The sequence below is a fragment of the Cornus florida genome, unplaced genomic scaffold (genome assembly GCF_030987335.1).
Source record: "Cornus florida cultivar Cherokee Brave unplaced genomic scaffold, ASM3098733v1 CherokeeBrave_3.0.0_Hap2_Chr10, whole genome shotgun sequence".
Classification (NCBI taxonomy): Eukaryota; Viridiplantae; Streptophyta; class Magnoliopsida; order Cornales; family Cornaceae; genus Cornus; species Cornus florida.
In genome coordinates this window covers 19,491,778-19,635,956 of record NW_026775580.1, presented here as the reverse complement: position 1 = coordinate 19,635,956, position 144,179 = coordinate 19,491,778, and the positions used below count along the sequence as shown (strand labels likewise).

Genomic DNA, 144,179 nt, shown 5'->3' with positions numbered 1-144,179 from the left:
CAATATTTATTTCTGTTGAAAGACCCCAAGATTCTGTAGCTAAATAGATCACCTAAACATTTACCATCACACTATGGATCCAAAAAAGCTTTTATATTCTGACCATTCCCTATATTGTATCTGCAATTTTCTTTAATCACATCTCTGACTGCTATAATGCTTTTCCATATAGAAGAATCAACAACCTTCTATATAGCATTCCAAAAAGATGAATTTTTTAAGTATTTTTTCTTGAACCAAGCCACCCAAATTCAGTCTTTAGACAGCAGAAAATCCCATGTGATACTGCATTTTGAAGCCTTATCAATATCCACCAAACGTCTCAGCCCCAAACCTCATTCCTCCTTAGGAGTAGCCAGTTTATTCCATCTTAAACCATGCATCTTCTTCTTATCTTCCATATGACCCCATATATAATTCCTCATTCTCCTCTCAATCAGGTTAATAACCACAGAAGTAAGTGTGTACACAGAGGTCTAATATTGAACTAAAGGAAGGATACAAGCTCTAGACAATTTCACTTTACCAGCAATAGAAATGTGAAGGCCATGCTATCTAGTTATAAGAGAAATCACTTTATCAATCAAGTTATTGCAATCCCTGCTACGTAGCATTTTGACAAAAATAGGCACCCTAAGGTATGTAAAAGGAAATTTTCTAACTTTACAACCAAGACTTCTAAGAATCACAGCCCTTCTTTTAATAGATTCAATGAGAAACACCTCTGATTTCTCCTTGTTAATAGCTAACCCTGTAGTGTTTTCAAACTGAATCAAAGCTTTTTTTAAAGTAATCACAGTAGCCATATTAGCTCTCACCACCATCAACAAATCATCAGTAAAAAACTGATGAGTAATAGGTATACTAGCTTGTACTGTAGCCTCAGTTGGAATAATCTTACCACACTGCACCTCAGCTGCAATCATTCCCAAAAAATACTCTGTAACTAAGGTAAAAAACAATGAAGATAGTGGACAACCCTGCCTTAATCCTCTCTCTGGTTGAAAAAACCCATAAGGAGATCCATTAACAATAACTGAGAACCAAACTGATGAGATACACCTGTAAATCCAATTGATCCATTTAGAACCAAAGCCAATCAGTTCCATAATTTTCAAAAGAAAAGACCACTGAACTGTATCATATGCCTTCCTCAAATCAATCTTCCAAGCCAACTTAGGTTTAGCAAATTTTAAACCAAAACCCTTTAATAATTCATGAGCCATAATGATGTTATCCTGTATTCTTCTACCCTAAACAAAAGCTGTCTGCTCTTTTCTAATATTCCTTCCCAAAACACTTGCCAATCTATTAGACAGAATCTTTGCAATAACCTTATAGAATGTATTGCATAAGGAAATTAGTCGATAATCTCCAACCTTTAAAGCTTCTTTTTTCTTTTAAATCAATGTAATAAAGGTACTATTAATACCTCTTCCCATATCAGTGTGTTCAAAGAAAAAAATAATGGCATCAGAAAATTGCTCACCCACAATATTCCAGAATTTTTGAAATTTTTTTACGGTGAAACCATTTGGACCAGGTGCACGATTAGACCTCATTGAAAAAACAATGTTTTTCACTTCCTCTTTGGATATAGGAGCTTCTAAACTCTCAACTTCCTCTATACTTAAAGTGTTTCTGATAAATTTAACTTCAGGATGACACTTCACAGGTTGAACATTTGCATAAGCAGACATATAGTACTCCACAAACTTATCTTTGATTCTTGTAGTATCATTTATCACCTCACCCTCATCATGTAACACTGTGATATTATTGTTTGATCTATGCTATTTAATTTTCTGGAAAAAAATACTTGGAACATCTGTCTTGCTCCTTTGTTCATCGAATTCTAGATTTCTGAGCTAATAACACAACCTCATTTGTGATAGCAGTCTCTAAATTTATCCTTCCTTCCTCCTTAAGCTTAATCAAAACTTTATTTAAAGGGTCATGATTCAAAGACTGTTGAGTCTCAGTAAAAGAATTCCTACACCCAATAACCTGTTCATACGCTGACCTAAATTTATCCTCGTTCCACTGCTTCACAGCTTGTTTCACCAGTTTTAACTTATACAAGAACTTCTTAATTGGATCACCAGTAGTCCTTACTTTCCACACCTCAGCAATTAAATCTTTTACTAGCTGGTTGTTGATTCCACACTGATAGAAATCTGAAAGGTTTTGGCCCATCTGTAATCTTCAAAGGACATTTAACCCATAACCCCCAATGATCAGATGTCAATGGAGGAGTAAGTTTAATTTGAGAGTTAGGATATGCCTGCTCCCAAGCCTCATTCTTCAAACCTTTGTCAATTTTAGTATAGATTATTTTAGTACTAAATCTCTTATTACACCATGTGTAAACCCCATTAGTCACTGGGGTATTAGATAAGCACAATGTGTCAATAGTATTGTTAAATTCTTGAAACACCCTAGCAAAGTGATGCTTGCAACCTAATTTCTTAGAATTTAACCTAACTATATTCCAATCCCCAAGTAAAATCCATGGACCATTGACATGCTGAGCATTATCCACAAGATCCTTCCACAAAAATAGTCTTTCTGTTGCTGTATTTTTGGCATAAACAAAAGTAACAAAGAACCTATTGTAAGACCATCTAATCTCCACTTGCAAAAGAATCATCTGAGATTTAACTTCAATGACATTAACAATCATTTTCATTGTATCCCAACCACACCATATACGACCTCCAGAATCAACTAAATAATTGTTCACCTAACTCCAATTCCTTCTAATATAATCTGTTAATTTTTGAAATTTAACTCCCTGAACTCTAGTTTCCACAAGTCCACACAATGATAAAGAATAGTTACTCAACCAGGCTTTAACTTCTTTCTGCATAGCCTTCCTATTGAGTCCCCTTACATTCCATAAACCAATCATTAAACAATTGGTTTTAGTGGTGCAACCCCACCAACAACCATTCCTCTAGTGACTCTCACCACAGATGGATCAATCTTCACTTCCTTCTTCCTATTCCTCTTTTTTTGTTTCTTAGAAGAATTGCCTTCTCCAGGTGATACATGATCCCCTTGTAAAGAATCCCTTTCAATTTCTTGACCTTCTGGAAATGATACATGAACCCCTTAATCGTCCCCTACAATTTCTAGATATCCTTGATCAATACCTTCACATTCCTTCTCTTGAGTTTCCTGAACCTTCTCTTGTGAATCATCTATATTGATAACTTGCTCCTTGTTTCCCATTTGAACTGGAGGTGTAAAAGAACTATTCTCCTCACCAACTTGCTTCTCTAAATCGACATTAATAGCCCCAATCTCTATATTCTTTTCTCTTTCAACACTTTCCTCGAGCACCTGTAACGCATTAGTAGTTATAGTTTGCTTGTGGTTCTCTGGTTGTCCCACCCCTCCAAATCATCTTGATTTTCATTTGGAAGAACGGTATGTAAATTCACCATATCCTTAACTTCTACTGGTTTAGCCTTAACCATCCATTTTTCTTTTGGTTTAACAAGTTTGGTCTTATTAAGAGGACACACAACTTTATTGTGATCCATTTTCTTACACAGGTTGCACACTTGAGGCTTCCATTCATACTCCACTTGCACTTTACAAGGTAGTCCATGTAGTCTACTTCGTATTGTTTATGGAAATATGATGAAATCTCAAATCCCACCGAAATTAAACTCCATAAAATGTGATGAAACTTCGGGGTTATGACGGGGACAACAAGGAGAGCAAAAAATCCTCAAGAGACAAGACCCAAATCCAATTTTGAACTCTCAACCCAAAAATCAAAGTGTTGCAAATTAAAAACTGATCAAATAGAAATCATTGCATTGTCGAGGACATCAAAAAAGTCTAAACCGCGAAGAGCCGGATCAAAGAGGAAGTAGATGAAAAAAGGAGAGAGAAGAGGGTAGCCTCCAAGCTTCAACAATAGCGTCCAGATCTGATTTTACATGGAAGAAAAAGTGAAATGACTTTCTCTCTCATCCACCTACCCTAAATAGGTCAAAAATGTGTCACGAACAGTTCGAACAGACCCCGTCCGGGTCCAAAAAGTGAAATATGTGAACACACTCTCAAATGAAGATGGTCTATGAACAAAAAAGTTTTGAAATGGAATTCTAAGATCAATGAAAGAAACAGGGTCAAAAACCGAGCCCCGAGCGAAAAGTTATGCCCCGAACAAGATTAACGACTAACGGGATTCGAAAATTCAAAATAAATGAAATAAAAATCCGAAAAAATATTCCGGAAGTGCCAAAGTTCATAAAAAGTGAAAATAAACTCATCATGGAGGTTTGAACCCAAAACAAGAAACTTTTTTGAAAACTTTTCAAAATTACACAAATGCCCCCTATGAACAACTCAAAAAGTGAATTTCTCAGAAAGCCCAAAATAAAGTGTCATTCAAAAGGTATATTTGAAAGAACCTTAAATACAAAATTTCATCAAAAGATAATTACAAAAAATATACCCCAAGTAAAGAAAATAATTTTCAAGAATCTTTACATTTATACCCCTATGGGCAAAAGTAAACATCTAGTATGCTTTTCTACAAAAGTAAAAATGTAGATCACATAGAAATTAAGTTTAATGAATGCATGCTAGATCAAAATCAAATTCGAGCACGACCCGATAAGTTACACAAAATGAAAAGGCAGTTTAAAATGACGAAAAAAGAAAACTCGGAAAAAAGAAATCAACAGAAAAAAATTATTCTAGTAAAATTTGAGAGAATGGAAATGAAGAAAAATGACCGGGTCATTACAACCTACCCTCCTTAAAGAGATTTCGTTCGCGAAATTAGGCATATCTTATGGAGAACAAAACTCGAACCAAGCACCAAGTCACATCCAGAAACACATCATCAAGTTTCAAAGGACAAGTCCAAAAATCATATCATTAAACGAAAGGACATGAAACCACCGAATCGTGAAACACATCTCCAAACGATTCAACACACAAATCCAATAATCATCACCAAAAGAACTCTGAAATAACAACACATCGAATCGAGGTACCTAGCTAAAGGCAACATGGCATAATGAATAGTGACCAGAACCCGCCCACAACGTACTCAAGTGCGTGGTAACAACGACAACGTCTAGTGCCCGCCCACACTTACTCATCAGTAAGGTAACATCGACGGCAACTAGTACTCATCCACAACACACAACTTAGTATGGTAACATAACGGTATAAGGCGCTAGTTCACAACTTGCCCCAACTTTCGATACAAATGACATCAATGTCGAAAATGATCATTACTAAAAACATCATGGAAACTAGGCATCTTGTGAGAGTTGGGGTAGCTAATCCCAAAACTCTGACAACAATATCATAGGCATCGTTACGCTTAAGGCCCTAAGGGTGTGTTTGAATAAATAGGGGAGAAAAGAAAAGAAAGGATAATATTAGTTATGAGAGAAAAGAAAAGAAAAGAAAGGATAGTAATAATTTCTATTCGTGTTTGGATAAATAAGGGAGAAAAGAAAAGAAAGGATAGTTATTCTTGTTTGGATAAGATAGATGAGAGAAAAGAAAAGAAATGATAGTAACCAAATTACTGTCCTACCCTTTCATAGCCATTTCATACATTATCCATTTCCAAAATCTTGTTTCTTTTTGATAGTTCAATACCATGGGTAAATATAAAAGTAAAAGATAAAAATAATGGGTGAAAACAAAATTAGATAGGACTCATTCATCAGCTGCCTTCTTAAAATAAACAATAGCTTGCTCAAAGTTTTGTTCAGCCTCATATAATTTAGCAATTTCCTGCACATGAGGAAAGTATTCCACGTCATCATTTTTCACAACTTTTATTGTATCATCTTGAGCAATGATCATACAAGTGTATTCTACATAATCATAATTTCCAGGAGTCAAACATCGATGATTATGCATAATAAAATTATGGCAAATAAGGGTAACATTAAAGGAAATTTTGTTCAAATACAGGATCCTAAAATCTAGATAACCTAACCAAGAATTTAATAGATTAGAGATCCCAAATATAACACAATATGAGTAGGTAATAAGGTTTTCTATTATTGTATCAAGTAAAACAATATTTACTCACAAATAAGTATGGATAGTACCTTGTAATATCTTGCAGACATATTAAGCCTTCCAATTTCGAGAAACTAATTAACAGCTTTGTAACAACCTGAACTTGGAGGTCCGAACCGTTATCCGGGTCCTTACCCGAACCCGAGGTTACCTAAGTCATTCCTATCATTTCTAATGTTAAAACATCATTCTTAGGTCATAATTACGCTTCACAACGACTCAATGCAAATTCCCAAGGCTTAAGATAGAACCTGCTACTGAAATGCTGAAATCCTGAAAATGAATAACGGTCTATGGAAAACTTTGCAAATCTGCTTCAAACTTGCTCTAAAAACACTTCAAATGCTAAAACAACATACCATAGTTATGGTCATCAACCTTTTAATATAATGCAACATCAACGAGCCCATTCAAATAAGGAATAATGCATAATCTTTACATTTATCCAAATTTACATCAAAAACACTATCAAGGTTTTAAAGTTTTATTACAGGGCCATGGTTTACAACTTGTTACATTTCAAGATAAAAATTTTACAAAAGAAGGCTTAATACACAAAAGATAGCAAAAGAAATGAACTCCAAGTCCTTTTCAAACTTGTGGAGGATTGTCATCCACTACCTCTTTTCCATGATCTGAAAAATGACTAATATAAGGGGTGAGCAAATTGCTCAGTAGGTGATGCCTAAGACATACCTCTTGTGACCCCCTGAATCTAAGCAATGAATAGAATAATAGGAAATGGGATCATGCTATGTCGGAAGAAAATACAACATCAATTTCAAATCCAAATAAATAATGTGATATTATGAAATGTAATGCCATGCTATGTCACTCCCCATTTTTCAAAACCATCCATCTTTTTTCAAACTGTTAACATAACCCGTCCCTTGGTGACTCCTCGGTAACACAAGAGAAGGATTGGCTACTGTCCCTGACCCTTGGTACCCCTGCGACATCATTGGGGGCCCAGATAGCTCAACCACGCTAGGGTGATTTCCCTAGTTCCCTCTAGGTTACATTAACGCCATGGTGTTAGACCAAGAGGGGGGTGAATTGGTTAGTTTAAACTTTTTCTAGTTAATCAATCCAAACCAATACAGAATTTTGAAGTATAGCACATAACCTCATTACCAACTTCCAGAGGATTAAATTGTTCAGCTCCTCATACAATAAAAGTCTTCAGGGTTAATACAGATTTTTTTTTTTTTTTTTGTTTGAATTAAGAACTAAGGGGGACTCCCATAGACATGACTTAGCAAACCTCTCAAGCTTAGATCACCAACAATCAATTCTTAGTAATGAAAATTCAAAAATCTCTTTCAAAACAGTCCTCAGCAATGAGTTTGTATAAATACTGCTTTCTAAGGGGCACAAGTGAGACTGCTCAACAGCATTGTCACATAACTTTGTTCCCTTACCCCAATATCAACCGAATACTCAATCTCAAAAGAGAATTAGTCATAGATAAGTATGAATAAGGATATTACACAGCAAGTACACAATTCTGCAGCAAACAAAAGATAGTTTGGTTCAAGAAACCAAAACTGATTGAAATAATGTTCCTGACATTGGTTAACTGCAACAGTATTAAATCAGTAAAATAATCATGCTCAGATGAAGAGGGACAATTGTAGAACATGGTAGTGCTAGTTCAAGATGAGATTTTCAATCCAAAAACCAGTCTTCACACAAAGATCTACAGAATGACTGTTCATAGGGACAGCCATGGAAATTCATAGCACACCCAACCAGAGATCAACTCCATTATACATATATCAACTGTATAGTCATGTTTAAGTGAAAATCTTAGTAGTAGGAGCATGAGAAACTGTTTTCTTTTCAAATAACAGTCCTAAAACATTTGTAAACCCTAACTAGTGAGGGTTACAAGTTCTGAAACTGTCATAGTTATTTTATTGGCCAAGATGCAACTTGTTTAGACAGAACTCATCTGATTAAACATGTTCAAATGATAAATATGCAGTAAACAACATGTTTCCAACATGATAAACACAAATTCAAGATCATAACTCAGAAACCATAAGTTGTCAAGAAGATTGAAAAACCATTGTGGGGAAATAATTAGAGAAGACTTATGTTTCTGCAGTTGCAAAGAGTTATCAAAGCTGTATTACAACCTTTGCATCATACTAGACCTTGTCTCTGAGATGAGGAGGCCTTAAGTTCACAGTTAAAGAGAATGGGTCCCAAATAAGCAGAAAATCAAGATTTCCATGAGTAGCTTGATGATTATCTTCTGAAGAGGTGCTGATACATAGCTTATCTTTGAGTGGTGGTGGTTTCAAGCCTTCAATAACAAAACATTTTAGCCACAAGTGCTGAGTAACAACATTATTGAGAATGGAGAACTGTGCTTCTGAGAGAAAACCAAAGTAAATTTCTATGACGGCCCAAGTTTTTCAACCCGGTGCGTCAGTGATGAACTGAAAGTTGATCCGATAATGGATCCGAAATGCGGAAGCGAAACCAAAAACAAGACCTGTAGAGATATCAATCATCCCTAAGACACTTAAATGACTTTCTATGAAGTTATGAAACTCAAAGAAATAACCGGAAGCGGAACTAGAGAAAAAAGGTCAAATGATGCCCTATGGCACCAATGACGACCAAAGGAATGAGATCTAGTTCAAACTAGATTACGTACACCATTAAATGGCTTAAACGAGATCGACAAGGTTATATTGGAAAAAACAAATAAAGCCAACCAGCCGAAACAACTGACCAAGCAAAACCCACAAAACAGCTCCATTTCGGTCGACTGTAATGGAGCTTCGGTCTGCCGAAATGGACCAGGAAGAGAAGAGAAATGAGCCTTCATTTCGGTCGACCGAAATGACAAACCGGTAGACTGGTTTGTGGCTCAAAGTGAAAAATGGCTACTAGAATTGGACTTTTACTGTTCAATTAAAATTCAAAGGCCATCGGTCGACTGAAACAAGCCACCGGTCGACCGAAACAAGTAGAAATGCAAAGAATGAACCTATTATGCACCAAAACTGAAAAGAAATTCCTAAGTCTCAAATGGATCCCCCATTGTATGATCAAATGAATTGTATGCAAGTGTGTGATGATGTGAACATACACGTAAGTGTAAAATAACATTTTAAACATGCTGAAATGGCCTATGACCTTATTACAATTCATTTACAACATTTGATATGTCAAACCTCCAAGTTAGAAAAATTACATTTCATAGGCAAAACTTAAACATGCTAACACTTGCATGTGAACAAGAATGTTTCTAAAGAAACTTCAATTCTGCAAATCACCAAAGCAAGTGCAAATCTCCAATCTTGTATCATGTACCTGAAATATTCCCCAGTAACTTTAGGGTGAGCAACATAAAGCTACTCGTAGGAAATGAGCATGCATCAACCTAACGTTTTACATGTTTGCATGATTTAAACATCGTGGTTCATTCCACCTAGCGTCTATGTCAAGGGTGAGACTCAGGGAGCATCCTAAGCTGCCAAAGATCATTTCTAGCATAAAACACATCATTCATGCAATTCAAACAACATAGGAGCATGCTATACAAAGCGACAAAATATAGATTCTCAAAGTCATCAACTTGAAATCTAAAATGTGTAAACAACTAAATACATTTAGCATAAATTGGAATTTCTAGTACCACACGTCAAGACATAGATCCTCAAAGTAATCAACTTGAAATCTAAAAGTGTGTAAACAACTAAAGTGGGTCATGCCACCTAACGTCTATGTTCCAAATGAATCTATAGGATCATTCCTAAGTCACATTTGAACAATATAACATAGATGTGCTTAACAACATCAAAATTTATAATGATTCATTAAAAATCATGAAACATGAATGTACTTAACAACATTAAAAGCATGCTACGATTCATTCAAAATCATAATGCATAAATATACTTAACAACATTAAATCGTCAATAACCAAAACCACAAGTCACAATTAAACATTGGTTGTCAACTTAGAATTGAATGCGAAAACAAATAGTGGAAGACTTGGACATCACGTCTTGGACTAAACCAAGAACAAAATGGTTATTCCGGGCGTTAACCCGCTGGGAAGACCACCCTAGTGCGCACTATCTCAACGGGGAGAACTCATACCTCCCGCACTAGAGCCAAACTCTAGCCATATCACAGTAATAATGTCCCAAGACTCCAAAATAAATAAGTTAACCACTTATATATGAAATATATATATACAGCACGAAACTACATTCCATGCACAAGTAGGTTGAAACCACACAATACATGCTCTAAATCCACAACTACTATAGGATGATAATGTCGAATCTTCAAAACGTGATTCATTACGTGCTATAATAACATCACATGTCGAATCTTCAGTGTGCGATTCGTTACACGCTATAACAATATAATTTAATATTGAAACATAATCGCATAAATCCATTACAAGTCTAAAATCATGCTTCAAACATAATATCAATGTTAAACACATGATTTAATCAATAATGCAATAGAAACGAAAATGAATTATATAACCTAATTAATTTCTCTAAGTTTCATATCTCAATCAAATGAACCCTAATTAACACATGTTGACAACATAACTTATTCATTACATGAATCAAATCAAACGCTTACTTAGGTCATTGGATCAATAGGATGGAATTTAATTAAAACATGATAATTAGATCCCTAAATTCTAAAACAACATCAAATGGTCCCAAATTAATATATGCTAGTATACAAGTCCTAGTCCTCACAAATACTAAGTCAAAAACTTAATTAAACCAATGGAACCTTTAAATAGATTTTAATTAAAATCTCTAGATTTTCATACTTATCCAAATGCTCTCAAACTAAAGTATATTAAGGAACATGCCAAGACTTAATTTAAAAGCATATTACAAGTCCATTTCATGTAAGGTACGACCATGGGAATTAATCTTTCACAAAAGAAAAATATTAAATAAAAAGTGCAATTCTTATTCAAATAATTTTAATTTAATATATGTTAACAAACATATCAAATCCAAACTTTCTAGCATGCCATAATTTAATTCTAAGTTATACATCATCATGAGAATTAAATCCTAACCATAGAGATTAATTAAATTAAATTCTAGGACTTAAACAAAAACATGCATACAAGTTGTATAATCATGGAAAATACTCCATACAACACATATAAAATCCTAAAACATACCCTACCTCAATTTGAGATGAAAATCTTAAAAGCCACCAAAATGGAACGGCTCCGAATCCGACGATACTTCGGGGTTTTGTCGGGGAAAATGCTGTGAATATTAAACTCCAAAGAGGACCTACCAAAATCCCAACTTGACCCCAAACCTGAACTCAAAATGTGGCCAAAAAATGGTTCTAATAAGGGTGAAAGATGCGTATTGCCAAGACGAGCAATAAACACAAAGGCCCTACTATGTTTTGACAAAGGAATGAAGCTCAAAAGAGGAAAGAGAAGGTGGCACCTCCCTTAGGCTGCCATGGGAGCTATTGGTTGTGCAAGGAGAGTGGGGATGATGAAAATTGAAATATCTCATCCCCCTTTTATAGAAATCTCAAAAAGTGCCCCGAACGGGCCCCGCCGGGTCTGAAAAAGTGAAATTCGAGCAGACGCACTCAAATGGAAAAAATATGTGAACAAAAAAGATTCAAAATGAGAAAAGATAAACAACAGAAGAAATGACGTCAAAAACTGAGTCCCGAGCAGAAAGTTATGCCCCAGACAAGTTCGGCGGCAACTGGGGCCAGATACCCTGAAACTGGAAAACAACGACTAGGAGGAAATTCTATGAGTGCACGACTTGACAAAAAGTGAAAATGAATCCTGTACGAGGATCCAGGCTCAAAAAAAGGCATTTAGTAATAACTTTCATTAATTGCACAATGGCCCCTCCAAAAAGTGAAAACTGCGCTAATGGCCCAGAATGAAAATATCTTCCAAAAATATTTTCTTAAAAACCCCTGAAATAAAATATCTTCAAAAGATATTTACAAAAAATACCCCAGGAAAAGAAAAAGATTCTGAAAAACTATGCATCCATGCCCCTATGGACACCGGGAGCAACCAGAGTACTTTCTTACAAAAGTAAAGATACGTATTTTATGGAAACCACTTAGAATGAAGATACATGAAGTCAAAAACCAACTTCGAACACAAGAAGTGTGGTTTTGCAAACAAAGTGACAAACAAGGAAAAGACAAAATAGGGAAAAAGACAAAATAGGGAAAATGATGAAAAGTGAATAGTGTCGAAAAAACGAAAAATGTGGAAATGACTCGGCCCTCAAAGGAAGTTGTTAATCCAAAGAAATGAGTCTCGAAAATCAGTCCAGAGCACTCGAGACAACACTAAGCGACGAGGAACTGAACTCAGAAAGGAAAAGATCAATGGAAAAAAAATATCCGTGAAAATCTGAGAAAGGTAAATGAATGAAAATGACTGGGTCATTACAATTTCTTTAAGGAACTTAAAATTGTACTTCATTATTTCAGGCCTCTCTTCATCTAGACAATGAACTAGTTTGTCTCTGAGAGGTGGATGTTTTAAAGATATAACATTCATTAAGTTCTCTTTATTGGATTTCTGAGAAAGGTACTCATTAGAATATTTCTTCTTCTTCATTAAGAGTGGAGTAAACCTTGAGAATTTGATAATAGAAAATGTACCATTCTCATAACATGATTCAGACTAGAGAGATAATAATTGAATGTGACTGATCCTGTGGATTGAATAACCTATGTTAATGGACATTAGGCCAATAGGAAGCATTGAGACCATATAAACATCATCCTTTTTAGTAACACTTGATTGAACATGATGAAAATTCTTGGTAAAAGCACTTTTGTAGAGACCACCAAACTTCATTTACTGTTTGCAAACAGTATCCCAACTATCCTTTAAACTTATTAATTTTCCCTTTGACACATGATACTTCATACACCATGGTGATGCCACAATACAATTCTTAGGACTCCTGGGAGTTTTATTCAACTTAGAGATTTGTAGTTTAGGATTTTGTCTTTTACTAAAAATAATCTAAGAATTGAACACTTCAAATTTGGCAATATCTACTTCATCCTCGATTTGGTGATCAAGACTATTTAGGTGATTTGAATCCCAACTTTTACCTCCTTCTTCACTAAAATGATGAGTACATTCTGGTTTCTTCTCAAGATACATCTTCTTTGTGACTGACTTTAGTATGTAATGAACAATAAGTGAGAAGGAAAGTTGTGAAGACAGAATAGTCTTAACTTGATTGAGAGTGATTACTCTTGATAACATTGCTTCAACTTTGGATTTCTCAATGTGAAGTATTTGTGACTTTGATTTTTCAGAAACAACATCATTCAATTCTCCCTGACTTTGTAGTTCATCATTTTTGTTATATTGAATGATTTGACCATTTCCATATAAAAATTCTAACTGAGCAGTTGTCATTAATTTTTTTGAGCACAGATATGTTTAGTTTACTGGTTAACACTTTCCTTGATCTTGTCTCAATTAATATAGTGTTCATGTTGGTAGAAGAGCAACCTTCTGAATCTACTAGATATCTTCCATTGATTGTTGCATCCCATACATCATATGACAAATACAGTAAGTACATTTCCATTCTGATCTTCCAATCTTCAAAATTGGTACCATCAAACCATGGTACCTCATCAATGCACTAGCCTTCCAACATACTTCAAGAATATTTTCTGCAGGCTATGTTAATGCCTTGGTTATGTAGACCAAGGCTCTGATACCAATTGTTGGACTAAGAGAGGGGGTGAATTGGTCAGTTTAAACTTTTTCTAGTTAATCAATCCAAACAAATCAAACACATATTAGGCCACAATACACAAGATATACAAGGAAACCCTCTCAATAGGGAAAAACCTTGGTTCTTGGCCTCAGCTAATAAATCATCTACTAGCTGCAAGTACCTTGCTACACACTCAGCTATCTCACTCTCTGCATACTCCCTTGTACAAGAATAAACACTAGTTTTCACAACCAATACTCACACACTAGCTCACCAATGTGCACGCATGCACTCCCCCTATCCTAAGCAACTATGCTTAGACACCAAAGCTCTTAATAGCTTAATCACCAATGGGATGGAGTATCAAAGCCCCACTACCATTTATAATGAAGTGTTAATACATCAAATAGACTACACTTAAGCTACAACACAGTGTAGGAATGCAATACACAGCCTTAAGAGGAATAAAGTAAAACCCTAGCTTACTATCTTCTGTTATCAATGAATACAACTGTCAAATCACAATGCAGCTTCACTTGATACCCAAACTAGGTTCCCACAGCCTTGACACAGCCAAATACTCTTGCTTGAATGAATTCCTCAATTAAATAAGCAAGGTAGATCAATAGAGAACATACAAAAGAGTCACTTTACAATGCAGCCTCTGAAAGGACCCGCATTTGTCTTCCACAGCTCTTAGTAGCTTAAATACACGTGCTTAAGAGATAAACTCAATGAAACCAACAAGGTATAGAGATGATAACACCCAATAGCCTTGTAGTCTTCAAAACCCTAGTTTTAGCCTCTTAAGAGTAAAACTATAATGTATCCTCAAGAACACCCCAAACTCTGCATTCTCGTTCTTTAATAGATAAAGTACACTTGCTCAGTGGATAAAATCAAATCAAACAACAAGGTAAGAATTATAATCTCTAAATAAATCTTAGTTTTATAGCTTCATAGTGTATTTCTGTAATGTAGCTTCAACTGGGACCCAACCTTTTCTTTCACAGACTTGAAACCATTATAGAATCTTGCTCAAGAGAAAATAAACATGAATGTAGCAAGATATTGATATGATGTGAGCTCAGCTTCAATATAAGGGCTTAAACCCCAAATCACAAGGTATACCAGTAATAGCCTAAAATGCTTTACACTCCTCTCAACCAATAACTTCCATAGCTTTAAAACAATGATTAGAACCTACTCAAATGAGTACTCAAGATACACAAGCAGTTATAAAGCAATGTAGCTTAAATTTAGTTCCAAAATAGCTTACTTCAGGATTTGTTTTGGTGCCTCTGTGATGCCACTGTTCCGAGGGTATAATAGGTATTTTGAACTGTCTCAGGCATGGAAAATACTTTCATATACTTGACTCATCTTCACACAAAATTCCAGATATTAAGCTCATCAATAAATATTTTTAAATCAGCCCCAAAAACCGCTCAGAGTTAGTTTCTGCAGAAATCTGCTGTCAAAGGGTAATTCTGTAAATTCGTGATAACTTAGGTCTGCAAATGATTCCATCAACCTTGATTTACAGAATAAAACTTGCTTGAATGATAATCAACATAGTTCTAGCAAGATAACATTCACTTACTTCACGAGGTTGGTCAAGTTGGGCTTAAAAACTTTAGTTAACAAGGGTTTTGAGGTTCAAAATAGTTGAGGTCATTTTTCTATCTTAACCAAGAGTTTGTGTAGTCTTAATTCAACATTCTAAGCATGCTCATCAATCAATAGCTCATGTAAGATCAAAGTATCACAGCTTACAAACTTAAGGCAGTAACTATGCACTAGAAAATGAAATATAGCAGGCTTAAGAGTTGAAATATGATACCAGCCCAAATATTGACCCCTTCTGCAGATGTAAATACTCTAAGTTCACTTGCTCAAACCTTTGGTCCAGCTCCAGAGATGAACAAAGCAACTTTGGACCCCTTCAAACACTCCTTTGCACCAGAAAATAAACTTCAAATAGCCTCACTTCTTTTATCTGCAACTGTGCTTTCTTTAGGAAAATTTTTAAGATTCATTGGAGCTCAAACATCATGCAATATCTCAGAAATTGTTGTTCATTCTTAGCTCAAGAATAAAACCTCTCATAGCAGCTGCAGACCATGCCTTTTTCACTTAAAGAGGCACACCTTGCTGAATGCTATAACAACCCTTTTATATACAACATAGAAAACCCTAGTGAGGATAAGATTAATCCTCTATTAGCTAATGAATTCGCTGTACAACCTTCTCTCTGCAGGACCACAATGCCACGTGGTAGCTCATAAGTACCCCTTAGCTGTCATTGTGACGGCCCAAGTTTTATAAACCCGGTGCGTCAGTGATGAACAAAAGATGACCCGACATCGGATTTGAAATGCGGAAGCTAGAATATAAACAAGGTCTTTAGAGATGTACATCATCTTTAAGACATAAGAGTGACCTTTCGAGGAGTTTTGAGACTTAACGGAAGCAAAACGGAGCCAAGGGTATCAACAACCCTACAAGAGAAGAACCAAGGGTAAAATGGTCATTTCACCCTAAGAGGAAGGAATTTGACTTCCAACAAGTCAAATGAGATAAAAAATACCCTAAAACATCCTTTTGTAACTTCACATGAAGTCCCAAGGCCAAAGGAAGTGAAATCCCAAATGAACCCCATCCCAGTTCAAACCAAAACTGACACCCTCTCACTAAAACAAGGACATATTGAGCTAGGAGAAGAATCTAAAATTGAAATTGATACCATTGGAAATCTTACTTCAACACGGTCAGTTTAGACTCAAGAACGGACCAATTCGGAGTTGAAACGAAAAAGTTATAAGAGTTCAAAGTTGGAAGACCAAAGCTGAACCCGCAAAGGGGTTCTAGGGGACTTGAATCGGTTCAACATGGACAAAATGTCCATGTTGGATCCAAAAATTCATCTTGAACAGGTTCAACCCACCTAGGTTGAAGGAAAACAACAAAAACAGTAGAAAAAGCAGAAAAATGAACCTTTCATGGAATTTCCGGGACCAAGATGACATTTTTTGGAAAAACACGAAGAAGAAACCCCCCTTAAAATCATGTTTCCCATTTGACCAAATTAAAAGAAGTTTTATTTTTCAAAGGGAAATCCCCAAAATGCCCTTAAGCCGAATTTTATAAAAAGTGAAAATAAGTGCCCTCCCATGTGTTCGTTTTGCAAAATATGACTTTAAACTTGAAAGCGATCATGCACCCAAAATACCAAAATATGACTTTAAACTTTAGGCATCTTCAAGTGTTCTTAGATATACATTAAACATCAAGGAAGCCATCTTAGCTTCTAAAATACCATACATTCATGGTATACAAAATATAACATCCAAAAGGAAGGCATGCTAAACATGTGCATGTCAATATACAAAAATGCTTCAAAGTACTCATGAGCCCCTAAGGATAATGAGCATCCAAGAACATAGTCTCCTTACCTGTAAAATAACCCACATAACTAGGGTGAGTAATCAAGTTACTGGTAGGAAGTAGCATATGCGTATACCCTAAAGTTTCAATATCATTGTGAGATTAATATAGACGAATACATGAGAGCATTCCACTTAAGGTCTATGTTCAAGGTGTTCTAAGGGATCATCTTAAGCTAACTTAAATAATTCTTAGCAACACAATATCAATATGGATGTACTTAACAACATCAATTCGCCAATAGCAAAAATTACAAGTTACAATTAAACATTGGTTGTCAACTTGGAATTGAATGCGAAATCAATTAGTGGAAGACTTGGACATCACGTCTCGGAATGAACCAAGATCAAAATAGTTATTCCGGGCATTAACCTACTGGGAAGACCACCCTAGTGCGCACTATCTGAATTAGGGAAAACTTATACTTCCCGCACTAAAGCCAAACTCTAGCCATATCACTTGTAACAGTGTCCCAAGAGAATCCAAAATATAACAAGTTCAAAACTCATACATAATTATTAAGGTATATGTACCACCTTCCATGTACAAGTATTTTTGAAACCACACAAACCATGTCTTAGGGTTCCAAGTCTAAAATGGCATAATAAATGACAAGTCCTTAACATGATATAATGTGCAATACAATACCACCAACTTATCAATTTAAACCATGCCTCAACAATAAGCTTTATATACTAAATTACAACATTATAGTATTAAGCTTCTAAATTAATTACAATTACCAATAGCTATCAACTAGAATGTAGAATTATCACTACAATAGTATAGAAATACATGTCATTAAGAGTTCTATACAACATTAATAATCCTCCATAAGAATTCTACATCACTACCACATATGAGAATACTAGAATTTAGCATACTACTAAATCACATAACTCTTCTACACAAGGTATATACATATTATACATGCTTAAATCAATAAACCTTAAGTTAAAAGTGAGGGTTTCCTATAATATGCAAGACCATCATATTAAAAGCATGTACATAATATATATTAAACCTTAAAGGATTATAAAATACTTAAAATATAAACATACTACCACCCCTACCTCAATAGAGAATTGAATCTCTATAATCTTGAGCAACCAAGCTTAAAAATGGAAAACAAAATAAGGATTTTGAAGAAGAGAGTGAGAGGAAACTTTTGTCTCCCAAGGTTAATGGTCTAAGGTGAGTGGAAGGAGGCCAAAATGAAGAAATAAGCTATTAACCAAGCTTTTCTCCAATGGTGGCTAGGTTAGGGTTTTGAAGAATAAGGAAATGAAAAGGATGAAAGTAAAAAATAGTGAGTAGAGGATCTAGTAATCCTCCACTCATTATGTGCTCTTGCACTACCTCTCTCACACACATAATGCAAGACCAATTTGTGAGCCTACACTTGTTACGAATCTATGGCTCCCTCCTAGGCTTAATCTTAAGCCTACACTTGTCAACCATCTAAGCCAACAAGTGCACCAATCCTAGGCCAACAAGTGGGTGAATCTCTACCCTCCAAATGTCACAAGATGATTGTTCCAAGTCTCTCTACCCCAATGCCAACAAGTGGCCCCAAGAGAGTGTGACACTTGTCACACTTTCCAAAAATTACAAAAAGGTCATTTTTCTAAAATATCTTCCAAATTAAATCACAAAATGGTCCACAAGACGAAAAATAATTATCTTACGTAATTACACTAAAATCCCAAAAATTAAGAATATTTTCAAGAAAGTATGCATCCATACCCTTTACGAAAAAGTAAGTAACTAGAATGTATTTTCTACAAAAGTAAAAATACAATTATCATGGAATTCAAATATCATGGATGCATGCAAAGCAGGAATCAAATCCGAGCACAAAAAGTGAGGTTATACAAGGAAAAATGATAAACGAGAAAACGACAAAATAGGGAAAAGACGAAAAAAGAAAATCACCGAAAAAAGAAAGGAAGGAAAATGACCGGGTCATTACAACCTACCCTCCTTAAAAGGATATCATCCCCGAAATCAAGTCGTACCTGAAAGAGAGAATAAATTGAGATATCAAGAACGAACCTCCTGTTCGAGCTCCCAGGTAGCCTCCTCAACGCCGTGATGTCTCCATATGACCTTAACTAATGGAAAGGTCTTGGTCTGCAAAACCTACTTCTGTGAATCAAGAATCTGGACTGGACCCTCCTTGTAGGTCACGTCCTCATCAACAATAACATCAGTCCACCGTAAAACATATGATGGATCCGGCTCGTACTTTCTCAATATAAAAATATGAAAGACGTCGTGAACCCTATCCAGGTCTGGTGGCAACGCCAAATGATAAGTAACTTCACCGACACGCTCCAAAATCTGAAATGGTTTAATAAACCTAGGAGACAACTTGCCCGTCTGTCGAAATCTCAGAAGTCCCTTCCGTGCAGAAATCTTGAGAGAGACGTGGTCCCCTACCTTGAATGACAAAGATCTTATCCTCCTATTAGCATAACTGTTCTGCCTGCTCTGAGCTGTAGCCAACCGCTACCAAATCAACTTAATCTTCTCTATAGTTTCAAAGACAATATCGGGACTAAGGATAGCAACAGGAGCAGGTTTGGGCGGGTGTACCCACCCCCGTCCCCGCAACAGTTTAAAAATTCCACCCCAGTCCCTACCCAAAACCGAAAAAATAGGGGAACTTTCCACCCCATCCCCGTAACCGTTTAACATTTCTACCCCCGTGGGTACCCGCCCCGCCTCGTTTAAGACTATAATTTATTTATTGTTGAAATAGATTTGCTCTTTTATTTTTTATTTTTTATTTTTTTTTCCCCATCTTCAATTCTTCATCATTGCAACTTTCCTTTTAATCAAATTCATTTGTTACTTTAATATTATTATATAGGGTACTTAATATATAGTGGTAAATATATATAGTAATGAAATAAGGGTACTTAAGTAATTTGCCTACCTAAACGGGGCGGAGCGATGCAGGGCGACCTCCCCCCGCCCCCGTACCAAACCTGCGTGGGTTTTTGTTACATCAAACTATCCCCGCCCAAATAAGCAAAACAGTCCCCCAAAACTGCCAAAAACGGGGTGGGGCGGGGCGGGTAACCGTGGGGGTAGGTCAAATTGACATCCCTAATCGGCACCCAAGGCGACTACATCACCTACCTCGGTCCAACAAACTGGAGATTTGCAAGGTCTTGCATACAACACCTCAAAAGGTGCCATGCCAATATTGGTCTGGTAACTGTTGTTGTAGGCAAACTCAACCAAGGGTAAGTAGTCTTCCCAACTACCCCCAAAATCCAAAATGCAAGCACGTAGCATATCCTCCAATATCTAAATGGTACGCTCCGACTGAGCATCAGTTTGAGGATGGAATGCAGTGCTAAAATGAAGCCTTGTGTCAAGAGCCTCCTGAAAACTCTGCCAAAAATGAGATGTAAATTTGGGATCCCTATTCAAAATAATATATATTGGGAGCCTGTGAAGCTTGATAATCTGCCCCATATATAATCCACTAAGCCTCTCTGCGTCATCTGTCACTGCCATAGGCAAAAAGTGAGCTGTCTTAGTCAATCTTTCAATAATAACCCAAATGGTATCATTCCCTGCCTTGGATCTCAGAAGTCCTGTCACAAAATCCATAGTGATGTGCTCCCACTTCCACTCTATTACTGGTAGTAGTTGCAACAACCCTGCCGGTCTCTGATGCTCTGTCTTCACTTGTTGACAAGTAAGGCATTTAGCCACGAACTGAGAAACATCCCGTTTCATGCCTTTCCACCAAAACTGTCTCCGCAAATTATGATACATCTTCGTACCACCAGGATGAACTGCGAGTCGAGAATGGTGAAAATCCCGAAGAACAACGTTACAACAAGATAAAGGAACAAACATCTTCCCTCTGTACCTGAGACCACTGTTTGAATGCAAGGTCCAACCTTCTATATTCTCGCCGCCTGAAATTCAATCGTGGATGGACTTCATCTCCCCAACCTCCTACTGTGCCTCAATAACTCTACTAACAAGAGCCGGTTGAGCCATAAGGCTAAACAATATAGCCGATGAAACATCCTCATACGACTGTAAACCAAGATCTGCAAGCTCTCCTAGCATCTTCCATCTGTGGACGGAAATACTAGCAAGAGTACACCGTGACTTCCTACTCAATGCATCAGCCACCACATTGGCTTTTCCCGGATGATATTGCAACTTAAAGTCATAGTCCTCCATGAACTTAACCCATCTGTGCTTTCTCAAATTCAAATCCTTCTGAGAGAAGAGATATTTGAGACTCTTATTGATCTGAGAAAACCTCGAACTTCTCTCCGTACAAATAATGTCTCCATCTTTTCAGGGCAAAGATAACTGCTGCCAACTCTAAATTATGTGTTGGACAGTTTAACTCATGAGTCTTCAATTGTCGAGACCCATAAGCAACCAACCGCTCTGTCTGCATCAAGACACAACCTAAACCTTCTCGCGAAGCATCATAATAGACCACGTAACCCAAACCACGTTCAAGTATGATCAAAACTGGAGCTGATGTCAACCTGATCTTCAACTCCTGAAAAGCAAAATAACAAGCCTCATTCCATATGAACTTGACCCCCTTACGAGTTAGTCGAGTCATAGGTGCCGCTAGACGAGAGAAATCCCGAACAAATCTCCTGTAATAGCCGACTAGGCCAAGAAAGCTCCGAATCTCAAACACTGTCTTTGGACGCTCCTAATCCATCACAGACTCAATCTTCGACGGATCCACTGCAACACCGCCCCCTGACACAATATATCCAAGGAACTTCACTTTCGGTAGCCAAAATTCGCATTTCTCGAACTTGGCATACAATCGGTTATCCCTAAGGATTTGCAAAACTGCTCTCAAGTGATACTCATGCTCTTCCCTCGAAGCTGAGTACACGAGAATGTCGTCAACGAACACCACCACAAATCTGTCAAGATAGTCACTGAATACATGGTTCATCAAATCCATGAAGGCTGCTGGAGTATTGGTCAAACCAAATGGCATCACCGGAAACTCATAATGGCTATACCGTGTGTGAAAAGCGGTCTTGGATATATCCTCATTCTTAACCCTCAACTGATAATAACCTGATCTCAAATCAATATTCGAAAAACATGTCGCTCCTTTCAATTGATCAAAAAAGTCATCAATCCTAGGCAAATGATACCTGTTCTTAATCGTAGCGTGATTCAACTTGCGATAATTAATGTAAAGTCTCAAAGACTCATCCTTCTTCTTCACAAAAAGAACCGGTGCTCCCCATGGTGAAGCACTAGGACGAATAAAGCCCTTAGCTTTTAAATCATCCAACTGACCTTTCAGCTCATTAAGCTCTGTAAGTGCCATACGGTACGGTGCCATAGAGATGGGTGCTATACTGGGAATGACATCAATGGAAAAAATAATTTCCCTTAAAGGAGGTAACTCTGTCAATTCCCCTGGAAAGACATTAACAAAATCCTCAACAACTGCTGAAAGAACACGGCCCAAACTGCTATCCTCGTCAACTAGCAAACTAGCCAAGTAGGATCTGTGGTGACTCCAGTCACCAATGTTAAAAACCATCGCCGGGTGGGGATCACTCTGATCTCCCACAAAATGGAAACAATCTCATTTAGGAGTGCAAATGAATACCCTCCCGTGGAAGCAATCAATCGTAGTCTGAAAGAAGGATAACCAATCCATCCCGAGAATGACGTCAAAGCCTATCATGTCGAGAACGAAAAAATCAAACTCCAAGGTCCGCCTAGCTATCTCAATAGCACAACCCCGGTAAACATGATCCGAAGACACTGGACCCTAACTGGCATGTTAACACAGAGAAGACTATCCCGGAGTATGACCTCCAGACCCAATGAATATGTAAATGATGCAGAAATAAAATGAAAGAACAAAATGCATGCAAAAAAGGGAAAACTCAAACGAAAGACTGAATAGAGGAAAGGTACCTCAGTTAGTCAAAATCCATGCGGAAGCATCCGCCTGTGGAAGAGAAACAACCATTACGTGTTTGGCCTGCAGCAATGGACACCCCCTTTTGAAGTGGCCCTACTTCTTACAATAGTTGCAAGCTCCGTGAACCTCATTGATAGCAACAGCTGCATGCCGAATGATCTGAGCTTGAAGCCGTGGGCCATGAGGCCTGATGTGCCCTAGCTGATGGCAATGGTGATAACTATCTCACGAGTGGACCCTGCAGTCAAAGGAACTGTGGTCGGAGGACGAATTTGCGGTGATGGTCCCCGTGAGCAAGTAACGTCCCCAACTTTAGCCATCTTTGCCTGCACCCCTAAAGATATCCTCACATCGCTTCTTAGATTCCTTAACCCGTATTGCATCTAAAACCTCTGCTCTGATGAGTACAGCCTGCTGAATTACTTCCTCATAAGTCCTTAAGTTCGGGAGTAGAGACTGTGGCCTGACCTTAAGCTGCAAGCCATCTCGAAGTCCCCTAAGATACTCCGAAGCCTCAAAGACTACTGGTGCCAGTGCCGGTGCTGGAATCTGTATCCTCACATTATGAGTGCACAAAACACAAAGTAAGACAAGGTATGCAACATACGGTCATGCTAAAGTAATCAATGTCAATGTTACCATACATTTGTGTACACTGTGGGTGAGTTATAGTCTCTAGTCGAGCTACTTTGTTGTCATTGCGAGGTGATTTGATTTGATATGTTCGGTATTTTGGAGTATTCTTTTGGTAGTTTACGTTTAATAACTGCTCAAATGTTACACATTTTAGCACCTAAGCTAGGGCATTTTAATCCATTCATCTATCTCACTTTCTCGTTTTAGTTCTAATTTGTGTTTTTGTCCATTTCAGGCTAATAAGATTCAAATAGGCTAAAAATAGCCTATTAATCCTGGGATTGTTGTCTTTGTTTAATTGAATTATTGAAAATGGAAAATTGAAATTGGATTTTAAATGTTAAATTGTGTATGTAATTTTTGAAATTGTCTAGAAGGAAATGTTGTGAAGCATGCATTGTTTGAAATGAAATTGCTTTGAACTTGAAAATTTTCTTGAAAAGTGTTTGATGTGCATGCTTGTAAGTTGAATATTTGTGAGCATGTTCCCGACTTGATTTCATTGATAAAGCCTAAGTAAGGAATTGCACGGATGAATTTCTAAGTTGTTTCAAATGTATGAGTTTTGTGACTTAAAATTGGAACTTGTGTTCTTAAATTTTGAAAATGCAAAGTCAAGTCTAAATGCATGAAATTGATTTCAAATGGAGCTTCTTGCAAGTTTTTGATCTTAAATTGCTATGTGCTCATGGTTAAGTTGTTTTTGTGATAGTAATGTGGAGAATGTGAATCACTTGTTTGTTAATTGTGTTTATCCCTGGGAAGTTTGGTGTGGTTTGGCTCACTTGTTTCATTGAAGGGTTCAGAAATTGCATAGTGCTAAAGTTTTTACTACAGATATGGGGATTCAATTTCGTGCAAAGTCCTGCTGGAATAAGGACTTTAAGATGATGTTTATAGCCACTATGTACTACTTATGGAATGAACGGAATGGAAGGTTACATAATGATATATCTAAAATTCCTTCCACTTTAGTGAAATGCATTGTTTGGGATGTTTTAGATGTAGCAGGGGTGCATCTTCAAGATTTGATAGTCTAGTTAGAAGTTACAAGGGTTATTGTAGGCATGTTTGCACTACTCTTAGCTTCTAAGGGTGTGTTTCAATGAGGTCTTTTCCTCACTTTCTCTCTTGTACTCTATTGTTTTATGCTTATAAATTTTCTTCATTTAGGAAAGAAAAAAAAAAAAAAAAAAAGGTTGGAATTTTCATTTGTGCCTAAAGTTGTTGGTTTTGGAAATTGAAATTGCCTTTTGAACTTTGAATTTGATATTGAATGTTCAATGCATGATTCTTGTTATGATGCCTATCTACAATGCATGTAAGCTCTAGAACTCCAAAGATTCCAAAAATTTCCAAAAGTTTTGAACCAAAAGTTTTGAAAATTTTCAAAGTTGTCCAAAATGCCCTTAAATGAGTTGAACTTGTTCCATTTGCTCAATTTTTTAAAATGCATGTTTCAAGTGCCATTGAGTTTGTTCTTGTCAATTCTTGATTTTTTCCATGTGAGTGCGTCTATTTGATATCTTGTGAGCTTAATTATCATGAAATTGAAATTTTCTTGAAAAATGTGTTGAAATGTCATATTGAACCCAACTTTTTAAAGTCAAATATTGTAATGTTGCATAATAAGATTGAAATTGGCCTAATGTGATTGTTCTTGGAATAAGTGTCATGCTTTTGAAATAAGTTGCAAATTTCTTTGCATGTACATACTTGATAAGCACTGAAAAGTGCGCATTTAAACCATTTAAGCTTGAACATTCTAGTACCTTATTCTATCTTATTATCCCGTTTTAGTTTAATTTCGAGTTATTTCCTTTTTCAGGCACTTATCCTTAAAATAAGTTAATTCAGCTGAATTAGAGCTTTAAAAAAAGCAATCTCAAGCTTAAAGGAAGAAAGGAGCAAAGTGGAAGCAAAGTGGTGAAGAAAGCTCTTCATGATTGATCGAACCAAAGCTTCGATCGATCTCATAGTGATTGATCCAACCATGCCATAATGGATTGAGCCTTTTGTCCTTATCCTTAGCAAAATATCTTGTTCGATCGATCCAACATTTCCTTTGATCGATCGAACCCCTTTGATCTTATCCTCACCTACCACTTTTGTTCTTTTCCTAAAAATATCTCAGCCTTGTCATTAACCAAAAAGTATAATGCCAAGGTTCAATCAATCCAAGCAACCTCGTGATCGATCAAACTGCCTCAAGTTGCATGAAAAGTTATTTTCAAGCCAAATTAAATGTGTGCTCGTGGTGCAATCATTTGGAGGTTTTAGTGCACGAGGTCTTACCATTGGGTGTGACATTTGAGCTACCTATATAAGGATTTTGCCTATTTTGAGTAAAGAAGTTGGTTAATTAGAGAGGCTTAGCTATATATTAGAGAGAGAAAATACACAAATTGGGAAAGTTCTTCCTCACATCCAGGGTTTCTACCAAGAACAAAAGAGGAAGAAGATGAGCTCTACCATGGAGATAGCCCTTGAAGGTTGGATGACAACATCAATGAGTGGCTAAACCATCTCTTGGGGCTAGAGATAACCCAAAGCATGCCTCTTAAACCTTGATGTTTTGTAATTAATGGGGATTAGTGTTGTATTTCTTGTCTTGACATTTTATATATATAAATCTTGTTTCTACAATGATTTGTGTAGTTTAATACTTCCAATTGATTATTTAATTCTATTCATATGTCTATGTATGCTAAAATGGATGTTCATATGTTTATCTCTAGGTTTTATGACATTGATGCATGTCTATGTGTATTGATATTATGAATCTAGTGATGGTCAACACATGGTGCTTAAATAGAATACTCTTGTGGTTTATTTGATGGTTCATACTCATTTCTTGATGGATTGTACCACAACCTTAGCTTAATTAGTTTAATTTTCATGTCACTAGCCTAGTTGTAGTGTAGTTGCCTTACTTTCTTAGATAGGTGGAGAATCCATTCTTCTTGTTTGATGTTTCATGCTTATAAATGCAAGTAGTATATTTCTCTAATTTGTTGAGTGTGCATTGATTGTGAGCTTATGGAAGGATTAATGGCTTAATTTGATATGTTGTGCTATTCACTAGATTGGCTAGACAATGTACACTTACTTGGCCATCCATGCTAATATTTTAATCAGTGACACAAAATTTTATTTGCAACACTTATCTCCCTTAATCCATCAAATATTGAATGTCTAGGAAGGTAATGCTTAACGGTGAACTCTATGACCCAAGACTCCTCTCTCATACTCTCTACACCTTACTTAATTTAGTTGTTTTACATTGTATTTGTTTAGTTTAAATTGTAGTTTAACTCAACAACAAACCATCTTTTGATCACTCGACCTATTAATCCAACATTGGTTCCACAAAAATACCGTTCACATCCCTTGGGATGATCCCTACTCACTCAAGCTATATTAGTAGTTAGTAGTAGTAGTGGCATTCTATAAATTCAAACTTGGCCATGCTACACACTTCTTAGTGCAATTTCTTGTGCACACGCGACGGGCACCCCAAGTGTGATGACCTTGGTTTTTAGGCCAGCGTGTCTTATGATGAACCGAAGATTGACTCGATAACAAATCCGATATGCGGAAGTAAAAATAGAAAACAAGACTCTAAGAAGTCAAAATGACCTTCCATGAGGTCGTGCAACTCAATGAGAACTGACGCGGAAGCAAAAGACCAAAAATATGACAAATAAGCCCCTAGGGGCAAAATAGTTATTTCTGAAAACTGTGGACTCGGGTGCCACCGAGCACACCACTGGAAGGACAACGAAAAACTAATCAAGATGGACTCAAGAATCACTTGATTCGGAGTCCGGATGAAGAAAATATGAAACTCCAAAGTTTCATAAAAATCACATTTTTGGGTTTGAAATCAATGCAGCAAGGGTACTTCACAGGGGGTAAAATGGTCTTTTCTGATAAAACTTAATGTAACTGAGCATACCATTAGATAGACCAGGAAAAATTAAAGAATTTAGACTCAAGAATCACTTGATTCAGAGTCCGGACGAAGAAGATATGAAACGTCAAAGTTTCATAAAAACCAACTTTTGGGTTTAAAATCAGTGCGGCAAGGGTACTTTACAAGGGGTAAAATGGTTTTTTAAGATATAATTTGATGCAATCGTGCATACCGTTATATAGGCCAGCAAAAACTAATAAACTTAGACTCAAAAATCACTTGATTTGGAGTCGGGACGAAGAAGATATGAAGCCTCAAAGTTTCAAAAAAAACAACTTTCTGGGTTCAAATCTGGGCAGGACCTGCATAGATTTTTGGATTTCAAATGTGGTTTTGAGGGCTTAAACCACATTTTTTGGCAAAAAGTTGTGAACAAAACCCCCCCTCCCAAAATCATGTTTTCTACATGACCATGTCAAGAGAAGATTTTATTTTACAAGTGAAATACCCGAAATGTCCCTTAGATCAGCACTTTTTCCGGAAAAACCTAGAACGACCAGATTTTCTAGATCTGCGAGTTGTTTTCGGCATCAAGATGATTTTTTTTGTAAAAACACGAAGAAGAAACCCCCTTTAAAATCACGTTTTCTACCTAGTGTACCAACGAAAATGAAAAATAAACACTATGAAGTACCCAGAATGCCCCTAGATCAGAAAAGGGCAATAGGATTAAAAAGCTGCTATATGCATAACAGAAAGCTGAACTTTGTATGGGATTTCCGGCACCAAGGCGACATTTTCTGGAAAAACACGAAGAAGAAACCCCCCCTAAAATCAGGTTTTCTAAGTGACCATATCAAGAACGGAATTTATTTCCTGAAGGAAAACCCCAAAGTGCCCTAAAATCAGATTATGCAACAAAACTTCAAAATGAGTTCATAGGAAGCTCAAAATACAAACGATGAGGTTTTGTCCGGAAACGACTATGCACACAAATGTAACTTACCTATTTAGATGCGCTACAATGGTCCATGGCTTAAATATAGCCGATGCAAAATCTGATCCCCCAACGGGCAAAAAGGTAAAAATGGACTTGGAATGAAAAACATGGAATCCAAAAATGTAAAATGGAGTCAAATGACCATTTGGCCCTTGGCCACACTTCATACAAGATTAATAAGACCCTATGAAAGAATGAAAATGGAATTCCCACACCCGATATAACCATGGTGAAGCAGTGACTTGCGATTTTTCAAGATTTTCACAATATTTCATGAAGTTAAAAAGTTATATAGAATACAATACACATGTCATTGGCCACAGGCCTTATCTCATACATGTCAAATACATTGAAAGGAGTGCACTTATGTACACATTACATACATGAAATCAAAGAATACAAATTTTACATATAAGTCTACAAAATGACATTTCCTGCTGAAACTTGAAAGCTACACGACATCCAAGGAATGCTAGGCGTCAGGAACCAAGTCTTCATACCTGAAATATGCCTCAGTATCGTAGGGGTGAGTAACATAAAGCTACTCGTAGGAGATGAGCATGCATCGACCTAGTATTTTACAAATTTATCACCTTAAGGTGAAACATGTTAAAGGGGCTCATGCCACCTAACGTCTATGTCCAAGTGAGACTCGGGAAGCATCCTAAGCTACCTTAGAGTCTAAGCAACAAGAATCATGGTATACATACGTGTATGAAACGAATCATGGTTGGGATAATCCAAAGAACACGACAAGAAGAATGCTTGAGCATAGATTAACATGAATTGCATTTTCAATACAATTGAACTAGGTCTAGAGTAATCCATACAACATGACAAAAGCATATTTGAATACAAGTTAACAAGAATCACATTATCCATGCAATTCAACAACAAAAGAGCATGTTCTACAATGCCACAACGTTTAAGTTCTCAAAGCCATCAACTTAGAATCTAAAGCACAAAATAACAGTAGTGGTTTATACCACCTAACGTCTATGTTATAAATGAATCAATATGATCAATCCTAAGCTTTATTAGAACGTCAAAACACGATTTTCAATATCGATGCAATTTAACCAACTTTGGAACCTCCAATACAACGTATAAAGCACAATTTCGCAAAGTTAACATCCTGTAACTTAAAATGGAATGACAAATAAGAAATAACAAGTTACAACATCATCTAGTTATCAACTTGAAAATGAAATGCGAAATCAAACAAAGTGGATACTCGGACATCACGCCGGATCAGACCGACAACATAGTTACTTTAGGGTTACTAGCCCATGGGTAACCTCTTTATGTGCGCACTAGACTATATAGAGGGACTATCCCCCGTACTAGAACCACGTCCTAGCCATAGTCAAACAACGACATCCCCAAGTTTCCAAAATCAACTAATAGTGCAACAACGTATATATCAGCATGTATATACAAGATAATCAACTATCTACCATGCACAACCAAATTTGGAAACCTATACGATACATACTCTAAATCCACAACTAATATGATATGATGAATGTCGAATCTTCAGTGTGCGATTCGTTACACGCTATGCATGAATGATGTTAAATATGAAGTGTGCAAATCATTACGCAAGACAACAATATATTCAATATTGAAAACATAAGCTCATGAGTTTAAATACAACAACAAGGTAGAACTTTAATTAAATCATGCTAATTTAAATCCCATGGTTCTAAAATAACTTCTAATAGTCCCAAATTAATATATACTAGTAAACAAGTCATGACCACTACAAATATCAAGTTAAAACATTTATTAAGATAATGGGACCACAAAATAGATTTTAATTAATTCTTTTAATTAAAATCTCTTGATTTTCAAACTTAACCAAATGCTCTCAAATTAACCTATGTTGGAAAACATGCCAAGAACTAATGTAATATCACACTACAAGTTTATTTCATTCAATTTAAGACCATGTGAATTAAACTTCCACTAAAGTTAAATATAAATTAAGAGTTGCAATTCTCATGCAATTAATCCCAATTTAATATATGTGAACAACTATACCTAAGTTTAATTTTCTAGCATGCCACAATACAATTCTAAGTTGTACATCACCATGAGGATTAAATCTTAAACATAGAATTTAATTAAATAAAAGGTTTCAAAACCTCACCGAATATTCTAAATCAAATATATGTGAAGCTATATGGCATATAGATCAAGAATATCAAGTCAGAATTTAAATTGACTGAATAGTGCACTTGGGGCAAATTAATTAATCAAATTAATTAATAATTACTAATTTTCAAAACACCTCCAATCACTTTCAAATTCAACTATGTTGGAGAGGATGTTAAGGCCTAATTTAATATGCTAACACATATTGATTTCAAGCTAGTTAAGGCCATGTGAATTAATATTTCACCTAAGATAAATATTAAATAAAATCTTTAATACTTATTCAAATGTTCCAATTTTAATACACGACAATGAGCATATCAAGGGGCAATATAAAATCATACTACATGTTTAAACCAAATCATGAGCAACCGGGAAAATTAGATCCCGTATAAGAAAAATAAATAATAAAATCTCTAGATTTTATATTTAATCATGCAAACAAGTAGTGTAAGTATCACAAGTATGCTATATAACAAGAATTTAAACCTAGAACATCTTTTACCTCAATTTGAGATGAAAATCCCAAAGGCCTACCAAAATAAAAGTGCTCCGAATTCGACGATACCGAAAGGTTTTGTCGGGGACAACACCGTGAACAAGAATCCGCAAAAAGTCCCATGAAAATCTCAACTTGACTCCAAACCCGAACTCAAAAAATCGTTGAAAATGGATTCTAATAAGGGCAAAAGGTAGAGCACGTCGAGGGAAGCAATAAATGCTAAGGCCGAAGGATTTCTACCAAGGAAATCAAGTGGAGGAGAAGAAAGAGTGAAGGCAGCCCCTTGGGCTCCCATGGCTGCCAGCCAAGCGGAGGAAGAAGGTCTGAAAATCTGATTTTAAAAATTAGGGCAACCTATTTATAGAAATCTCAAAAAGTGTCCCGAAAGGGCCTCGCCGGGTCCGGAAAAGTGGATTTTGAGTAGACACGCTCAAACGGCAAAACTCCATGAACGAAAAAGATTCAAAATGAGAAAATATGAACAACGGAAGAAACAGTATCAAAAACTGAGTCCCGAGCAGAAAGTTATGCCCCGAACAAGTTCAGCGGCAACTGGGTCCAGAAATTCTGAAACTGGAGAAAAATGACCAGAAGGAAATTTTAAGAGTCCAAGACTCGATGAAATGTGAAAATGAATCCCGTACGAGGATCTAGGATCCAGACGAGATATTTTGCAATAACTTTCGTTAATTGTACAATGGCCCCTACAAAAAGGGTTAACTGCAAAACTGCCCAAGAATGAAAATATCTTCCAAAAGATATTTTCTTAAATGCCCCTGAAATAAAATATCTTCAAAAGATATTTACGAAAAACACCCTAAGAAATGAAAAAGATTCTGAAGAATTGTGCATCCATGCCCCTGTGGGCACCGGGAGCAACCAGAGTACTTTTTTGCAAAAGTAAAGATACGTATTTCGAGGAAACCACTCAAGATAAAGGCACGTGAAGTCAAAAACCAACTCCGAGCATGAGAAGTGAGGTTGTGCCAAAAACTAACAAACAGAGATAAGACGAAATAGGGAAAATGACAGAATAGGGAAAAGACGAAATAACGCACAGTGTCCGAAAAACAAAAAATGCGAAAATGACTCGATCCTCAAAGGAAGTTGTCAATTCACATGAAAGAGTCTCAGAAACCAATTCTGAGCACTCGAGATGACACTAAGCGGCACAAAACAGAGCTCAGAAAAGAAAATTAAACAAAAAAAATTCATTCGTAAAATTTCAAGAAAAAATAAAGGAAGGCAAATGACCGGATCGTTACAATCTACCCTCCTTAAAGGAATTTCATCCCCGAAATTAGGAACACACCAGAGAGAACAGAATAATGACCGAACAAAAGGTCAAATCAAAGGACAGCTCACAATGCACTGAAGGACAATTTTTGAAGTCTAAAGATCAACTGAAGGAACGCGAAACCATGAATTGAGACAACACCTTATACGAACCGGCACGTTAACTCAACGTCAACCACCGAGAGAATCCCAAGAAAACAAAACGTCAAACACAGTGACAGAAGAGAGTGACAAGGCAGTATGAACAGTGACCAGAACCCGCCCACACTTACTCGTCAGCAAGGTAGCATGACGGTATAAGGCACTAGTTCATAACATGCCCCAACCAGGTCAACTCTGAGAAACCTATTGATACGGATGACATCAATGTCGAAAATGATCATTACCAAAAGCACCGCGGGAACCAGGCATCTGCGAGAGTTGGGGTAGCTAATCCCAAAACTCTGACCATAATGACACTGGCACCATTATGCTTTAGGCCTTAGATTTAAAAGCCACGATGGAAAAGGAAATGAAACGGTGCCTCCTTGGCCCACATCTCACTCCACCAGACAAGGAAAAGGAAATGAATCACAGTCGTCTATGCTCACATGAGCCTCACTCGCATCAACCAACAGAACAGACAAGAAGGTTCCCTACATAGGTCCTCACAGAATGAATTTCTCCTATCCAAGGAAGAAACTCATGAAACAAGAATGCATCTAAGGGATACGACAGATCCTAAGAGACCATGCTAAAACCAGACATAAAAGTAAACAGCTCGTATGCATCATAGCAATGGACTATCTACTCAAGGTGACACATAAGCAAATAGACATATTATCAAATCAAAACATTTTATCAAGAAACACATATACACATAAAGTATGCTTAACAAATAATAGATGTCTCAAAGCACCCGAACATGTGAACATGTTATCATACAAGACATGTTATCAAGATACAAATGACACATCAAAGCAAAATAATATGAGCATGATATGCATCCAAAACCCGTCGTCTAAGGTATTCAAACCCGGACGCTCTGATACCACCTATGATGACCCTGGTTTTTAGGCCAGCGTGTCCTGTGATGAACCGAAAATTGACTCGATAACGAATCTGATATGCGGAAGCAAAAACAGAAAACAAGACTCTAAGAAGTCAAAATGACCTTCTACGAGGTCGTGCAACTCAATGAGAACTGACGCGGAAGCAAAAGACCAAAAATATGACAAATAAGCCCCCAGGGGTAAAATAGTCATTTCTGAAAACTATGGACTCGGGTGCCACCGAGCACACCACTGGAAGGACAACAAAAAACTAATCAAGTTGGACTCAAGAATAACTTGATTCGGAGTCCGGATGAAGAAAATATGAAACTCCAAAGTTTCATAAAAATCACATTTTTAGGTTTGAAATCAATGCAGCAAGAGTACTTCGCAAAGGGTACAATGGTCTTTTCTGAAAAAACTGAATGTAACTAAGCATACCGTTAGATAGACCAGGAAAAATTAAAGAATTTAGACTCAAAAATCACTTGATTCGGAGTCCGGACGAAGAAGATATGAAACGTCAAAGTTTCATGAAAACCAACTTTTTGGTTTAAAATCAGTGCGGCAAGGGTACTTTACAAGGGGTAAAATGGTCTTTTAATATATAATTTGATGCAATCGTGCATACCGTTATATAGACCAGCAAAAACTAATAAACTTAGACTCAAAAATCACTTGATTTGGAGTCGGGACGAAGAAGATATGAAGCCTCAAAGTTTAAAAAAAAACAACTTTCTGTGTTCAAATCTGGGCAGGACCTGCACAGATTTTTGGACTTCAAATGTGGTTTTGAGGGTTTAAACCACATTTTTTGGCAAAAAGTTGTGAACAAACCCCCCCCCCCCCCCCCCCAAAAAAAAATCATGTTTTCTACATGACCATGTCAAGAGAAGATTTTGTTTTACAAGTGAAATACCCGAAATCAGTACTTTTTCGGGAAAAACCTAGAACGACCAGATTTTCCAGATCTGCGAGTTGTTTTCGGCATCAAGATGATTTTTTTTTTGTAAAAACATGAAGAAGAAACCCCCCTTAAAACCACGTTTTCTACCCGGATCACAAACGAAAATGAAAAATAAACACTATGAAGTACCTAGAATGCCCCTAGATCAGAAAGGGCAAGAGGATTAAAAAGCTGCTATATGCATAAAAGAAATCTGAACTTTGCATGGGATTTCAGGCACCAAGGCGACATTTTCTGGAAAAACACGAAGAAGAAACGCCCCCTAAAATCACGTTTTCTAAGTGACCATGTTAAGAACGGAATTTATTCCCTAAAGGAAAACCCCAAAGTGCCCTAAAATCAGATTATGCAACAAAACTTCAAAATGAGTTCATAGGAAGCTCAAAATACAAATGATGAGGTTTTGCCCGGAAACGACTATGTATGCAAACGTAACTTACCTATTTAGACGCGTTACAATGGTCCATGGCTTAAAAATATAGCCGATGCAAAATCCGACCCCCCAACAGGCACAAAAGGAAAAAATGGACTTGGGATGGAAAACATGGAATCCAAAATGTAAAATGACCTTTTGGCCCTTAGCCACACTTCATACAAGATTAATAAGACCCTATGAAAGAATGAAAATGGAATTCCCACACCCGATGCAACCATGGTGAAGCAATGACTTGCGATTTTTCAAGATTATCACAATATTTCATGAAGTTAAAAAGTTGTATAGAATACAATACACATGTCATTGGCCTACGGCCTCATCTCATACATGTCAAATACATTAAAAGGAGTGCACTTATGTACACATTACATACATGGAATCAAAGAATACAAATTTTACATATAAGTCTACAAAATGACATTTCCTGCTAACATTTGCATGAAATGGAAACTTGAAAGCTACACGACATCCAAGGAATGCTAGGCGTCACGAACCAAGTCTCCGTACCTGAAATATGCCCCAGTATCATAGGGGTGAGTAACATAAAGCTACTCGTAGGAGATGAGCATGCATCGACCTAGCATTTTACAAATTTATCACTTTAAGGTGAAACATATTAAAGGGGCTCATGCCACCTAACGTCTATGTCCAAGTGAGACTCGGGGAGCATCCTAAGCTACCTTAAAGTCTAAGCAACAAGAATCATGATATACATACGTGTATGAAACGAATCATGGTTGGGATAATCCAAAGAACACGACAAGAAGAATGCTTGAGCATAGATTAACATGAATTGCATTTTCAATACAATTGAACTAGGTCTAGAGTAATCCATACAACATGACAAAAGCATATTTGAATACAAGTTAACAAGAATCACATTATCCATGCAATTCAACAACAAAAGAGCATGTTCTACAACGCAACAACATTTAAGTTCTCAAAGCCATCAACTTAGAATCTAAAGCTCAAAATAACAGTAGTGGTTCAAGCCACCTAACGTCTGTGTTATAAATGAATCAATAGGATCAATCCTAAGCTTTATTAGAACGTCGAAACACGATTTTCAATATCGATGCAATTTAATCAACATTGGAACTTCCAATACAACGCATAAAGCACAATTTCGCAAAGTTAACATCCTGTAACTTAAAATGGAACGACAAATAAGAAACAACAAGTTACAACATTATCTAGTTATCAACTTGAAAATAAAATGCGAAATCAAACAAAGTGGATACTCGGACATCACGCCGGATCAGACCGACAACATAGTTACTTTAGGGTTACTAGCCCATGGGTAACCTCCCTATGTGCGCACTAGACTATATAGAGGGACTATCCCCCGTACTAGAACCACGTCCTAGCCATAGCCAAACAACGACATCCCTAAGTTTCCAAAATCAACTAATAGTGCAACAACGTATATATCAGCATGTGTATACAAGATAATCAACTATCTACCATGCACAACCAAATTTGGAAACCTACACGATACATGCTCTAAATCCATAACTAATATAATATGATGAATGTCAAATCTTCAGTGTGCGATTCGTTACACGCTATGCATCAATGATGTTAAATATGAAGTGTGTAAATCATTACGCAAGACAACAATATATTCAATATTGAAAACATAAGCTCATGAGTTTAAATACAACAACAAGGTAGAACTTTAATTAAATCATGCTAATTTAAATCCCAAGGTTCTAAAACAACTTCTAATAGTCCCAAATTAATATATACTAGTAAACAAATCATGGCCAATACAAATATCAAGTTAAAACTTTAATTAAGCTAATGGGACCACAAAATAGATTTTAATTAATTCTTTTAATTAAAATCTCTTGATTTTCAAACTTAACCAAATGCTCTCAAATTAACCTATGTTGGAAAACATGCCAAGAACTAATGTAATATCACATTACAAGTTTATTTCATTTAATTTAAGACCATGTGAATTAAACTTTCACTAAAGTTAAATATAAATTAAGAGTTCCAATTCTCATACAATTAATCCCAATTTAATATATGTGAACAACTATACCTAAGCTTAATTTTCTAGCATGCCACAATACAATTTCAAGTTGTACATCACCATGAGGATTAAATCTTAAACATGGAATTTAATTAAATAAAAAGTTTCAAAACCTCACCGAATATTCTAAATCAAATATATGTGAAGCTATATGGCATGTAGATCAAGAATATCAAGTCAGAATTTAAATGGAGTGAATAGTGCACTCGGGGAAAATTAATTAATCAAATTAATTAATAATTACTAATTTTCAAAACACCTCCAATCACTTTCAAATTCAACTATGTTGGAGAGGATGTTAAGGCCTAATTTAATATGCTAACACATATTGATTTCAAGCTAGTTAAGGCCATGTGAATTAATCTTTCACCTAAGATAAATATTAAATAAAATCTTTAATACTTATTCAAATGTTCCAATTTTAATACACGACAATGAGCATATGAAGGGGCAATATAAAATCATGCTACATGTTTAAACCAAGTCATGAGCAACCGGGAAAATTAGATCCCGTACAAGAAAAATAAATAATAAAATCTCTAGATTTTATATTTAATCATGCAAACAAGTAGTATAAGTATCACAAGCATGCTATTTAACAAGAATTTAAACCTAGAACATCTCCTACCTCAATTTGAGATGAAAATCCCAAAGGCCCACCAAAATAAAAGTGCTCCGAATTCAACGATACCGAAATGTTTTATCGGGGACAACACCGTGAACAAGAATTCGCAAGAAGCCCCATGAAAATCTCAACTTGATTCCAAACCCGAAGTCGAAAAATCGTCGGAAATGGATTCTAATACGGGCAAAAGGTAGAGCACGTCGAGGGAAGTAATAAATGCTAAGGCCGAAGGATTTCTACCAAGGAAATCAAGTGGAGGAGAAGAAAGAGTGAAGGCAGCCCCTTGGGCTCCCATGGCTGCCAGCCAAGAGGAGGAAGAAGGTCTAAAAATCTGATTTTAAAAATTAGGGCAACCAATTTATAGAAATCTCAAAAAGTGCCCCGAAAGGGCTTCGCCGGGTCCGGAAAAGTGGATTTTGAGCAGACATGCTCAAACAGTAAAACTCTATGAATGAAAAAGATTCAAAATGAGAAAATATGAACAACGGAAGAGACGGTGTCAAAAACTGAGTCCCGAGCAGAAAGTTATGCACCGAACAAGTTCGGCGACAACCGGGTTCAAAAACTCTGAAACTGGAGAAAAATGACCAGAAGGAAATTCTAAGAGTCCACGACTCGACGAAATGTGAAAATGAATCCCGTACGAGGATCTAGGCTCCAGACGAGACATTTTTCAATAACTTTCGTTAATTGCACAATGGCCCCTACAAAAAGGGTTAACTGCGAAACTGCCCCGGAATGAAAATATTTTCCAAAAGATATTTTCTTGGATGCTCCTGAAATAAAATATCTTCAAAAGATATTTACGAAAAACACCCCAAGAAATGAAAAAGATTCTAAAGAATTGTGCATTCATGCCCCTGTGGGCACCGGGAGCAACCATAGTACTTTCTTGAAAAGTAAAGATACGTATTTCGAGGAAACCACTCAAGATGAAGGCACGTGAAGTCAAAAACCAACTCCGAGCATGAGAAGTGAGGTTGTGCCAAAAACTAACAAACGGAGATAAGACGAAATAGGAAAAATGGCAGAATTGGGAAAAGACAAAATAACGCATAGTGTCTGAAAAACGAAAAATGCAAAAATGACTCGATCCTTAAAGGAAGTTGTCAGTTCACATGAAAGAGTCTCAGAAACCAATTCTGAGCACTCGAGATGATACTAAGTGGCACGAAACAGAGCTCAGAAAAGAAAATTAAACGAAAAAAATTCATTCGTAAAATTTCAAGAAAAAGGAAAGGAAGGCAAATGACCGGATCGTTACCCCAAGTTTCGGCGCAGTTGCCGGGGATAAGCAGCGCCGTATTTTGGAAACAATTAAGAATTAGAACTCTTTTGATCGTGTCTTTATTTTTATTTTATTCTGGTTACTATTGTGTTTGTTCTTATTTGACTAAGTTCATTAAACAAGGGAAGTGTAGCAAGGGAAATTCTAAAGCAAGGAGCTAAGCTAAGCAAATCAAAAGCATAAAAAGCTAAAAATTAGAAAAAAAAATTGCAAAGCAAAGCAAGGCAAAGCAAAAATTGAAAAATGATTTGAAGTTGCTTAAGGACCCTTTGTGAGCTTTTCTAACTCTCTCTCCCTAGTTAAATCGTGAACCCGCGTGGTGGCAAGTTTAAATTCTTAGAAAAATCGTGAGCCCGCGTGGAGTCAATTTTTATTTTTTCTTGCATATTGTTGAAAGCATGGGAGTATGGGAATAATATATGTGGAGGCTTGTTGATTGATTTGTTGCAGATGCGAAGTGATTGCTATTTTCTACTTGCTACTTGTTGTTTTGATTATGCATGCATGGTCGTAAGTCGTTAAATCCAACTATTGTCCCACTTGATTGTCATCTTGAATCGATTGTTCGTAATCCTAGGGGAAGGGGTAAGTCTTGTAACTCCATTTCATCAATGGAGAAGCAAAATGAAAACCATGTGGAGGACCTTGGTCACATTGACCAACAAGGCATTCTTCACCCTAATGTGCATCATGACAACATTCAAGTACCGTTAGGTATGCCAAGACCATTCGTTTCACAACAACAAGGCCAAGTTCCATTGGGAATGCCTCGGCCAATTTTTGTTCCACCCCCACCTCTTGTTACTCAAGTAAATCATGGTGCTTGCGTCAAGCCACCAATTGTAAATCCTCCTCTTGCTTTAAGAGATGGATATGTGCCAAATGAGTATAATATACCAACATGCATTCAATTACCTCCATTTAGAGCATACCATTATGAGATTAAACCACAAACAATTCAATTGATTCCCAATTATCATAGGTTACCAAGTGAAGAACCTTACAAGCATTTGGATGAGTTTCTTGAAGTGTGTTCCACTATGAAATACACTGACAGGGCGGAAGAGGTTTTGAGACTCAAACTCTTTTTTTTCACCCTTCAAGATAACGTAAAATACATGTTTACAATTTGGGGCCTTTTTGATAACTTCTTGGGCAGAAATGCAACAAGAGTTTTTGAAAAAGTACTATTCGATATCAAAGACCAAACTTTAATTCGAGAATTCTCACAAGGGGATGGGGAATTGTTTCATGGGGCATGGGAGAGATTGAACGACTTGCTTAGGAAGTGTCCCCACCATGACATTCCTAAATGGCAATTGGTTCAATTTTTCTTTGAAAGTTTGTCAAACAATTTTAAAGGAATGGTAGATGCTTCTATGGGTGGTTCTTATCTTGATAGGCATGAAGATGATGTATGGCGCTTATATGAGAACATGAGTGAGAATTCAATGCATCGATCTTTAACTTCCAAAATGGTAGAAATCTAGGAGGACGGAAGAATGTCAGCTTGTATCAAGTTGACCATTCCAATGATATAGCCACCGAAATGAAGTCTTTATCTCAAAAGTTTGATCAATTTTTTATCAACCAAAATTTGGTGAATCAAGTGTCTTCATCCCCTAATCATGTTCATCATCCATCTAATGAATCATGCATGACTTGTTCTAGTGGTTTACATTATACTTCCAATTGTCGTCATGGACATGTGCAAGGTGAACACCATGAACAAGTAAATGCCACTTTTGTTAACCAAAGGAATAATCCCAATGGCACTCACTATAATGCCGGGTGGAGGAACCATCCGAACTTCTCTTGGAAAAGCCAAGGGGAAGGCTCAAACCCTCCCTAAAGTGGTTTTCAAGGCAAGTATGTTCTGCCCCCAATGCTAGGCCAAGGTTCCCAAGGTTACCGTTCATCGTACCAAGCATTACATGGAAACCAATTTTCTAACTCACATTTTCCAAATCAATCTTTATATTCTCAAGGGAATTCAAGGAGTCCCGCATTTGAGGATAAAGTCTTAACCGCTTTGGGTACTTTGGAGACAAATATACAATTGCTTCATTCTCATTCCCAATCAATTGCAAAACTAGAAACCCAAGTTGGGCAAATAGCTAGTTATTGAATGCTAGAGAGAAAGGGAAAATGCCTTTGAATCCACTGTCCAAGCAATAATTTGTTGTGGGAACCAATTCCTTTTCGGAAGGTCACACAATTGAACATGTAAATGTGGTAACCACGTTGAGAAGTGGAAGAGTGATTGATAACCAAGTTGGTGTTCAAAATAAAGAGAGTGAACCGGTGTAACCAAAAGTTGACACCCGTCTCGTTTCACATTCTATTCCTCCTTCATTGTATGTGAATGAATCCTATGTCGAAAAAGATTTGAAAAATGATTGTGCAAGAGTTTTTGAGCCCAAGGCTCCATTTCCGGATGCCTTAAAAGGATCCAATTCTCTTGCGAAACAACAAAGCAAAGCCAATGAGATAATTGATGTGTTTAGGCAAGTTAAAATCAATCTTCCTTTCTTAGATTCAATTAGACAAATTTCGGCTTATGCCAAATTTTTGAAAGATCTTTGCACCCTTAAGAGGAAGAACAAAAGCTAAGCACTAAAGAAAGTTATCTTGACCGAGCAAGTAAGCTCCATTTTACAACACAACACTCTCCCAAAATTCAAAGACCCTGGTTCACTTATTGCTTCTTATATCATTGATGATCATGTCATTAACCGGGCTCTTCTTGATTTAGGAGCAAACGTGAACCTTCTTCCATATTCGCTTTATGTTAAATTGGGCTTAGGTGGTTTAAAACCGACGTCGGTAGTTTTGGAACTAGCCGATCGATCAATCAAAAAGCCACGGGGTATAATTGAGGATGTATTGATCAAAATTGATAAGTTATTCTTCCCAGTTGATTTTATTGTCATTGACACAGAACTAGTCTCAAATCCCAAGAGCTAAATTCCCGTTATCCTTTGCCGTCCTTTCTTGGTAACCGCTAATGCCAACATTAATTGTAGGACGAGGTAATGAAAATTTCATTTGGCCACATAAAGGTGAAGTTGAACATTTTCAATCCAAGCCCCAATTCCATGGATAAGCATGAAGATGTTTGTGTTGTTGATAAATACATTGAAAATGAATTTGAGAAACATGAATCTTTGCTTGGCAATGAAAGTTCAAAAGGTTTGCTTTCAAAAGAGATTTTAAAGAGAAATATTTTAAAACCAAGCGTTGAAAGGGCATGGAAGCATAAGAGTTTAATTGACCAAGGACCATCAATCTCCTTTGAATCAAATCCAACAAGTTCCTTTCGGAATTATTTGTTGGGTGGGATTCAAAATGCCATTCACCCCGCCAAGGAGGGGATGCGTTTCAAGATTTTTGATCTGGGCTAAAAGAGCCTAACGTCTTCTTAGAGATGTTAAACACTAGTGATTTATAGGGTTTTCAACTTTATTCCTACCTCATTTTTATTTATTTTTAATTTTTTTTTTGCGTCGTCTAGATATAATCTGAGATCATACTTGTTGTTTGAGACTTTGACGGGGAATGCATGCACTTTCAGCTCAAAATCAGGCATTTAGTGCCCTGTTTGATCGATCACAAAGAGATTCGATCGATCGAACATCATTTCTGCATATTTTCACCCTTTTGTCCCATCGTGCGAAATTCTCTGCATATTTTAGGTTTCTGTGTATCGTTCGAACTCATTCTTCGATCGTTCAAAGTTCCTTCGATCGATCTCAGTTCTATACTTAGAAAAATTTTCAATCCATGAAAATTTCACATCTCTATCCTATCGTTCAAATGTGTATGCAAGTTTTCACATCTTGGATCAATCGAAATACGATCGATCATTCTTCGATCGATCTGTGTTTTCTCTTTGACTTTGACTTTTCCAAATTTTAAATTTCAAAATTTATTTTTATTTTAAAATATTTATATATTCAAAAATCCAAAAAGATTTTAAATTTTAAAAAATTCAAAATTTTCAAAAATATTTTGTCGTTTTGTAGCTTCGATCGATCTGATTACCTTTAAGATCGATCCAGGTTCGATCGATCTAACAAACCTCGTGATCGATCGAACATGTCGGGACCACTTTTTAAAAAATGACCCAAGGGTCATTTGGATCGTTCATTAGATCGATCCAAAGCCCTTGCCTTCTCTCCCGACACTGTTCCTCATTTCCCCCACTTCGGCGACACTCTGACAAGGTCCCAAGCTTCGCTCTCCATCTCATATCGATCCCCCCTCATTTCTCTCATCTTTCGATCCACTTCACTCCATTCTTGGTAAGGGTTTTTTTTATTTATTTATTTTTATGTGATTTCATCTTTCCATGATTAGATTAAAACTTTCCATGATGATTAGTTGCTATTTTTGGAATCTTCAAGCATGTCTACACATATGTATATAATTATATATAGTTTTCATTTCTAAATTTAGATCCGGGAGTCACGTGCCAATTTAAGTGACCATTCGTGCTTTGTTGAGGTGTATAGGGGGTCACGAGCCTTGAAGTGACCATTTGGATGCCCCCGTGTTGTCCACATCACGGATCCGTGATTGTTCATATTTTTCCACAGGTTCGATCGATCACACCAATACCATGATCGATCATAGTACGATCGATCCAATTCATGTCATGATTGATCCAACTTGGATCGATCGTTTTTTTTCATGATCGATCAAACTTCACTGCTTTGCATATAGTGCTCATATACCTTCTCCCGTGTTTCATGCTATCATATTTATGCCCAATGCTTGTGTTTTCCACATTGGTTGCATTCTGTTCTTGTCATATCTAGCATGTTTCACATTATTGAATCATTTACTGTCTATACTTGGCTGCATTACCACTTGCTTAGATTAATGTACTCTATTCTGAGTTGTCTATCTTAACTTGACAAACATGTTTCTATATGTGTGCTTTCATTTTTATATCTCGTATCCTATTTCCTGTTACTAACTATATTTGTAAGTGTTCTTTCTTTTTGTAGGCCATGCCTAGGTTCAAGACCATGGAAAATAGGACATATGACCGCCGGGTGTGACAGAGGAGAGAGGAGCTAGAGGAGCCAGCTCCCGCACAATCTGAGCATTCCTCCTCTTCTTCTTCCTCCGCTATTTCTTCATCATCACAGGAGGGTGAGTCTACACCACCTCTTTCACCTATTTCAGGGTCCCCATCTGCACAGACTGGCCCAGTCCAAGACAGGGTCACTCGAAAGTTCTTGTGCCTTTCAGTGGCGCACGAGTCTATTTTTGAGGAGGACTACTTTGCACGGTTGATTACGACCAAGTGGTCCTATGATGAGATATACCGCCACCACTTATCTCCTATCTTGGCCCAGTGGCCAATCCAGTTACCCGAGGCTTGTCCGATTATTCTACCAGAACCTTTGGCCAACCCCGAGTAACCTGACCGAGTTGTAGACTACCATTGACGGTTATCTCATCCGCATTACCGTCGGGACTCTGGTGACATCTTCTTAATGCCCTCATATCTGTCTACCGGGCATTGATTATCCTACTTTGTAGAGGCCATCATTTACAACCATGGCTATAGCTCTTCATGGCACTACTACTGCTGTAGACACCTTCGCCACTCGGACCACTTACCCGACACCATGTGGTTCTTTGATTCGGTTTTATACCAAAATGTTTTTATGGCGGGGTATAAGATCCAGAGGTGGGAGAATTTCTTAGCGGCTTTATATGCTATATATATAGGGCATTGGTTCTCAGTCCCAGCTTTCTACTGGACCGTCATGATAAAGCTTTATGATTCTTACATTAGTAAGAGCAAGCCGAAGCGGCTCATGTTCTTTCCCATGCCCACTTGATTACACAGATCCTCCGGGACCAGAATTATCCTTTTGACCCGGAGGAGCCTACAGAGCCTGGGGAGTGCCACTACAGGAAGAAGGACTAGAATAAAAGCTATAACGCTCTTATTAAGAGTTTGGAGGTAGAGGCAGCGCAGCCGGCAGAGGATCTTGAGGCCGAGGAGGCAGTGGCAGCAGAGGCAATAATAGTAGCAGAGACAGCGGCAGCAGCAGCAGAGGCATCGACGGCAGAGAGAGCTCATATGGACATTGACCTGGAGCAGGAGCTTCCAATGGGGTCACAACATCACTCTTCAGAGCAGAGCCATCATGAGTAGAGCCAGGGCGAGCATCAGTCTCCTGATGACTCTGCACTGCCACGTCAGGATGATCCAATCATTCCTGACACTTAGGCTCAGACACCTGGCTTAGGGGAGCGTCTCTAGAATTGGAGGATGCAGTTGTCTCCCTCAGAGCAGATATGACCACTCTCCGCACAGATGTCATGGCAGCGCTACAGGATATTTTCAGATACATTCGAGGCTCCCGCCTTGCCAGACCATCCTCATCTGTTGGACCTCTCTCCCTCTTTATCTCATTTATATACCTGTGTTTTTAGACTGATACTGTGATACTATTATTCCATTTTTGTTGCCAGTCTGTTGGCCCGATACTGTGATGTACTTTATACTATTTTTATTTTTATTTATTCATGATATTTTGGATGTCTCGATCTTATATTCATATATTTGTTGCTAATTGACTCCATTATCAGGTGCATCCTAATGATTTCAGTGAGAGAATGCAGCCCTTATCTTTCAGGACCGACTTTTTCCTCTCTCTCTATTTCTTTTTCTATCCCACTTGCACTTGCATGCCCATTGTGCACCATTATTATCCCATTTGTTATTTAATGAGGTTTTATTCTAGTGCATCTTTTCAGGACCACAGTTAATCCCAAGTTTTGGGGTTAGGGGGGGGGGGTTATACCACCTACTTCGGATACTTGTGTCCGAACCAATCATCGCCATAGTTGCATTGGTATACTCTTTCCTCTTCATTCTATTCTCTTTGCACATTGAGGACATTGTGCCATTTAAGTTTGGGGGTAACATGTGTTCTTTGTATTCAATTCAAGATTTTAAGCATGACTTGTGCATTTGAGGAATTTTCTATGATTGGTCCAGGACTAGTTATGATTTTGACCTTTTGAGGACTATATTGCTTAGAATTTAAAAATTGCTTGACTTGAGAGTCGAATACTCCTTGTATGCCTTATGGATGCCAAGTAGGAGTAAATTTTTCGAAAGATTGATATCATACTTGCACTTATGGTCTACATCATCCTGATTTTGTGATTGTTTCAAGATTCACTCTAGGATTCTACACTAGCATAGGCGCACACTAGCATTTATTTGTAAGGTATATGCTTTGTTGATTGTTGATTTGGTTATAACCCAATTGAGCTAGTAGTGCATTGAAAGCTTTCATTCTTGATAAAAGTGGATAACAAACCTTTTTCACTAAGTAGATGGGATTTTAGTCTCATCAAGCACTGAATTTCTCACACCGAAAGGTGGAGGGCCCAAACTCTAGGTTAATAATTTAAAAAAAAAAAAAAAAAGTTTGCAAAAATCAAATAAAAAAAGTGAGGACTTCTCCCAAAAGGTGAGAAGTGGGAAATGATTAGGTGGAGGTTGTCTTGATTTGTAGCCTAGTTAATTTGAGCTTGTAAGTCTTTAGGGGTGTTTAAACACCTAATGCCCTAAAGTCGTCCGGTTTGGGAGTCATTGACCTAACGCTCGACCTCATGGATCGCTAGAAAGCTTAATAGATCAATACATTGCACCATGCTTCCATCTTTGATCTTGAGGACAGTAAAAAAAAAAATATAAAAAAATGAGTGAAAAGAATAAGTGCACCTAGATGAATAAAGCTTTAATAAAAGGTCCACTCTTTGTCTTGACGATCAGTACTAGATTTGTGTGCTAGTTTGAGGCCGGATGTGATCATTAGTTGGCTTAGATAGCAACATATATAATGCCGGTTCACTTAAAAAGGATTCTAGAGTTGTTTTAATTATATGATCATTTTCTTGATGTGTGGAGGACCATATTTGCTTACTTGGTGTTGAAATTTTGGGAGATTGCTTGGAAATGGTTGAAAAATTGCATACTTGAGGTAGTTTTCTCCCAATGCTTGTTTGGAATATTGGTGCCTCTTTAGTGAGAAAGAGCTTAATGTTTGTGGGTATCATTTCTGGAAACCCCCACGAGACTTCACTCGTCCACTAAGGGTAACCAAGGGGTTTAAAAGGCTTGTTGCATGTGTTAAATTCAATCGTGTTCCCTACGAAAGTGACGTTATCCATTTATTGCTTTCTAGTTTATAGTTGTTTAGTTGTTCATTTCATTTCTTTACCTTGTAGTTCATTGCTAGGGACTAGCAATATTTAAGTTTGGGGGTGTGCTAAGCACTGAAAAGTGCGCATTTAAACCCCTTAAGCTTGAATGTTTTAATACCTTATTCTATCTTATTTTCCTGTTTTAGTTTAATTTCGTGTTATTTTCCTTTTTAGGCACTTAACCCTAAAATATGTTAATTCAGCTGAATTAGAGCTTTAAAAGAAGCAATCTCAAGCTTAAAGGAAGAAAGGAGCAAAGTGGTGAAGGAAGCCCTCTATGATCGATCAAACCCAAGCTCCGATCGATCTCACAGTGATCGATCCAACTATGCCATGATGGATCGAGCCTTTTGCCATCGATCCAACATTTCCTTTGATCGATCGAACCCCTTTAATCTTATCCTTACTTACCACTTTTGTTCTTTTCTCAAAAATATCTCAGCCTTGTAATTATCCAAAAAGTACACCGCCAAGGTTTGATCGATCTAAGCAACCTCGTGATCGATCGAACTGCCTCAAGTTGCGTGAAAAGTTAATTTCAAGCCAAATTAAATGTGTGCTCGTGGTGCAATCATTTAGAGGTCTTAGTGTACGAGGTCTTACCATTGGGTGTGACACTTGAGTTACGTATATAAGGATTTTCCCTATTTTGAGTAAAAAGGTTGGTTAATTAGAAAGGCTTGGCTAGAGATTAGAGAGAGAAAATACACAAATTGGGAAAGTTCTTCCTCTCATCCAGGGTTTCTACCAAGAACAAAAGAGGAGGAAGATGAACTCTACCATGGAGATAGCCCTTGAAGATTGGATGACAACATCAATGAGTGGCTAAACCATCTCTTGGGGCTAGAGATAGCCCCAAGTATGTCTCTTAGACCTTGATGTTTTGTAATTAATGGGGATTAGTGTTGTATTTCTTGTCTTGACATTTGATATATATAAATCTTGTTTCTACAATGATTTGTGTAGTTTAATACTTCCAATTGATCATTTAATTCTATTCATATGTCTATCTATGCTAAAATGGATGTTCATGTGTTTATCTCTAGGTTTTGTGACATTGATGCATGTCTATGTGTGTTGATATTATGAATCTAGTGATGGTCAAGACATGGTGCTTAAATAGAATACTCTTGTGGTTTATTTGATAGTTCATACTCATTTCTTAATGGATTGTGCCACAACCTTAGCTTAATTAGTTTAATTTTTATGTCATTAGCCTAGTTGTAGTGTAGTTGCCTTACTTTCTTAGATAGGTGGAGAATCCATTCTTCTTGTTTGATGTTTCATGCTTATGAATGCAAGTAGTATATTTCTCTAATTTGTTGAGTGTGCATTGATTGTGGGCTTATGGAAGGATTAATGGCTTAATTTGATATGTTATGCTATTCACTAGATTGGCTGGACAATGTATGCTTACTTGGCCATCCATGCTAATATTTTAATCAGTGACACAAACTTTCATTTGCAACACATATCCCCCTTAATCCATCAAATATTGAATGTCTAGGAAGGTAATGCTTAATGGTGAACTCTATGACCCAAGACTCCTCTCTCATACTCTCTAGACCTTACTTAATGTAGTTGTTTTACATTGTATTTGTTTAGCTTAAATTGTAGTTTAACTCAACCACAAACCATCTTTTGATCACTCAACCTACTAATCCAACATTGTTTCCCCAAAAATACCGTTCACATCCCTAGGGACGATCCCTACTCACTCTAGCTATATTAGTAGTTAGTAGTAGTAGTGGCATTCTATAAATTCAAACTTGGCCACACTACACACTTCTTAGTGCAATTTGTTGTGCACACGCGACGGGCACACCAAGTTTTGGCGCCGTTGCCGGGGATAAGCAATGCCGTATCTTGGAAACAATTAAGAATTAGAACTCTTTTGATCGTGTCTTTATTTTTATTTTATTCTGGTTACTATTGTGTTTGTTCTTATTTGACTAGGTTCATTAAGCAAGGGAAGTGTAGCAAGGAAAATTCTAAAGCAAGGAGCTAAGCTAAGCAAATCAAAAGCATAAAAAGCTAAAAGATTAGAAAAAAAATTACAAAGCAAAGCAAGGCAAAACAAAAATTGAAAAATGATTTGAAGTTGCTTAAGGACCCTTTGTGAGCTTTTCTAACTCTCTCTCCTTAGTTAAATCGTGAGTCTGCGTGGTGGCAAGTTTAAATTCATAGATAAATCGTGAGCTTGCATGGAGGCAATTTTTATTTTTTCTTGCATATTATTGAAAGCATGGGAGTATGGGAACAATGTATGTGGATGTTTGTTGTTTGATTTGTTGTGGAGGTGAAGTGATTGCTATTTGCTACGAGTTTGTTGTTACTTGTTGTTTTGATTGTGCATGCATGGTCGTAGGTCGTTAAATCCTATGCTTGTCCTGCTTGATTGTCATCTTGAATAGGTTGTTCGTAATCCTAGGGGAAGGGGAAAGTCTTGTAACTCCATTTCATCAATGGAGGAGCAAAATGAAGACCATGTGGAGGACCTTGGTCACACCGACCAACAAGGCATTCTTTACCCTAATGTGTATCATGACAACATTCAAGTACTGTTAGGCATGCCAAAACCATTCGTTCCACAACAACAAGGCCAAGTTGCATTGGAAATGCCTCGGCCAATTTTTGTTCCACCCCTACCTCCCGTTGCTTAAGTAAATCATGATGCTCACGTCGAGCCACCAATTGTAAATCCTCCTTTTGCTTTAAGAGATCTATATGTGCCAAATGAGTACAATGCATCAACATGCATTCAATTATCTTCATTTAGAGCACACCATTATGAGATTAAACCACAAACAATTCAAATGCTTCCCAATTACCATGGGTTACCAAGTGAAAAACCTTACAAGCATTTGGATGAGTTTCTTGAAGTGTGTTCCACCATGAAATACACTGACATGCCGGAAGAGGTTTTGAGACTCAAACTCTATTTTTTCACCTTTAAAGATAAAACAAAATACTAGTTTAACAATTTGAGGCCTTTTTCGATAACTTCTTGGGCAGAGATGCAACAAGAGTTCTTGAAAAAGTACTATCCGGTATCAAAGACCAATTCAATGAGAACTTCAATTCAAGAATTCTCACAAGGGGATGGGGAATTGTTTCATGGGGCATGGGAGAGATTGAACAACTTGCTTAGGAAGTGTCTCCACCATAACATTCCTAAATGGCAATTGGTTCAATTTTTCTTCGAAAGTTTATTGGACAATTTTAAAGGAATGGTAGATGCTTCTATGGGTGGTTCTTATTTTGATAGGCATGAAGATGATGTATGGCACTTATATGAGAGTATGAGTGAGAATTCAATGCATTGATCTTTATCTTCCAAAAATGGTAGAAATTTAGGAAGACGGAAGAATGTCGGCTTGTATGAAGTTGACCATTCCAATGATATAGCCGCCGAAATGAAGTCTTTATCTCAAAAGTTCAAAAAAAAATTGATCAACCAAAATTCGGTGAATCAAGTGTCTTCCTCCCCTAATCATGTTCATCATCTATGTAATGAATTACGTATGACTTGTTCTAGTGTTTTACATGCTACTTCCAATTGTCCTCATGGACATGTGCAAAATGAACACCATGAACAAGTAAATGCCACTTTTGTTAATCAAGGGAATAATCCCTATGGCACTCACTATAATGCCAGGTGGAGGAACCATCTGAACTTCTCTTGGAAAAGCCAAGGGGAAGGGTCAAACCCTCCCCAAAGTGGTTTTCAAAGCAAGTATGTTCCGCCCCCAATGCAAGGCCAAGGTTCCCAAGGTTACCGTTCATCCTACCAAGCATCACATGGAAACCAATTTTCTAACTCACGTTTTCCAAATCAATCTTCATATTCTTAAGGGAATTCAAGGAGTCGCGCATTTGAAGAGAATGTCTTTACCGCTTTGGGTACTTTGGAGGCAAATACCCAATTACTTCATTCTCATTCCCAATCAATTGCAAAGCTAGAAACCCAAGTTGGGCAAATAGCTGATACATTGAATGCTAGAGAGAAAGGGAAAATGCCTTTGAATCCACCGCCCAAGCAACAATTTGTTATGAAGACCAATTCCTCTTCGGAAGGTCACATAATTAGGCATGTGAATGCGGTAACCACCTTGAAAAGTGGAAGAGTGATTGATAACCAAGCTGGTATTCAAAATGAAGAGAGTGAACTGGTGCAACCAAAAGTTGACACTCGTCCCGTTTCACATTCTATTCCTCTTTTATTGCATGCGAATGAATCATATGTTTAAAAAGATTTGAAAAATGATTGTGCAAGAGTTTTTGAGCCTAAGGGTCCATTTCCGGATGCCTTAAAAGGATCCAATTCTCTTGCGAAACAACAAAACAATGCCAATGAGATAATTGATATGTTTAGGCAAGTTAAAATCAATCTTCCTCTCTTGGATGTAATTAGACAAATTTCGACTTATGCTAAATTGTTGAAAGATCTTTGCACCGTTAAGAAGAAGAACCAAAGCCAAGCACCATAAAGAGCAAAGTCCTGGTCTCTACCATTTTGGCCATTTGATTACACAGATCTTAAAGAACCAAGGCTTTCATATTGACCCAGATGAAGAGGCAGAGTTGGCCAACGTGAAGAAAAAGAGGCAATATGGTGCGACCCAGTAGAGGAAGAGTCACAATGCAATTTAGGCCAGTCTGAAAAGGGTTACATTGATGAGGCTTCAGACTGCAGATTCACAAGAGGGATCTCAGGAGGGATTACCTACCTCTTCCAGGCCCAGGTCGAGATAGTGCACTACTTCCACAGCTTCCCAGCCTCCTATAACTTCCTCATTCCAGACCGACGCTTTTTCAGTTCCACCTCCACTTCTAGCAGCTCCGACAAGCCCATCCTCTCAACATGCCAACTCTGAGTCCAGTTTCTATGGCGATGTTACTCAGTTCCAGACTAAGCTCCGATAATTTGATGTTTGGATGGTTCAACGAGTTGCCGATGTTGAGAGAGGTATCGCCGATGCCCTGAGGGATATTGCATTGCTCAGGGATAATGTTGCAGTGCTTAAGAGTGATGTTGCCCAGATTCGCACTGATATGACCAGCTTCCGCGACGAGGTCACTGACATATTAAAGCACATTATAGATATGCTCGAGCCGGATGTTATTCCATGATTACTCCACTCTCTCTTACTCATTATCTACTCTACTTCTGTTCTGATAGATTTTGATACATTGCTATTTTGGGGATATTTTTACTGTTTTGATATACTCTGCATAATTTTGGATATTACTTTCAGATATTGGTTTTTGGATATCGATATATTTTGATTAGTTTTGGATATTTTGAGCTTGATATTGCTATATGCCATGTTAATTATGCCCATTCATTCTTAGTTCTCCATTCTGTCTCTCATTTTCATCATTTAATGCATATGCTTTGACAGTTGCTAGTGCGACCATTTTTAGACAGGTTTTTGGAATCCAAGTTTGGGGGTATGCCTTCCAATGCTAAGCTTTCCATTGCCAGGTTCTGTTTACTACACCCAATTGGTATACTCTTTCTAATATTTGTTGCCATCTTTGTACATTGCAGACAATGCACAGATTAAGTTTTGGGGTGTTTTAGCCTATTGCACTTATTTTCTATGCATGTGATTTGATTTAAGAGCTTAGCAATGATTGTGATCTTTTGAGGGCTATGTTGCTTAGAATTTAAAAATTGCTTAACTTATGAGTTCAATACTCCTTGTATGCCTTTGGAATACCATCTAGGAGCAAATTTTTTTCGAAAGATTGATATCATGCATGCTTTTGTGGTCCATATCATCTTATTTATGAGATTGTTTTGAGATTCATTCTAGAGTTCTACACTTGCATAGGCGCACACTAGCATTCATTTGTGGGGTACATGCTTAGTTGATTATTGATTCGGTTATATCCTAATTAAGCTAGTATTGCTTTGAAAGCTTTTATTCTTAACAAGATGAATAACAAAACCTTTTCACCAAGTAACCGATATTCTAGCCTCATCAAGCATTGAATTCTTGCACCGAAAGGTGGAGGGCCCAAACTTTAAGTTAAAAAAAAAAAAAGTGTGTGAGGACTTCTTGCCAAAGGTGAAGAGTAAGAAAATGATTAGATGAAAGTTGTTTTGATTTATAGCCTAGTTGATTTGATCTTGTAAGTCCTTAGGGGTGTCTCTACACCTAATGCCCTAAAGCCGTCTAGTTTGAAAGTCATTGACCTAACGCTCGTTAAATGGATCTTCTAGAAAGCTTAAGAGATCACTACATTGCACCATACTTCCACCTTTGATCCCAATGAAATATATATATATATATATATATATATATATATATATATATATATATATATATATATCGAGTGAAAAGAATAAGTGTACCTAGTTGAATAAAATTTTAATAAAAAGGTTCATTTTTTGTTTTGATAATCGGTACTAGATTTGTGTGCTTGCTTGAGGCCGATTGTGCTCATTTCATTGGTTGGCTAAGATAGCAACATATTTGATGCTGGTTCACTTAAAAGGATTCTAGAGTAATTTTGATTTGCATGATCATCTTGCTTGATGTGTGGAGGACTATTTTTGCTTACTTTTTGTTGAAATTTTGAAAAATTGCTTAGAGATAGTTGAAAAATGGCATACTTGAGGTAGTTTTCTTTTAATGCTTGTTTGGAATGTTGGTGTCTTTTAAGTGAGAAGGAGCTTGATGTTTGTCGGTATCATTTCTGGAAACCCTCACGGGACTTCACTCGTCCACTAGGGGTAACCTATGGGTTTAAAAGACTTGTTGCATTTACTAAATGCAACCGTGTTTCCTACGAAAGTGGCGTTATCCTTTTATTACTTTCTAGTTCATAGTTGTTTGGATGTTCATTTATTTCTTTGCTTTGTAGTTCATTGCTAGGGACTAGCAATATCTAAGTTTGGGGGTGTGATAAGTGCTCAAATGTTGCGTATTTTAGCACCTAAGCTAGGGTATTTTAGTATATTCATATATCTTACTTTCTCGTTTTAGTTCTAATTTGTGTTTTTGTCCATTTCAGGTCAATAAAATTCAAACAGTCTAACAACAACCTATTAAGCCCTTTTTGGAGTCAAGAAGAAATTTCAGAAAAAGTCAGAAAATTTGTCCCAGAGCATTGGCAATCGATCAAAGATTCCTCCACGATCGATCGAAGTCTTTAGTGATCTATCGCAGCCGCGTCAGCGCCAGCTAGTCAGATAAGGTTACCAGTTTTCAAGATAAGCATGCCATGTCATCTTCGATCGATCGCTGCCATTAGCAATCCATCAAAGCCATTTGGCGATCAATTGAAATCCTGCTGGCAGTGAGCTATTTAATTCCCGAGCGCGCCCGAACTTCACCTAACTTTGGGTTGAGAGATTAAATCAATTAGGAGGCCATTTTCTATCTTAGAGGAACTTTTTTTTAAATCAAATTGAACCATTTGTTAAAGGTTCTAGATTTTGTTACTCAATTAGGATGGTTTTAGCTACTTTTAAAAATTCTATCTCTAAGGATTAGGGTTCTCGAGCAAGAAAAGAGGAAGATATTCATCATCCCTAGGGTTTCTACCAAGAAGACCAAGAGGAAGATAGACCCAAGCTTCAAGATAGCCCTTGAGGGTTTCAAGACAACATCCATGAGTGGCTAAATCATCCTCTTGGGGCTAGGAATAGCCCTAGTCTTGCACTCTAAACTCTAGACCTTTGTTATTTTTGAGGATTCTTGTTGTAAATAATGTTTTGACCTTGTGATTATATAAATCTTGAATTTCTACATGATTTGTATGGTTCAATTCTTCCAAATAATTCTCCAATTTATTTACATGTCTATGTGTGATGAAATGGATGATTATGTAAAGACACTAGGTTCTCTATATTTGATACATGTTTATATGTGGTTGAATTGTGAATCTAATGATGGTCAATGCATTGGTTTTATTGGCTACTCTTGTGATTAATTTGATGGGTTATGCTTATGTTCGATGGATTGTTCTTCACCCTTAGTTTAATTAGTTTAATTTCATATCTTAGTGTAATGGTAGTGTAATTGCACTTCAATTCCTAGATAGGAAGACAATCCATGCTTGTATTTGATAGTCCATACTTATGATTGCAAGTGGTACATTTCTCTATATTAATGTGTGCTACAAGTGTGGGTTTATTGAATAGTTAATGCCTTAACTTGGTGATTTGTATTACACCTTAGCTTAAGTAGGCAATTCACATTTGTTATTGTCATCCATGCTCATTATTTCAATTGGTAGCATACACTTGGTTTACGACATTGAATTCCCCTAAATTGACAAAGGCAAGTTGTTTAAAGGAAGAGCTTAGTGGTGACTCCTATGCCCTAAGACTTCTCTCCTATTCTCTCAACCTTAATTACTTTAGCTTATTTCTTTGCATGTTCTTAAAGTTTAATTGTAGTTTAAACCAAACCAAACCACTCTTTTGATCATTCAACCTACTAATCCGACTTTAATTCCGAATACCTTCCTAATCCCTTGGGACGATCCCTTTTCGCTTCATACTACATAGTATAAGTGTTAAGTGGTTTTATAAATTTCTAAATGTGGTGACACTTAGCACTCATTTATTGCACACCCCTCGAGGAACACCAACGTTAGAGTTGTATATTGAGTGGATTTTCTTATTTTGAGGTTGTCGTTATGGATTGTTTGATCATGTTATGACTCATTGTCGATTATCAGCCTTTTTATCGGTGACTTGTCTTCTTGGTGAGACTTTTTGGGTTGTCCTAATAAGTTGATTGGCTGAAGTTTGTTTCAAGTTGATTCTAGGTGGTGTATAGTTTCTTATCGCATTGAGGATACGATGTTAGGATAAGATGATTGATCTTATCCCTTCCTTTATATGCTTTCACGATTTAAGGTGTTGTCTTTTGAGGTTTTGGTGTTCTATCTTAGGAATGATGGATTGTGTACGTGTTTTTACTTGGTTCTCCTGGAGATGTACCTAGATTTTGGGGACGAAATCTTCTTAAGAAGGTTAGGTTGTAGAGACTGGGATTTTTTATTTATTTATTTGGAGGAAGGGAGTAATTAGTATGGAACATTTGGGGTTAAGTAGTGTAATTATGCATAGTTTGGGGTGGACTATAAATAGGGGTTGGAAGACATTTTGGGCCATTCATCTTCATTGACTTCTTCATTTTCTCTTTCTATATCTATAGGTTTGTGTAAGCACCATATATAGGCACCTCTAACCCTAGATTTGAGAGCCTTTAAGTGAGATTTTGAGTTTGCTATAGAAGAGCTAGCTCTTCTCCTCTCTTACCTCTACATTGCCATGTAAGAAAATTAGAGGTTCGGGTACTTTGGGATTTCAGGTGTAGCTAGGCTTGGATTTGGAGGAAGCCACAAAAGGATAATTTTCTCTCCTCATCATCCTCTACAATTTCATGGCCTTGGTGTAGCATTTGGAGTATCTTGGGATTTCAGCCTAGGCTAGGGCTTGGGCTTTTGGGGTGGCCTCAAGAGGAGAAGTTGTTCTCCTCTCCTTTCTCTTCTCATTAGTGGTCTTAGCTTCCATTTTGGTGGACTTCAGGCTTGGAGCAAGCTAAGGTTGCACATCTTTAAGAGGTAGGGGTGACTTATGCTTACAACTTGCACTTTCTTTGGGTTTTATGGATATGGAGAGTTGTAAAGCATGTTTATGTGTTAAATGGATATATGAGCCATGTCTTTGATTAGTAGATATACGTGATATATGTTATGATTAATGTATATGCATTGATGTATTGTTCGCCTTGGGTTATTTTAATGATGAGCATGATAAGAGGGGAATAGATTTGGTTGTAGAGTTGTCATACAGTCTCCTATTCATTGTAGGTATGACTTTGTATGTATATAGAGGCATTCTATGCATTTATATTGTTGTGCACGATGGGTGCTTAATTGTTGGCTTACATGAGTCGTTAAGGTTATTTTCAGGCATTGAGGTGTATAACGTATATATTCATTATGTGTGAGTCATGGTGTGAGTGTCACTTTGGCTCTAGGTGCATTGTGGTCATTTTTTTGGTTCATGGGTTCATGGGATGCAAAATGCACCAATTTGTTTTAATGTGCGAGATATGATTTCCTACATGGGTTTTCACCATTTTTGCATCATGACATTCATTCGTATGAGTTATGTCATGGTGGAGTTCATAGGTTTTTGAGTTCATTATTTATGGGATTACTTGGACTTGTTACTGTTAGGGTTTGTGATAGTATTATATGATAATGTGACATTGTAGCTCATTTGATCGTTATTCGACTACTTGGCATTTGGACACATGACTTGACTATGTGTTTTGTTTATGTTGAGTCGGACTATCATGTTATGGAAACTAGGGTTAGATGTATGATCCTCCTTTATTTCACAGAGGTTAGACTCTAGCATTTCACGGACCTATCATCTTTGGGATATTTAGCATTTCATGCATGTTCTTGGGGATTATGAAGGACACATTTACTTATATAATCCACTACCCTACTGAGCGGTGGTGCTCACCCCTATTACATAACCATTTTTTAGGAAAGGAGTGGCTTTGGATGATCTTTAAAGTTAAAGACTCACCTTTGGCACATTTGGGGACTTAGATCCACTTCACATACTTTGGATGTATTTTGATGTAATTGGACCACCATGTATATTTTTGGGCTTTCAAACCAATTTTTGTACTACTTTTCAAGTGTAATTCTAAACTAATATTTTTCCTTTGGAAATGTACATATTTTTTTACTTCAAGACAATGTATTAGAGACCTTAAGGTCATTTATTATTCAATGTATGGATTATGTTTAGAATGCCCACTCAATGTATAATTTCACACACCTTTTGGCTCACATTAGTCCTTGCCATGTGTAGCAATTTATTTTGGACATATTTGGCATTCTCACGCTTTGATTTATGTTTATATGAGGCTTTATGAAAGTTCATACTTAGGTTGAACCTTAGGATGATTCCTTAGCTCATCCACATTTTTCTTGCAACTAAACCGACCATTCCTGAGTATTTTAGGTTCATTTTAGCGCATTTGGACATCCCCCTATCCTCCCAAAACCTTGGAAACCATTTTTGGGTGCAGATTTTACTGTTCACCAGTAGCCAAAACCTAATACCAAGCGTTCGCAACTCTGGTCTGAGCCCTCACACCCTTGTTCATCTGATGGCCTATTTTGGAACCTGATTTTGTAACAGCCATAACTTCTTCATTTTATATCCAAATGGGTTCATTCTTGAGCCCAAATTGAAGAATTTTGAGTCAGCTTTCATATTACAAACCCCATTCTCTGATTCAAATTACACTAGGATATATTCATGTTTTAGTGACATAGTATTGGATAATCACCTTAACCGAGAAGGGGTATTTATGGGAAACCATGGCCAAAGTCCTTAGAACCTCTTGGGATGTTATGAAATGATTTAAATGGATTAAGTACACCCTATTTGACTTGTTTAGATTTAAATTTTCTCCTCATTAGGTAAAATGATTTTACCCCTAATTTCATAAATTGTACATTTTAAACTTAGCTTCCGTGTCTACCTTTGAGTTGAGTCTTGTGACATTTTATTAGGCTTTCTTGTTGTCCTAGAGGTAGTGTTTACCCCTAGGGACCACTTATTTTATTTCTCTTCCGTATTTCGGACTCAATATCGGGTCGGGTTTAGGCTCTCGGGACCGGATCATGGGATTCGGGGCGTTATAGATCACATCACATCAAATTGTAAATTAATATTATTTTAGTAACTTAATTCACTTGATTGTATTTTGTTTCCGTTACATTACCATTGGATTAGTGATTTAATTCTGGCAACTGTTTGCCCCTAGATTAACTGTTGCGGTATTAATATAATGAGGCATATTGAGTTTTCATAGCTAGTTTTTTTTTGTCACGACCCAAACCATAGGCAGTGAATAAATTGAGGTCTAAACACAAACCAGCCTACGTACTTTTCATCACCCCCTTTCAACATACAACTCATAGTAAAATTTAGTCATACTTACCTAAATCCTTTATAACACATTATATATCACACAATCTGGCCTCAATTACATCAAGATCATTAAGTCACCTCTATACAAGCATTCCAGAAAATACCTAACATACAAAACCAGTTCAGTCTCTAAATAGAGCTAGTCAGCAACCCCCAAATCACCACTTGATCTTTGGGTACTTGAAAAATGATAGGGTGAGCTAACAGGCCAGTAGGAAAAACCATAACAGGAGCTTTAAATAGGATTAAAGGCATATAGAAGTGAGTTTACAAAATTTGTATCACAAAACATATATATACAAGACATGGTTGTTTCTCAGCAAAATGGAACAAGAAACTCAAAAAATGATGAACAATATCAAAATTTGAATATCAATTTTAGTGAAACACATGTAGCAATTAAAACAGATAATTTCATGGTTAAACCAAGGAATTTAGGAAGTAAACCAACTCTAAGCAACTCAAGGTACAGAAAACCTAACCCAAGAATAATAAAGATACTATGAAGAGGGAATCCTACAACTTTCTTCCTGTTTCCCTTTCTTCCTTGCTCCCCCGCTTGTTTTTCTCTTTCTTTTCCTTTAGTTATTGTTATGTTAAGCGCAACGAATCCAAGTTGAACCAAAAATCACAACAGAAAAGTAAACATACCACATAAAGAACACTAAGATTTATACATGGTTCAGCTAGCCTACGTCCACGATTGGGATCCGACGAAACTTTTCACTATGTGTAATATCGGAGATTACAAGTTTTCAACCCCATACTCTATTTCTGTTTGAATTTCAGAGTTTCTCTCTTCCACCACTCCGAACCCTAAACGTCCTTATATATTGGGCTACAAAAGACTAATTAGGGTCTACGACCTATGAGCAAAAAATGGGTCAAAATTTTTCCTCGGGACTAAGCCCCAGAACCCCAGAGGATTGGGCCCACACAAAACTCATCCAACGAGTTGTCGGGTCGTAAGTTGTGACCCGACACCAAATTTGGGCCACAACATCATAGTTTTTTCTATAACAAAAGGAAGGCAGTAACATGCGTAAGGTTGTGCAGAGACGTGTCTCTTGGGTTGTAGTATAAGACTAGGTGTTAAGAGGACTCATAAAGCTTTGACACATGGCTGCTACCAAGGCATATTTTGGTTAAGCGCAACCTCTCCCCTACCAACTAAATAATCACACAAATGTCTCCAAATAAAATCCTATAACTTCAATATATCATACTTTATACCCAATGTCACTAATTATGATTAAAGGTCACTAATCATGGTTAAGAGTCACTAATCATAATTAAAAGCTACTAAGCAAGATTAAAGCCATTAAGCACAATTAAGAATCACTAAACATGATTAGAAGGCCTAATTAAATCTTAGGATATTACATCCTCCTTCCCTTAAGGAAAGTTCATCCTCAAAATTTAAGCTCAACATCATGCCAATATCCTTTACTTTCTGCACGCAATGTGAGACAGTGTAACCTGTAGGGCGTTGTGGTAGCTAGTTAATATCATTCACCCGCCCACAGAATCTATAAACGTTGTGGTAGCTAGCCAATGTTCACCACCCGTCCACTTACAGTATAATCCCTTATGGTAGCAACCAGTGCACACCATCTGCCCACGCACACCCATCACAAGTGGTAGCTAACCAGTGCTATTTACTCGCCCACTCACACCCATCTACATCGTCACTATTTCCACACTTCCAGCTCTGTAATAGCTCTGATAAAACTTTTATCACGACCCAAACCATAGGAAATGAATAAATTGTGGTTTAAACACAGACCAGTCTACTTTCCATCATCCCCTTCAACATACAACCCACAACAGATGTAGTCACAATCACCAAAATCATTTACAACACATTGTATATCATACAATCTGGCCTCTATAACATCAAAATCATTAAGTCACCTCTATTAAAGCGTTTAAGAAAATACCTAACATACAAAACCAGCTCAGTCTGTAAATAGAACTAGTCAACAACTTCCAAATCTCTGATTGATCTTTGGGTATCTGAAAAATGATAGGGTGAGCTAATAGTCTAGTGTAAAAAAACCATAACAAGATCTTCAAAGAGGTTTAAAGGCACATTGAAGTGAGTTTACAGAAAATATGTAATCATTTGTATCACAAAACATATATATACCATACATGGTTGTTTATCAACAAAATGGAATAAGAAACTTAAGAAATGATGAACAATGTCAGGATTTCAAATTCAATTTAACTGAAACACGTATATCAATTAAAACAGATAATTTAATGGCTAAACCAAGGAATTTAGGAAGTAAAACTACTCTAAGCAACTCAATGTATAGAGAACACTACTCAAGAGTGATGAAGATACTATGAAGAAGGAATCTTATAACTTTCTTCTTGTTTCCCTTTCTTCTTTGCTCTCCCTCTTATTTATTTATTTCTTTCTTTCTTTTACTTTGGTTTGTGTTGTAACAAAAGGAAGGTAGCAACATGTGTCTCTTGGGTTGTGATATAAGACAAAGGGTTAGGAAGACTCATATAGCTTTGGCACATGGCTCCCACCAAGTCAGATTTTGTTTAATTGCAACCTCTCCCCTACCAACTAAATAATCACAGAAATGCCTCCAAATAAAATCCACAACTTCAACATATCATACTTTATACCCAATGTCACCAATCATGATTAAATGTCGCTAATCATGCTTAAGAGTCACTAAGCACAATTAAGAGTCACTACGCACGTTTAAGAGGACCTTTGTACCAGAAAAATGGTGGGGTGAGATAAAGTCCTTGTAGGAAAAACCATATCAAGAATTTTAAGGATATTTCATGAATAATTAGCTTCACAAACTATACATATGTCTATGAGAATATCAGCAAAATAATTATTTTCAAAGTCAATAAAGAGAGTTGAAGCAAAATCACTCGAAGCCATTCAATATGACAACCCTGGTTCTTCAAGCCAGTGCGTCCTATGATGAACCGGAGATTGACCCGATAGCGGATCCAGATGCAGAAGCAAGAAACAAGACAACGGTCTCCCAAGGCACAACATGCCTCTAAGACACTTCGATGACCTTCCGTGAGGTTTGGAACTCAATAAGAACTGACGCGGAAACAAAAGATCGGAAAAGTAACAATTTAGCCCCTAGGGGCAAAATAGTCATTTCTAAAAAAATGGATTTGGGTGCCACCGAGCACACTGCTGGAAATATAATGAAAAACTAATCAAGATGGATTCAAGAATCACATGATTCAGAGTCCAGACGAAGGAGAAACGGCACGACGAAGAAAAACGAGCCCTTAAGGCTAAAAGGGTAAATTGGTAATTATCCAGGAAGATTTGGGTATAACCGAGCATACCGTTGGAAAGACAGCGAAAAATTAATGAAGTTTTAAAAAAAATTCACTCGATTTGGAGTCCGGACGAAGGAGAACGAGCGAAAACAAAAGTCAACGTCACGACGTAGAGACGAGCACCCCACGAGCACCCCGATAAGCACCATGACATGCTAGGGGAAGAAAAGTTCCAGCCAGAACTGAGAGCCGAAACGAGGTCTGAAATAAATTTTTCTGGAAAAACACGAAGAAGAACACCCCCCCCCCCCAGCCGAAACGAGGTCTGAAATGAATTTTTCTGGAAAAATACGAAGAAGAACACCCCCCGCCCCCAAAATCAAGTTTTGTACTTGCAACGCGGAGGAAAACACAAAAAACTCACTGTGAAATACCCAAATTGCCTTTAGAGCAGAAGAGGTCAAGAGGGTCAAAAAGCAACTACAGGAACTGTCCGCGACTGAGAGCAAAAAGGGGCCATCAAATGAATTTTTTTGAAAAAACATGAAGAAGAAACACCCCCCCCCCCCCCCCCCCAATCAAGTTTTCTACCCGACATCGCAAACGGAAACAAAGAAAATGCACTATAAAATGCCCAGAATACTCCCAAGAAAATCAGGTCAAGAAGTTTAAAATCTTTCTGAGTTGCTGCCAAAGGAAAGGAAATGAGGCTTCGGGAGGTTTTTAAATCGTCTAAATTGAAAATGCAATCTTAAAATACACCCACAAGACCCTCGGAAGTTTCGGATCAGTCGACACATTTTTCAAAAAAAAGTCGATGAATAATACCAAGAACTAAAATCTCAAGTTTAAAAAAAAAAAAAAAAAAAACATATTTGTAAACTTTAGAATTAATGGCATTTGGCCTCATGTCATACATATAAAATAAGTATCCAAAAAGTGTATTTAGGTACACATTACATATTTGGAATCAATGATACAAGTTTTAACATATAAGGCTATAAAATGACATTTCATGCTAACATTTGCATAAAATGGAAACTTAAAAGTTACAAGTCATCTAAGGAATGATGAGCATCACGAACTAAGCCTTCGTACCTGAAACAAATCCCTAGTAACTTCGGGGTGAATAACATAAAGCTACTCGTACGAAATGAGCATGCATCGACCTAGCATTTTACAAAATTATCACCTTAAGGTGAAACATGTCAAGGGGCTCATGCCACCTAACGTCTATGTCAAAATGAGACTCAGGAAGCATCCTAAGCTACCTTAGATCATTTCTAGCATAAATCACATCATTCATGCAATTTAACCATATAGAAGCATACTATACAACGCGACAAGATATAGGTTCTCAACAGTATCAATTTGCAATCTAAGATACGAAAATAATTAAAGTGAGTCATGCCACCTAGCGTCTATGTTCCAAATGAGTCTAAGAAATCATCCTAAGCTACATTAAAACAATAAAACACAAGTTACGATATCGATGCAAGTTAACCAACATTGGAACTTCCAATACCACGCATAAAGCATGATTTCTCAAGTTAACATCTTGAAACTCAAAATGGAAAATCAAATAAGGAACAACAAGTTACGATATCATCTAGTTATCAACTTGAAATGAAATGTAAAATCAAACCAGGTGAATACTTGGATGTCACGCCGGATCAGACCGACACTATAGTTACTTTAGGGTTACTAGCCCACGGGGTAACCTCCCTATATGCGCACTAGACTTGTAGAGGGACAATCCCCCGTACTAGAACCATGTCCTAGCCTTAGTCAAACAACGACATCTCCAAGTTTCCAAAATCAACAAGTTGTGCAACAACGTATATATCAACATGTATATACAAGATAATCAACTATCTATTACGCACAACCAAAATTGAAAATACATACAATACATGTTCTAAATCCATAACTACTATGGCATAAAAGATATCAAATACAAAATGTGTAACTCATTACACAAGACAATGATATATTTAATAAGGAAAACATATTCCAATGCTCAAAATTTAACCAAGTGAATATACAACAAGTCCAAGTCCATGATTTAAATATAGAAACAACTTCCAAAACACAATTAAATCCACGGAGCAATTAGATAGAATTTCATTAAATAAAAATAATTAAATTCTCTAGATTCCAAATTAATTCCAAATAATCTCAAATTTATATATGTTGAAGGACATATCATGGTCATCACATATATAACATCAAATAACTAATTAAGTAATTAAATACTTAAAATAAAATAAATTAAGCTAATTAATTAATTTCCTCTAGATTTTTAAACAACTCCAAATGCTCTCAAATTAACATATGTTCGGGAACTCACCAAGGCCTACTTTAATATCACATTACAAGTTTATTTCATACTTGATACAACTATGTGAATTAAACTTTCACAAAAGATAAATATTAAATAAAAGTTGCAATTCTTATTTAAATAATCCCAATTTAATATATATCAACCACTATACCAAGGCCTAAATTTCTAGTATGCTACAATTTCATTTTAAGTTGAATATCATCATAAGAATTAAATCTTACATAAAAAAAATAATTAAATTAAATTCTAGATTATGAACAAAAGCATGCATACAAGTTGTATAAGCATCATTAGCATGAAAGACAACAAAAATATGAAACTATAACACCCCATACCTCCATTTGAAATGAAAATCTCAAATCCCCACCAAAAGAAAAGTGCTCCAAATCCGACGATACTCCTAGGTTATGTCGGGGACAACATGGTGAACATTAAACTCCAAAGAGGACATACCAAAATCCAAACTTGACTTCAAACCCGAACTCAAAAAATGGCCAAAAACGGATTCTAATAAGGAGGAAAGATGCGCGTAGTCAAGACAAGCATAAAACACGAAGGCACTACGAATTTTTAACAAAGGGAAGGAGGTTTAATTGAGAGAAGAAGGGTGGCAGCCCACTTGGGTTGTCATGGCAGCTTTTAGTTGTGCTTGAAGAGAGGGGAAGATCACTTTTTAATTTTATAACCCTATATTTATAGGAAAACCCTAAAAGTGCCCCAAAAAGGCCCCGTCGGGTCTGGAAAAGTGAAATTTGAGCAGACGCGCTCAAACGGCAAAAATCCATGAACAAAATAGAACTAAAATGAGAAAATATGAACAACGAAATAAACGGCATCCAAAACCGAGTCCCGAGCAGAGAGATATGCCCCGAACAAGTTCGGCAGCAATTGGGACCAAAAATCCTGAAACTGGGAAAAAACGACCAAAAGACAATTCTAAGAGTACATGACTCGACGAAAAGTGAAAATGAATCCCATACGAGGATCCAGGCTCAAAACGAAGCATTTTTACAATAACTTTCATTAATTGCACAATGACCCCTCTAAAAAGTGAATACTGCACTAATGACCCAGAATGAAAATATCTTCCAAAAATATTTTCTTAAAAATCCCTGAAATAAAATATCTTTAAAAGATATTTATGAAAAACACCACAAGAAAAGAAAAATATTCTGAAAAACTATCCATCCATGCCTCTATGGACACCGGAAGCAACCAAAGTACTTTACTGCAAAAGTAAAGATACGTATTTCGTGGAAACAACTTAGAATGAAGATATGTGAAGTCAAAAATCAACTCCGAGCACGAAAAGTGAGGTTGTGCCAAAAAGTGACAAACAGGGAAAAGATAAAATAAGGAAAAGGACAAAAAATGAATAGTGTCAAAAAACAACAAATGTGGAAATGACTCGGTCCTTAAAGGAAGTTGTCAATCCAAAAGAAAGAGTCTTAGAAACCATTCTGAGCACTCGAGACAATACTAAGTGATGAAAAACTGAACACAGAATAGAAAAGATAATGAAAAAAATTTATTCGCAAAATTTGAAGAAAAAGGAAAGGAAGAAAATGACCGGGTCATTCCATTCAAGCTATAAAGAACCCTACCCAAGAGCGATGAAGATACTATGAAGAAGGAATCCTATAACTTTCTTCTTGTTTCCCTTTTTCCTTGTTTTCCTCTTGTTTTTCTGTTTCTTTTCCTTTGGTTTGTTTTGTAACAAAAGGAAAGCAACAACATGTGTAAGGTTTTGTAGAGACTTGTGTCTCTTGATTTGTGATATAAGATCAGGTGTTATAAAGACTCATATAGCTTTGACACATAGCTGTCACCAAGTCAGATTTTGGTTTAATTGCAATCTCTTCACAAACAACAAAATAATCACATAAATGCCTCCAAATAAAGTCCATAACTACAATATGTCATACTTTATACCCAATGTCACTAATCATGATTAACTTTCACTAATCATGATTAAGAGTCACTAAACACAATTAAGAGTTAGTAAGCATGTGTTAGAGCCACTAAGCATAATTAAGAATCACTAAACAAGATAAGAAGACCTAATTAAATCTTAGGATATTATATCCTCCTCCCCTTAAGGAAATTTCATCCTCGAAATTAATGCTCAACATCATGCCCATATCCTTTACTTTCCTCAGGCGATGTGAGACAGGGTAACCTACGGCGTTGCAGTAATAGCTATGATACCACTTCTGTCACGACCCAAACCATAGGAAGTGAATAAATTGAGGTTTAAACACAAATCAGCCTACTTTCCATCACACCCTTTCAACATACAACCCACAAAAAAATGTAGTCACAGCTAAAATCCTTTACAAAAAATTATATATACTAGAATCTGGCCTCAATTACATCAAGATTGTCAAATCGCCTCTAGACAATCATTTCAAAAGATACCTAACATACAAAACTAGTCAACCTCTAAATAGAACTAGTCAGCAACTTCCAAATCTCCAATTAATCTTTGGGTATTTGAAAAATGATAGGGTGAGCTAACAGTCCAGTAAGAAAAACCATAGCAAGAGTTTCAAAGAGGTTTAAAGGCACATGGAAGTGAGTTACAAAAAAATATGTAATAATTTGTATCACAAAACATATATATACAAGACATGATTGTTTCTCAGCAAAATGGAACAAAAAACTCAAGAAATGATGAACAACATCAGGATTTGATTATCAATTTGAGTGAAACACGAGTAACAATTAAAATAGATAATTTCATGGCCAAACCAAGGAATTTAGGAAGTAAAACCACTCCAAGCAACTCAAGGTATAGAGAAGCCTACCTAAGAATGATGAAGAAGGAATAGAGAGAACCCTACCTAATATACTATGAAGAAGGAATCCTACAACTTTCTTCCTTGCTCTACCGCTTGCTTTTCTCTTTTTTTTCAGGTGTAAGGTTGTGCAGAGACGTGTGTCTCTTGGGTTGTGATATAAGACCAGGTGTTACGAAGACTCATATATCTTTGACACATGGCTACCACCAAGTCGGATTTTAGTTTAATTGAAACCTCTCCCCTACCAACTAAATAATCACACAAATGCCTCCAAATAAAATCCCATAACTTCAACATATTATACTTATTCACAGTCATGAACAATAAGCTTCACAAACTACACATATGCCTGTGAATATATCAACAATATACATATATGTAATTTTAGTAAAATAATTATTTTCATAGTCAATAAAGAGATTTGAAGCAAAATTACTCGAAGCCATTCAAACTATAAAGAAACCTACCCAAGAGTGATGTTACTATAAAGAAGAAATCCTACAACTTTCGTCATGTTTCCCTTTCTTCCTCTTGTATTTCTCTTTCTTTTTATTTGGTTTATGCTGTAACAAAAGGAAGGCAACAACATATTTAAGGTTGTGCAGAGATGCGTCTCTTGGGTTGTGATATAAGACCAGGTGTTAGAAAGACTCATATAGCTTTGACACATGGCAATTACCAAGTGAAATTTTGATTTAATTGCAACCTATCCCCTACCAACTAAATAATCATCACACAAATGCCTCCAAAAAAAATCCCGTAACTTCAATATAACATACTTTATACCACATGTAACTAATCATGATTAAGAGTCACTAAGCACAATTAAGAGCCACTAAGCACATTTAAGAAACACTAAGCACGATTACGAATCACTAAACATGATTAGAAGGCCTAATTAAATCTTAAGATATCACATTTTTTAAAATATGATTACAAGGCCTAATTAAATCTTAAGATATCACATTTTTTAAACCCAACCGTGTCCCTAAACAATGCCTTTAACGGCCTTTGTTTTTTCTACCGCAGAGGATCCAAACCCCTCCCTCTTGAGTCTATTCTAAGCTCGGGCACATCCGCTTTCTGTCGTACATATCAGTTGACCATTACAGGCAGACAGTTCTACAAAGTGTTCAAAGAGTTAAAGAGGAGCACTTCGTACAGTGGTCATGATGACGATTGTTATATGGTTATATGTGGGGGTACTACAACAGCATTGAGTCATGTATACACAATTGTTTCGCAGAATTCCAAATATCATGAAATATAGAGTAGCACTGTAGAAAAAAGCTGAAACACGATAGTAAAAGTTCTTTAAAACAAAAGAATATGACTATTTTTCTTTGGTAGCCGACAGTTGCACCATGTCAAGCATCCAAACTTACATCAAACACTAATTGAACAAATGACAAACCAAAGCACTGTAACTTGCTGTATACAAAACCAATCGTACCTTTATTGTCTTGACATAAATCATGAATACTGTAAAATAAAAATAAAAAGTCAAACAAATAACTGTAAGGTGTCTAGAAATAGAACATTGCTGCAGCTTCTGCAGGCCTATTTGGAATTGTATCGTTACAATTAATCTCAAGTAAAATGGGTATAGAAAATAGAATTACAACACATAATGTTACAAATAAAAGTGAATGACCAAGTGAGCTCTATTATATTGATATTGACCCACTCTGATATTCCATAACAGCATTAACAGGGGCTTGTGTTTTCAGAATCATTTCTTTGTACTCATCTTCAGGATTCGAAAGAGCTACAATAGCACCTCCTGCCCCAATGGAAGCTTCGCCTTCATGTATAACAATGGTTCTGATCACAATATTAAGATCAAATGTTTGGTTATATGAGAAAAATCCAATGCAGCCAGAGTAGATGCCTCTCGGACAACTTTCAAGAGAATCAAGAAGTTCCATTGATCTCATCTTTGGTGCACCTGTCATCGATCCACCTGGGAATGCTGCTCTGACACAATCAACAGCACTTAAACTTGATCTCTTTTTACCACGGATTGTGCTCACCATGGTGTGAACAGTTGCATATGATTCTATTTCCATGAGATGGGGCACGTGGACAGACCCAGGCTCACAGACACGACCAAGATCGTTCCTTAGAAGGTCAACAATCATCAAATTTTCAGCCTGATCCTTTTCACTGTTGTGAGAGAGAGACTTTCTAGTTATACAATTAAGGAGCACTACAGATGATAACATCATTGACTGAATACAAGGATTGTTTCTAAAGAATAAAGAGTCTCGCAAGTGGAATAAATAGAATTACGGTACACATATTCACCAGAAGTAGAAAACCAAAAGCAAAGTAAAAAAAAGTTACCATCAATAAGACTTTAAGGATGACACCAAATAAAAAGACTATCATACCATCTATACCAGGCTACTGTTTGAATACATAAAAGTTATGGGGTTCTTAGATAGATATTTAATCAAAGTCGGCATTCAGCAAATAATAGTTTTAGGTCAAACTTTTTAAGGGAAACGAAACCAGTTATTGTTGTTGATAAAAACAACAGATTTATGTTACCAACCTGTATTGTTGATAAAACGAAACCTTTTTCTTTCAGTAAAGTTACTAACCTGTATTGTAACTGCAATTTGAGCAGCTCATCTTCCTCTGGCGTAGAACCACGAGCGACGGTGCCCTTGATGGGTTTTGCTTCCAAAATACCATTTCTATCCAATCGTAGGAATCTCTCAGGTGAAGAGCAACAGATGCACAGGTCTTCCTTTGAAAAATTAAGCCAGGCAGCATATGGTGCCGGATTCTTTTCTCTAAGGTTAAGGTAGAGTCCCAGAGTATCCATCTCCCCAATTCTCCTTCTCAATTGAGTTGTAAGACACAACTCATAGCTTTCTCCATCTTTGATGAACTTCTGGCACGTCTCAACGTCATTCATGTACTGGTCTCTAGATTTCTCAACTAGAAAGCCTGCTTTAGACGGGACATCTACAGCAGGCTGTGATGTACGAGGAATTGAAGTTTTTGTGGCAGAAGCATTTAATCGGAGAAGCTTCTGCTCTACATCATCCAGCCATTCTGTCCCAGTGGTGCTTTGATCATGCACCGACATAATATAAACATCATTAAATTGATGATCTATCACAACAAAATTATCTGAAAAGAAAAAAGAAGCATCCGGTGTCCTTGATTTGTGACGATTATCTGCCACACCACATTCAACTTTAAGGCCATACCTACATGACAGAAACACCAACATTAGACTACTATAAAATTTCAGTTTTGTTAGGAAAAAAGTGTGTTGAGGGGAGGGGGAGAGAGAGAGACTTCCTACTACTACCAATCCTACTGTGACCACTACTCACCCTACTTATTGAAAACATCAGTTTATTACACTAGTAGTTTAAACTAAAAAGAAAAAGCTTAATTTTCTGTAAATATTTAAAACCCATTATCATGCTTCCAAAATGTTTACTAAAAGAGGTGTGCATGGTGGTGTCTCGCACCCCTCATGGATTCCAAAATGTCTAGGCATGCCTTATAAGGATCAAAGTTTGGTGTGAAATGAACCCCCCAAACTCTTACTCCCCTTCTCTCCAAAATAATAATAATAAACAACAATAAATAAATAAAAAATAAGAATAAATACATAAATTTAAATCAGCCATGCTACCTCGAAAGGGAACTGAATATAATAATAATTATTATTATTATTTGAACGAAGATGAATTCATAATATGAAAGTATTTTTTTAATGGAAAAGATCCAAACAGATAATCAATGAATTAAAACCCAACAGTGATGAAGATATTAAAACTTAAAACATAAGGTGGAAGATCTATGAAGGTCAACGTAACTATGGGTGGCAAGTCGTGTTCGCGGGACGTGTTTGTGTCGTGTCAGGACATGGGTATCCTGTTATACGGGTCAACATGTACACGAAGAAACCTTGACAAGAATACGACATGATTATTATTATGTGGGTAACAAGATGCGACCCGCGTAACCCATTTAATAAATGGGTCAAGACTTGACACGACACTAAATGACAAGACACGTTTAAGTCATTTTAGACACGAACACAACATGTTTAGCAAAACAGTCATTTTTAACGGCAACACGCGTCCATGGAGTTCATGGTCCTCACATGAATAGACTTCTCCTCACCCGATAAACTTTGGACTCCACAAGAATTTGTCGATACGTTTAATTAAATGGGTAAATCAGGCTATAAATGGGTTCGTGGGTCAAACACGAACACGACACGTTTAATTACCATGTCAATTTGGGTCGATGCGATTACGACCCAAACACGATTATGCCAAACCCAAACCCACTTATCCCTTGTCGTGTTCGAGTTGTGTTAGCGTGTCGTGTCGTGTCAAGTATTGCCACCCTTAAATGTAACCAAACCAGTCCAATAAAATCCCAATTTAATTTAATCAAGTCTGTTTTGGCTGAGATGCACTGTTCAAAATAGAAAACATAATGTACGTTACTTCCATATAACATGCACTATATGGCCAATTTTTAGCCATTGTCGCATTTTTGTACCAAAAATTGTCATTTAACTATTTAATTATCAAAATCCAGGGCATATTGGTTAGCTTTTCACGCTATAAACCAATGAAATAACATTTTATCCTACTTCAGTCATTTGAATCACCTAAATACCCTCATTTTAACTAAAATAAAGGAAAAAATGCCTTTAATTCTTCTCTACATTTTTTTTTCCCCCTTTCGGCCCACCTCATTCATTTCTCCTTCCCTACTTCATTTCAAAAGCCCTAATATTTTTTTTTTGATAAGTAAAGATGTATTATAAGCCCTAATATTTATAAGTGTATATCATTGTTTCCCCAAACATATATGTATATGATACATACTTGTGTAAAATATATATACACACACATATACGGTGTTTTTAGTTTGATAAAGAAGAGAAAACTGAGAGTTTTAAAGAGAGTTAAATTTTGCAGAAAGATAAAGTGTTGAGAGAAAGGGAGTCTGTTTCTCATCCTAATATATATACATATATATATATATCTATATATATATATATAGAAACATATATACATACATACAAAGGTATATAGAGGTATAGCCATTCTTAAAGGATCATAATGGAACTTGAATTGTTGGTCCCATAACTGCTTCTGGGCTTCCCCTTAGCCAATTTACACAAGTTCTCCATTTTCCATCATTCAAACTTTGTTGTCACCCAACACAGCTCACTCGGCATCTTGTTTTTGTTTTCCATCACTCATGCACTCTCTTTCTCTCTCCCCCCCCCCCCCCCCCCCCCCCCCCCCAATTAGTTTTTATGAAAAAATATTAATATAAGTTACAGGTAAGAAGTCATTTTACACATTATGTTAACTGTGTCTAACCATGTTAACTAACAGGGCAGGTCAGTGTTATTTTCGACACAAGATGAGAGGTCACTGTAATTATGGCAAGCCTCATGGGAGGTCAGTGTAATTTTCCCTTTATGCTTTTGTATTTGTGTTTGTTGAGTTGATATAAAGTTGGCAAGACATGCCCAACTTACCTAATTTGATATACTAAATGATCATTGACGGTGCAAAACAGATATGTTGAAGAGACCAATAATGATGCCAATTAGGTGGGATTGAGAAAGAAAATAAGAGAGCTAATGCAGCAGCATGTTAGCTTCTCTGTTGGAACTGGGAAGATCTTCAAAACTCTGACTGATCCTTGGTGTGATGGACAAACAATGGCTCAAAAATTTGGCCATACAATGGTTAGAAGATTAGGGTTGCCTTGGGACTCAACTCTCAATAGTCTTAAGACTAATGGGAGTTGGAATGTGTGGCTGGTGCATGAAGAAATATTCAACCCTCTCAAACCATATGTTTCTGCTATACCACGGCATGCTAGAGAAGACAGGTTCTTATGGGATGGGGATACCTTTTCTTTCAAGAAGGCTTGGTTTAGTTGCAGAGGGCCTGTTGAAGAAGTGGAATGGCATAGTGTGTGCTGGGGAAAGGCTAGACCTAGGTGGTCTATGCATGGGGGTTTTGTATTTCAAGATAGACTTCCCACTATGGTTAATCTGCAGAAGAGAAACAATCAGCGGGCTGCTAGATGTACTGTCATACTGAGTGTGATTCTAGGGATCATATATTTGTCACTTGTCAATTTGCTATGGAAATGTGGTGCTGGTTGGGAGATGTTTTGGGATGGGAAGTGAACCAGTTGTCTAATATTCTGCATTTTATGGATCTTGTGGTGTGGTTCAAACAGCAATCTAACAAGCTTCTCAAGTGTCTTTTAGTGGCTGCATTGTGGGGTATATGGCAGGAGAGAAATGGTAGGCTTCAATGCTCAGCTTCAAGATCTCCTCAGGAGATGGCTAGACAGATTTGTTTGAAGTAATTGATGTTACTAATGTCTCACTTCAAGATTTGTTACACAGGGTTCTTGTTTTGGGTGTTCTTTTTGTATTGGAAATGGGCTCATTCCCTATAGGCTTTTTTGTAATGGCTACATGGTTGATTCTATTATGAGGGTATGCCCTCTGTGCACCTGTACTCAATTTTTCCATCTATACATCACCAATTATGAAAAGAAAAAGAAAAGAGTTGTTTTCTGAGAAATTGTTTTCACTAACAAGAACAACAAAAAGTTGGAGCTCTCCCAAAGACCCCATAGAATCATAAACAAAATCAAAATTTATAAAATAAATTGTTGAACTTTCTATACGATTAAAATTTTCCATACCCTATGTAACCAATATATCCACCATAAAAATCAAATGGCAGCCCTTCATAATCTTTTTCGTCGTAACAAAATGACTGGAGCTCCTGACATAAAAAATTAAAATAAGAAATATATTAAATCTGAACCATGTAAACTAATTTGGAGTAGCAGATGTACGTTTCCCTTCAGAATGAACATATAACCGTAACAAAAAACGAGGCAGAGATAGTAATCATACAATAACAGGTGTGCATTTGTACATATTTATTAATTGAACATGCAAAAGAACATAGAAAATAACAATGCGGTTGTCTAGGCCAATGAAAACTATAAAATAATAATAATAATAATAATAATAATACAAGAACTATTGCAAATCATGTACTACACGTTCAACTTCTGAAATTGTACAAGCTATCCAATATAGTGAATAAATTGCCATTCGTCCGTCCGTATGCAAATCAATCAAGAGATTTACCACAAATAACAACGCAATAGACATGTCTTGTGGTACATAAGGTTGGGCAATCAGAATACATTACTTGAATGCACTGGTTCACTTTCATAACAGATGATAGATAGTTAATCTTGTCATGAAAAATAGAAAAGGTGGCAAAAGTAAAGGCTTTTGTGCATTTTTGTAGAAGTTTGCATAAATTAGAACCTTTTTTTTTTTTTTTTTTTTTTTTTAAATAATTAGTAAAGTTTCATTAAAGGCACTCAAGAGGGGAATGCTCACAAAAGAATACACAGACAGCTGAAGTGGCTGGCTATAATTTCAAGCTAACAACAAAATCCACAAGATCCCCCACAGATTTACAATTCTGCTCATTAACCCAAAAGAACAAAGAACATATAGGGTATTTGAGAGACCAAATAGGATCCTCCTCCCCCACAAAGGATCTCCTAGTTCTCTCGTGCCACGAGCCCCACCATAAACAAAGGGAGTGAGTCTCTCCAAGCATTCTCTGGCTCAGCTATCCACTGTACACCCTCTCCAAGCCTCGATCATGCCCACTGTAAAACTGCGGGATACCCAAAACATCCCAAACACAGTTAAAAAAATCGCCCAACCATCACTCGCCACTGCAATGAAGGAGGTGATCCACCAACTCCTCCGCCCTCTTGCACATGCAACACCAGTTCACCACAATCTGGCTCCTCCTTTTGAGATTGTCTATGGTGAGAATCCTCCCGAGGGCAGCTAATCAAGTAAAGAGAGCAACCTTAAAAAGGAGATTTCGTCAGTTCGTCCTCCGAATAGCCTTCCAGGGGAAGGTGGGCCCCGGATTCTCCAACAGACTCTGATAGAAGGATCGGACTCCAAAAACCCTTCTCGAAGAGCCCGTCCAAACCATCTCATCCATCCCCTCCCCCTCCATCGCCTGGCTGTATAACAATGCTAAGCACTCAGCTACCTCCGCAAGCTCCCAATCATGGAACTCTCCCCGCAACTGAACATCCCAGGTCAGACTCCCGTTATCAAGATTGCATGAACTAAAACTGAAAGAGGGGAGGGAAAATGCTATTGGGAAGATACAGAAAAAGTAGCTTGATGGATAATATGTGTACTTGACCTCTTGATCAGTGGTCACTAAGTGGATTACTGAGTCTTTCAGTTAAAATTAGACTCGCATCAATAGAAATGATACCTCGGAATTCTACCAATCAGCATTTACTTAGAATTTGGAATCTTCAAGTTCTAACATTTCAGTTATTTATTTATTTATTATAAGTGTAAGAGTTCAGTGTTTTAGATTTGTTGATTCTGCTATTATTTTCTGCTTTAGTTACATGCAGTTCTAGCTGATTGATTAACAGTCTGTTAAAAATGGATTCAGGCTAAGGTATCCTTACTGCTGGGAGATTTCAGTTGAGCTTTGATCATTTTCTGCTGTTGGGGATTAGATATCCTGGATTAGTTTTGTGGTTTTCTGCAGCTGGGCTGGTAAAATGTAGAGAGGTTGATTGCTGCCTTTCTTCAGGCATTGTTAATGGAATTCGCGGGGGGCAGAAGGGGTGGTGCCGCCAATGGTAGAAGCTTTTCCTATAAAAAAACTGAAGACCACACAAGAATTAAGGTACTGCAACCTGAAATAAGACCTGATGTCTATGACATAATTGTGACATGGCCCAGAAAGAATGGGAATACGTTAGATTATTAGAATAAGGTTGTAGATAAAATTAAGATATGGAATATCGCCTCAACAAAACACATTACACATGCCACTTTCAGTCGTCATTTTTTGCCTGATTTTCAGAACAAACTGTGAGGAAAAGCATATAAAACTACAGCACATACATTTATCTTTCTTACTTTTTATGAAGCAGTGTGAAATAAGATAAAACTTTTGCTGAAGTATGAGAAAAACAAGGTATCTAATTATCAAAACAAATTTCATTTGATTACCTTGCTCAAAAAATCAAAAAACCCATCTTCCAAACATGTGCTTCTGGTAGTGCCCTGAGCATCTTCAATTAATAGATAACCCCCACCTTTAAATGTCACATCACTGGAAGGAAAGCCTGATTATTTTTATGAAATAGTAGAATAATATTCATGACAATAGGGTGAAAATAAAAAACTTCAAGCTGGTTTATTATCAAACAATCTATAGGTAGTTGTATTTGATTTGTGCTCAAACCTTTCATCTGACAATCTAAACGTGACTTGCTTCCAAAGGGATCCACCTTTACCTCCCATAAATGAAAAGCGTGCCCTTCTCTATAACAAATAAGAGGGTTGTTATGTAGGTGAGTTCCAGAGAATAAAAATTAATAATGCAAAAATGAGCTTTAAAAAAACAATACTAAGAAGAGAAGTCAAATTACAAATATAATGTTTTCTAACATAGTAAGTTATCCATCTTAATTATATTGTGATACTATATATATATATATATAGAGAGAGAGAGAGAAATTATAAACAGAGGAAAATTAATCACACAGCAACACTAGTAGTAACTACTCAAAAGATACTAAATGTCCAAGAGGCAAAGAGATGCATTCAGAGAAGATTGATGAAATATATATATATATATATACAGTAGTGTTCAACTGCTCCCCGGTGAGCAACAAAAAGTATACTCACTTTCAACTATAGTCATAGGATCTAATCCTACGGCTAATATAATCCTTGCACTGTTTTAGGGAAGTGATATTATTTGAATTAGTAATTAATTACAATTGAAGTAAATGACTATAATAGACATTTCCATAAAAAGAAAAAGAAAAAAATCAGTTTTGTTTGACATAGCCTTTTAAGATTTGGTTGATTAACCGTGAATATATCTCTTCCATCGAAATCATATATGAAAACTTTTTTTAAAAAAGATAAAAATTAAGGAAGAGTATAATAAGAAAAAGTCTCCTTTTTTTTTTTTTTTTTTTTTTTTTTTTTTTGCTAATCTTATTTGCTACCTAATTAGCACCACACGAAAACCTTTTTTTGAAAGAAAAAAAGTTTAAGGAAGAGTATAACAAGAAAAAAAAAAAAAAAAAAAAAATTTCCTACCTAATTAGCATCACATGAAATATTTTTTTTGAAAAAAAAAAAAAAATTAAGTAAGACTATAAGATTTTTTTTTTTTATTGGTAGGGAAAAATAAGATTAGCAAAACAAATAATAAATAAATAAAAATTTTCTTGTTATATTCTTCCTTAACTTTTTATCTTTCAAAAAAAAAAATTTCATATATGATTTCGATGAAAATGATATTCTTCCATTCACGGTTAATCAACCAAATCTTAAAAAGTTGAATCAAACAAAATTGATTTATTTCCTCTTATGAACCTGACTACTATTGTCATTTTACCTCATTGTAATTAATTACTAATTCAAATAATATCAATCTTATAAAATAGTGCAAGAATTATATTAACCGTAGGATTAGATGAAAGTGAGTATATTTTTTCCTACTCACAGGGGAGCAGTTGAACACTACTGTGTATATATATATATATATATATATATGTATTTTTGATAAGTATTATAGATAGCACTCCCCTTCTGAGTGCAACCCAGGAACTACACAAGGACCAAATAGGGACCTTAGACACTCACATTATCCACAAAGTCCAAGATTGATGAAAAATGACATTCCATATCCCTAATTCATCAACATTCCACAAAAAAAGTTTCTAAGCTTTGTTTATATGTTTGATTTCTAAGATAAAAAATATCTTTCTACTATAGCTTTACAAAAAAAATGAATTCATGCATCTTAACGTCCTCATTTCTGCTACCTGAATTTGTTGTTCTTGCTTCCTTTTTAACGCCCAACACTCTGTGCCATACAATTAATCAAAGTGCTAGGAGTAGGGAACTACAACGCTGTATTGAAGGGCCTAAGAAGTTGCAATAATGAATGTCAATAATCTTTCTAAGCTACCTTAGCGTCCTCATTTCTGCTACCTGAATTTGTTGTTCTTGCTTCCTTTTTAACGCCCAACACTCTGTGCCATGCAATTAATCAAAGAGCTAGGAGTAAGGAACTACAACGCTGTATTGAAGGGCCTAAGAAGTTGCAATAATGAGTGTCAATGAGTGTGAATAATTTTCCTTTCCCAGTTGGAAAATATATACGTAGACACATTATCCACAAAGTCCAAGATTGATGAAAAATGACATTCCATTTCCTCAATTCATCGACATTCCACAAAAAAAAAAAAAAAAAATAAAGTTTCTAAGCTTTGTTTATATGTTTGATTTCTAAGATAAAAAATATCTTTCTACTATATCTTTACAAAAAAATGAATTCATGCATCTTAACGTCCTCATTTCTGCTACCTGAATTTGTTGTTCTTGCTTCCTTTTTAACGCCCAACACTCTGTGCCATACAATTAATCAAAGAGCTACGAGTAGGGAACTACAACGCTGTATTGAAGGGCCTAAGAAGTTGCAATAATTAGTGTCAATAATCTTTTCAATTACATCCATCCTTTGGTTCACATAATTGATTTTTTTTTTTTCCCTTCCCAATTCAATTTTTTACTGATTCACTGCAATCTGCAAAATCCACAAAACCTTAGAACCTTGACAATTGGAAAATATAAACCTTAGAACCTTGACAATTGGAAAACATATACGTAGTATATTTTTGGGTTTGTTTGAGGGGGGTGGTAGGGTGTTATGGGGAGATTAAACATTGAACCACATGTTTTACGAACAACTTGAAATGCCGCATGCCCAAGTTATAATATCATCTTTAATGAACAACTTAACAGTTTCCCCACGTATTATATCACCTTAAACCATTTCCTGGTATATCATGGTGTCATTCTTTTGTAAACTATCAGACCATTACTTACATATGCATAAATTGGACTAACTAAAATCTATTAGTCGGATAAACTCTTGGAAGTAAGGCAAGCAGAGCGAAATCTTGTCATAGTAAGTTCTGACAACTCCTGATTTTGTTTAACTTGCTCATCAAAAAATGCACTGAGAAATCGTGGAAATTAAATAAAGCAATTTCCTTGTTTCTCTGCAATGGGCTGCACAGAGAACCAAATTAAGACTTGCTACTTCCATTACAATCTCATAAAACAACATAGGTCCATAGGTCCACAACTGAGCCACTTAAACAAAATTCTGCTCCTCAATTCTTTAAAATACGAGTCAAACAACTCAATAGATTCGGAGCACTCTTGAAAATCTTCAAGGCACCCACAAGATCAAGACAAACAGCCTCAGTTGAACTGCAACAAGTAAGTTTACAATTGTTTGCCCCACCTTCCATTATTCCTAGTTTCCAAATACATGTGACCAATTCTTTCTCCATTCCTTTCTACATCTATGAGAGTTGAATTTAAATTTCAACAAAATGACTCTAATTTCATGATAAAAAAGGAGCTTCAATCCCTTGGCTGCTCAGCAGAAATTCTCTCTTTTTTATGAAATATAAATCAGCAGTTTTCAGCATAACAACATAGATGGATTTTTTTCCTTCATTGTCATCACCGCCAGGTCCGCTACCAACATTCTTTTTTTCACCTTTTTTTGGAATCTAACAAAAAAATCCAAACTCCAATTGAACTCTTGAGATATGTCGATAAGACCTTTCTTGGGACAGATTGACTGCTACTTCATCATAATAATACCAACACACTTAGCTGATTCTCTTTTCCTTGATAAGTAGTGCGCCAGTTAATGTGAGTACCATATTTCACTTTAACTGAATATCATACCTTCCGAATCATCAGTACACGTACAGTGATCTCACAGAGGATCAGCCCCTTTATGCTTTTTACCCTTTTCAATAATAAACAAGCCCCACAATTCAAAAACTTAATATAATCTGAACCCAAAAATAGGTTCAAACATCTTACAAAAAAGATAGAACTATTCCTCAATTTAGCAATAAGCGTAATGAAGGTTCGTGTTTGAGAGCAACGAATTTGTGTAGGATAATAACAAATGTTACAAATGTCTTTAGTTTAGCAACACACTGCATGAAAAAAAAAATAATAAATAAATAAAGGATCTATCGATTCATATAAAAAGTATCACTTTAAATTTTTTATATTAAGAAAGAGCCTTAAAACACTCGCTCACACAAAAGAAAGCAAAAGTGCAAGCCCCTAACATAGTAGTTTAAACTCAACTCCTTAACGGTCATATACTATTATTATTTTCAAGAAAAGACAAATAATAATAATAATAAAAAATTAAAATTAAAATCTCAAAGTAGAGAGACTGATGAGCTTTTTTATTTCAGTTAAATGGAAGACAACTGGACTATAATCCTGCATCTAACAGGATATGGTGCATGTTGTATTACAAGCAGTTAATATACAACTTCCTCTCAGTATGCATCCCAACGCATCTTAATTTGGGTATAAGTTGTATCTCAGTGTGTTCAAAGCAACTACAGCAAATTCATGTTGCAGCAACCACTAATTGCAAAGTTTCCAGAATCTATTATAATTCTATAAATCCCAATCTTCCCACTAATTTTATGATCTGAAAACCAATCACATCTATATGGCAAAAACACAATTATATAGAAGAGTGTAGACATTAATAGTATATGAGTTGATTCATATGATCAACTGTAAAAAGAAAGAGGAAGAAGATATAAAGGTAAAGAAGATGCAACTCTTAAAAATTTTGCATCAAAACTGTAACAAACTACAAAAACTATCGATATTTTGTTTACCTATTTTCTACTGAAACTAGGGCAGAGTTTCACGTGAATTCTCTCTTCGTCTTTTTCCATTCTATTCTAGTACAAAAAATGTCTACACGTAAATTAAAACTTTGGAAATCAATTCTAATTACTTCATCCCAAGTTGGTTTTGATCGGCCGGTGTCTTTTACCTTCTACATAATTAATCTTCCTTTTTTTAGTAGTGCATTCACTGGACTACGTTGTATGTGTCCATACCACCTAAGCCTACTTTCTCTATTTTATCACTACTATAGATGTCACTCCTAGTCTCCTTCACATTTTGATTCTCAATTTTATCTTTTATAGCGGTTTCTATTATCCATCTCAACGTTCTCATTTGAGCTATGGATGTCTTGTTCTGGTTTCTTTTTTAACACCCAACACTTCGCTTGTATGAAATAGCTACCTAATAACCGTCCCTATAGAGTTTTCCTTTCAACTTATTTGGTATTTTCATATCACATAGAATACCACTAGCATGTCTCCAATTTGTCCATCCTGCTAGTAACACCATTGTCTATCTCCCTATCATTTTGTGTTACTAATCTTAAATATCAGTTTAGTGGCCACCAGAAGTCAAATTTTTTTTCCAACTTTAACATTCAAACCCAAAATTTAAATAAAGCTGCTTAAAACTTGTGCAATCTAAAAGTTCACAACAATCTGCACGTCATTTCATGTATGTATGCAACAAATAGTTTTGCTCTTGAATCCATCTTAGAGGTTCCCATTTAACTATTTTAATGTTCTGACTTCTAACCATCCCATCATGTAACTAAACTCTACGGAAACAAGTAGAAAATCTAGTCAATAAACCTTTGAACAGATTTGGTTCGTGTGCAAGTTTTTGAAAATTTTCTCCTTCAATAAAGAAAATTCCTGAAGACGTATAGAACAGAGCATGAGAAACCTAAATCCAAACTTTCATTAAATAGTAAGAAATTAGGAAATAAGAATACATAAAAGGACATGTTTGAGCAAGAAATGCACCTTTTCTATTGAGGAACTGTCCAACCAAAAGGTGTTCTCAGGCTTACGGTCTCCAAACAGTTTACAGAATATATTTCTTGCCCCACCAACTTGACTAGCCAAGCGTTCTAGTTTCCTCCATTTCAAATTCAGAAATTTGACACAATTTTTCTGACGTGATAGATCTAGCATATCACACATGCTGAAGTGACTCCTATCATTCAAACCATTCACTAACTGCCTACCTCCTGGAAAATCTCTGAACAGCCGACGTCTATGAGGCACCTGTGTGGATGCTAAGTAAAGTTTACTGCCCAAGGTAAATAAGAGGCTCTACACATAAAAATGCTTAGTAAACGTGGAAGATGCACATGGAGTAAACATAAAGCACTGCCCATATATACCATGCAATTCTAGCAAGGACCACTAAAGGTTGGAGAGATGTTAAACAATTTAAAGCAGCTCATCAATCAATACCTTAAACATAGTAGATCTACGGGATGTTAGGACCCAAAGAAAAGAAGGCAGTCATGACAGTTTCCGATAGAGAACCACCTCAATTTATTGACATATTTTGCAAATGATATACCCAACAGTTGCCAAAATCCATCATACAAACTAGCATACAGGAATTTTTTAAGCCCCATTTCAGGGTACTTATTGAGCCAAAAGAAACCAACATATTACACTAATAGTAATAAGAGTAAGAATATAAATTTCTTCAAGAAGTTTACCACAACAATGAACCTTTCTCTCACTATTGGAGGATGATCTCAAATTGAGCCAATAATCCTCAGTGATATCTCTAAAGTTACTGAATATTTTCCTCCCATGACAGGTCCCAACACTCTCCGGATGAAACTGAAGTCAAAAAGAAAATTTTAGTGTAACATACCAAAAGAGTGGGTACAATAAACACAATAACCAGAAAATCTACCTGTAAACCATAATGAGGCCTTGTAGAGTGCCTGATGCCCATGAGAACCTTTCCAGTCAGCATACCTTTAGAGTCGATGGAACAACATGAACCTCCGTTTCTGAACTTCCTTGAGGAAGAATCAACAGAGATTTGTTGGCAAAGCTGATTCTCATAGGCATCAGGGACAACATCAGACTTTTGGGAGTCAAGGAGGGAAAGTGTATCAGCAGAAGAGGTCCATGCTATGGGTATGAGTTCCTTCGGAAGAGTTTCCGCATCTATTACGAGGGAATGGTATCGAACCACCTGTATTAAGTCATAACCCACAGGAGTTTAGGTTGATGCACATATTAATAGGGGCACAACAAGAGTACAGGGATCTCCAGTATTCTATAAATATAACTTAAGACTTTCATTAAAGATTAATTCTGGCAACATGGAAACCTCACAAGGTAGTGAGTTTTCTTGCTATACCAAAATTTTCATGCAATCCTAAACATGCCAGTACCAACAGATTATTTAGAAATCTGTTTGCAAGTTAGCTTCATTCGTTTCATCCTAAAATACACTACACTTTAAAGATGTGCTAGATGCAAGAAGTTTTTTACAATGCCCTATTGCTTCAGTGAACCATTTTGTGCTTAAGTGAACCCCAGAAATGACTCAAAACATGATGAAATTCTATCTTCTTCTGGGCACATGTAACATTGAGCAGAAGAATGACAAATCAGCAAAACTTCAGCCATGCCAAGAGACATTTTTGTCCGCAAGCCAAGGAACAAAAATAATAAACAAAAAAATCACAAGTACAGTTCTAAACAGCAGAGAATATTTTTTTATTCATTATTATTATTATTATTGAAAGCAGAAAAAGAAAAAAAAATAATAAAACATTAAATAATAATAATAAACCTAGTGCCTGGCAATCACAAGAGATGTGAATGCTGCACATTGCTGTCAGGTAATCAACACTTTTTGCTGCTTGCAATGCTCCTGTCCTAATAGTACCACTGTCATTTGCCTGATTGTGTTTCTCTATTATAAAATTTACTGCTTATTTTTTCCTGTTGTGCAAGGGAGATGGTAAGGTTCGAACGAATCACCAGCGATTTCCAAAGGGGGCTTTGATACCACCTGGGCACACTGCTGTGGGTACGTAGTTCACTGCATTTGGTATGGACTTTGACATTACACAGTCCACAATTTCCAACAACCCTTAGAAAAACTTTTATGGCAGAGAAAACAAATGAAAATGAAAAGAAAGAAGCTGTTTTAGACATGTGACTGAAGGTTAGTGTAAAGCAGTTTACAATACCATTTTATAAATTACCCAAACAAACAGTTAAGTATATCTGATTTTTCGTGGCCCCTTTGACACCAAAATAAACTCTTCACGTTGATGTCAACACTAGCAGAACTTTCAATATTTTTTATCAATTTCTTTCGAATGAATGTGATCAGGAATCAGGATAAAGTTGATATATTCAGTGGTACTCCTGCAGTAGCAGCATAACTTATCTAATGCTGCATTTGGTGTCCAGGAATGGAATGGAATGGAATGCCTATTCCAACCATTCCTTTGTTGGGTATGCAATTTAAAGTGGGAATAGCCGTTCCATTGGAATGAAAATCCATTCCACAACTAAACCTATTGAATAGCCATTCCATTCCCAAGTAATTTTTTTAAAAAAAATCAACTTCCCAAAAAACCCTCACGTCCCAAGTCCAAAAACCACCACAACCACGTCTGCCTTTCACCACCAACTTCCACCACTACCACCACCACCACCGCTACCGATTTTCACCACCGTCCACCGCTTTCCACCACCACCACCGCCTTTCACCACCGACGTCGCATTCCTTTGTGCAACCACCACCGCCACTGCCATCACCTTTCACCACTACCGCCTTACACTACCGCTACCTTCCACCACCACCGCTATCGCCTTCCACCGCCTTTCACCACCGCTATCGCCTTCCACCGCCTTTCACCACTGTTATTGCCTTCCATCACCACCACCACCACCACCGCCTTTCACCACCGCCACCGCCACTGCCTTCCGCCACCGTCACCGCCTTCTACCACCACCGCCATCAACTTTCACCAACACCATCGCCACTGCCTTTCACCACCACCACCGCCACTGCCTTTCACCACCACCACCACAACCGCCTTCCACCACCACCATTGCCTTTTGAGCCCGATACTGCCTGAAAGCAAATCAACACAGACCTCAAAAATCTCAGGGACACCTCCACCTCACAAAAAACTAAAGTATCATCCACAACCAGTAAGTGAGAAATCTCCAAATGATGAACATCATCCCTGCCCACCCTGAATCCCGATGAAGCCCAACTCCACAGCCCTCCCCATCAACCTACTATGAGCCTCCATAACAATAATGAACAACAATTGGGAAAGGGGATCCCCCTGACGCAAACCTCGCAAGCTACTAAAGAAACCCGTCAGAGACCCATTACTTCTTTAGAAACATGTAATGAGAATGTTTTCAAAACAATGTAATTGAGGCCAAAGAGCCATTTTATTTTGAAGTATGTTTTTCATGTAAATTGCACACTTTTGTATGTCGCACTTACTTACACTAGTTGTATCTACATTGCCATGCCATGTTCGATTCTTAGGGATGCTTAGACTCGGATTTGAGGCCTTAAGGCCACTTCATTTTAAATGTATGACATATACATTAAATGAACACATAATGTATGCCCCACACACAATCTTTTACTCACGTATGTCCTTGCCATGCGTAGACATCTTAGTTGAACTTTATTCATCATGTTTGAGCATGGGGCATGGTCGGGAAGGTTGGATCCAATCATTTTTCTTCAATTTTCTACAGCAGAATTATTTCCTGCTCCCAGGTGAATTCAGCCGACTGGGTTTGGTTTTGTCCTCTAATCTCTTTATATTCGCTTCTTAGTTGACCATTGGCACAATGGAACTCCATTGGGACACCATAGGTGTTGTTTTGTATTTGGACTTGTCATTGTACTATTTTAACCTTTGTTTTAATCATTCTTGGAATGGTGTCCATCTTTTTATTTCTTCGCTTCCGCATTCGTGCACGTGTAGGGTCTTATTAACTCATTTCGTGTTTCTCTTGTTGTCCTAGAGGAAATGTATGCCTCTAGTGACCTCTTCTTGGTTTATCGCTTCCGCGTTTCGGACTCGATATCGGGTCGGGTTAGGTTCCTTTGGTTAATGCACCGGATCATGGGATTTGGGGCGTTACAATCCACATGAAAAGTTGCATTGCCCCAATCCCGACGACCTTCCCTTAGAACTCTCCTGGCTTCTGCTTGTGAGGGGAGTCGAAAGAGGAGTGAATCTGGCAATGGCAACACACCAACCCCACATTAAAATTTCCAAGCACGTCCAGCCCAATCAGCAATCTGATCTCAGTTACCCACTTCTTTATCAAATTTACCTACCAAACACGAACAAAGCACCTCCATGCATCTTCCTATAGAGGCATCGTCCACCCAAATCGAAGGTCCTCTTAAAGGTTTTGCAACCTTAACCATCCCCCCCCCCCCCCCCCCCCCTTTCTGCAGAAGACAAGGCAGCCTAGCGATCTCGAAATACGATTTCGGACCTATTTCCAAAAAAAGAGGTCACCGGTGTAGAAGTCTTCGGTGCATTTTCGTCTAAGACACCACGTTTACATGTTCTTTTTCCTCTTATAGTTTACGAAACAAATGCCTTGTTTACATCTTCGATTTGGTAAAATCGAAGAGAAAAAGAGAGCTAGATCATAGGGAGAGGAGAGAGGAAGAATCAAAGACCAACAGAGAAGATATCGATGTCAGAGCGAGAGGCAAAAACGAAGAGGGGGGAGAGAGAAAGGTCCTAATCGATTGGAGAACTTTTCAGCTTCCCTATATAAAATTGAAGACATATGGAAGAACTTCATATTACGGTCCCCCATCCTTAACCACGGGGCTCTAGATTTCTGTCTCTACAGAATCTCCTCTTAACACAATAATTTCAGCATTCTCCGCCTGGCAATCCACCCTCCAACTTCTCAAAGCCTCCCCAAGATCTCCCAATCCCTCCATGTGATTATATCCACAATCTTCGAGAACGCTCGGTTTTTCCTCCATTCTAAGTTCCCAAACTCCTCCTTATTCCATCTTTTAATGTCCTCTATCAAACACCATAATTGTCCAACAAGGATGTAACCCAAAGTGCCTATCACATCTTATCCCACCCACCAGGAGCGGACCCTCTCAAAAAAGACTGCTGCTCGAAGCCACATATTCTCAAATCTAAAGGGAGAGCTTCTTTCCCATAATCCCCCTAGTACAGGACCAATGGAATATGATCCGAAGTTGGTCTAGCCAATGCAGCTTGAACTGCATCCATATATTTCTTCTCCCTATCTCTAGAACAAAGGAATTTATCCAAATGAGAAATGCTGAACATCATCCTCGTTGGGGCCATAGACACCCGAGAAAATCCAATGGAAGCCATCATCCTCTACTTCTACAGAGGGCATACTAGAAACCAAGAATCTTCCCATCCACACATCAAGCTTTGAGACCCGACCGAACTTGTATCTCACATCACAATAATTCCAGAGAAAATCCAATGGAAGCCATCATCCTCTACTTCTACAGAGGGCATACTAGAAACCAAGAATCTTCCCATCCACACATCAAGCTTTGAGACCCGACCGAACTTGTATCTCACATCCCCCCCCCCCCCCCCCCCCCCAGGGGAGACCATGGCATCCATAGCAACCCAATCCACAAATCTCCCACCCCAAAGGCTCCTAACAACCTTATCCGATACCTAGGTAAGTTTCATTTCTTGCAAACATACCACATCAACATTACACTTACGAATCGCCAACTTCACCACCTTCCTCTTCTCCTTCCCTCTTCCCCTCTCCCTCGACCACAACCCCTCCCCCCCCCCCCCCCCCCCCCCCCCCCCCCGCCCCGCCCCCCCGGCTCCTATTGTTGACATATGAGATACGGTTCCTCACCTCCCTCTCCCCTTTCTCTGAAGGTGTCCTTCCCTTACCCCCCCACTTGCTGGATGTTGTTATATTTGTAAAACATTCCCACCGCCTGACAATTCTCCCCCTCATAGGTCACTCCAACCAAGTGACAACCCTAGTCCGTCATAGGTCACTCCAACCAGGTTGTCATTTCACATGCTCCGTCACAGAATGGGGATAAAATGATCACTTTTGTTAGTTCTGGGGGTTATTTGTTAGTATAGGGGGTTATGTAATGATTTTGGATAGTATAGAGGGGTTTTATGATTTTAACCCTATTTAAAAAAATTAAATTAATAATATTTGTGCATAATATTAATATATAGGATTCATATAGCGAACCCCAAGTAGTCGGAAAAAAGGCTTTGGCTTTGGTCGTCGTTGTTGTATGTTAATAATATTTGAGCATCTTACGAATTTCTCAAAAGACAAAATGAACAAGCCAACACTCGTAAATATATATTTTTTTAAATGAAGACAAAAACATTTCACAATACATTAACTTGAAAAGGCTTTCATGGAGCATGCATATTAATCCTCATAGAAACAAACTGACTATGACAAAACAAACAGAGTACACAATTATACCTAAAATGTCCATAAATTAGGAAAGTTCATTAATCATTTACTTATCAATATTTTTTAAGTAATCATCACTTATCAATGATCATACATTGCAAGAAAATATTTAATTTATATATAAAAAATAATAATAATAAAATAATAAATAAATAAATTTGATAAATAAAATGTATTAGAAAGCGTTCAAAATGGGAACGCATCCCAAGAGATAAACAAGGAACCAAACCAAAATAAACTTATGGACCCAAAGAACTCAAAAAGTCCACAATCTCATATAAAAATATACAATTTCTCCCCATCACCCAACTAAAAAGAGAACTAATAATAGCAAATTTCAGCACCCCAATGGAGGTTTCCTACCCCTCAAAAGACCTTTTATTTCGCTCTTTCTAAATGCTCCACCAAACACAAAAGGGGGTCACCCTCCAACAAATATGAGCATGGCCCCCCACCCTTTGGCCCCTCCAAATGTCAATCAACTCCCTTGAAGACCGAGGCATAATCCAATGGATGCCAAAAAGACAAAAAATAAGATTCCAACAATTATAAGACATAGGACAATGCAAAAGAAGGTGATCCACAGACTCTCCATCATTCTTACACATACAAAACTAGTTGACTATGATCTGTCTTTTCTTTCTCAAATTGTCCAATGTCATAATCTTATCCAAGCCACATATATATAAAATAAAAAATAAAAAAATAAAAAATTAATTTAAAATAACAGGACCACTCAGGCATAAGAATGAGATTTGCATAGATTAATGTTTCCTTATATTGAAGAAAATTCAGAGTTTTAGAGAGATGAAAATGAGGGAGTTTTAGAGAGATGAAAATGAGGTTGATAGCTTAAAGCAGTGGTTTTAAAGAAAAACTTTTGTCAATTGAAAAAGAAAGGAAACAATGTTGAAGATTAAGTGGATCTTGGGCTTTATTTCTAACACAGTTGACTGATTTGAAACAGACTAGAAGAGTCCTTGTAAATCTGTTAGAAGATTTATATATTGGGCCATGTTGTAATTATGTATAGTTGGTACGGCCAGTATGTAATTAGCTCATTCTTGTACTCGTATATAGGCTTCGCTTCTTTTGTTCTAGGGTTTAATATATATGAAACACACCCTCCATCTCATTCTCTTTCAATCTTTACAAGGTATCAGAGAATCGATCCAGCCATTGTCGCTGCTGCAGAAGTGCTAGGGTGTGTCCTAACTTGTGGGCGTGATTTGTTTGACGAGGTACAAAGGACCGTATTTTTCTTTCCTTTTCTGTGTGTTGTCTTCATTTATCATCGGAAATTTCTTTTTCTGATCATGATATTTCAAATCGGCGTGCGTTGGCGAGCTTGGTTTGCAGTTGAAAATTGTTGTGGTCTCGCGATTGCTGCCTTCATCGTTTCTTGGATGTGTTCTTCATCAACGACCATCTCTGGGCTGTCGACGAGAAGTTTGTAGAGGTCGCCGTTGGTAACTAGATTTGGGTCTTGCCGTGTTCTGCTGTTGCTGCTGTGTTTCGGTTGTAGTCTCCGTGATCTGTGTTGTCCGTCGCCGTCGCCAAGAGATGAGTTGTAGGTCGCCATGTCCTCGCCGTTGTTGAGTTGCAGTTTGGAACTGCAAGTGTGAAGAAGATGACGGGTGTTTGGCTACATGAGTTAGGTAGCCCAAACCTGGTGTACTAAAACCGGTTAGCAGAGATCCGGTTCTGATTCAACCTGGTTTTGCAGACCCATATCATTGATCCGACCCATATATGAATCCGACCCGTTTTGTTGAATCCGACCCATTTTTTTTTTTGTGGATCCGACGGACGAATTTCTGGGTAGCATTTCTCTGCCCTTCTCTCTCTGGCCTGTGCATTTTTTTTTGTTTCTTCTTCTTGGACAGTAAGTTTTTTTTTTTGTGAAGTATAGTCTCTTTGGTTAAGCATTCATCCATGCCAAAGTCTTCAACCACTACTGCCTCTGAACTTGCGGGAATTAAACCTTCTACTGCACATTTTAATCATGTTGGACTGCAAACTACAACTCCGAAATTAAGTGCTTCTAATTATTTACTATGGGCTCAAGCTGTGAAAATCTCTTTAGGAGCCCGACGAAAATTAAAATTTGTTACACATGATCCTCCATCTACAACTGCAACAAGGTATGATGACTAGGAAACAGATAACTACATGGTTATGTCATGGTTGTGGAATAGTATGGAGCCTTCCATTGCAACAAACTTTATGTTTTTGAACACTGCAAAGGAAATTTGGGATGCAGTAAAAGAAACTTACTCTATGGACACAAATGTTTCTCGCATCTATTCTCTGTATGAAAAGATGTTTCATTGTTGTCAATCCAGTCAGAACACCGGCAAGTATTACAGTGGTTTCAAAAGCCTATTGGATGAGTTGAATCAATACCACCCCTAGACCACTGATCTTGAAGTTCTCAAGCGACAACGTGAGGAATTTTATGTTTCTATTTTCCTTGTGGGACTAGACACTAATCTTCAGAGTATTCGGGAACAAATCCTTGCTAGTGATGGAGGGCTTCCTTCTTTGGGTAACATTTATGCTCGATTACTTCGGGTTTCAAAACCATCACATGGAACATCAACTGGGAAAGAAAATTTAGCTATGATGATTCCTTCTGTCACACCATAGGTTTCTAGAAATTGTGGTAATCCCAGTAGCAACCAAGGGTATGGAGGCAATATGGGTGGTTCTCGTGGCAATGGTGGTCGTGATAGAGGTCGTGGTCACCGTGGTTGTGGACGTACCGATAGTTGTCACTATGGCCACTGTGGGGGTACTAATCATTCTATTTACTGTTGGGATCTTCATGGAAACCCAGCATGGGCGAATCAAGTTGTCACTTCCTCTGAAACTGTTTGTTCTCGTCCCTCTCTAGACTAGGCCATCCCACCTTCCCCACCTTCTGTAATGCCATCGAATTCATCTATTAGTGACAGCGTCACACTATCTCGAGCCGAGTTCAGTGCCTTGGTCAACCACGCACACCACAAGTTTTATGATGTTGTTACCTTTGCCAAGTCAGGTAATATTACATGTTTTTCAGATGTACAAACTTTATCCTCCCCTTGGGTTCTTGACTCTGGGGCATCTACACATCTAACGGGTAATGAATCTCTATTTTCTAATTTCCACAAGTCTAGCTCCACATCTTTTGTTGCCATGGCAGATGGTAGAACTCATCCCATTTTTGGTCAGGGCACAATTAAACTCACTACTTCCATTTCATTATCTTCTGTGCAATTGGTTCCACAATTTCCTTTTAATTTATTATATGTGAGTAAACTGACTCAAGCACTCAATTGTTCTGTGATTTTTTATCCTTCCTTTTGTGTCTTTCAGGACCTCAAAACGAAGAAGACAATTGGTGGTGGAATTAAAAGGAATAGCCTCTATTACTTGGATTGCCAGTCGTCTACTAGTGGTGTGGCTCCCCATTCACATGTTTCTGTACGCCAATGGCATTATCGGTTAGGTCATCCCTCCTTGAGGTACTTGAAGTCTGCTTTACCTTTTCTTCAGTCGGTGTCTACTTTAGATTGTGAGTCATGTCAATTGGGCAAGCACTATAGAGTGTCTTTTCCTCGTATTGATAATCGTCAGTCTTCTTTATTTGAATTGGTGCATACAGACAGTTGGGGTCCTGCTCGTTGTGTCAGTAATTCAGGTTGTTCATATTTTGTTACCTTTGTTGATGACTACTCAAGGATGACTTGGATGTTTTTAATGAAAGACCGGTCTGAACTTTTTTCTATATTTCAATCCCAGTTTGGCTGTGTTTTATGAACTTTAAAATGTGATAATACTATGGTCTATGTCAAAGGTGTTATTTCTACATTTTGTGACTCGTGATATTTTGCACCAAATTTCTTGTTCTTCTACTCCACAACAAAATGGTGTAGCAGGACGGAAAAATCGGCATTTAATTGAAATAGCTCGTACTTTAATGATCCATATGCATCTTCCAAATGCATTTTGGGGAGATGCTGTTTTAATTGCTTGTTACTTAATTAATCGTATGCCATCTGCCGTTCTTAACTGGAAATGCCCTTATTCTATTGTTTTTCCTACTCGTCCCTTATTTGCATTGACTCCTCGTGTTTTTGGTTGTGTGCTTTGCTCATATATTACGTCCTGGCAGTGATAAATTGTCTCCTCGTGCCGTTAAATGTGTCTTTATTGGTTACTCTCAAACTCAAAAGGGTTATAAATGTTGGGATCCTAGCACTAGTAATGCTTGTGTATGAATGTCACCTTTTTTGAGGACACTCCTTACTGCTCTTCAAATGGTTTGTCTTTAAATACTGATTTATTGCTTCTGTTGCCTGTTGTGTCTACTTCAACTGAGTCTGTCACACCACCACCACTTCAAGTGCATAGTCGACGACCACAAGAAACATCCCCCCAATTGTCTCCTTCCATTGAGGCTCCTCCTCTTGCTAATGATCTTCCTATTTCCTTATGCAAAGGTACTCGTTCTTGTGTCGCTGTACATCCTATTTCTAACTTTGTCTCATATAATAATGTATCGCCCTCTTTGTCTTATTTTTTTATCCACATTGTCCGCCACTGTTGTTCCCAAGACTGTGTAGAATGCTCTTTCTAATCCCGATTGGCGCAAAGCCATCGTAGATGAAATGGATGTTGTTCCCTTACCTCCTGGTTCCAAACCAATTGGTTGTAAGGGGTCTACACTGTCAAATATCTTCATGATGGGTCTATTGAGTGTTTGAAGGTTCTTCTTGTTGCAAAAGGGTACACCTAGACCTATGGTATTGATTATGATGAGACCTTTTCCCCTGTTGCGAAGATTTCTTCTATCCGAGTCCTTATTTCCATTGCCGCCAATTGTAACTGGCCATTGTTCCAATTAGATGTGAAAAATGTCTTCTTGCATGGTGATTTACTTGAAGAGGTTTATATGGAGCAACCACCTGGCTTTATTGCTCAGGGGGAGTCTCGTCATGCTGTATGTCGCCTTAAGAAGGCACTGTATGGATTGAAACAATCTCCAAGGGCTTAGTTTGGAAAATTCTCTGAGGCAGCACTTGCCTTTGGTCTTAAAAGATGTCAGACAGATCATTCGGCATTTCACCATCACAACAGAACTGGTTTTATATTTCTTGTGGTGTATGTAGACGATATTGTTATCACAGGTGATGATTATGACGGCATTGCTAAGTTGAAGTTGTTTATGCAAAATTTGTTCCACACTAAAGACTTTTTTTTTTTCTTTTCCCCTAGTTGGTACTCACACACACATGCCTCTTCTGAGGCTTGAACCCTTAATCTCTCTTTGAGAAGTAAGGTCCTGATACCGCTAGGCCACTGGCCCGTTGGTTTCCACACTAAAGACTTGGGTAAACTTAAATATTTTTTGGGTATTAAGGTTGCTAGATCCAAGGAAGATATAAGCTTATCTCAAAGGAAATATGTGCTGGACTTATTAGAAGAAATGTATGTTAGGTCGTCATGCTGATGCTCCTATGGATCCAAATATAAACTCATCTGATGAGGGTGATTTATTTGATGACCATGGTAGATATCGACGTTTAGTTGGGAAATTAATTTATCTCACCATCACCCGACCTGACATTTCATATGCAGTTAGTGTTGTAAGTCAGTTCACAGGAGCTCCTAGAGTACCGCATTGGAATGTTGTTCTTCGAATTATTCGATATCTAAAGCAGGCTCCAGGTTTCGGGTTGCTATATAAATCGAATGGTCATCTCACTGTGGAAGGTTTTACAGATGTTGACCAGGCTGGATCTCCCTCAGATGCGAGGTCTACTACAGGCTATTGCCCATTTGTAGGAGGAAATCTTTTTACATGGAAGAGTAAGAAACAAACGGTAGTAGCTTGATCTAGTGCTGAAGTCGAGTACAGGGCAATGGCTCATACCACTAGTGAGTTGACATGGATACAACACTTTCTAGAGGAACTTTGGTTGACAGTTAAAGCTCCTATTCCATTGTTCTGTGATAACCAAGCGGCCATTCACATTGCATCCAATCCTGTGTTCCATGAGAGGACCAAGCATATTGAAGTTGATTGTCACTTCGTTCGGGAAAAAATATTAACTAGGAGCATCTCTACTCCATTTGTGAAGTCTGAAGATCAACTAGCTTATATGTTTACCAAAGCGTTGGGTTATAATCGGTTGAAGACTATCTGTTCCAAGTTGGAATTATATGATATATATTCTCCAGCTTGAGGGGGAGTGTTAGAACATTTATATATATATATATATATATATATATATATATATATATATATATTGCGCCATGTTGTAATTATGTATAGTTGGTAGGGCCAATATGTAATTAGCTCATTCTTGTACTTGTATATAGGCTTCGCTTCTTTTGTTCTAGGGTTTAATATATATGAAACACAGCCTCCATCTCTCTCTTTCAATCTTTACAAAATCAAAGTGAGAAGGGGAAAAAAATGACATCATTGTTTGATTTATTACGATTAAGTGGGTCTAGGTCTTGGTCTTAATTTTATAACGCTATAAGAGTCATGGTTTATGCAAATACATTGGATTAACAAGGTAGTTTCAAAGGCACTTCAACTCTTTTACATTGTAGTCATAGTTTCTAAATAATTTAAAAAGCTTGCCATGAAACATGAAATTGGCACATCAAATGTTGTTAACAAATTCAAACTCTTTCACATATATCATCCAACAAACCTTAAATCCTGAACTTCTGCCAAAAGGAACATCATGAAACAGTCTACATCCACTGAGCTCAATTTCACTGTAAGCTTTTTTAATTTTGATTAACAAGGAAGTTTAAAGGCGCTTCAACTCTTTTACACAGTAGTCATGGTTTATAAATAATTTAAAAAACTTTCCATGGAACATGAAATTGGCACATCAAATATAGTTAACAAATTCAATCTCTTTCACATATATCATCCAACAAACCTTAAATCCAGAATTTCTGCCAGAAGGAACATCATGAAACAGTCTACATCCACTGTGCTCAATTTCACTGTAAGGGCCAAGAAAAATAATTTAATTAAGGTAGAAACAAGCGCATGGAACCTTAAAAAACGAAAAATTCACTACACAAAGAGGAACAATACTGTCACATATCAAAATGATAAAGAGCAGTTAACAAAATACAGAAATAACCAGTTTCAATCCATGCTTTCTAATCATTAGAGGATGCCGACTACAAGAGGTATAAGATAATGTACATCTGAATGAAAAGCATACAACCTTACAAATATTGTTCACCATACCTCAGTCGCCCATGGACTGGTTCAGATGCATGAACAACGTGAGCACCATGCACATATCCTAAAGCCTGTCATATCATTTAATACCTTCAGTCAAATACGCATAAAAACATGGTTGTAGCAAAGCTTGCCGTTTTGCAAGGCAAATGTAGGAGTAGAGGAGTTAAAACTTGTTACAGAACATATAACCGTACTTCCCCATTTTTAAAATTGAAAAAAATGAAAATGAAAATAAAAATTAAAATGGAAACTGAAAAAATATATAGATTGTGTGAGGTTATGTAAGAAACAATAGGCAAACTGAAAAAATAAAAATGCTTCACGATCTAAACCAAGTGCAGCAATAAATGCTACAATCAAATGCTAGATACAGCTTCCTTTAGATGAACAACAGTTTTGGGAAAGACTATGACAATTAACAATTGAAGCAGAGGAGGCAAGTCATAGTCAATTGGTGTAGGATGTGGAAGAGAGATGAGGATTTATTTACGGTAATAGGATTTTTAGGGTTTTCTTGATGCCTATTTATATGTCGGCTATCAACATTGTTACGGAGATTTTAATGATTATTATTGATATTGCATTTAAGATTATTGTGATTTCTTTTCCCTCTATTATTCTTCTCTTCTCTCTCATTCTGATTTCTTCCCCTATTATTCTTCTTCTATTTCTCTCTCAATCACCTTCTTAACCTCTTTCTTATTTACTTGAATTCTTATTTCGAATCGCCCCTACCCGCTGCTACATCAATTGGTATCAGAGCAAAGATCCATAGTATTCTACTGTTCACAGCACTCTACTTGTTTAGCAATCTAATCCATTAACACTGTTCAGCCATCTGAAGATCCTAAGCCCCAGCCGGCACCAATACAAATCAACTGACACCCTAACAAAATCTACAGCCGCTGCATCTGAACCCTAATCACCAGCTGCAATAAACCATCCAATACCAATACTGTGTTCACCCAACCAAACCCTAATTGTCGTAACCCAAACCCTCAATAACAGTTTACCGCAACCGTCGACCATAGCCGCCACTGCCAGTATCTACAACAATACCGAAACCCTAGCTGCAAGACACAACCGCAAAACCCATACCCCGACAAAGTTACAAACTCAACAGCCCTCAACACATAAACCGAAGCCACAAACTCCCGCGAACATCAAGTTGACAGATTCTCGCCATCAGTCCATTGCTGCCTGTATTCTTCAGCCTTTGCCGGAACCTGCAAACAGTTTCGCCGTCTTCGTATTCATCACTGGAGCACTGTATCGTCACTGTCAGATTCTGGTTATCGCTGTCATCGGAGCTTCCTATCATCACTGCAGTTAGATCATCAACTCGCATAAGCCTCGGGTCCCTGGTTTGTGGACCCACGATTTGGAAAGCAGTACAGATTTAAATCTCATTCCAAATTGGGCCTGTTTGGTTACAGTTAGAGGCAGTCCAGTCTTGGAACTAGATCAGAACTGAACCAGTTCAACACTTTCAGTAGAGAACCAGTTCAGAAGTAAACCAGTTCCAAAATAAAATAAAATAAACAGAATCTGTATTTCAGTTTTTTACAGCCACTTTTGGTTAGCCTTCAAGACTTGGGAGCTACATAGGACTTCAAAAAAGATACATGTACTTCTTTTTAAAAATTGTTCTAGTACTTTTATCTAATTGATTGGTTTAAAAATGTGCAAAAAAGGTCCTGACTACCCATTTAAATTTACCCATTTAAATTTTGCCTTTAAATTGCCTTAGTTGCACCTTTAATTAAAAAAAAAAAAAGGTTTTAAAAAGAAATTTCCATCTTTATTTCCATCCCTTTAGCCACATTTATTTTGTTATCGTCTCCCACCCTAGTGCACGAATTTTGGCATAATCACTTTAATTGCATTCATATTTCTTGTTTGTGCATTGTAGTAGATTTATGATTCGATCTGCTTACTTCAATTTGAGTCCTATGTTGGCATTATCTTCAACCATTCTTATGTCTGTTCCATTCCATTAATACGTAACGATGTTAGAAGAGAATGTCATTTTATGTCCCCAATGGCTGTGTTCTAAGCCAAGCAAAATTGGGATTGTTGAGCACAAACCAAACTTCTCACATGAAAGTCGAACAGACTGGTGTGAAGATGAAAGAGAGACAAAGAGAGTTGTCAAAGGGGGAGTAGTCCAACAACTCCTAAACACTAGAAATATGGCTCTTTATGCTTCCATTTGTTGTTTCTGAACTTCTCAGTATACTTGATGAGTTAGAGCTTCTTTAATGCAATGTGAGACAAAATCAGTTAGAGCTTCTTTTATGCAATGTGAAACAAAATCCATCAATATTGATCCAAAATGCAATATCTTTCACAATAGATGTCTTACTTGCAAATGTCTTATTCGGCATCCAAATATAGATGTGAGAATTTCAGTTGCCAGTTGTCTCAATGAAATTATGAGAATTACTGCACCAAATGAGCCTTTTAGTGATGAGCAATTAAAGGAGATTTTTCAGGTAACTGTTAAGTCTTTTGAGAAGTTGTCTCATATTTCTGACTGTTGCTACAGAAAAGGTATTTCAATGCTTCACACTGTTGCACAGGTCAAGTCAAGCTTGATTATGCTTGATTTGGACTGTAATGAATTAATTGTTGAGATGTTTGAACACTTCTTAAGGGAATAAGGTATTATCACTCAGATAGTGTTTTTTCATCCATGGGGAAAATTACGACTCTAGAACTTGAAGAAAGCAAGGAAAATCAGACTATTTCACCTCAAAAGCTCTACAATCTATGGGCCTTTTGTCCATTGATTTTGTTGAAGTAGTCACTTCTATTGGTCAAGATGTGTCTGAAAAAGAGTCTATTGTATTGGCAAAAGAAGAAAAATTCGTAATTAAGGCAGCTCCCATTGTCATATATGAGGTGTTGTATTCTCCACCACCCAAATGCACTCAATTGGATGAAATTAAGGATGTAACATTTGAGGAGCATCAAACTAAATTGTCAAACATGATTGGGGAGCAACACACCACTGCCTTAGCCCTAGAATCATATTCATTTGATGTCCCACCTAACCATACACATTCTAGGGAAAATGTTGAACTGAATGGAGCAAATGATGAATTTGCACAAATTGAGGCCACTTGAAATTGCCTTGAAGAGATGATTAAATTTCATGAGTCATCCACCTCCATTGTGTCAAACAAGGATGTCAAGTACAATAGTAATTTCTGGAAGACACTTTGGACATTCTTAGGAACAAATTTGAAGTTTCCTTTTGCATCTTGTCCTTTGAATGACAGAAAAATTGATGTTGTGAATCAAGGTCTAGGAAAGATGGTTAGTTTTATTATTAGCATACACCTAAACACTTGGCACTTGTTTTTACCTATCATGGATTATGTTTATACAAGTGCGACTAATCAAAATACCGGTAGTTGTTCTTTGGAGATTATCTACAATTCTTTACTATGTCAGTCCATTGATTATTATCATCCACCTCCATGTATGTATTCACTTGAGTTTGTTGATTCCTTCATTCAGCTTGTTCATGAATTTTATGCCGATATGCGACAAGAAATTGTCTCAAGTAAAAAGAATTCTGAACTCATTGCATATGCTTATCATAGGAATCATGAATTAATTGAAGGTGATTATGCTATAATCTGTGCACTACCTCAACCTTATCCTAAAAACTCCTTCCAAATAAAACATGCAAAAATTGTTGGAATTTTCCACATCATTCAAAAATTAGGACCCAATGCATATTACTTTGATTGGTCATTGGATCTGAGTACTAATTCAATTTTTGATGTGGAGTATTTGTTATCTGACCGAGGCACCTTTGAGCCTCCTATTTTTTTTTTTTTTTTTTTTGAAAAGACCTTTGAGCCTCCTATTTTATTGGCATATGTTCCTACAGGTGGATTTACATTTTCCTCGGGCATTAGTTCATCTATCTTTTCAGCCGCATTATATGGATTGGACAGAGGATATTGTTGATTATCAGAGTGATGGCCCTCATCTTGGAGATATTAAGTATTACCTTGTCCGATGGAAGGGTTTTCTAGTTTCAAGTATCAAATGGGGTATTGGTTCATAGTTTTTGGAACTATACTTATGCATTTACTCTCCGGAGGAGAGTTCTTCTCAACCGGGATGGAATGATGGGAAAGAAAGATAGAATTAGGGATTTTTTTGTCTGCTATTTATTATTATTATTAGACTTTTCAATAATTTTACTGTTTTAGGATTTAATTATGGTAATAGGATTTTTAGGGTTTTCTTGATGCCTATTTATATGTGGGCTATCAACATTGTTGTGAAGCTTTTGATGATTATTATTGATATTGAATTTGAGATTATTGTGATTTCTTTTCCCTCCCTCTATTATTCTTCTCTTCTCTCATTCTGATTTCTTCCCTTATTATTCTAATTTTATTTCTCTCTCAATCACTTTCTTAACCTCTTTCTTATTTACTTGAATTCTGTTTTTGAATTGCCCCTACCCGCTGCTGCATCACCACTAAGAATGCTATTGATGTTTGGCGGGCATTCTTTTTTTTCAGTAAGTAAGATTGTACAAAAAGGCGAACAAAAGGGGACCCACATCCCAAAGAACTACACAAGGTCAAATAGGGCCTCTACTCTCTTAAAGAGCCCAAAAAATCAATTATCTCTTCCAAAGATCTAGAATATCTCCCTATAACCCAACAAAAAGAGTGGTAATAATGGAGGACTTAAGCACATGAATAGGTGTTTCCTTTCCTTCAAAGGACCTCATGTTCCTCTTCTCAAGCTATAAACACCACCAAACGCACAAAGACGTGTCCTCCAAACGTCCCGGACTTGGGCCCACACTATACACCCTCTCCAAGTCTCAACAAAGTCTCTGGAAGTGATGTAGAATAGCTCGTTCACGATTATCTGAACATACAGGATCAGCCCAAATCAAGGAAGCTGAAAAGGTAAGAAGAATAGAAGGAAATAAATAAATAAGGAAAAGTCAAAAGAATCATTGCAAATCAGGGAGGCTGAAAAGATAAGGAGAATAGAAGGAAATAAATAAATAAGGAAAAGTCAAAAGGAGATTTGGTGTAGTTGCCAGCAATAGAAGATATTATTCTTCATTGCAAGATTTAAGGAGGATTCTACTCCATCAAATCTCAAATTTCCCCTTTAATATTATTTCACGCATACTTTCTTTTTTTATTTTATTTTTGACTTGCCTATATAAAGGCAAGAGATATATGTCTATAGAGATCATCATTATCAATATAATTTTAATTTCTCTCTTGTGAGTGTGTTCTTTGTGAGTTCAAGGGTTTAACCCTGTTCTTTATCGTTTCTGCTACGTTAGTTGGTATCAGAGCAAGGTTTTGAATCCAAGATTCGCCTTTGTTTTCGATGGCCAGTTCGCGAGATGGAAGCAACGCCTCCAACGATGGTGATCGTGATGGAGTTGAGGGCTGAGTTTACAGAGTTCCAGATCAACGTTAATCGAACCTTGCTTGATATGCATGAAACTATGCGTCAAGTATTGATGAGATTGACAACGGTAGAACTTAACCGCGAGAATAACAGGCTGTCCAATGACGGTGATCATGGACGTCCTGCTGGTAATCGCAACCCAAACCCACCGAATAGGCAACCAGCCTATGAGGAAAATGTCAGTTTTGGTAACCACCGAGCCGTACAGGCGTATGGAGATAATCGAGGTCGATGGGAAATTGATGATTCCAGGGATTTTCGTATGAAGATTGACCTACCCACCTTTCAAGTTCATCTTCATATTGAAGAATTCTTGGATTGGATTAGTGAAGTTGAACGCTTCTTTGACTATATGAAAATCCAGGAGGAGAAGCAAGTCAAACTCGTGGCCTATAAGTTGAAAGGCGGCGCATCAGCATGGTGGGATCAAGTGCAAACTACCCGTGCACGTGAGGGTAAGGATCCGGTACGTACGTGGGTTAAGATGAAGAAGTTGATGAAAGCTCGATTTTTACCCCCTGATTACGAACAGGTTCTTTATCAAAAATATCAATCCTGAACGCAGGGAAGTAGAACGATTGCTGAATATGCTGAAGAATTTTATCGGTTGTCATCCCGTAACAACCTGGTGGAACCTGAATTTAGTATGGTGGCCTGTTTCAAAGGCGGGTTACGATGGGATATTGAAGAGAGTGGCGCTGCAACCGTCATTCAAACTGTTTGAGATTGTCACGGCAGCAGAGAGAGTAGAATCGTTACTGGAGAAGTCAAAGAATCGGTCTCCTGGTTCATATAATACCCAACGTCCTACACATGACATAGGTAAACAGACTGCGGTAACCCCTGTTCCAATGACATGGCGAGGCATTGGAGATGGTCCAACAAAGGCCAAACCCGCAGCACTGATAGGCCCTGCTAGGAGGGGAGCCCCAGCTGTGAGAGAAAATCCCTATGCACACCCAAGTATGGGCAAGTGTTGTCAATGTGGAGAACCTGGCCATAAATCCAACAATTGCCCCAAGCGACCGACAGTAAATCTGGTCGAGCATGAGGAAGGCGAGGGTGAGGAAGGTGAGTTCCTTACCTTTGAAGAAGAAGAGGTGATTGAAGGAGACAATGGCAAGTTGCTGTCCCATTCTTTAGTCGTGAGGAGGTTAATGTTCACGCCAAAGAAGGAGGAGCACCCGCAGCGTCATAATGTGTTTCGTACACGTTGCACTGTCAACCATAAGGTATGTGACGTTATTATTGATAGCGGCAATAGTGAGAACATTGTTTCCTTAACAATGGTTCGAAACTTGGGGCTTAAAACAGAGAAACATCTCCATCTATACAAAATTGGATGGATTAAGAAAGGCTCAGAAACGCGAGTAACTGAAACCTGCACCGTTCCATTCTCAATTGGGAAAGCATATGCAGAGGAGGTGCGTTGTGATGTAGTCGACATGGACGCATGCCATATGATATTAGGCACTCACCGCGGTAGAGACAATGTGTACATTCTATACAAGAATGATCAAAAGATTGTTTTGGGTCCAATGAAAGAAACCGAATTTCCCAAAGGAAATTCAGTTATGTTGATCAACAGTGAGGAATTTATGGGCGAAGTAACAACTGCCCTGAAATCTTTGTTGTTATGTGCAAGGGGGAAGTAGTTAAACGACCTCCTTTTATAGTACCAGCAATAGTGCAACCATTACTGCAGGAGTTTAGTGAGTTGGTGCCGGAAGACTTACCTAATAGTCTCCCTCCCATGAGGGACATTCAACACCACATTGACTTGGTGCTCGGGGTGAGCCTGCCAAATCTACCACATTACCGAATGAGTCCCGACGAGAGTCAGATCTTACAAGAGCAAGTGGAAGAATTACTACGGAAAGGGTTGATTCAAGAGAGCCTGAGCCTATGTGCTGTTCCGGCCTTGCTAGTATCGAAGAAAGATGGCAGTTGGAGAATGTGTGTTGATAGTCGCGCAATTAACAGAACCACTGTCAAGTACAAATTTCCCATTCCACGGTTGGATGATATGTTGGATATGTTGGCGAGATCGAAAGTCTTCACCAAAGTGGACCTCAAGAGTGGATACCATCATATCAGAATCCGCCCTGGGGATGAGTGGAAAACGGCATTCAAGACAAAAGAAGGTCTGTATGAGTGGTTAGTCATGCCATTTGGATTATCCAACGCGCCAGGTACTTTCATGCGGTTGATGAATCAGGTACTCAAACCATTTATTGGTCGATTTGTAGTTGTTTATTTCGACGATATTCTGGTTTATAGTCAAACAGAGGCAGAACACCTTTTGCACTTGAGAGAGGCATTAACAGCTTTACAGAAGAACAAACTGTTCATTAATCTGAAGAAGTGTAGCTTTGTTACCCTAAGCCTAGTATTCCTCGGCTATGTCGTTTGTAGTGATGGCATTCGGGTAGCTGAGGAGAAGGTGAGGGTCATTCGGGAGTGGCCTACTCCGAAAAATGTGGGAGAAGTACGCAATTTCCATGGCTTAGCCACGTTTTATCGAAGGTTCATTAAGAACTTCAGTAGTATTATGGCTCCCATCACAGAATGCATGAAGAAAGGAAAATTCCAATGAGGAGAGGAGGCTGAGATAAGTTTTGCCTTAATCAAGGAAAAACTGTCAACAGCCCAATCTTAGTCCTTCCAGATTTTGAGAAGCTATTTCAGGTAGATTGTGATGCCTCAATAATTGGAATCGGAGCACTTCTATCACAAGAAGGAAGGCCAATAGCGTTTTACAGTGAGAAGCTGAGTGAAGCACGCAAGAAGTGGACTACCTATGAGTTGGAATTCTATGCGGTGGTGCAAGCTTTGCATACATGGGAGCATTATCTTATCTAGCGAGAGTTCGTGCTGTTTACAGATCACCAAGCACTGAAATCCATTAACAATCAAAAACAGTGTCAATCGGATGCACATGTGATGGGCGGCTTATATCCAGCAATTCACCTTCTCGCAAAAACACAAGTCAGGCCAACTGAACAAAGTTGCAAATGCACTAAGTTGGAGAGCAGCTTTCTTAGTAACTATGAGGGCTGAAATCACAGGGCTCGAATGCCTAAAGGAGTTATATGAGGCTGACAAAGATTTTGGCCAAGCCTAGGCAGCATGTAAAACGAGCCAATCCTTTAAAGGGTTGCACATGCAGGAAGGATTTCTCTTTAATGGCAATCAATTGTGTATTCCATGGAGCTCTTTGCAGGAGCAAGTGGTTCGTGAATTGCATGGAGGAGGATTAGGAGGACATTTGGGGCGTGATAAAACGCGAGAACTGGTAGAAGACCGGTATTATTGGCCACAACTCAAGCGTGACATGGAGAACCATGTGCGGCGGTGCTCAATCTACCAAACTAATAAAGGCCAATCTCAGAATACTGGTCTTTACACACCGCTGCCTATTCCAGATGCTCCATGGGAGGATTTATCCATAGATTTTGTTCTTGGGTTGCCGAGGACACAACAAGGAGCAGACTCTGTTTTTGTGGTGGTTGATCAATTTTCCAAGATGTCCCATTTTATTGCATGCAAGAAGACGAACGATGCAGTCCAAATGGCCAATCTGTTCTTTAAGGAGGTGGTTCGTTTACATGGGGTGCCATAGTCCATTACCTCAGATCGTGACACCAAGTTTTTATCATACTTTTGGCGGACTTTATGGAAGAGATTCAATACCTCTCTTAATTTCAGTAGCACCAGTCACCCCCAGACTGATGGCCAAACAAAGGTGGTGAATAGGACGCTTGGAAATCTAATTCGCTGTATTTCAGGAGAGAAACCAAAATAGTGGGATCTTGTTCTTGCCCAGGCAGAATTTGCTTACAATTGCATGGTTAACAGGTCCACCGGCAAATCCCCGTTTGCGGTTGTGTATTGTTGTCCTCCAAAAGTTGCTTTGGATTTGGTATATCCTTACCGAAATTGCCGGGGAAGAGTGTTGCTGCAGAGAAAATGGCTGAGCATATTAAGACCATTCAGGAGAGTGTCAAGAAACATCTAGAGGAAACTTATGCCAAATACAAGGCCGCAGTTGACAAGAGACGAAGGAAAAGAGTATTTGAAGAAGGGGACCTGGTTATGGTGTATCTAAGAAAAGAGAGGTTTCCAGTGGGAACACACAAGCAGCTGCAAGCCAAGAAATATGGTCCGTACCAGATTCTAAAGAAAATCAACGACAACGCCTATGTGATTGATTTACCTACTGACATGGCCATTTCTTTTACCTTCGATGTGACTAACATACATGAATATTATCCGCCAGATTCGGGTAGCTCGGGGACGAGTTTTTTTTACGCAGGGGAGAATGATGTAGAACAGCTCGCTCACGATTATCTGAACATACAGGATCATCCCAAATCAGGGAGGCTGAAAAGGTAAGAAGAATATAAGGAAATAAATAAATAAGGAAAAGTCAAAAGAATCATCGCAAATCAAGGAGGCTGAAAAGGTAAGGAGAATAAAAGGAAATAAACAAATAAATAAATAAGGAAAAGTCAAAAGGAGATTTGGTGTAATTGCCAGCAATAGAAGATATTATTCTTCATTGTAAGATTTAAGGAGGATTCTACTCCATCAAATCTCAAATTTCCCCTTTAATATTATTTCATGCATACTTTCTTTCTTTCTTTCTTTTTTTGACTTGCCTATATAAAGGCAAGAGATGTATGTCTACAAAGATCATCATTATCAATATAATTTCAATTTCTCTCTTATGAGTGTGTTCTTTGTAAGTTCAAGGGTTTAACCCTGTTCTTTATTGTTTCCGCTACGTTAGAAAGTCCTGGGCATCACCCACTAGAATCCAAACAAACCTAACATCATGTCCCAATAGTCCCTGGCCACGTGACAATGCAAAAGGTGGTTAACAGTCTCCTCATCTTGAAGACACAATTTTTTTTTTTTTTTTTTTTTTTGGGATAATTAAGAAAATTCATAAAAAGCGTTCAAAAGGAGAACACGTCCCGAGAAGAACAAAAGAGACCCAAAGAACCCTAAGGTCCCAAGGAACTCAGAAAATCAATCGTCTCCTCTAGGGAGGAACAATGTCTACCCGAAACCTAACAACGTAAAGAACTAATAAGGAAATATTAAAGAACAACAATCGAAGATTCCTCTACTTCAAAGAATCTATTGCTTCGCTCCCTCCACAAACACCACCATAAGCACAAAGGTGCCATCCTCCCATGCCCACGAGCATGAGGTCCTACATAACACCTTCTCCAAGCGTCCATTAATCCTCTCGCAGATCTAGGCATAACCCAGGAAACCCCGAAAATACCCAACAAAAGGCTCCAACAATCATAAGCCACTGGACAGTGCAAAAGAAGGTGATCAACCGACCCATTACACTTTCACATGCAACACAATTTGATTTCGCCTCCTCAAGTTGTCAAGTGTCAAGATCTTGCCCCACACTACTGTCCAAGCAAAGAACACCACTTTGAGCAGCAGCTTGGATAGCCACGCTGCCTTCCACGGAAATGCAGTCGCGGCCGAAAAGCACCGAAATAAGGATCTCACTTCGAAACTTCCTAAAGAAGAAGGCACCCAAACAAGAGAATCCCTACCTCTGCCACGAATCTCATGAGAATACAAACATTCCAAAAAACCATAAACATCGTCCAGCTCCCAATTCTGAAAGGCTCTCAAGAAGTGCACCTCCCATGTCAACCTCCCGCTATCAAGCCGATAGCAGTCGCCAACCAAGGCATGCCTATCAACAGCAATTCTAAACAATCTGGGAAATAAACGTGCTAAAGTACAATCTCCACACCAAATAGGAAATCGGAAAAGAACTAATTCCGTAACCAAGAACAGAAGCTAACCCGCCAATATCCTGCACCTCCCCTACTGGAATCAAAGCACTCTTCCCCACATTCACTTTCATGCCCGAAACTGCCTGAAAACAAATCAACACAGACCTCAAGTACCGCATCTGGGACACCTCAGCCTCACAAAACACCAAAGTATCATCCGCAAACAATAAGCGGGAAATCTCCAAGTGATGAGAAGCATCCCTACCCACCCTGATGAACCCCAGCTCTGTAGCCTTCCCCATCAACCTACTAAGAGCCTCCATAACAATAATGAACAAAGAAGGGAGACAAGGGACCCTCCCGACACAAACCTCGCGAGCTATTGAAGAAACCCGTCGGGGACCCATTAACCTTCTAAGAATCTCACTGAAGATATGCAAAACTCAATCCTACTCCTCCATCTATACCCAAATCCCATTCTCTCCATCATCTATAACAGAACTTGCAGCTAACATGGTCTTAAGCTTTCTCAACATCAAGCTTACAGAGAACCCTTGGGACACCAGTCCTCAACCTAGTGTCCACACACTCACTAGCAATAAGAGCTGAAGCGCTAAAGCCATTTTCCCATAAGAGCTTTTATTGAAAGGCACCAATCTTCTAATTCCCAACACTCCTCTCTGGATGGGACTCGAAGGGCTTTGTCTTTGGGAGTCTTTGGAGGGATAGGAATAAGATATGTTTTCTTGGTGTGGAAGCTCCTATTTGGCGCTGAAATTATACACTCAAGCTCCTATTTGGGCGCTGAAATTATGCACACTCAGTTTTTTATTATTCTGGATATATGTGAATACTTGTAAACCATTTTTTTTTTTTTTTTTTTTGGGGTGGGAGGGTTTTGGGTCGTTGTGCTTTTGTTTCGGGATGCATAAACCTTTAGAAGGCTCTTTTAATGAAATTATCGAATAAAAAAATTCGGCACATGGAATTTTGCTTTCTTTTGCCAACTTTAACATAATTTTTTTTGCCAAGATTATATTAGAAAAAATTCAAAAGGGGAACGCAGCCCAGAAGAACAAACAAGGACGGCCCGCCGGGGGGGGGGGGGGTTGGGTTGCAATTAAAGGTAATAATAACTTGTTTTTTGGACATTGTGCTGTTGTTTCGGGATGCATAACCCTTTTGAAGGCTCTTTTAATGAAATTATCTTATAAAAAAAACTCAGCACTTGGAGTTTTGCTTTCTTTTGACAACTTTAACATTTTATTTTTTGCCAAGTAAGATTGTATTAGAAAAAATTCAAAAGGGGAACGCAGCCCAGAAGAACAAACATGGACCAAATAGGGCCCTTAGCCCCTTAATATGTCCAAAAATTTAACTATCTCTCGCGTGGATTTACAATTTCTCCTAGAAACCCAACAAAAAAGAGAGCTAAGAATAGAGAATTTCAGAGCCCCAATAGGAGTCTCCTCCACATCCAATGATCTCCTATTCCCCTTCTTCTTTTTTTTCTTTTTCTTTTTTTTTTGTTAGTAAGATTGTAATAGAAGGCACTCAAAAGGGGAGCGCATCCAACAAAAACTACACAAGGGCCAAATGGGGCCCCTATCCACTCAATGATTTCCTATTCCTTTCCTTCCACAAGCACCACCAAACACATAAGAGTGCCACTCTCCGAAAATGACGAGCTTAAGGACCCACTATACACCCCCTCCAAGCCTCAATCATGCCTAATGAAGACCAAGGCATAACCCACTAAACCCAAGAGAGCCAAAAAGCAAGCCCCAAGTATCCTAACCACAGGACAATGCAGCAAAAGAGGATCAACCGACTCAACATCCCTCTTACACATGCAACACCAGTCCTGTGTCTTTGGCCTAAGGACTAGTTGGAATTTATGTTGTTGATTTTCCCCCCTCTTTCTCTCTCTCTCTCCCCCTCCCCCCTCCCCGAGAGTGGTAACTCCATGAACAACTTGTCGCGGTCATCTCTGAACTTGGTGAGGCTACCTCGCCTCGTGAAAGGAGGGGTAGCGAAGGTCTCACAATCACAAGGTGGGCCATCGTTTGAACTAGAGGAAGACGCAATATGGAGAAGTAGGTTAGATTTGAGAGCCGGTTTGGCAGGGAAATTTAATAGGGATGTGGGCGATCGGAATCAAATTGCAGCTTGGCAACAAAAGCATGGAGGGTTCCAAGTAGAGTGGGGGTGCTACCATTGCCGAATTTTCTTTTTATATTTCTATTACCGTCGCATGCAGAGACGATTTGAGTGTCGATAGAAGGCAAAAGGCAGTGGGAAGAGGCCACTTTGCATATTAACAAGTGGAGTTTCAGGGTGGGTTGCTCAGGTGTTCTGAAAGAAGAGGGGAAGAGGTGGTTGCTACTGTGTGGTCTTCTTTTACACTTGGTGGAGTCATGACTTGTTTGTAGTGGTTGGCAAAATGTGTGGGGATTTCATGGGGCTGGAAGCCAATGAAAGATTGGATGCAGAGAAGGTACAAATAATGGTTAAAGAGAGCTGATGAAGGAAGATGATTGGTGGTTAATGTAGAAGATGATTGGGACTGGAAAGGTAAGTGGCACTTTTCTGGTGGGTCAAGGGAGGCTAAAAATGAGGGGGGAAAAATCACCTTGTCGGCTCAATTTTCAGGTTAGTTATACCGAACCAGAACCCAATGCTTATCTTCTCCTTCACCGGGTTTCTCGGGCCCGCTAGGTGCAATTAGCATAGACGAAAGAGAGGTATGGCAGTGTTGCAACGCTGGCAGACGATCATTCCAGCCCATATTTTTTTGGCCATGAGAATCGTGAAGATTGCATGGGTAATCAGAAATCGTGGAAGAGCAGGGAGCCCGTGATTAATGCTCGATCAAAGATGGAGTCAATGGTTGATGTGCAGGTTAAGAAGGAAATGGGGGGATCATTCTTCGAGTTGGGAAAGGTATTCAGCTCCGGTTGCGTGAGGATTTCGTAGCCTCTCCGTTGGCTAAACTAAAATTGATTAGTGGTATAGGGGACAGATGCAGAGACGAGGTGGGAGGAGCCAATGGTTTGGAAGAGGTCTGTGATGATGACTGTAGTCTCTCTACAGAATGGAGAGGAGAAGATCATGCGGTTGCCCCTCGAACTCCTCACAACCAGCATGATCTTTTTAAAATGGACAGGAGAAGTCCTTTTAATGGAAGAATATGTACCTATTCAAACCGAATGATCGTTTTACACCTTATTCATCAAGGTATAGCTTCTTGTTACCATAAACTGAGAGCAGTCCATGGAGGCCGCAGCTGGATAGGTTGGAGTTTGGCTCGATTTCAGAGGAGGAGAGATGCATATTGGAGGCCTTGTTTCAGGAGGAGGAAATTCTCTTAGCTTTGAGGAGTCGCAATGAAGATAAGGCTTCAGGCCCAAATGGTTTTACCATGGCTTTCTTCCAGCAGAATTGGGAGTAGTTCGGGAGGCAGTGTTGGAGACTTTCTACTCTTTTCATCAGTTTGGTTACTTTGAAAAGAGTTTGAATGCCACCTTTATTGTGTTTATTCCCAAGAAAGGTGGGGTCGTTGATGTGAAGGACTTTAGACCCATTAAGTCCGGTAGGAAGCATGCACAAACTTATAAATAAGGTCTTAGCTTTGAAACTGAAGGGTGTCTTGGAGGATGTAGTGTCGGATTCTCAAAATGCTTTTGTTGGAGGGCGGCATATTCTAGATTCAGTTCTCTTTACTAGTGAGTGTAGATTCCAAAACTGAGCAGTGGTGTGTCGGGGATCATATGCATGCAAGCTAGACATTGAGAAGGCATATGATCATGTTAGCTGGAGTTTCTTGCTGTACATCTTGCAGAGGATGGGTTTTGGGGATGTTTGGAGGAGATGGATCCAGTATTACATTTCTTCAATGAGGTTCTCTATTTTAGTTGATGGATCCCAACTTGTTTCTTCGACAGCTCAAGGGATTCGAGGCAAGGGGATCCCTCCCCTTCCCTCTTTAGTCTTTATCATGGTGATCGAGGCTTTTTAGTAGGTTTATGAAGAGGGCTGTGGAGCTAAGCTGGATTTTGGTATGCTTTTAGGCAGTTTCGGATCTGAAAGTAGATCTCCAGAAGAGTGAGATCGTGATGGTGGTGGAGGCCTGCAATGTAGGCTCATTGGCAGACATTTTTGGTTGCGGAGTAGGGTCTTTCCATAACTATTACCTAGGGCTGCCTTTGGGGGCATCTTCGAGGAGAATGTGGAGCCTCCTCTTGGGACCCAGTGGTGGAGCGTTTCAAATTCGAGAGGCTGGTTGGAAGAAGGAATACTTGTCTATGGGAGGACTCACTTTCTTGAAGAGCACACTCTTGAATCTCGCAACCTATTTCATGTCCTTGTTCCATATGCCTATTTCGGTGGGGGAAGACGATAGAGAGGCCGCAGCGGAATTTCTTATGGGGCGATATGGGTGAGGAGTTTAAGTTCCATCTTGTGAACTGGGAGCAAGTGTGCAGGCCTATACTTTTTTTTGATAAGTGTGTAGGGCCCATACAGCTTGGTGGATTGAGCATTAGGAGGATGGATGCCTTTAACAAAGCTTTGTTAGGCAAGTGACTTTGGCGTTATGGGGTTGAGAGGCTTAGCTTGACAAGAAGCAGACATTTCTTGGGCACTTCCCACCACATGATGGACACATCTCCAAAGCACTTTCCACTTCCCCTTTGGACCAACAATGCCAGTAAAAGAACAGATTAGGAAGAAGGGGGAAAAATAATAACAGCTTGGATGGTGCAATAAATACAAGCATTACAAGATTTATTGGATCAAATTTTCAAATCCATTTAATTACTTGAAAGAAAATGCGCAATCAACCAACATTGTCAAGGTTAGTGGAATTTATTTCATGCATTCAAGTTAATTCTATTACAACAAAAGAATTTGAAATTCAGGTCAAAAGAATTTGAAATTCAGGTCAAACTTCTACAAGAACACAACGGAAAAACATAATAAGTTAGATATTCTGTAATTGATGGTTTCCATTGTGATATGAAGAGTTGCTTTCCCGATTAATAGCAAAAGCTAATATAAAGAAGACATAACAGCCAACTATTACCTTATTCTTCTTCCTTTCTCCACCCACAATCACACTAACAAATTGTTATAAACCTTATATCTCCAACTTCAATGTTAAAATTAAAAGAAATAACAATAATAATAATAATCAATAAAAAATTATCTAAGTTCATAGTTATAAATATTATCACAAAAAGGTTATTTATTGTGGTTTTACATAGGTAAATAATAATGAAAAGGATTTTTATATATATATATATATATAAATCCACCTCGGGAACGTAGGACTTTTGTGAGTCACAGTTCCCAAGGTGAACTTTTAATATGGGACGGAGGGAGTATATATATTTATGTAAAATTTAAAAATAAAAAATAAAAATAAAAAAACAGCCAGATCTTTAGATAAAAAGAAGAGCAGCTCAAAATAGAGATGAACAAGAACATAAAAGAAATGGATTGACAAGAAATCATATAAATATAACTACACACGCATTCTAGTCTGTTTATAGTCGTAACTTCAAATCCTATTATTATGTTATTGTTATAAGCGATGAGTCAGATAAAAAATACCAATGATCAAAATTTTAAAAACATGTGTATCGCAAATACCTGGTGTCCAAGGCAAACACCCAAAATAGGGATGTCACTGCACTCAAGCAGCAGCCTAAGGCATATTCCTGCACCATTCAAATTAATTATTACAACGTAAGCATCAAAACTTTATCCAGCAAAATTAATAATATTCAACGCAGAACATCAGAACTCTACAAGTTAGCAAGCCAATATTATCATCTAAAGCAGCAGCTGGCAAAACAGAGTGCATCTGTCCACTTGGCTGAAACATTCACACCAATGATTCTTAACCTTTTCCTTTTGATTGGCAACAGCAACTCAATAATGTCCAGATTAGGTTATACAACCATCTTCTAGCGACAAATTGTGTCTTTTAAAAGTTAATTACATTAAAAATTATATCAATTATAACATGCTAAAATTGAACTTGCACCAATACATTAGGACTAAGGGGGGATTTTGAGTATAATTCTGGATGGTGTAATCCACATTCCCTGATTGCAACAGAACATGAATAACCAATCCAAGGTATTCAAAGTACTTGTAAACATAATAATGCATATGGCACAGTTTTTTCATCTCACCTATATCATCTGGGCACGTTGGAGAACCAGGGCCTGGTGATATAACAATATTATCGAATGCATTTTCTTCATACAAGTAATGACAAATGTCTTTCCATGTCCACTCATCATTCCGCACAACCACCGGAGGCACTGGCAAAGGAAAAAATAAAAAACAGATATCAAAGAAGAGAAATACACCATACAAGACAACTTCTCATTCATCCAGTGTCCAAGATCAACTTATTAACCTTATTTTCTCGTAATGGAAGACTCATGAGATTGGGAATGCAATATTACAGAATTTGTCAACACAAAAGATAACAAAGAAGGAAATTTAATTTTCACAAATCCAATCTACCACATAATATTTCCATGAAGATCTTTACCATTTTTCAGTGACATAAAACTGTTCTACAGATATTCGGTAAAAAATAATAATAATAAAATAAAAATATAAAATATAAAAAGAAAAAATATTACTCTTTTGCAGTCTCCAATTAAATTCTACTATTTATTCTAATGTGTGTAAATCAGTAATGTTTGTTTGCAGTGATATTGTCATATTTGCCACACAAATTAACTAACTTCTCGCATGGAATCTCTCAAAATCCTATGATAGCTTATAGTACTGTGATGCCTATTGCTGATACAACTTCATGCAAGCCTATGAAAAGGAAATAAATAGCTTGAAGAGAGGCATATACCAGTGCCTTTTACTGTTCCAAAATCTCTTTCATCAAGAAATATCTCATGAAGCTATCAGGTCAATAACTAAAAAACTAAGGTGGCACATAAAGTGTCCTTTTGCATCATAAACTAATCCAGTACAATGTAGTGGGCTAGTCACCACCCAGCGTCGGGCTTTAACCAATACAATGTATGTTTAAGTGCATCATGAAATCACCATTTGAGGATGCAGTTTCAGTTATTTGATGTTAGCATTTTTCTTGGAAATATATGTTATCACCGCACTGTGAGCAATACCAAATATCTCGATATGATTGACTGAAACAAACATCATTTGATAAGCATGGCAGCAACGTTAAAATACACAGATAATCGACTCAACAAAGAGTGAAGCCCAATTACTTGGAGTTGACTATATAAATTATCTATTTATGTTCAACTACTTCTAGAGCCATATCCTCCATAGAATCTTAGAAGATTCTTATTACAACTCCTGTTCATTCTGGCCTTCCTCTTGCCTTATTGATGCCTTTAACTTGTGTCAACAAAAAGTGCCCCTATCATAGTTTTTTTATCTTGCATGCGGCAAAACAATCCTAGACAACTTGCCATGAGCTTTTGTTAGACATGTTTCACATCTAACTTCTCACAGTTTCATTACTACTCATTCATCTTAGCACCCTCATTTCCACTAGACACTACATTTTTTAAACAATGTTTTTTCTCAATAACAATATTCGATAGGTCAGCCAATTAATTCCACTTGCAAAATGACTTAGGTTTCATCAAAGTTCAGTTAAAACATCAGATACCTATTTCTCAATGCTGTGGAACAAAATCAACAAAGAAGTGCAAATTAATCCACTAATGAATCACAAACAACTAAACTCTAAAAGTAAGGTTATTACGATGTTTTGCAACACAGATCAGCCTACACAGATCAATCCTCATCCAGCCCTAAAATTTTATAAGTAAAATATCATTTAAGACGCCCAAAAGGGAGCGGTCCCAAGGAAATACACAGAAGGCCTAACTTGGCCATCCACAAACTTAGACTATCAACAAAATCCACAAAAACACCCCCACATATTTACAATTTTGCCCATTTACCCAAAAGAATAAAGAACTCAAAATGACGCATTTGAGAGACCAAATAGGGGTTTCTTTCCTATCGAAGGACCGCCATTTTTCTCTCAACAAGCCCCACCATAAAGAAAGGGGAGTGGCTCCAAGCATCTCAGACTTGGCTACCCACAATACACCCTCTTCAAGCCTCGATCATGTCTACCGTCAAGCCGAGAGACACCCAATGCATGCCAAAAATAGCCAACATATAGATTAAACATCCCTCGCCATTGGATAGTGCAAAAGGAGGTGATTCACCGACTCCTTTTTGCACATACAACAACAATTCACCACAATTTGCCGTCTCCTCCTAAGGTTGTCCCGAGTCAAGACTCTCCCAGACAGCCAACCCTAAAATATGTCTCATGCTCCTACATAGATGTAACATGGAGGATACAAGATCTGTATCAAGCTTACTTAAATGGAGCTCATTGTAATGGACATTATATGACCTTTACTTAGACACCAGTATTCAGGAAGACTAAAGCCCCGTTGAAGGTGGCTTTCTTCGCTTGGACTCTTGCCATTGGAAGCATTCTCACTCTCGACAACCTCAGAAGCAGACGTCAAATTGTGGTGAATTGGTGTACAACAATACCAATTCACCACAATTTGACGTCACATTGCGGTCAATTGGTGCTACAAGTGTAAGAAGTCAGGTGAATCCGCCAACCACCTTCTCCTTCATTGTTTGGTGGCAGGGGATGTTTGGTCTATGTTTTTGGTGGCTTTTGGTCTTCCATGGGTGCTTCCATTTTCCACGGTGGACATGTTAGAGGCTTGAAAAGGGTGTATAGTAGAGAGCCGAGTTAGAGATGTTTGGAGGGCTACTCCCCTTTGTATTTGGTGGCTTTCTTCGCTTGGACTCTTGCCACTGGAAGCATTCTTACTCTTGACAACCTCAGAAGCAGGCGTCAAATCAATTTGACGTCTCATTGCGGTCAATTGGTGCTACAAGTGTAAGAAGTCGGGTGAATCCGCGAACCACCTCTCCTTCATTGTTTGGTGGCAAGGGATGTTTGGTCTATGTTTTTGGTGGCTTTTGGTCTTCCATGGGTGTTTCCATTTTCCACGGTGGACATGTTAGAGGCTTGGAAAGGGTGTATAGTGGAGAGCCGAGTTAGAGATGTTTGGAAGGCTACTTCCCTTTGTATTTGGTGGGGTATGTGGCATGAGAGGAATAGGAGATCCTTTGAGGGAAAGGAGTCTCCTATTTGGTCTCTTAAATACAGTATTCTATCTTCCTTATTCTCTTGGGTTAATGGGCGAGTTTGTAACTCTATGGATAGTCTTTTGGATTTTTTGGATAGTCTTAAGTTATAGTGTCGTCTTGGACGGCTTTTGTTTCCTTGGGAGCGCTCCCCTTCTGAGCAACTTTTATGATATTGGTCTTACTTATCAAAAAAAAAAAAAAGAGAGAGAGAATTGGTGTTTGCATGTGCAAGAAGTCAGGAGAATTTGTGAATCATCTTTTGCTGCACTGCCTGGTGGCAAGGGATGTTTGGTCTATGTTCTTGGTCATTTTTGGTGCAGATTGGGTTGTTTCGGGGTCCACAGTGGATATGTTAGAGGCTTGGAAAGAGTGTAGAGCGGAGAGCCGAGTCAAAAACGTTTGGAGGGTCACTCTCCTTTGTTTATGGTGGGGTTTGTGGTGTGAGAGGAATAGGAGATCCTTTGAGGTCGAGGAGTCCCCTATTTGGTTTCTCAAATTCAATATACTGTCTTCTCTCTTTTTTGGGGTTAATGGGTGAAACTGTATATCATTGGATATTCTTTTGGCTTTTGTAGATAGCTTGAAATTGTAGTGTCACCTTGGGCGCCTTTTGTTCTTTGGGAATGCTCCCCTTTTGAGCACCTTTGATGAATTTTACTTATCAAAAATAAAATAAATAAATAAATAACAAAGAGAAGAGCATATAAAAAGTGAAGTTTGAAAATAGACAGAGATCCATGGACATGCCATTTTAGGTCAAAAACCCTCTACAGGACTTATTTTTTTAAAATACTATGCAATATATTGAATTTCATTATTTGCAAACAACCAACCATACATCCAGCGCAACCCCGAAAGTTGCTAGGAAAGATTTGGAGGTGACAAAAGGCTCAAGAAGCAACACACCGTATGATCACAGGGTTACCCACCTTCGTGTTTTTTATTTCATATATTTCCTTCTAATTCTAATATTCCATCTTCTGACTTTTTACAATTGAGAATTTTTCTAATTTTAGTAGAATCAAAGTTGACATGAATGTCACCAAATAGGTTGAACAAGGATACAAGCATGTCATGACCAAATATTTGATAATAATCTGCTTATGGACACACAAAAAATAAGATGATTAACACTAAAGTTGCAAAGAATTAGATTCGTGTGGTGGAAGGTTCTAGAGTTATCTAACTTATCATTGTTTGATATTGTGTAGTTGCTACAGGTTGCTGATATGGGTTTTGGTTGTCTATTTATTTTTTGTTGTTGTGTTGGGTTAATGCCTTCTTGGTCAACTGCAATTTTGTTTTGTTGTTTTGGGCTTTGGACCTTCTTGTGCTAATCATGCTTCTGCTGTTTTCACTATCCTGCACTGTGTAATCAGTCATTGTTATGGCTGCCATTGTTACTTATGCTTGGTGGAGATGGTATTGTTGTTGCAGTGTAGTTCTGCGGTTCTGGGATTTAGTCTTTGTTGTTCTAGTTGCTTTGTCATCTTGATAGGCCTTGAGGTATGCTCATGTTGCTCTGGCTACTGCTGCTTTCATCTGCTTTGTCATTCTGCTGCATTTGTTTGCTGGTGTAATGAGTTGGAGATGCTCTAGGGTTGTGTAGCTGGCTTGGTATTTGGTTTTGTTGCTACAGTTATCTGGTTTGTCTTGGGATATCTCGACTCTTGGGCACCCTTGCTGCTGTGTCAGTTCATTTAGGGTTGCACCGTGGGACTTATTTTGTTCTGTGGCTTCATTTGTTCTACTTTTATGTTTTGGTTTGGGGTCTTTTGACCTATTGCAGTAGTTTTATTTAACAAGGGTATGCCTTGTCTTTTTTGGACCCATATTGTTCATATTATTATTTTTCCACCTAACCCAGGAAAATAAAATTACAAAGAGTCAAGCTGCACATTTAAGATTAAGAACAAAAATAGAACATTAGAATATGAACAAAAGAAAGAAAGAAAAAAAAAAATTAGAAGAGTGATTATGAGTTCCTAGTTGTGCATGGAAACACACGCACGAACAAACATAAAAAACTTACACCCGTTAATGATAGACAACTCCTGGTATATATTGTACGTGTAACTGTCATAGTTGTCAATCAACAAAGTCCGCACGAATTCCAACTTTTGACTTGGCTCCACCAGCCGCTTCTTTCCCGTATAAAATCCTTCCAAGTGTTCAGGCACCAAATGGCTAGATATCACCACTTTTCTAGCAGCATGATTAAGGACTTGAAAATTGTCCTTTTTAACGAAGTTACCAACCTTCATAATAGGTTTGGAGCCTAGCAAATTCATGTTGCTTCTCAAACTCAAAGAGAATTGAAAAGTGATCTCAGAAGGTGATGAGCACAAAGTAGAACCCATTTCTGACTAAAAGGGATAACAACAAAGTAGTCCTTAAAGCATCAACTAACTTAAACCCTCTGCAAAAGAAAATAAATGGCAGTTAGACATACCTTAGGAGATCCAAGTGGATTTTTTTTAGTAACCATGAGTATTTCATACAAATTACTCTAAATAGAGAGCTAATAGAATTTTTATGACCAAGGATTGTGGCCTAGTGGTACTTCATCCTCTTCCAAAGCAGAAGGTTGGAGGTTCAAGTCTTGCAAAGTGGATGTCTAAGTATTGGATAGGAAAAAAAAAAATTATGAGCAATCCATATAAATTCCTCTAAATAGAGATTTAATAGAATTTTTATATGAGTTCGATAATTTTCTACACTTACAAGTATAAAATTGAGATAAAAGTTTGTTGACCCAAAAAAAAAAAGAGAGGCAAATATATGTGTTTTTATACATGTGTAAAAGTATCTAATATGCAACTTTATAGATTATGTATATACAAGCACAAAACATACATGAGCAATAAATAGTATACTAGATAATACCAAACTATATATTAGAACCCAATTCAGCCAAACTAGTTAGATCACACAGCCTCAATCATCCAAGCCAAACTATGGTTAATGCCGTTAAAGGAATGATTTATTCAAATTGAACATTTTAAATTTTTTTTGAAAAGTATTTGTTCAAATTGAACATGTAAATGAAATACAAAAGGAGGGCTAAGTAGAACATGGATTGTAGGTGTAATAAAGGGCAAAGAATAAGCGTGTTGCATGCAGCAAAAGGCAAGAAATTAGTTGTAATAAAGCTTGACAAACTATAGGTTTAGTTAAGTTGTTCCATTTACGGAAATTCAGAAGATGTCAGAGGTGGAACAAGACAGTGATTGGAAATTCGAAATGGGGAAAGAACAAGTCCATGTCAGATATTGCAGAGATTGACTGAAGCAAGGGCGGATCCAGGAATTATCAATGAAGTGGGCTAATATTAAACATAAATTTAATAACACAATTTCTTAAGCAAAAAAAAAAATGTTCTATAACATAATATAGATAAATGTTTGAATTCAAAGATTAGAAAAGATCTATCTAAGTTGTGCTCAACAAGTCTTTCAAAAGGGGAACGTGTCCCTAATACACAAAAACGAAAGAGCAAAAGCCAAACCTACAAACCAACAGAGTCCAATAGAACAAAAAAATCATCAATCAAGGAGCAAGCGCTGCCTCTAACATAATAGAAAAGAGAGCGAAGAATAAGAGACTTAAGGTTTGCAAAAGACGATCCCTTCACTTCAAAGTTTCTGTTATTACGCTCTCTCCAAATACATCACCAAACACAATGTGGGGCGACCCTCCAACAATCACGAGCATGACCAAAAACAGGGCAGTTTCTCCAAGCGTTAATTAATTGGAAAGAGTGCTCAGGCATTACCCACTGAACGCCAAAAATACTGAATATGAGATTCCAACAATCAGATGCAATAGGACAATGCAAAAGAAGATGGTCCATGGACTCACCATCAGCTTTACAGAGACAGCACCAATTAACAATGGTATTACCTCTCTTACGCAGATTATCCAATATTAGAATTTTTCCCCAAGTAGCGGTCCAAACAAAGAAGGCAACTCTAATAAGAGCTTTAGAGCGCCAAATACACTTCCATGGGAAATTATGTCCAATAAAATTAGACAAACACAAGAACATGGATCGAACTTCGTATCTACCATAAAGAGAGGGGGTCCACAAAAGATCAACACAACCTCTGCCAACATCCTTCTGTCTATACAACAGGTCCAAAAACACGCAAACTTCTGAGCTTAAGAAGTGGAACAAAGATGTGTTTGGGAATCTTGAATGGCAGAAAAATAGAGTCCTGGTTGATATTGCTGAGATTGATCGTCTTGATGAGATAGGGCATGTGACAGAATCTCTACGCTCTAGAAGAGTGTCTTGTCAGGCGACTTTTGCTGAGATTGCTACTATGGAGGATATTTCGTGGCGTCAGAAATCTCAGGCTTTGTGGCTGTTAGAATGTTATATATATATATATGTTGGGCCATTATGTAATTACATTATATTAGTAGGCCCTTGTGTTATTAAGGAGACTTGTATCCCTTATATAAGCCTATATAGGCTTATTTGGTGCGTGTAGGTGAAATATATACAGATCTGTTCTCTCTGTTCTCTCTGTTCTCTCTATCTCTCATGGTAAACAACATGGTATCAGAGCGGGTTGTAGCTGTGATTGCATCTGGGTTGGGTTGTTCTTCTACAAATCAAAATCAAGATCGAAGCCAACTCTGTTCTTCGCTGAAGATTTGTTCGTCGTTCTCAGATCTGACTCGCTGAAGATTTGTTCGTCGTTCTCAAATCTGACGCCTTTCGTTTTGCTGGTCGAGGCTTCCTTGGCTGTCGCAAGTTGCAAAAGCTCCATCATCGCGATCCCTCTCCGCTCCGTTGTTAGATCGCTGTTTTTTTTTTTGTTGTTGTTGGGTTGTCGTCACCGCTGCAAGGGCTAGGGTGTGTACTAGCCTTGTTTTTCCATTGCGAATCTCGGGTGCTGAAATTTCTTGTCGGTGGCAGCGTTCTGGTTCTCGCCGGTGCTGATTGTGAAGGAGAAGGGTGGTGTTTGGCTGCAGGAGTGAGGCTATTCCAACCCTGGTTTACTAAACCTGGGATAGTTATTCCAACCCTGGTTTCGTAAACCCGGGAGTCCGATCCGTTTGTCCAGATCCGACCCGCAATCCGGATCCGACCCGCTCGTACAGATCCGACCCGTTTGCCTAGATCCGACTTGTTCTCGGATCCGACCCGTTTGCCCAGTTTCGGCCCGAATACCAATTCTGCTTCATATTTTCTTCTCTGTTTTGCTGGGTAAGACATGGCCTCCACTTCAGATTTGTTTTCTCCCACTTCTGGCCTTCATTCTTCCATGACTTCTGTTAAACTCAATGGGAAGAATTATATACTGTGGGCTAAATCAGTTAAAATTTTTCTCAAAGGTAGAGGCCTTGGTAATCATCTGACTAAAGAGAAACTCAAGGAAACTGATGTTTCTTTTGATGCATAGGAAAAGGAAGATGCTCAGATCATTTCTGTGATGATAAACAGTATTGAACCCCAAATTAGTACAACTTTACTTTATTTAGATACTGCAAAGGAGATATGGGACAGATTGCAGCAACTGTATTCTGGGACAGGTAATATCACTCGTGTTTATGAGCTTTGTAAGCAGTATTTTCACCTTGAACAAGGTAGTCACAGTATAGAAGAGTATTATTCCAAAGTTATGGGCATTTGTGAGGAGCTGAATATGTATCAGCCCATTACTGCTGATGTTCGCAGTATGCAACAACAACGTGAGGACTTTAATGTTGTTCGTTTTCTTACTGGTTTGTCCTCAGTTTATGAGTCTTTTCGTTCACAGATTATGGGCAGTCCCACACTTCCATCTCTTGCTGATGTGTTTTCTAGACTTCAACGCGCTACACTTGTCAGTGATACCTCCACTTTGAATACTGGGCAGAGTGGTGAACGTTCAGCATTGATTGTTTCAAAGGGTGAAAATACTGTTTTCCGTGGAGGTCGTGGGGGACGCTCCACACGTGGCGGTCGTGATTCACGGGGAGGACGTGGCCGTGGCAGGGAATCACGAAAATGTACTCATTGTGGTCTTTCTAATCATACTGTGAATTTTTGTTGGGACCTTCATGGGAAACCATCTAGTTATGCAAATCAAGTTTCCTCCTCTCCGAATGATGTTGCTTCTGGATCTCATAATGTAGTTGAATCAGATACGGTCCCTGTCTCACGTGATGAGTATACTCAGTTTTTGTCTTATAAGCAAGCATCTAATTCATCTTCCACAGCTACCTTTGCCCAGTCAGGTACTGCACCCACATGTCTATTGTCTTCCACTCACAGTCCTTGGATCATAGACACTGGAGCATCCGATCATATGACTGGATGTTCTTCTCTTCTATCTGATTTTAATTCTGTACCTCCTTCTCAAAGAGTTACCCTTGCTAACAGTTCCTCCGCTAAGGTTTCAGGTTTGGGGACAACTCAACTTAGTGATTCTTTGCCTCTCTCATCTGTTTTATATGTTCCTCAGTTTCCCTTTAATTTAATGTCTGTCAGTAAGCTTACTAAATCTCTTCAGTGCTCTGTTACATTTTATCCTACTTTTTGTGTGTTTCAGGATCTCAAGACGAAGAAGACGATTGGTACGGGGAATGAAGCTGGTGGCTTATATTACTTTGATGTGGCACCTTATCTTGTGGCTCTTCAGTCTTCTCTGTCTCCATTCCAGTGGCACTGTCGTCTTGGACACTCGTCACTTTAAGTTTTGCAGCGTCAAGTTCCTAGTCTTAGTAATTTGAAATTCTTGTCATGTGAGGTTTGTCAACTTAGTAAGCACCATCGTGTGTCTTTCAAGTCTAGGGTTAATAATCGTGTCTCTAGTCCTTTTCATTTGGTTCATTCAGATGTATGGGGTCCAATAAAGCATTCTTCAATCAATAAATTTCATTATTTTGTGACATTTGTGGATGATTATTCTCGCCTGACTTAGTTGTTTTTAATGAAAGATCGTTCTGAATTATTTTTAATTTTTCAAAAATTTCGAAAAGAAATTAAAACTCAGTTTGGCTGTCCCATTCGTATTTTACGTTCCGATAATGCTAAGGAATATTCTGCAACCCCTTTTGATACCTATCTTAGTGATAAAGGAATTATTCATCAAAATTCATGTGTTTATACTCCTCAACAAAATGGAGTTGCAGAATGTAAGAATCGACACCTCTTAGAAGTAACCCGTGCTCTTTTGTTTCATATGTGCATGCCTAAACGGTTTTGGGGTGATGCTGTTCTTACTGCCTGTCATCTTATTAACCGTATGCCGTCATCTGTATTACATGGCAAATCTCCACATTCTATTTTATTTCCTGATTCTCCTTTGTTTTCTCTTACTCCTCGAGTTTTTGGCTGTGTCTGTTATGTCCACAATCTTGGTCCTGGTTTTGATAAACTTGACCCACGTGCCACAAAGTGTGTATTTCTTGGATACTCTCGTTCTCATAAAGGTTATCGTTGTTATAGTCCTGTTTCTCAACGGTACTTTATTAGCATGGATGTGACCTTTTGTGAGTCCGTCCCATATTTTTCAGATAGTGATTCAATTCTTGATATTACTTCTGAGTCGCTTCTTCCTGCGGTTCCACTTCCCTCACTTTCTCTTTAGCCTAGATCTCCTTTGCCTGCCCCGTTACAGGTGTACACTCGAAGACCAAAGCCATCTGATGTCGTGCCTCCTCCGTCGTCTTCAGAGTCTTTGGATCCAACACCTTCCACTGTGTCTGAATCCTTGCCTATTGCACTACGTAAGGCTCCTCGCTCCTGTGTTACTAAACATCCCATTGCTCAGTATGTCTCTTATAATTCCTTATCGCCATCTTTCTCATGTTTTTCCTCTCAATTGTCTACTACATTTGTTCCTAAGACTGTGCAGGATGCTTTGTCTGATTCGGGCTGGAGGAAAGCCATGCAAGATGAAATTGATGCTTTGCATCAGAATGACACGTGGAATCTTGTTCCTTTATCTCCAGGTGTCAAACCAGTTGGTTGTCGCTGGGTCTACACCGTGAAGTATCTTCCAGATGGTTCCGTTGAGCGGTTAAAAGCTCGTCTTGTTGCCAAAGGTTATACCCAGACTTATGGTATTGACTATGATGAGACGTTTGCCCCTGTTGCTAAGATTTCTTCTATTCGTGTTTTGATTTCTCTTGCTGCTAATAGACATTGGCCTCTGTTTCAGTTAGACGTTAAAAATGCTTTTTTGCATGGTGACTTAGTCGAAGAGGTTTATATGGAGCAACCACCTGGGTTTGTTGCTCAGGGGGAGTCTCTTCACACTGTTTGTCGCCTTAAAAAGGCCCTATATGGATTGAAACAATCTCCACGGGCTTGGTTTGGAAAATTCTCTGAGGCAGCATTCAAATTTGGTCTTAACAGATGTCAGACTGACCATTCGGTATTTCACCAGCGCACTAAAGCTGGCTTCATCTTTCTTGTTGTATATGTAGATGATATTGTGATCACAGGTGATGATTCTGAAGGCATTGCTAAGTTGAAGTTGTTTCTGCAATATCGATTCCACACTAAAGACTTGGGTAAACTTAGGTATTTCTTGGGTATTGAAGTTGCTAGATCCAAGAAGGGTATAAGTTTATCACAACGAAAATATGTGTTGGATTTATTAGAAGAAACAGGTATGTTGGGTGGTCGCCCGGTTGATGCTCCTATGGATTCGAATACAAAACTTGTGTCTGATGAGGGTGATCTATTTAATGATCCGGGCAGATTTCGTCGTCTAGTTGGGAAATTAATTTATCTCACTATCACTCGACCTGATATTTCATATGCAGTTAGTGTTGTAAGTCAGTTTATGGGAGCTCCTAGAATGCCACATTGGATTGCTGTTCTTCGGATTATCCGATATCTCAAGCAAGCTCCAGGTGTTGGGTTACTATATAAATCAAATGGTCATCTCAGGGTGGAAGGTTTTACAGATGCCGATTGGGCTGGTTCTCCTTCAGATAGGAGATCTACTACAGGCTACTGCACATTTGTAGGAGGCAATCTTGTTACATGGCGAAGTAAAAAGCAAACGGTGGTAGCTCGATCTAGTGCTGAAGCTGAGTATAGGGCAATGGCTCATACTACTAGTGAGTTGACCTGGATACAACATTTTCTAAAAGAACTTGGGTTAACAGTTGAAGTTCCTACTCCATTGTTCTGTGATAATCAAGCAGCAGTTCACATTGCCTCAAATCCTGTGTTTCATGAGAGGACCAAACATATTGAAGTTGATTATCACTTCATTCGAGAAAAGATATTGCTTAGGAGCATCTCTACTCCATTCGTGAAGTCTGAAGATCAATTAGCTGATATGTTTACCAAAGCATTGGGTCATAACCGGTTAAGAACTATCTGTTCCAAGCTAGGATTATTTGATATATATTCTCCAGCTTGAGGGGGAGTGTTAGAATGTTATATATATATATATGTTGGGCCATTATGTAATTACATTATATTAGTAGGCCCTTGTGTTATTAAGGAGACTTGTATCCCTTATATAAGCCTATATAGGCTTATTTGGTGCGTGTAGGTGAAATATATACAGATCTGTTCTCTCTATCTCTCATGGTAAACAACAGTGGCTTAAAGAAGGTGACCGCAATACTAAATTTTTTCACAGGCTTGCTAACGCTCATAGAAGATACAATAACATTGGGCGTATTCGTGTGAATGGTTTAGAATTGCGGAAAGAAGATGAGGTGCATGAGGGTATTGTTTCTTTTTATCAGCAGCTCTATACCGAGACTTTGGAATGGAGACCAAAACCTGATGGTTTGCATTTCGATGCTATTTCTTCGTTGGATAGTGATATGCTTGAGGTTCCGTTCTCTGAAGAGGAAGTTCTCAAGGCGTTATCCAGTTGTAATGGTGATAAAGCTTCGAGACCAGACGGATTCACTATGCGGTTTCTGAAAGAGAGTTGGGAGGTGGTGCGTAATGAGGTAATAGGCACTTTTCAGGAATTTCATTCTCATGGCACATTTGAGAAATCATTAAATGCACCGTTCATTGCTTTTATTCCAAAGAAGAGCAACGCCTCTGACATTAAGGACTTCCGGCCAATCAGTCTAGTGGGGTGTATATATAAGCTTATTGCCAAGGTCCTTGTTCTTAGAATGCGAAATGTTTTGGATGGAATTATCTCAGAGTCACAAAATGTTTTTGTTGGTGGTAGACAGATTTTAGGCTCCGTTCTTATCGCAGGAGAATGTGTCGACTCTAGGTTGAAGAGTGAAGTTCCTGGTGTATTATGCAAACTTAACATCGAGAAAGCTTATGATAACGTGAATTGGAAATTTCTTCTTTACTTGCTTCGGAGAATGGGGTATGGGAATCGATGGATAAAATGGATTGAATCTTGTATCTCGTCAGTTATGTTCTCTGTGCTTGTGAATGGCTCTACTGCTGGTTTTTTTCCGAGCTCACGTGGTTTGAGACAAGGAGATCCTTTGTCGTCTTTTCTTTTCCTTATTGTCATGGAGGGATTGAGTAGATTAATGAAAAAGGTAGAGGATTTAGGGTACATAAGGGGGTTCACTGTTGGCAGAGATGCTGCTAACCAGAATGAGATATCCCATTTGTTGTTTGCAGATGATACCTTGGTTTTCTGTGATGTTGATGTTTCCCAACTTAGGTATTTGAGGTGCATTCTTACATGCTTCCAAGCAGTGCCTGGTCTTAAGATTAATGTTGGAAAGAGTGTGCTTGTCCAAGGGGGAGGTTTCTGATATTTCCTCTTTAGCTGCTGTTCTTGGGTGTGGAGTGGGTGCTTTTCCACTCCCTTATCTGGGATTACCTTTGGGAATCTCCTCCAGTAGAGTAGGGACTTGGGATCCGGTAATTAACAAGTATGAAAAAATATTAGCGGGATGGAAAAAACAGTTTCTTTCGAAAGGAGGGAAGGTCACTCTTATTAAGAGCACCCTCTCGTCCGTTCCCACATATTTCTTATCTCTGTTTCAAATCCCGTGCTTTGTTGCTGAACGAATTGAAAAAATTCAGAGAGATTTTCTTTGGGGTGGAAAAGGAGAGGAGTTTAAGTATCATCTTGTTAATTGGGAGCAGGTTTGCAAACCATTGAAGTTTGGCGGGTTAGGTATCCGGAAGTTGGTCCCTTCTAATAGAGCCTTATTGGGGAAGTGGTTATGGAGGTTCAGTAAAGAGCGTGATCGACAATGGAGAAGAGTTATCTCGTGTCGTGCGCAACGAGTCTTTCAAGACTCGAATTCGTTAATAATAGACTCCAAGTCAATTTTTCAAACAAGTTCCAGTTCAAGGTGTATGGTCATGCAATCAGCAAGAAATTCATCTCCAATTCTACCACGCATCGCTGATTTAACAAGTCTCATACCTGAAAATGCCCTCTCCGTAGTTGTTGTAGAAACAGGACGAGTCAACATAAGACAGATCAATCTGTCAACCAAAGGGTAGTCCTCGACCTTCCTTCTTACAACTAGTTGCCAACATAAATCAGTAAGAGAAGAAATATTCTGAAACTCGGGATTATTAGGTACATCAAGTTGATAATGCATCAACTGAAACTTCAATGTTTTAACATCTTGACCAAACAAAACCAACTGCTGTTTAATTCAATTTTACTTAATTAGCAATGTTTCTTCAGATAATTGACTGATTAAGGCATAGAAATTCAGTGTTCACATACTGAGTGCTATTAAACTCTTGTATAACAGTATAAGAGGAAGCTCACCAGTCTGCCTGCTTTGTTTGTTATTTGAATTTAAAATAAATTTCAATTGCAAATCAAAATCTGGGAATTTGTTTATAAAGATGATCCAAATTGATTATTAATATTAAGATCATTGAATTTATGTTTCCTATATAATATAGTTCACAATTTATTTGGATTTTGTGTAACTAATAAAAACGAAGCCTAATAAAAAGAAATTCAAATAATTTTGGAACTAACTTTAAAAAAATAATAAATAAATAAATTGTTATAACCATTTATCTATGAGTTTTTAAATATATATAGCCTTATTTCACAAATTTTCAACCTCAGAATTCATTGATATCCAGGTATAGACTGTACAGTTGATATATATCATTGTGTATGTATATATTCATGTAAATAATTAAAATTATTGAAAGCGGAGTGAAATTTGGGAAATGGATATGAAATACGGTACCTGAGCAATGACCAGAAAGGCAGAAACCGAGAAACGCCCTTGTAGAGGCCGAGAAGGCCTTCGCCGTGCCCACGTGCGTACGATCTCGGCGGCGACTCGAAACGCGAAGGACGGGAGGAGAACAGTGGTTCACGGTGGAATTGAACAGCCTGAACCCTCGTCTTGCTGTCTTGGTAATGTCAATCGGGAAGGTGGTGGACGTGGTGGTCTCGGCCAGTGGCAAATGCTTCAGCTCCAAGCCTTCAGTGTAAATCTGCCGCGGCACTCGCACATCGAAATGATAGGCTCTCATGTATTAGGGCTTGTCTGGACTTATTTGGTTTGGGCCTATATTTTAGTACTGTGGCTTAGCTGATTTGTGCTTGTTTGGGTGGGCTAGTGGGGTGGGCTAATACTGTTAATTTTTTTTTTTTTCTGAGTTAAAAAAAAAAAACTTGTACAAATTCATTAGTACAATTCTGTCCACTCGGCTGAAACATTCACAACTACGATTCTTTAACTTTTCCTTTTGATTGGCAACAACAACTCAGTAATGTCTACATTTGGTTATACAACCATCTTTTAGTGACGAATTATGTCTTTTAAAATGTTAATTACACCGAAAATTATATCAATTACAACATGTTAAAATTGAACTTGTGCCACTACATTGGGACTAAGGGGGCATTTTGAGCATAATTCTGGATGTTGTAATCCACATTCCCTGATTGCAACAGATGCATGCATACCCAATCCAAGGTATCACCATGGCATAAAATAATGCATATGGCACAGTTCTTTCATCTAACCTATATATTGAAATATATATTATTTATATGTATAATATATTATATTTTATATTAATAATATTATACATATATATTATATTCGTTTTTAATACTATACAAGTAATGACAAATGTCTTGCCATGTCCACTTGTCATTCCACACAACCACCGGAGGCACTGGCACGGGGGAAAGAAAAAACCAGATATCTAAGCCACACAACATGACAACTTCTCATTCATCCGCGTCTAAGATCAACTTATTAACCTTTATTTTCTCATAATTGCTCATGAGAATGGGAATGTGATATTACAGATTTTGTAAACACAAAAGATAACAAGGAAGGAAGTTTCATATATCAATGAAGATCTTTAGCATTTTCAGTGACATAAAAACTGTTATACAGCTGTTTGGTTACATAAAAAAAAAAATAAAAAATAAAAAATATTCTTACTTATATGCAGTCTCCAATTAAGCATTGGATTTTCTCAAACTTGAATCAGATAATAAATTCATTCAAAACAAAATTCTCAACTGGTTTTTATTATCTCTCTGCACCTCCAAATCTTCCTTTACCATGCTCTAGATGTTTCAGCTGCATTTGAGCGCAACCAATGAAAAAAGAAATGCACAGTTATTTAAACCGATCAGAAGGATGACAGGAACCCCTCCAAAGAGAAAGATTAACTTACAACTACTTTGCTGGTTTCCATTCTATCACGTAGGGGGCGTATGTTTATCACAGCAAAAGCTGAAGCCTGTTGGAATATTAAAACTAAATCTTCTGTTATTGCTGTGTATGTCCAACAGGCAATAACAGAAGATTATGCCTGGTGGTTGAGCATTTTGTCATTTTTGGGAACTATATCTTCTGTTATTATCATTCTCGTCTAAACCAGCAAAACAGTTATGACATATAGATGTCAAGGTTCCTGCAGGTGCACAAAAGTCAGATTCCTGTTCCGTAAAATCAAAGATACAACCACAGAGACCCTTGGACAACAGTATTTCCTGCATAGAGTAGTCCAATCTAAAACCACAGATTGCTTTCTACAGACATTCCAAGCAGATTTCAGAGAGAACTGACCATGCTTCCAAATAATAACATCAGATTCGGCAGCTATTGGCACAACAACAATGTCATCTTTAAATCAGAAAGACTTCAAGTTTCCACTGACCAGATTCTATGATGGAAGACACAGGAGCATAATGATTCAGACTTCTGAACCCAGTAGCTCCAAAAGCTTTGAATCAATGAATTACCATGGCACCAAGGATCAGACAAAAGCATCAATCTATCACCACATCCCACTTTAAAAGTACAATGAGTCAAAATAATATCTTTAGCTGCAATCATATGTTTCCACAGAGGTGAACAGCCTTAGGGATCACTGTCCAGAAAGAAGCCTTGGCCAAATATTTAGAATGAAACCACTGCACCCATAGTTTGTCCTTCTGCTGCAACATATCCCAACAAAGAGATATTTTAGAAGCACAGTCCAGATCCTGGACTTTCCTGATATTTAAACCTCCTTCATTAAAAGGCAAAGTGACATTTTTCCAAGACACATGTGACATCTTCTTGAGCTCAGTCTTCCCACTCCATAAAAATTTCTGAAATTACCTGCAGGCCAGTACACGAGGCAAAAGCATCAAAGACATCTGCCAATGCTCTAGCAGAGGACACACCAGCTTTAACCACTATCATTAAGTCATTTGCATAGAAAGTATGAGGTAATTTCAACCCAGCTTTAGAAACACTATTAATACATTGTAATTGCCCAGAGTTAATCTTGTTCAACATGAGGCCAGAGAAATACTCAGTGACTAAAGAGAATAACAAAGGACTCAAAGGCAGCATTGTCTCAATCCCCTCTTTGAAGAGAAGTAGCCTGCAGGACCCCATTGAATAAAATAGAGAAGGATGGAGTGGTGACACAAGACATGATCCAATCAATCCATTTGGACCCAAAACCATATGCTAGTAGCAAATTTTTTAGGAACCCCCAATCAACTGTGTCATATGCCTTCTACAAATCAACTTTCAAGGCCATAGAGGGATCACCCCTCTTCCTTCCAAACCCACTAATCAAATCTGAGATTAGCAAAATGTTGCCAGGGACGCTTAACAAAACCAGATTGCTCTAATCCCACCAGAGATGGAATGATAGAACTTAGTCTGTAAGCAACAATTTTGGTAAAGATTTTATATAGAAAATTACACAGGGAAATAGGTCTATATTTGCTAATATCCCTTAGGAATAAGGGCAAGGAAAGTAGAATTCACACCCTTTGGCATGCTACCAGAGGTGAAGAAATGGCTCACTGCAGCTATGACATCACTCCAATATTTTTGAAAAAATCAAGCTGGGAAACCATCTGGAGCAGGGGCTCTACCAGGAAACCAATTGTGTTTGCTTACACAATTTTCCAATATTATATGTTGGTGTATTTGGGCCCTTACGGGAAGTGGGCTTTTTCTTAATTTTGAATTGTAATTGACGGGAATGCCCCCTCTATATTTGTTGTACTGTAGTTTTCCATTTATAAAATTTTCACCCCATTCAGGAAAAAAATAATAATAATAATAAAATAAAAAATAAAAACTTCTGTTATTGCCATACCTGTAGTCACCAGGCAAAATGGGAACAACTTTCCGCACTGACCATGTAATGGAATCTTCAATAGCATCCCGTATAGTCCCCTGTACAAATAATATACCTCTTCTTTAAGACTAGACTGTAAAATCCTAATAATATACAAATTGCCAGATAACACATACACATACCAAATATATCCTGCATAAATGCATAAAAGGTAATTAAATACGAGTCCAAAACTAGAAATTGAAGTGTTATATGACCATGTAAACACAGAGTTGAGTTGAAGTCAATCCCAAATAGTTGGGACAGGGTTTTGTTAAGTTGAGATAATCATGTAAGCATATGTGTGAGCAAATACTCGCAAGCACATAAATGTACATATTTTAGATCTCACCCAGCTAACCACCACCATGAAATCGCCCTCAATTGTGGAATGATGAATTCCCACGAAAGAGGCCTTCAACGAGAGTGAGGAGCTTTGTTTTTATAGCAAACCTAGTTCCCACCATCTTAAACAAACAAAGAATAGTATTGCCTAAGTGATCTCTAAAGATGTTTTTAGTGCAAAGTTGACCTTTTCTATGCATTAAAATTAAATTTGATTCTCCCCTCAGAACAGGGACTCCAATCCCTTTGTACTACCCTTCTCTTCAGCCTGGCAACTCAATATCTCATAATTAAACTCAAAGCCATCCCTTTGAAATCAACCTTGCACTAAAGATCCTCTTCGCCACTCTGCTTGTCTTAAAAAAATAATAATTAGCATTCCTCTCACAGCAAATGACTATAGAATAGTGAGAAATTTTTTGGCTTTCTGTTCTTTACCAAAACCCAAAAAAGAGATCTTGAGCATTGAGTTAATTTCTTGAAAAGCAACCCAACGTAAAAATCCAAGAGAGAGCAAAGAGCCTTTGCCACAAAGTGTAGGAAAGGGGGCCATGAAAAAAAAAAAAAAACACATGAGTCGAGGTCTCATCACTTTTGAACATAATGTTGAACAATAATCTAGGAGAGGACTCTAAAAAATGGTTCTGGAATGAAGGTGCCAGAAAATGATAAAAATTACACATTAGTGAGAAGAGAGGAGAAAATCGAATGCCATGTTTAGAACCCTGCCATAGCAGTATATCATGTTTCTAACAACACTACAAAATCTTATATTTGGTGCCGATAACATCAGGATCATAAATAAAGTTGATTCAAACCAAATGCAGAATCATTAGCTAATGCTATGACATACTATTTAAAAACAGAAACAAACACTTGAGATACCCATTTATATTAATCATGTCATACATAACTGTCAATCAAAGACACATTAAAAGATAGATGGTCAAACCTCAATAGCATCAGAAATGCCAGGTCTTGTTTTTATGTCCCCTCCAGTAACTTTTAGCGTAAAGTCCAACTTTTTCTGCAAGCCAAAGAAAGGATATTTGCAAAATTTTACATGATACCTTTGTGTATGTATAGAGTTCCAGGAAATAGTTTTTATCTAAGAATCTAATAGAGGAACTTGTTTGACGGCACCCCACTCTATGAAAAAGAAATGGAAAGAATAAATGACTAAATATAAACAGAGGTTCATGCTTTAATTTATGTTTATATGAGCTCTGGGGAAAGTTTTCAGAGTTAGGTTGAACCTCAGGGTGATTCCCAAGCTCATCCGTGGCCTCTTGTAACCAAACCAACCATACGGGCCATATACATAAGCATGTGTCTGTGAATGAGTAATTGAACTGATCATACATAAAATTTTATACAAATTTAAGTCACTCTTGCACCCATATGAAAAGAATGCTAAGTGCTTAATTCAAAACAATAGTTTCCTCCCTATTTTCTTACAAGTAAAATGATGTTTTCCTGCCAATTTAATGCAAAAACTATAAGAGTTGCAATAATCCAGAAATCAAAATATAAGATTCCAATCAAACGAACCCATTTCCATCATGCCACAAAAGCATCAAGCATTGAAGTCAATTTCCAAAATTAATTAAAAAAAAAAAAAGAAGACACTACTTTAAGCATTTGCGAATGCTTTTATATATATGTGTGTGTGTGTGTGTGTGTGCGGGTTGCCGTAGTGAAAAATATGTTAAAAAAAAACTATATAAAGGAACAATACATGAGTATCTTAGATATATAAGATTCCAATTAAAATTAAGGTGAAGATTTGGTGGAAAAAAAATCATAAAGACTTTGTGTTTTGTGGAGTGATTTGCTAATTGATATGTGTTTGCACTCTTGCACCCATGTGAAAAGAATGAGTGTCAAAAAATGCAATCAGCCTATATAGATTTACATATATGGTGTATAGAAAGACCACCAAGCGTTGTATATAATGTATTAATTTGCATAACAGTTAGTAGATATATATATATATATAAATGAAATATTCAATCTACATAAACAAACAAAACATGATTAACATAGATATTTATTATCACGGGAATAGCAAATGCCATACATTTATCAATTTTCCATCTACTAGAATAAAAATGGCTAAAACCATCAATGAAAACCAAATTCACTACAAGTAACTGTCTACCTATCAGTCTATTCAAAACAAATTTCTTGAGAAAATTGATAAAGAAAAAACCAAAAGGAAAATTGAGGGCACCCATGATAATTCCTTTTATCACATGCTCATCAACTGCCACTGCCAACGGTTCTTCCTTTTATCTACTACTCATCAACGGCCAACGGAACAGATTCAGCCTGAAATAAAAATTCAGGAATATAAGCATAAAGTTTCAAGAAATTTTCGAAAATAAAATTAGTAGGTCATGGCTGAAGGGGCTTACCGACTTACGGTACATCAAAGCATGAAACATTTCGATGTAGCGACGTTTCTGAATCACACGTTCATCTTTTTTAGACACATGCTTCCAAAATCCATATACCCCAGCCAAATTGATCACCTTTTATCTACTACTCATCAACGGCCAACGGAACAGATTCAGCCTGAAATAAAAATTCAGGAATATAAGCATAAAGTTTCAAGAAATTTTCGAAAATAAAATTAGTAGGTCATGGCTGAAGGGGCTTACCGACTTACGGTACATCAAAGCATGAAACATTTCGATGTAGCGACGTTTCTGAATCACACGTTCATCTTTTTTAGACACATGCTTCCAAAATCCATATACCCCAGCCAAATTGATCACCCTCTCAGAGTATATTTGCCATGTAAATCTACAAAAACAGAGATTTATAAGTTACCAGGACAAATAAAAATTTCATGAACAAAATAAAGGATGGCATATACACTTACTTCTCAATAATGCGGTTAAGGCCTCCAACAGAAATAGCTTCCCAATGAGTAGGTTCATCCCTGCACTTTTCAAAGAAATTAACTAGCACTTGAGCAACCTCATCACCATGGTATGGATCAATGTGGAAGCCAGACTTTCCATGAACAATTATCTCAGCTGGACCGCCATGCAATGTAGCAAATGTAGGTAAGCCACAGGTCATGGACTCCACCACTGTCAGCCCGAAAGCCTCATAGAAAGCAGGCTGCACGAAAGCTCCCCTCTTGTCTGCAATGTATCGGTACAGTTCACCATTCCTCTCCCGGTTCATCTGGGAAGAAATCCATCTGAACTGACCATTCAACTTGTATGTGTCTATGAGCTCATACATCTTCTTCATCTCTGCTTGCTCTTCCAAGTCCTTCGACTGCTTCCTACGATCTCCTCCTACAACAACCAGGTTCACCAACTCCCTAAGCCGAGCACTCTTACCATACATCTCAACAAGTCCAGTCAAGTTCTTCACGCGATCCAGCCTTGCCATTGTGAATAGAATGGGCTTGGTTTTGTCTTTCAATACACATCTGCATACACCACCATTAATGTTTCAGTGATCATTTATTTAGTCAACTGATAAAAGGACATTGACATAGCAAAGAGAAAGAAACTTACAAATGTTCTTCATTCTCAACATCACTAAATAGCAGCTCTTCAATTTCAGGGTGGAAATTCACAAGTCTTCTACTCTCCTCTGAGTAAGAGAAGTAGAGGGACGTATCAGCCCCTGGTGCAACAATGTTGAATTTGGGGTCGAACGCATCAATCCCATGGACAACTCGGTACAATCCAGGCATGGTAAAGGCTGTATGACTTTCATACTGTCCATAAGAGTTCTTACTGGAAAGATCAGAATAATAGTTTAGGGGGTCTCATTATAAAATAAATAATTGAAAAACAAATTAATTATATACATAATTTGCTGATTAACAAGAATTAATGGGACCTTCCAGCAATCTCCTGGAAAGTGCTAGTGACAATGAAATCAGTATGATTCATTGCAATAAGATCAGCAGTAAACTGGGAGGAGAAATGATACTTCTCCTCAAATTTCTTCCAATAGACATCAGAATTTGGATATTTAGTTTTCTCCAAAGCATGAGCAATAGTACACTGCAAAGGTCGAATATTCATATAAGTAACACATATTTGGTCCACATCACATGGTTGCAAATGATTGAATATTTTAAAAGAAAATAATGTACCTGCGTTGACCCAAATTTGTGAGCTAGCAAGGTGGCAACAAGGTTTCCCTCGCTATAGTTGCCAATGATCAAGTCTGGCTTTGTCTGCAACTCTCCAAGAATTTCATTTGCAACATCCTCAGTGAAAGTCTCCATATATGGCCACACTTCAAAACGTGAGATCCACTTGCGAAGAATTCCCTCCTCAGTTCTAAAGGGAACTCGCAGAATGTATGAATGCTCTGTTCCATAGACTTTCTCAATGCGTTGATTGCACGTGGTGCCAACTGCATCTGGCAGAAGGCGAGTGACCTATGACGAAATATCAGGCATTAGCACTAAAACAAATGGACCACAAACCTAAGGTAAAAGAAACATAACCTAAGGTAAAAGAAACATAAAGAAAACTTGAATACTAACAATGATAATCCTAGGGATGATATCATTAAGTCCTTGTTTTTTCAACCGTTGAAGCATCTCGTGCTCCATGGCAGGAACTTGATCCAAAATGTAGACAACCTGTGAGGCAAGGTTAGAGATAGTAAAAAATTTAGAGTGGCTGAAACAACAATTTAAGGGACAAAAAACATTTTGTTCATCAATCTTTTAACATACCTGGCCACCAGTATCAGGATAGCCCAAGACATTGTCTTGAGCAAAGTAACCATGGGGAGAGAGAATAACAACATTGAAAACCATAGGGACTGTGCCGAGAAATTTCTCGACAGCACAATGGTCAGGAGCCTCCAGGAGTTGTAAGAGCAGATTAAGCATGTCTGACACTGATTCAGCACTATTACCCCAACCCCTTTCCAGACCAATCACTTGGAATCTATCTTCAAAATCAGAAAATGGGGTATCCAAAGGCAGGGTAGACAGAAAGTCCACCGCCTCTCTGACAACAGATTGAAGTTGGTCCAAGTTCTGAATTCTATCATTTACCATGAGTGACTGCACAATAACATCAAAGTATGACATTCATTTTAGATACATTCAGTTTCAATCTAGAAGACAAAAATCTTTATAGTGAGTACTCATAAATTATTAGGACCACAATCAAAATTTACCTTGCCCATGTAGTTATGAAGACGAAGAAAATCAAGCAGTTGCTGCTTCATATCTTTGTCATGGAACATTTTTGAAGATAGGTGGCGGTTAACATTCTCCACACCATGTCCAATAGATTCTGAAAGCTTTGGGTGAGGAATTGATGCATTGAATGATTCAAAGTCCAATTCAAACTCAAAGGTGCCATTGCTACTGCAAGAATCAGTGACACTAATTTGAATCAACAAAGGGTAAAGTAATACGCGGAATCGATGAATTGAATGATTCAAAGTCTAATTCAAACTCAAGGTGCATGGCAAGAATCAGTGAAACTAACCTAAAATAAAAATTAATGCATGAAACAACAAAGGGTAAACTAAATTTCATCAAAATTCAAATTACCATCCATCAACGAGTTTTTCCTTCAACTGCAGATATTGGGGCACGCTCATATCTTCAATAGTGAGTGCATTTAGATCCAGACATATATATTCTGTGAATCCGGGCCTTGGTCGGACAGCAAGTGCAATTCGAGGAACTATCATTACGGCTTCCTATAATTCATCATAGTACACAAAAATATACTTCAAAGTCACAACTTAAGAAATAAAAATTATTACTTTTTCTAGTCTTAGGAAACCTGCTTACCTGAATGGATTCCAAGACAAGTCCAAATTGGCCATTGATGAGCTTCTCTCCATCCGCTTTGTAAATAGATACCAAATGGTTCAAGATTTCAGCGTTTTTTAAGATCACTTTTCCTTGGCTTTGCATCCTGTTATACAAAAAAAGCTCTCTAGTAATAAATAACAGACTTATTAATCAATTATATTTTTATAATACCATTATTAATTACATAAAAATAAAAAAATAAAAAAAAAACCCTAAAATCTCTCTCTCTCTATCTTCTTTCTCTTTGGACTCTATGTAACCAAGTATGAAATATGTATGAAATATTTTGATGATTTTGATTGAGTATGTTGATTGGAATGAAAACCCCATGTAGGAAATACTAAGATTATGAGAGAGAGGAATCGTAATGGCGGCGGAGTGGTGCGGCATCTGGTGAGAGCCAGGAATGGAGTGGAGGTAGAGGTGGGCGACGGAGTAAGTAGTAGTGGTGGTGTTGTATCAGGGTTTAAATAAAATTCATATATATAAATGAATATGTGTTGTTAACAAAAAAAAAATATGTGTGTGAGACAGGGATGGTGGGTTTAAAATAATAAAATAAAAAGGAGAGAATGAGTTTAAGGGTAATTTGGTTATAATAATAAAACTAAAAAAATAAAATAAAGGAGAGAATGAGTTTAAGGGTAATTTGATTATTTTATAAAATAAAATAAAGGAGAGAATGAGTTTAAGGGTAATTTGATTATTTTATAAAATAAAATAAAGGAGAGAATGAATTTAAGGGTAATTTGATTATTTTATAAAATTTCTTGACCACATGGAGAAAGAGAAGGGGTTTTCGTTGAGCACAAATATTTACCCTCAAAGGAGATCACACTGACACTAATGGAAGTATAGTTTTACTTGTAAACAAAATAAATGAAATCTTAAATGTTACAACTTATAAAGATTATGGTCCAATTTTTCCAAAGCAGAAAAATTAAGCAAACATAAAAATATCACATCAGCAAAAAGAAATTAATATATAATAACAATACCAAGATGTGAGTTGGAGTAATTTTTCTGGATGAGATGCTATAACATGCTGCAAACGCTCCTTAAGGCTATGAGAAGCAGTAGTCAAAACACATTGAGCCATATTTTCCAACAAAAGACCTTCCATGCAACACAACACAACACAAACAGTAAGTATTATCAGCATTCCGTTATCAAAAATTAAAAACTTGTGAACAAATATAAAGGAAAAGGAGAAATTCTACTCACAAGAAAAGATAGATGTGTAAAGAATAAGAAGATGATAGTAGTAATGGTAATGCGGATTGAATTAAAGTCTGGACTGTGAATTTATAGAGGAGGGAAAAAAAACTGTAACACACAATTGTGGTAAATTAGGTCATTAACAATTGAAAATGGCAAGAAAATAATGGCATATTCCGTTACCTTTTTCATTTAACCTTCCATAAGATTTTTTACCTTATCACCCAAGAAATCCTTATTCTTGGTTCAAATTTTGTGTTGGGATCAAATCAATATAAACAATCCCTGCATCTACAGCTGAAACTCTAAGCCAAAATTATTAATGGTAAATTTTCCTTTTTCCATATACCATTGCCTAAAAATATTTTTCATGCTCATTAACTAAATTAATTTACACTTGCCAAAAAAAAAAACTTAATTGATTTAGCTACTAAAGTCCTCAGACTCAAATTCATGAACAATTCAAAATTTAGAGTCAACCTAAGTAATGAATTAAGATTATAACCTTTCAGCCAAATTTGAATTAAGATCACACCAATAAAAATTGTACTGTGTACAATTTTTTTAAAAAAAGAAATCTGAAATTCTACTGTCATCCTTTCCGTAATCAAGTAAGCATATGATTTCATAACATCATAAGATTTCGGTTTTGCTGCTCTTTCACTCCATGATGGTGGTCAATTTGGTAGGTTTATTTAGGACTCGTTTATATACCCATTCACTCATGATAGGAAGTGTGGATCTCAAATTTTTTTTGTGGGGTTTTATGCTATTTTCACATTTATTATGTTGCCCTAATTCTATACTACTATAGTAGGGCGGTGGTGGTTAATTATTTGTAATTTTGCTTTGGTCTTCATCACAGTGAAATCTCGATAACTTCGAGCAATACCCCCAGATTTTTTTAGGCCTTTAGTTGCTATTAAAGGTTTGATTTGTAAATTTCAAGACTTTATTTGGGGAGTTTTATGATTTTGAGGTATAAAGTATGAAAAATATAAGAGATGGGACATTATCGGGATACTCTTGTATAATTATTGAGCGAATGGTGGCATAAGGGGAAATTTGGAAAAATAAAATAGATGGAATCCAACTTTTACTTATGCTTTGAGGCAAAAGAGAAAGAGAAGTAGAAACTATCACTTTCATTTGGCACATGTATTTGGAAACTGTATTTTAGAATAGCTTTCAGGTTCTTTTAATTTTTATTTCTCAATTATTTATCTCAAAATTGTTGTTCTATAAACATTGTTCTTTTTAAATTCTAAAAATATTGAAACCTTATGGTAAGTTGGGAATAATGAACACTTTGATTTGAACTAATTTTTTTCAAATATAAAATTTAAATCAAGTAAAATAAAAATATTTTGAACAATATACTTTACAGGTAGTTGCTTGAACATAGTCATTTTTTTCATTTGTTACTTTAAATCTCATTAATTACTTCTGTCCTATGTTTAAGGAACATGAAAAACATAACCTTCTTTAAAACAAAATTAATTTTTAAAGACAAAATTACCCATTAAAACCTTTTTTATTACTTTTCTTACCTCTAATCCTTTGATCCATATGTGTGTGTATATATAAACAACTAATCTTTCTTTTACTTTTACAACTAATCTTTCTTTCTTTTCTTTTCTTTTTTTTTTTTTTTTTTTTTTCCCTTCCTTCCTTTCTTTCTTTATTCACACACACACACACTCTCTCTCTCTCTCTCTCTCTCTTTTTCCCCTGAAACTACTTTTTAAACATTTTTTATTACCTTTCTTACAACTCCTCCTTAAATCCATATAATATATATATATAGATAGATAGATAAACAAGTAACCTTAAATTTTATCCTTCTATCATTTCTTTCTTCTTTTTTTTCAATTTTCGCCATTAGCTATTTTTTTTTTCCCTTTCTTTCTTTCATTATTTCCCTTTTTTTTTTTTTTTTTTCTATTTTCAATTTTCACCTTTAGCTCTTTTTAATATATATATATATATATGCTCCATATGGATTCATGCGCGCGTGTATAGTTTTGTCTTAAACATAGATGAGAAGGTGAGAGGGAAGGAAGGTTTAAAGGGATAGTTTTGTCTTAAACATATCAGGTTCTTAATGTTCTTACAAAATAGGAAATAAGAATTGGAAAAAAAAAAACAAAAAAAAAGGGAATAAATAAAGGAAGGAAAAAATTTAAGGTTACTTGTTTATATATGGATTGAAGGAGGAGTTGTAAGAAAGGTAATGAAAATTGTTTAAAAAGTAGTTTCAGGAAAAAATAAAATAAAATTTAAGAAAGAAAGGAAAGAAAAAAAAAATTAAGAAAAAAAGGAAGGAAAAAAAAAAAAAAAATCAATGGGGACAATTGAAAAATGAAAAAGAAAAAGAAAGATTAGTTCTTTATATATATCTATGTCAGGGTGTCAATAATTTCAAATCATCATTATCTATAAATAAATTATTAAAAATAGATAAATAACAAAATAAATTACCTGTAAAAAAAAACATAATTTACCAATTAAAAGTTAGCGATTAATATATATCTATCTATACTATTATTAAAGTACAAGAGGTATCAAGAATTTCAAATCATCATTATCTATAAATAAATCATTAAAAATAGATAAATAATAAAATAAATGACCAGTAAAAATAGAACATAATTTACCAATTAAAATATAAACATAAGTTACCAATTAAAAATTACAAATAATAAAATAAGTACCAATAAAACTACAAAGTTACCAATTAAAAGTTAACAATTAAAATATAAACATAAGTTACTAATTAAAAGTTACAAATTAAAATATATACATAGGTTACTAATTAAAAGTTACCAATTAAATTACAAACATAAGTTACCAATTAAAATACAAACATAAAATAAATAAAATAAAATAAAATATAATATAAGTGGTCATCATTATCTGTAAATAAATTTATCTATCTATCTATACTATTATCTATATATCTATACTATAATTAATATATATATATATATATATATATATATATATATATATATATATATTATTAAAAGTACAAGGGAGGTCAAGAATTTCAAATCATTGATTTATAAATTAAATAATAAAATAAGTTACCAATTAAAATAATAATCCTAATTTGGTTTTCAATTTAGATTTCTACCACAAAATAAGTAAAATACAAACATAAGTTACTAATTAAAAATTAATAATTAAAATATAAACATAGGTTACCAATTAAAAGTTACCAATTAAAATATAAATGTAAGTTACCAATTAAAATACAACAAAAAATAAATAGAATAAAATAAAATAAAATTGGTCATCATTATCTATAAATATATCTATCTATCTATCTATACTATTATCTATATCTATATTATATATATATTATTAAAAGAACGTGGTGTCAAAAATTTCAAATCATTGATTTATAAATTAGATAATAAAATAATGGGCAAGGTACAGAAAACCCCTCTTAACTTGTAGTATTTTTCAATAAACCCCTTGTCTATTTTTTTTACCAAAGAACCCTTGTAACTTTTTCTCCAATAAATGCTTTATCTAATTTTTTTTATCAAAAGACCCCCCTCAACTATCTAAAGGGGGGTAAAAGAGTTGATATTTGGATCAAAATGCCCTTTTATTTAAATCTTAATTCTCTCAAACTTCAAAAATTCATATCTCACAAATCATACATTTTAAAATTGTAAATAATATATGCACGGAAAGCTTATGACATAAGGATTCCAAAAATATAAGGTGTGTACAACAAACCTTTATAACCAGAGAGAAATAAGTAATCTAAAAATCTACTCCAACAATCTTATTTTATTTTTAATACACGAAATATTTGCAAGAAAATTTTCAAAATTATTCATTTACATATGGAGTCAAATATCTAAAAAATTCAGCCCCGACAAAGATCGATTCATGAGATATCATATTTTGCGTGTAATGACCCGGTCATTTTCCTTCCTTTTATTTTTTCTCAAATTTTAAGGATATTTTTTTTTTCCGTTGAATTTTCCTTTCTGAGTTCGGTTGCTCATCACTTAGTGTCGTCTTGAGTGCTCGAAAATAGTTTCCAAGACTCTTTCCTTTGGATTGACAATTTCCTTTAAAGACCGAGTCATTTCCACATTTTCATTTTTTTGACACTATTCACTTTTCGTCTTTTTCTCGTTTGTCACTTTGTTGGCACAACCTCACTTTTCGTGTTCAGATTTGATTCCGGTTTTACATGCATCCATGATATTTAAATTTCATGTTATATGTATTTTTACTTTTGTAGAAAAGTATGTTAGTTGCTTACTTTTACGTAAAGGGCATGAATGCATAGTTTCTTTGGAAACATTCTTAATTTTTAGGGTTTTGGTGTAAT

At 37.2% G+C, this 144,179-nt stretch overlaps 2 protein-coding genes across 7 annotated transcripts; both read right to left on the bottom strand.

Moving 5' to 3' along the window:
• Nucleotides 1-69,232: 69,232 nt before the first annotated feature.
• LOC132277290 (aminodeoxychorismate synthase, chloroplastic) lies at nt 69,233-129,305 on the bottom strand. Of its 4 annotated transcripts, XM_059779107.1 has the most exons (15): nt 129,024-129,305; nt 128,228-128,329; nt 118,927-119,313; nt 113,888-114,019; nt 113,340-113,407; nt 96,445-96,509; nt 96,125-96,191; nt 83,587-83,874; nt 83,384-83,510; nt 82,671-82,945; nt 77,153-77,232; nt 76,918-77,020; nt 74,529-74,611; nt 70,403-71,020; nt 69,233-69,962 (listed from the first exon to the last, which is right to left on the bottom strand). In XM_059779107.1, the coding sequence occupies exons 3-15, from the start codon at nt 119,252-119,254 to the stop codon at nt 69,464-69,466; spliced, it is 2,733 nt and encodes a 910-aa protein (XP_059635090.1). In that variant the 5' UTR covers nt 119,255-119,313; nt 128,228-128,329; nt 129,024-129,305; the 3' UTR covers nt 69,233-69,463. The 4 variants fall into 4 exon arrangements, with proteins under 4 accessions (XP_059635090.1, XP_059635089.1, XP_059635091.1 ...); XM_059779106.1 differs by lacking the exon at nt 128,228-128,329; XM_059779108.1 differs by lacking the exon at nt 128,228-128,329 and having other exon boundaries at nt 82,671-82,934; nt 83,397-83,510.
• Nucleotides 129,306-130,121: 816 nt separating this feature from the next.
• LOC132280231 (sucrose synthase-like) lies at nt 130,122-139,082 on the bottom strand. 3 transcript variants are annotated; one of them, XM_059782409.1, is made up of 16 exons: nt 138,581-139,082; nt 138,335-138,486; nt 137,953-138,145; nt 137,501-137,836; nt 137,306-137,404; nt 136,907-137,197; nt 136,648-136,814; nt 136,317-136,541; nt 135,665-136,228; nt 135,441-135,585; nt 135,195-135,354; nt 135,011-135,108; nt 134,034-134,110; nt 133,730-133,804; nt 132,412-132,491; nt 130,122-131,411 (listed from the first exon to the last, which is right to left on the bottom strand). In XM_059782409.1, exons 1-11 carry the CDS (start codon nt 138,704-138,706, stop codon nt 135,322-135,324), a joined length of 2,331 nt encoding a protein of 776 aa, XP_059638392.1. In that variant the 5' UTR covers nt 138,707-139,082; the 3' UTR covers nt 130,122-131,411; nt 132,412-132,491; nt 133,730-133,804; nt 134,034-134,110; nt 135,011-135,108; nt 135,195-135,321. The 3 variants fall into 3 exon arrangements, with proteins under 3 accessions (XP_059638392.1, XP_059638393.1, XP_059638391.1); XM_059782410.1 differs by lacking the exon at nt 134,034-134,110 and having other exon boundaries at nt 130,122-130,382; nt 130,480-131,411; XM_059782408.1 differs by lacking the exon at nt 134,034-134,110.
• Nucleotides 139,083-144,179: the final 5,097 nt, after the last annotated feature.

What these genes read in the sequence shown, in the direction of transcription:
- LOC132277290 (XM_059779107.1), bottom strand. Translation starts at nt 119,254, where the DNA reads ATGGGTTCTACTTTGTGCTCATCACCTTCTGAGATCACTTTTCAATTC. An exon ending in GCAGAAATTCTGGATTTAAG is followed by an intron (nt 83,875 to 96,124) that starts GTTTGTTGGATG and finishes GACTTAATACAG; the next exon opens with GTGGTTCGATACCATTCCCT. An exon ending in GGCCTCATTATGGTTTACAG is followed by an intron (nt 83,511 to 83,586) that starts GTAGATTTTCTG and finishes TTTTGACTTCAG; the next exon opens with TTTCATCCGGAGAGTGTTGG.
- LOC132280231 (XM_059782409.1), bottom strand. Translation starts at nt 138,706, where the DNA reads ATGCAAAGCCAAGGAAAAGTGATCTTAAAAAACGCTGAAATCTTGAAC. An exon ending in TCATCCCTAGGATTATCATT is followed by an intron (nt 137,198 to 137,305) that starts GTTAGTATTCAA and finishes ATTTCGTCATAG; the next exon opens with GTCACTCGCCTTCTGCCAGA. An exon ending in CTTTGATGTACCGTAAGTCG is followed by an intron (nt 135,355 to 135,440) that starts GTAAGCCCCTTC and finishes TTTTTATTTCAG; the next exon opens with GCTGAATCTGTTCCGTTGGC.